Source organism: Diadema antillarum, unplaced genomic scaffold, assembly GCF_040938485.1.
Source record: "Diadema antillarum isolate AM-2024a unplaced genomic scaffold, OU_Dant_1.0 seq00001630_RagTag, whole genome shotgun sequence".
Lineage (NCBI taxonomy): Eukaryota > Metazoa > Echinodermata > Echinoidea > Diadematoida > Diadematidae > Diadema > Diadema antillarum.
Window position 1 is genome coordinate 385,115 of NW_027272339.1, and position 144,179 is coordinate 529,293.

General features: G+C 38.3%; 6 protein-coding genes across 6 annotated transcripts; 3 read left to right on the forward strand and 3 right to left on the reverse strand.

Moving 5' to 3' along the window:
- Positions 1-7,488: 7,488 nt before the first annotated feature.
- LOC139711260 (uncharacterized) lies at positions 7,489-29,165 on the reverse strand. Its single transcript, XM_071623171.1, has 10 exons — positions 29,018-29,165; positions 16,401-16,673; positions 14,256-14,318; positions 13,094-13,201; positions 12,465-12,590; positions 11,846-11,880; positions 10,938-11,013; positions 9,234-9,349; positions 8,547-8,647; positions 7,489-7,624 (listed from the first exon to the last, which is right to left on the reverse strand). Exons 1-10 carry the CDS (start codon positions 29,163-29,165, stop codon positions 7,489-7,491), a joined length of 1,182 nt encoding a protein of 393 aa, XP_071479272.1.
- Positions 29,166-37,409: 8,244 nt separating this feature from the next.
- LOC139711272 (sucrase-isomaltase, intestinal-like) lies at positions 37,410-62,795 on the reverse strand. Its single transcript, XM_071623183.1, has 22 exons — positions 62,083-62,795; positions 55,853-56,049; positions 55,082-55,250; positions 54,266-54,365; positions 53,378-53,490; positions 52,062-52,187; positions 51,166-51,297; positions 50,571-50,690; positions 49,301-49,414; positions 48,455-48,539; positions 47,478-47,595; positions 45,386-45,522; positions 44,930-44,964; positions 44,174-44,290; positions 43,512-43,660; positions 42,676-42,763; positions 41,898-41,954; positions 41,356-41,489; positions 40,906-41,000; positions 40,047-40,096; positions 39,079-39,273; positions 37,410-37,870 (listed from the first exon to the last, which is right to left on the reverse strand). Exons 1-22 carry the CDS (start codon positions 62,509-62,511, stop codon positions 37,769-37,771), a joined length of 2,862 nt encoding a protein of 953 aa, XP_071479284.1. The 5' UTR covers positions 62,512-62,795; the 3' UTR covers positions 37,410-37,768.
- Positions 62,796-71,504: 8,709 nt separating this feature from the next.
- LOC139711261 (uncharacterized) lies at positions 71,505-73,386 on the forward strand. Its single transcript, XM_071623172.1, has 2 exons — positions 71,505-71,773; positions 72,750-73,386. Exons 1-2 carry the CDS (start codon positions 71,505-71,507, stop codon positions 73,384-73,386), a joined length of 906 nt encoding a protein of 301 aa, XP_071479273.1.
- Positions 73,387-79,099: 5,713 nt separating this feature from the next.
- Positions 79,100-80,431, forward strand: LOC139711262 (uncharacterized protein F54H12.2-like). The gene has a single exon (XM_071623173.1). It carries the CDS (start codon positions 79,100-79,102, stop codon positions 80,429-80,431), a length of 1,332 nt encoding a protein of 443 aa, XP_071479274.1.
- An 8,360-nt stretch (positions 80,432-88,791) lies between these two features.
- LOC139711263 (uncharacterized) lies at positions 88,792-92,295 on the forward strand. Its single transcript, XM_071623174.1, has 2 exons — positions 88,792-89,060; positions 91,644-92,295. The coding sequence occupies exons 1-2, from the start codon at positions 88,792-88,794 to the stop codon at positions 92,293-92,295; spliced, it is 921 nt and encodes a 306-aa protein (XP_071479275.1).
- Positions 92,296-105,722: 13,427 nt separating this feature from the next.
- On the reverse strand, positions 105,723-110,901 carry LOC139711253 (uncharacterized). The gene is made up of 2 exons (XM_071623166.1): positions 110,872-110,901; positions 105,723-108,040 (listed from the first exon to the last, which is right to left on the reverse strand). Exon 2 carries the CDS (start codon positions 108,014-108,016, stop codon positions 106,220-106,222), a length of 1,797 nt encoding a protein of 598 aa, XP_071479267.1. The 5' UTR covers positions 108,017-108,040; positions 110,872-110,901; the 3' UTR covers positions 105,723-106,219.
- Positions 110,902-144,179: the final 33,278 nt, after the last annotated feature.

Consider the following 144,179-nt stretch of genomic DNA (forward strand, 5'->3'; position numbering starts at 1 on the left):
ACTAACACACACGCACACACAACATGCAAATCTAATCTGCAAGACTCTTCAGAATCTTCGGGATCGACATGCACTTTGTAGTAGAACATTGCCAAAAAGACTGGTTCCAACATAAAATTACATGCACGGGACTAATCTGACTTTCTTGAAAATTTGGAGCGATTTGACTGACCTCCCGATGACTTAAAGATTTGAAGAATCTCTATGTAAACTTATATCCAGTTGCAGCACATCCTTAACTTACCTTGCAATCATGCAGGTCACAATTTGAGCTTCATTTTGGGTTAGATACGGCCGACAAAGCAATTCTTGTCCTGTTATGCTTTGAGCTGCGTTTACCTTACGTAAACGCCGCGCCGACGCACACTATCAGCTGGATATGGACTGCAGTTTGACTTTCCCGCGCCGCCGCGCGAGTAAACACCGCGCAGTGTCGCTATGACCCAGCGCCGTGCTGGAGAGAGGCGCTACGCAGATGGCAACAAAAATAAGGTAAGCACTATCTGGGCACCCGTCCCGCTTCATCATGAATATTCATCATCTACATGTATCCGTAATACCGTGAAAATACATACTTTTTTCATTTCCCGGCAGCGTTTTTACATTTCTCAGCAAAACTGAACATTTTTTCATCTCCAGGCGAGACGTTTTAACATTCCCCGTTGATGCAATTTTTCGAGATTTTTACATTTCCCGGCCATATGTTTTGCACGTATCCAGCGTTCCGCCATTTACTAGTACAGTATCTTACTGCCTTATGAATATTAATGATGAAGCGGGACGGGTGCCCAAATAGTGCTTACCCAAAAATAACCAGACTGCACGTGAAAAATCACTCAGTTGGAGAACGATATCACAAGAAAGAAAAGAAAAGAAATAGGAAAGCTAAAAAGAAACAAATCAACAGCTAAAGAAACATTAAAAAAAAATACAATTCTGGAAACATTAGACATCAATGTTGAATAAACCTAAAGCTCGAAAGGCCAGTATGATAGATAGAATATTGATAGTATCACCAACGGTAATAATTAACAAACTGAGATGTATATGGAGGGAGGGGGAGGGAAGAGAAAAGAAACAGCAACAAAACTCACCGTATGTAATGCTTCAAATTTGGAGGAAAAAAAAGTCCCACGCAGACTTGTGAAACACATTCATGAATATTTTTCCTCATTTATATCATTTAATTACATAAAAGGTCCAATATAATGTGCAGCATGGCTGACATTCTTAAAAGTAAACAAGATTGTTCTTGATGATAACTAAGATAGTGATGGATAATTGGTGGTGATGATGATGATGATGATGTCGATGACAACAGCAACAATAGTCATGATGATGATAATGATAACGAAGACAATAAAAATGATGACAATATGATAATGAGAAATGATCAGGGCGAAGAAAAATAAATACTTCTGGGTAATTACCACGAAAATAATGAAAAAAAATAACAACGATATATGATCACAATAACTCTCAACTATCAACAAAACGGATTTCATACTCAGATCACTGTTTTGTCTTCATGACATGATGTGATACTTTTTATTAGAGGCGAATTGAAGCTTCTGTTTTCATCAGTTTGGCCATATGGGATGCTTTCTCTTGCAATTTTTCATATTCCTTTTCCACCGTAATTTTCCCTCCCTCTCTTCACCTCTATCTATCTATCTATCTATCTATCTATCTATCTGTCTATCTATGTATCTATCTATCTATGTATCTATCTATCTGTATGTATGTATGTATGTATGTATGTATATATCTATCTATCTATGTATGAATCTATCTATCTATGTATCTATCTATCTATGTATCCATGTATCTATCTATCTACATGTATATCTATATTTACATATTATAATTCTATAGCGTATATCTATCTTTATCTCTCCGTCCGATAATCATTTCCCTCTCCCTCTCTCTCTCTTTCTCTCTCTCTCTCTTGTTATCTATCTATCTATTATCTATCTGTCTATAATGTATGTATGTATGTATGTATCTATCTATCTATCTATTTATCTATGTATCTATGTATGTATGTATCTATCTACATGTATATCTATACATTTATATATCATAATTATATAGCTATATCTATCTATCTTTATCTCTCCATCCGATGATTATTTTCCCTCTCCCTCTCTCTTTCTCTCTCTCTCCTTTGTTATCTATCTATCTATCTATCTATCTATATTTATGTATTGTATAATTATACCTATATCTATCCATCTTTATCTCACTGTCCGACAATCATTCCCTCTCTCCCTCCCTATCTCTCTCTCTCTCTCTCTCTCTTGTTATCTATCTATCTATCTATCTATATTTATATATTATATAATCATACCTATATCTATCCATCTTTATCTCACTGTCCGATAATCATTCCCTCCCCTCTCTCTCTCCCTCTCTCCCCCCCTCTCTCTCTCTCTCAGTTTTTCCTCACTCTCCTATTATGTATATTTCTCGTGATCTCTCTATATCTCTTTTTCCTATCCACAAAACTTTGTGATTTGCATCACTTATTTCACAATACTGCTCTCCATACGCCGTAGCTTTTTGACCCACCAAAGTTTTTTTTCCGTTATCATCCAACATATACAGTGAAAAAAAACCTCACGCATACACACGATATACATCACAAATAAACCTGAGAAGCAATTTTTGAATCATAATGTATTATTTACAGTGTCTGGCCATCAATTTTAGTGTATGGACATTGATCGATGGATGGAACTCAAGTTATAAATGTCAATGTTAAACACAAGTATAAGCTTTATACAAGTCGTTAGTGTTATATGTACAAAAATAACTCGATGTATATACGACCCAGTGGACAGTATTACAACGGCATACGAGACAAAACCAACGATATCAAACATACGTGTTTTAAAGTGAAACAAGAACCAAAGTCAATTGCCAATATGTTTTTTTTTTCATCACCAGGATGTATGGCTTTTGTTGAAGATTCTCATCACATACAATTTTCTTTCATTTCGTTTGTTTGTTTGTTTTTGTCTTTCTGTCTTTGTTTTTCAGCTGACAAATAACGAATACAGTTTAGTGAAATTTCACATTGCCCATCACGAACACAATGCATAGAAGTGATGTTTGAATTTGCATTGCCTAAACCGATTGCTCCCAAAAGTTATTTCCCTTTGTTTGATTTGATGCGATTACTAGTAATGCAGCCACTGGTATCCCCATAACAGTCCCAAAGAGACAAATAATTTTGTCAAAATGTTTGTTGCGAAATGATTCATATCTTTATGATAAATTCTAGCAGTTTGTCGAAGAGTATATGGGACTAAGCATGCTACATAGGAACGACTGGAAAGAAAAGACTATGTGACACAGCAAAATGACCGTACACGTCAGAATACTGAATGGTGACGCAGGGTATGTCCTTTGCATCTTTGACTTGCAATGATAGCAACATACAATAATTCATATACAACAATGTACCGGACAATCAGATTTCGTTGTTTTCTAAGTGTTGTATATAGTGGTATGTATTTTGTTATCACTTCTTATTACAGTTAGTACATGCAATAGCAGTCTGTCCATGCGACAAGACGTTGTTGGTAAACGAGTAAAGTAGAGATGATAATAACAACTAATTATTTTACACTTGCGACCTTCTTTTTCAGGTTTTAAAGGTCATCTTCGAAGTCGAAATCAAAATGTGGAGATTGACTTTGTATGGCATAATTTACCAGATTAACGGTTACTTAGTGTGAATGAGTGCTGTAATCGACATCCTAAACGGATAAACATGCACGAAATGTCTTCATAATCAATGTACAATGCCACTTGGGATACAATAGCTGCAGTCCAAAACTTTACAAGGTCCTGAACTAAGAATTCAATAAAAAAAGAAATTGTCAAACAATCTATCAAATAAAGAATCTTGCAGGCACTGCTTGCCCGTATCACCCGCAGCGGTTTTGAAATGATATCATTATACACGTATAATAATATCTTATAATTTTCAGTAGGGGGGCAGCAGAACACAAATTTTTGCTCAATGATGGTGGGGTTGGGTTCCAGCCGCTGCGGTTTGTCTCATTTCTTCTGGTTGGGTCTAGGGGCAACGCCGGGAGCCATGGAGTCGCGTGTAATCGGGGCAAAACATGGGAAAAAGCTGAGTTTTGTATTGGGTAGGTAAACTGTTGTCATTCAAAACATTTTATTTAAAATGTTTGCTGTTCTTTGTTTTGCCAAGAAAGAGAGACGAAATGGATATAGCTCATCAGGTAAGTAGGGCCTATAGACAAACTATAGTCATTAGGCTAAGTGGCAAATGGACTATGCTGCCCTACTTTGGCAAAAGGAAGCAAGTGACATAAAGCAATCGATTACAAATGCTACAAATTAAGAAAATATGTTTTTGGGTAGGCCCTTCAACATGGAAATTTGTGATGAGAAATAATGTTGGTATTCGTGCAAGTCATATGGTGATGCATTTATGAAAATTCGAAGAATTTTGATATTCCCATATAGAAACTCATTATTATGTAACTTTCATTTCATTTCATTTATTTCCACATTAAAAACAACAATCATTACATTTCAAGTCATAGTATAAACATATTCATTGTGGGGGACCAATTAAAGCCTTTCAGGCTTGTTGGGAATAGGCCCCAAAGTAAATATAAGACTTTCTCAACTTACAATATATAGATACAAAATATATAGAACACAAATGGTGCACAATCAAAGCAGGATGAAGAAGGAAAAAGAAGAGAGTAAAATACTGGCAGAATATACAAAACCATGTTGCTATTACATACGGAACTTGCTTCCTTTTGCCAAAGTATTATAGATTTGTAGCAAACATGAAAAATCCGGCAAAAGGAAGCATGTGACAATCATATCATGAGTATGTTACTTGCTTCCTTTTGCCAAAGTATTATAGAATTGTAGCTAACTTAGAAAATTGGCAAAAAGAAGCAAGTGACAATCATATCATAAGGATGTCACTTGCTTCCTTTTGCCGAAGTATTTTAGATTGTGTGCAAATATAAATAATTTGGCAAAAGGAAGCAAGTGACAATCATGTCATGAGGTTGTAACTTGCTTCCTTTTGCCAAAGTATTTCAGATTTTTAGCAAACATGAAAAATCTGGCAAAGGGAAGCAAGTGACAATCATATCATGAGTATGTTACTTGCTCCCTTTTGCCAAAGTATTTTAGACTGTGCGTAAATATAAATTGGCAAAGGGAAGCAAGTGACAATCATATCATGGGGTTGTAACTTGCTTCCTTTTGCCAATTTTTTTCATGCAATTTTGTGCACTTGCTTCCTTTTGCCACTCGAATATCTCAGAAATGGGACAAAATTGTAACTTTTGGATTTTTCAGTTAAATAGAGCATGCCTCAAATATGCCAAATCAATAAAAAAAAGTCAATATCCATAAGAATGTCACTTCCTTCCTTTTGCCAAAGTAGGGCAGTATGGTTACTAAAGACGAACTGTTGTGAACGAAACAGGATTTAGATCATAATATACCAAAATGTAATATGATCCATATAATCAACTCATATTATGGGTTGACACTAAACGGGTATTAGACGAAATAGGAGTAGGCCAAGTTCACCTATGTGTGTGGGGGGGGGGGGAGGGGGAGGGGGGGGACAAACCATCCCTCCCCTCGACATCGCCGCTCGCTGCCCGCGGCCCATGGTTTCTTAACTTATTAGTACTATTAACCTTACCCTCTAATATATATTAACGGTTAGATTTCACAGAAGTACACGATTTCTTCGTCGGCAATATGTTGATATTATTCTGTATACATGATTCATGATTCTCTGCGAGAACTTAAAATGACGCAACAATTTTCATGTTCAAAACTTAAGACATCCATGCATTTACAAAGTAATACAAATAGTGCTCTTGATACTTGAACGTTAATTTTCACCGCATTCACCATCTTGTCTCGAGACGTTATAGAAGTATGAAATACGCACAATTAAGTTCATCATTCTATTTACAAAGAAAGTGGTGCATGATGAGCGCATGATGATGCAAAAATGTACAATGTGAAAGCGCATAATAACGGTTGTGATAACAGTAGCATTTTTCCAGCATTTTGTTACAGCACAGAATATATTGTATACCGTGACGTCCTTCAGTCGAGGCTTTAAAGAAATGTCGGAAAATACAGCGTCTAGTCGTTTTTGCATCGACCGTAACGAAAAATCAAGGATTATTGGCAAAAAAGACACTTCATTCGAATGATAAACATATCTCTCAATAACTATATAGAAATATCATGTATATCGTTCACAATATGAAAACAATCGATTCAAGAAACTGGGTCATATTTTGATTTTTTTTTCTCAGTAGGCCTACGTGTTCAAAAGTAAATGACAATGATCTGAGATAATCTTCAGATGTACCAAAATTCGTTGCTCTTTATAAAGAAAAAAGGTGTTTCCATCAATCCAATCACACAGAACAAAACCTGAATGCAACTGTAATTTACTGTGTGTATCAGCGTCATGTTAGGTCCATGGTTGGATCAACATCTTATAAGCAGTAACTTGGCCTCCACTCCCGACGTAGTATGATTGTAGTAAGTATTCAAATGCTTTAATAGTTTTGCGAGAGTGTTACATTCTTTCAATTAGGATCTAAACGTGTCTCGGGATGATTTAAGAGGTAGTGACAATAATATGTAAAGTGGAGCAGCTCCTCGCTATTTCGCTGCTCCCATCTGTAGACGATCCACACTCATGTTGGGTTGATGAAGGTATTCCAGTCTGCTCAGAAAATGCATAACGCTTGATTTGGTCTTCAGACATCGGCGAAAACCATTGTTTTGTATTTTCACAGCCTTGACCCGACTTGGAAATCAAACATATTGCAACCCATTGGTATCTCTAGATAGTGCAAAATAAAATATATGATTATTAATTCATTTTCAAGGTTTAGGACATTTCTACACTTTGGAATCGTATACACTGAACAAAATAAAGGAGTCAAGTGACTTACAATTATTCTAATCATTGATTTCGATTTCCTAATCACATAAATGTTTTATTTACTTTCTTTGGTCCTTCAGCCTGATTAATTATTTTCAATCCTACCCAGACTTAGTAATACCAGGTTTCTCTGTCTACATTGAAGACTCCATTGCTTCGTTCTTGTGCGTGCTCTAGGACAAAATTTAAGCTGTTCATAATTACAATGACGTCTATGATCAGTTTATGGTAATCAACACTCGGTTTTTTTTTCTGGGGGGGGGGTTACATTTAAAAAGTCATAATTATTATTTTTTTTATCTCTTTAATTTTAATTCGTACCTCCTACTGAACAAAAACTGATCTCAAGTTTGATTTGAATTGGAACAGTGAAATTTACAATTTTCCCCAATCTGCAAGCATGTATATAAATACGAAAAATGCACTATACTTCTACAAAAGTTTATGTATATTGGCCCCGAAGATGTAAAAATGTAGACAGTATAGAGTGGAACTTATGTGAGCTTGATCATTCCGAAATACGTGGAAGAAGGGCGCATGTCGACTGTTCGTGAGGGGTATGACGACACAATGCCAACGTAATCTCCGCCATCCAATTGAATCACGCCGCTGGACTGACAAGAGCCGAATCTAGTTCGTGAGAAGAGCGAGAAACTGTAGTGGAGCTACAAGGGCACGTGGTGTTTAATGATCTAGAGCGCAAACATTATATCTTTTCAAACAGCTAAAAATTGACGGTCGTTGATATTGTACTAGATTATACATAGTATATAAATATTTATGACCATTTTAAAGAGAGCTTACAAACATAAAGCATTTTTCGAAATCTAATTTGATATCAGTCACCTTTATACGGTAATTCATTTTCATTCATTTCATTCATTTTATTTTTGTCACAGTACCGGGCTCAGCCGGAGGCTGTTTTTCAGCCAGTCCGTGAATTAAAAATACACGATACACAATGAATTGTACAATACAAAAGTTACATAACTGAATATGAGTAAAAAACAAAAACAAAACAAAACAAAACAGCATAACAAAAGTACAAAACTTAAGACCTACAAATATGTACAGAATATAATTATCAGAAATTATACAAAATTTAAGATAATTGACATAGTAAGGTAATAGATATTACGTAGAATTAGATAAATTATGGGAAACTAACAGAATGAACAAACAGAAGAGAAAAGAAGTGAATAGAAGGAGAGAAAAAAAGAGATACTGTTTAGACAAGATGGATAAAGCAACAAAAAATCGAGAACAAACACTAACATAAGGAGAAAGGATAATGGAGAACGTAGACGAAAGGGTATACATACATGATAATCGTAGCTGAAAATCGTCCAACTGTTTTATACTATGGGATCAAAATATACGATCAAGTTTGCTTTCTATCAGTTCCTTCAAAGATGTAGTTTCCTCCTGGCGATATTACTACACGATTGATAAATTAGCGCTAAGATAGGCGATCTGATGCATGTTTCTGTACGAAAGATTCGTAGACGTATATCATTATTATACGGAAAGACTTCAACAGAAGCCCGCTTACCTTGCAAATGCCGATCCTCGCACCCCCAAGCACTTCAAAAAAGGTCTGCCATTAACCACAGTGGAAGCTCCGTAAAACGCGGATTTGTCGTAGAAAAGAACCTAGGGGCCAAACAGAACAATTGCAATTCAGTATACATGTATACCATATTCAAGTTGGCTTTGAAACATCAAAAGGAATTTGAGAAAAGTCAAATAGAGAGAATGGTAGCAGTTTTCTCAAAATTTGCGGAAATTTAAAGCTTCACGTGTTTTCGCAAAATTATGACATTGGTCGGAGCTAGTATTGTACTAATGCGATTTAGGAGAGACCATGACGAGACAACCTTGCAGCTCTTCTATTGGTTTGCACACAACAGTGTTATATACATTATATATTATATATATATATATATATATATATCTATATATATATATATATATATATAGATATATATATATAATTTTATATATATTATCTAGTAAATGATTGAGCAACTACAACCCCTTTTCCCCCTGAATGTCATCATTATTGGGTTATTACAAGACTATAATTTTGTGTTGATATGAGTGATACAAATAATTTGTTTTTCATTTCATCTCGAAAAGGATGTTATGAGATAGTTGAGGTTATCATATAACAGTATAATAAATGAAAATGTTATTCATGTATATAATATTTAACATGATATAATGACTGAAAACTCACGCTGCTGTAGATGTAGTAGTGGCCTCTCTGTAATACCGTCACGTTTCCATCACGACCAAGTGTGAAGCCTCCAGTGTTGGTACTAACGTGCCACGAGTTGAGATGTCCGTATTCATCTGGTATCAATAGGGAAATGAATGAATGAATGAATGAAAAATGAATGAATGAATGAATGAAATGAAATGAATGAATGAATGAATGAATGAATGAATGAAATGAAATGAAATGAAATGAAATGAAATGAAATGAAATGAAATGAAATGAAATGAAATGAAATGAAATGAAATGAAATGAAATGAAATGAATGAATGAATGAATGAATGAATGAATGAATGAATGAAATGAAATGAAATGAAATGAAATGAAATGAAATGAAATGAAATGAAATGAATGAATGAATGAATGAATGAATGAATGAATGAATGAATGAATGAATGAATGAATGAATGAATGAATGAATGAATAAAATGCAAAACAGGCCGGGGTAATGTTGAAACTATTATAGGAAATGTGATTGTACCGGATGAGTATTAAATTCTCTACGTACAAAACAGAATGTCACCGTAATCAATATGTTACGACTTATATCATTTACGATAATCATCATCCTTAATTATGATAGCTATGATATTATAATCACCATCACCTCCGGCACCATCCCTATGCCAGCACCATCACTACCATGGTTCTTTCTATAGTCCTTCTCCCTCTTCACTCCTCCACTCACAACCACTCCCCTCTTCATCGCAAAATATCACCCATCCCTCTTCTCATCACCATCCGTCTGCCCCTCCTCCTCCTAATAATTAGTTAAGCATCCTAATGTTTTCTTTGTACTCTCCATACTCTCATGTATACAGGGGCGGATCCAGGAATTCTGTAAAGGGAGGGGGCGCAACTAATATTTCTGGTGCCACTTCCGGGTTTAATTTCATTTTTTCTTTTTATTTCTTTGTTTTAACGAAAAATAAAGGGGGTGCGCCGGTTGCGCCCCCCTCTGGGTCCGCCACTGTGTATATACCTGCCATGCACATCTTTCTCCTTGTACGCTCCTCCTGCTCAAAATCCCCCCTACTCCTCCCCAACTTCCTCCTCCTCCTCCATAGCACCTTCTTCTCACTGGTGTCGTCGTCTCCTTCTCCTTCTCCTTCTCCTCAGTTTCCTCCATGTTATTTTTATTCCTTCTACCCATATTCTTTAACGTTACTGTTTAACTCCTTCTAATCTGTCCTGTCAGTTCTGATTCTCCTTTCCTTCAATTCCATCCCTTCCGTCCTCTTTCACTTTCTCTTCTTCTTCCTTTTCCCCTCTTCCATTCCTCTTCTGTATACCTTCTATCCTTCATCTTGCTTCCTTTCTTCTGCTTCCTTTTCTCTTCCTTTCATTGTCTCCCATTCTCCATCCTCTGCTACCAACATAATGCACAGATCGTATAAAATTTTCTTATTCTCATCTTCCACTGTCTCCTATTAACTTCTTCTTAGATTCGTCTTTTCCTCTACATCCTCCTCTCCCTCTCTCCACTCATTTTCCTTTCCTCCTTTCAACGCTCACAGTCTTCCTGCCATCATCCACAACAACTTCCTCCTCTACATCTTTTCTCCGCCATCTTCTTCCTCATCCTTCTCCATGGTAACATTCCCCCCCCCCCCCCCACCCTTCCTCCGCCTCCTCCTCCTCCTTATCTGCCAATTCTTTCCTCACCAAGTCTTGTGAGACCGGAGAAGACATTCTCTGGCATGGCCTGAAGATGGATGGCACTCAGAGGAGAGTTGGAAAGCTGTACGAAAAAACAAAAACAAAACAAATCAAAACATGGTAAGACCGACTGATTGCAAGGCTATTGTATGCTAAAAGAGAACGCAATATAAAACAGTTTCAACATAATCTTCTTGATGCATAGAGGCAAACAGGAGACCACCTTTCATATTCCTTCCCCACTGTTGTTGTTGTTGTTGTTGTTGTTGTTGTTGTTGTTTTCTTTGATGGATTTTTTTCTTCAGTTTTCTCATTGCTGGGGAAACAGTCTGCACTTTCTCTTTCACAGAAACGCAGGTCTCAATGTGTCGGTTATTTGCTTCCCCTAGTGCGTAATCATAAATCATAGCATATATATATACCTATGCACTCTAAGAAAAAAAAAAGTTTCAACTTTGCACCTTTACCAGTGTCGCACTGGAAGCACATTTTTTTTATGGGTACAACTTTGCACCTGTCAGACCAGAAAGGTGCAAAGTTGCACCCTTAAAGGTACTACCATTGCGACACTGGTCTTAAAGGTGCAAGTTGCACCGATTAAGGTGCTCGATCCCAGTTTGACACTGGTGAAGGCGCAAAGTTGAACCAGTTTTCTTGGAGTGTAGTGCATACAGGCATATACATTGTATCAAACAAGATATCTGGCACTATGAAATTACACAGTCATGGCACTGAGTGATTTGCTTATTAACCTCGTTTCAAACATTACAACTTTTTGCATATAGTATGCCATTTATTGATATCATTTTTTTTTTAACGCATAACAGTGACCGACCCCTGGGCTTTATTATTCACGGCGTTTGCACTGTCTGAAAAAGAAGTCAGCATTGTCGAAATAGCGCAAAGTGACGTACCTGAGAAGAGGAAAGACCTGCCGTCATTGTAGTGCCTGTCATGATGGGAAGTAACAATCAAATAAAATAATTTCAAAATCACTAGGCAGGTAAAAAAGGAATAATAATTTATGCCTATAGGGCTCACACACTTCGAATCGATTCTTTACCAAGATAAAAAAGAAACGCCTTTCCGGTTATGAGTTATATTTTGATTGTAAAACTTCCCAATATCCAGGTCAAGACAGACTTGCAGGAATCAATACTCGAGAATTAGTTGATCCTTAAGTTATTATCGTTGCTAAAGTTTGGTCAGAATTCTTTCAAATACTGTTTTCAGAAGCGCACTGAATATTCTCACCACGAATCAACTGACATTTTGTTTTCACCGGAGCAACAAGGAAGTAGAGCTCTTTGTATTATATATTTCACTTAGAGAGTGTGGAAAGGTTTTACATCAGTTTAAAAGACAGTATGATCATCATCACATCTAGATATCCCTAAAAATTCAGGGCGGGATTTTTTTTCATTATATTGCTAAACAGTTAAATTTGCTACAGTTTTGTTATAGCTGTAATTCACTTGTATAGTGTAGTGAAATAGCCGCAAGTATAACAGCCTTTATTATAGTCATATTTACCTGGTGGTCCCTGAGGGCCCGCAGGCCCGGGTGGGCCCTTCACACCCTGCGGGCCCCTGACACCCTGTGGCCCGGGCAAGCCTGGGGGTCCAGGAGTTCCATCAGAACCTCGTGGTCCTTTGGGCCCTGTGTTGTGTTAAATCAACGGAGAGAAAAAACACACCAAAACAACAGACATTTATATGCTTTGCAAATATCCATCCCAACAAATCTGTAAGTCATCTTTATATTTCGTAAAGTGAGCCTTAACAGCATCCATCAAATCTTTTCTGTTATTACATGGCAATCAATATGGGAATAGTTCAAAATAGATGCGAAATATGCAAACAGACCGCCGCTTGACTTTCGTCCTCTAAAATTCTTTAAATTCATACCAATGAAATCTTCCATTTTCGTTATCCGTGGCGAAAGTTATGAAGGCGTTAATCATCATAACACAATACTTTATCTGTTATCATATATGACACTTCGGCTTACTGTTATAATATGCCATTGATATAAACATAATTGATTCATACATATCTTAAAGTTAAGAATATGTAGTATATTGCAAAGAGAATACGATACATGGTGATCCCCAATTACTGGAGAGAACTTGTGAAGTATTTTACCAGTGAAAGCTACCTTACCTGGTAACCCTAGTGCCCCTCTGTCTCCCCTGTCGCCCTTCGGACCTCTGGACCCATCATTCCCGGCGGAACCGTCCTCGCCTGGAGACCCGGGGTCGCCCTTCTCTCCTGTGGGATTCCCAAATATACGTAGGATTAGAAATTCATGGCATTGTTTTAGCTCTTTGATTTTTGTAATTTTGTTGCGTTATCCACATACCTGTGCCCTATATCTCTATCTGTCTGTCTGTCTGTTTATCTCTCTATCTAGTTAAAGGACAAGTTCACCTTCATAGACATGTGGGTTGAGTGAATGCAGCAATATTAGTAGAACACATCAGTGAGAGTTTGAGCAAAATCGGACAATCCGTTAAAAAGTTATGAATTTTTTAAGTTTCTGCTCAGTCACGGCTGGATGAAAAGACTACTATAGCTTGTGATGTCACATGAGTACAACGATATAAAGAAAGAATAAAGAAAATTCAACATATTTCCATTTTTCTCGCATAACAAAAGAACACTCGACTTCTCTCTTTCAGAAGGCAGGGGGAATAATATTACCCATAACATACGTCAGTAGCAAGTCAAAGAAATGTGCACTTTATTAAAAAAGTAAAGTTTTGTGAAATTCTCTTTTTATTTTCCTTGTATAGTTGTACGCATGTGACATCATACACTGTAGTAGTCTTCTCTTCCAGCAGTGACTGCGCAGATACTTAAAATATTTGTAACTTTTGAACGGATTGTCCAATTTTCCTCAAACTTTCACTGATGTGTTCTACTAATATTGCTGCATTCTCTCAATCCTTATGTATATGAAGGTGGACTTGTCCTTTAAGCGCCCGGTTACATTGAAGTTCGATTACTGAAAAAAACAGCAAACAAACAAACACAAACAAAATGCAAGCAAACAAACAAAAACATACAGCAAGCAAACAAACAAACAAACAAACAAGACATAACCAGCAGGAAACCACATGCCCAAGTTTAATGGGTCAAAAGTTGCTTTTGCATTGTTTCTGTTGTCTTGCATGGTTACTTAGCGATCTATATCGCAAAATAATCATCTTTTCTTCACGATGGCCCCCATCTCATAATGGGTAGGAAACACACCGATGCGTTGCCATGGTGACCATCATCACGAGTCTCTCATCCAAGCAAGACGTCTCAACATAGTTCTCACCTCTTCTCCCACTGGATCCTTGACGTCCTCGTTCTCCTCGAGGCCCTTGCTCACCCTTTGGACCTGATCATGGAAAGACAAGTACAAAATATTGTGTTCAACATCATCTAAGCATTTCCCCTTTGGAGTTTATAATCTTTGAGTTCCTCTTTACCAGGAGGAAGCTAATGGTGTTAGATTTGTCTTGATTCGAGATTTCCATGTTTCTACATGCCATGCCTTGATTATCTGCACTGATATCAGTTCAGAAATGGGTGCAAAAGGAATGATGAATTATTTTGACACAGCGCCATCACCGGCAATTGCAAGGAAACAAAAACTTCAGAACCATCAACGTTGATCTCTATGATAGGAAACCCATAGAGATCAGTAGGCATCAAAGGTCCTATACACTATTATCACGCAGGATGGACCCCTTCCGAGAACGCCTCCTTTGCTCAGGAAAAGAAAAAAAAATGTTACTGCAATTATCTGGGAAAATTTCATAAAAGAAATAAATATGCCAGCTTGATGAGACTAACCAACTAGGCCTACATTTTGAAACTAATCGTGTTTTTCTATAAAAGCTTTAGAGGAACTACAATGCTTTCGGGTGAAATTGTACACACAATGAAAAACGGAACCTGTCTTTCTTTCATTAGGACCTCTAGGGCAAGTATCCAGTGAATTCCGTCTCAAAATCCCTCCAGGGCTGCTGAGGTGCTCCAATGAATTATTTCGCCTTTTTATCCTCCCCTTTTACGACATGTTAGTGTAATCGCTACATGCACATGATAATGTTAAGTGGCACCTCAAACCAACTCAACGAATGTTTATTCCCATTTTGTAACCAAACATGTTTCTTTGTTTGTTTGTTTCTTCTGTACCAGAGAAATCGTAGCGCAAAAAGGAAGAATAACGATATCAATTTAGGTTTAAATGAGTAGACGAAGCATGAAACTTCAAAGTACTGTTTTCTCAGTGTCCGGAGAATAATATTTATTTATACATTGCTAAACTGTATAATTAACGGAGAAAAAAATTGAATTGAAAGCTACAATTTAAAAATTTGCCATTCATATATATATATATATATAATTATACATATATATATATATATATATATATATATATATATATATAATGGTATTATTACCCGCGTGTTGGAATAAGAGCATGAAGACGATGAAGACGAACAAGTTGACATAATGCATTAGATTCCAACTTCATTTATTTGTAAACCAGATAAACATACATACAAGAATCAAATCCCACCAAACTAATTTCCATTATTGTGTATTTCGCTCTTGGCAGAACCACGCTGGTGTCAATATCATTATTATTGGGGAATGTAATATGATTCATCACGAAATAAGCAAACCCTCCTCGGTTTTTTTTTTTAAGTTATCTTTGTACGTGTCATGAATTTTGTTTTTAAGTGTTACTTATTTCATTCATGCTCGAAACCAACCTCAGTCATACTTCAGAAGATCACAGCTAGTCGGGTTTGGAGGTTTTTCTTAACTTCCATGATGACAATAACCTATGAAAGTAACACCTGATACCGGCAATTGAAATATCGATATGTTTATAAATGCAAAAAGATATACATACACTGCATGTTATATATCAGTTGTCACGTATCAACCCCCTTTCATTTTTTCCTTGTTTTATTGTTTGTTGTTGTTGTTGTTGTTTACTTTTGTGGTTCATTCTCTATGTTTCACAAGCCTTAACCAATAATGACACAAATTCAATTAATGAAATATTGAAAAACAACCAAAACTGCTCTGCGGTATACAAGCTTGGCGGTATATTGTAGTTCATAATAGACATGTACCTACAAATTCTCTGCAATGTGTTCCAATCACGATCTTGTCGGTGCAAGATGGCTACAACTGACAGATTATCATGTATTCGATGTCAGGAATTTGCATATATCTATATAATTACATATCATACGACACACACACACACATCATTATATACAAGTGTACTCGAATGTATATTATATCAAGCACTAAAGTACAGTTTGAAATATATTCTAAGCAATGTGGCATGCCTTTAGCAGGAAATCTCCATAACACCATTAATTACATGAATATGACATCCAGTTATAATTCCTCAGTTAATAATGTCTGTATTATACTCCCACACATCACTAACCTGACGGACAGTCGCATGTCGCCAGCATCTTCCGTCCAAGGTAGCCGACGTCGTCGAAGTCCTCTTCCATCATGACCAGTCTCTCGACCTCCGGCTCGGCAAGATCACGTGACTGCCGCGAGAGCCGCTGCTCCAGGTCGAGCACCTTGTGATAAAGCGTTACGGTAGGGATCAGCGAAACGGAGAGGACCAGACACACGAGGGCGGCACCGCGTAATGCAGGGCGGATCCGTTCCCATGGCGACGGCTGAAAAAGTCTTTGATATGCCGCATCTTGCGAAGAAAGGAAAAAAAATTACCTTGAGGGTTTCTCCGTTGCACACATTGAATGGAACGTTATGCATAAAATCTGATTGATGTTTCATTTGTAAATCGATTTGGCAGTTTCTGAGGTAGACTTTGGTGTTGCACTCTTGTGAGGAATAGTAAAATGGTTGTACCATGGAACACAAAATTTTACTTGCGTAGTTAAACGGCACACTCATTCCCTTTGTGACGTTTTTCTTCTAGATTTGGCAATATGAAATTAGGTTTGAATTTCGTATTCTTTTTACACCAGCTCAATTAAAACAAACAAACAAACAAACATGAAAATTTATAAAATTGATGCAAAGGTGTAAAACTTAAAGCAGCTGATAATTACATAAATCAATCATAGTTCATAAAAGACAAAGAAAGAAATGAACAAATTCGTCATCAATTAAATTAATACATGAATACATAGATTAATGAATAGTTGACTAAGAATCTAATAGATATATAGACGGACAGCTAGATAGATAATATCAGTTTTGAATTAGGTTGAGTAAATAAATGAGTAAATAAATGTGATGATAACTTAAATGCGCCTTTAAGATCGGTGGCATGATTGATGAAGGAAGTACAACGGAGAGATGGAATAAAATCATTTCTCATTCACCGTAACATAATACAGATTGAACCAGGCACAAAGTACGCCTCGAGAACTGTGTGTGTGTGTGTGTGTGTGTGTGTGTGTGTGTGTGTGTGTGTGTGTGTGTGTGTGTGTGTGGGTATGTGTGTGTGTGTGTGTGTGTGTGTGTGTGTGTGTGTGTGTGTGTGTGTGTGTGTGCGTGCGTGTGTGTACACATGTGAAGACAAAATTAGTCGCGCTTCAATGCGTTATCGACAAATTACATCAGACGTAGAATCCATTTCGGATGAATAGTTCCTGCGGGTATCTCTTACCTCTTTTTATTTTTTAGAATTCATGTTTGGAGGAAGACCAATGCTTACAACAAAGATTTCCACTTTCATCTGTGGTGATGTCCAAAAATCAAATTACGCTGAATCGCCTCAAACTTGATTTTTCTCCCGGCAAATTAAGAATTCTTAGTTGCTATCACTATAAACGCGGCGCAGACTACAACGCGGCTGTGGCAAATTTGAGATTAATTAGCGGAATGAAACCGTTCTCATGACACGAGGAAAGTGCATTTCATGAAGTTTCCGCCGTGTAATCTTGGAAATAGTGCAATCACTTTGTGTGCTATCTACTGCAAGTTTTGTATGGGGCTCACAGCAACAGCAAGTATTCTTATCGTGATTTCCTTCTTCTTGTTGCGTATTATTCTGAGTAACACTTTGATAATGACGATGATGATGATGATACTACTGTACAACTACTAATGATAATGGTAATGAAAATAATAGTAATAATAATAATAATATCATTATTGTTATATTTAATTATCATTATTATTACTATCATTATTGCTATCATCATCATCATCATTGGTAGCACCATCATTTTATTCTTATTCTTCTAATTATCTTTATCATGAATAACTTTAATGACAACAATGAAATAATTTGGACATTGACATCGTATAGACAGTTATTATTGATAGAAGTTATGCAATATGATGGTATACCAATATTTTGTAATTTAAGTGCAGGATTTGCTAAAAAAAACTGTGTCTATATTCATATGATACACTATGTATATATATATATATATATATATATATATATATATATATGTGTGTGTGTGTGTGTGTGTGTGTGTGTGTGTGTGTGTGTGTGTGTGTGTGTGTGTGTTCATATATAATTATGTATGTATTGGCCTACATGTACGTGTGTGCTTGCGTTTTAAATTATATTTGATTTGATTGTGACGAAGAGAGTGGTAGAAGTTTCATAAAAATCGAATATAAATATCACCATTTCGTCAAAACGCCCGACACCTTGATATTTAAAAAAACGGGTGATTCCCCCCCCCCCTTTTTTTTTTTAGTATAGCTCTGATCTTGATGAGACCTCAACCATTTTGTTTTGATTTCACTCATCTTCTCAAAAGCCAATTTGAACATGATGGGGAAATGCCCTTTAAGTCGCCATACATAATATCGGCAGCTGCGTGTGAAAAATGAGTGTGAACATGACACGCGTGTTTACACCTTCTCATCATCAGTACGAGTGCTGCGGGATACAGAATGAAGAAAGAGAAAAAGAAGAAGAAGAAAAAAGAAGGAAAAAGACAATAATACAAAGAGAGTGAAAGATCGCTGAACAAATTTGAGATCAGGGCTTTTGTTTACCGCGCTCAAATTTGTATTTGGAAAAGGAAGACGGGCGATTTCCACCGCATTTGGAGCGGCTAAAGCACCGGTACGGTGGCCTTGCTTTGCCTGACAGATGGGCGGATTCTGCCCCCTATGGTCTCACCTGGGTAGGTGAGAGGTACTTATCAATCAGAGATATTTCCCGATCCGTATCTTCGCTTGAGAAAAATGATCGCAAATGCGCGGATGGTGGCCGTTGTTATATCAAGGTGATTCATGAACTTATTTCAGTCCAGAATTAATAGTGAGCTCTATAGGTAATTAGGATAATGATAATCATAATCATAAAATTATGATAATAAAACAAATATGGTGTTCTGCAGCTGTTTCCATTGGCCAGCACGGGAGGTTGCGTTGTCTTAGCAGATCTAAAGCTCTCTATTTTCAAACGATCCCATGCAGTGTTTATCCTCTTTCCACTGCATTCCTTAATGATTTAAATAGGAAAAAGCGGTCATAGGTCCCTCTTCCTCCACCTATCTCCTGTCAACCCTGGTTCATCTGCTCCCGCATGCTGTGTGGCATAATTTCATAATCGTTGTCTCACTGAGGAGTCGTTGTGGTTCAGTGGATAAAGACCACGAACTCTGAATCATGAGGTCGCTGGTTCGAGACCACTGGCTGCAGTAGTTGTGCCTTTAGGGCAAGCAGGAAGGAGGAAAGAGACCGACTCACTGGGGCAAGGCACTCTATATACCTCATTATCTGTAACAGTCCTCAAGGGGAGACTCAAAGCCATTCATCTTTCACGTGGTAGCTTGCTCATTGGCATTTAAATGCTCTCCCAGGACATGGAGGAACCAGTACGTTATAGTGGTGGTCAAAGCACACACCAACACACACATCGTCTGGAGTTGGTCTGGCTCAGTGAATAAGACAACGGACTGCCAGTCCGAGGTCTGTGGTTCCAGTCCTCTCGCTGGGGCGGTTGTGCCCCTGGATGGGCGAGGCATTTTATCATTTCTGCTTATAGTCCTTTGGTTGCTTGCTTACAAGCATTTATTGCTTCCTTACCAGCCACATAAAACAAACTTTCACACACAAAAAAAAAACAAAAATATCTGAACTTGATTTCTCAGTGTTGCAGTAAGTTGGTCGACGACGGCTACAAAACTCAGAGATTAAAAGTGCTGAACTGAATGAAGATAATAACCACAGTAGTGAGGAGGAGGAGGAGGAGGAGGAGGAGGAAGAGGAGGAGGCCGAGGAGTAGGAGGAGGAGGAGGAGGTGAGGAGGATGATGATGATGATGATGATGAGGAGGAGGAGGAGGAGGAGGAGGAGGAGGAGGAGGATGTGGATGAGTAGGAGGAGGAGGAGGTGGAGACGGAGAAGGCCAAGGAGGAGGGCAGATGACCCTTTGCCGCAGTCATGGGAGTTAAAGGTGCTGGGTCTCACTGCAACATTGTAAACTCTATACGTGTACCAATAGACCATAACTTCTGTGCCAAACTATTACACTTTGTACAAGACCAGTATGATTGATGATGTTAAATTTGACCTCAAGCAACCACAACATCCTAAAAGAGTTCTAAAAAGAAAAGTATGGATTTTTCGTTTGCCAGTTTTAGTATTCTTTTTTATAAATGAAAATATACATTTTCGAGCGTGAATCGATTGATGCTGTGTCATGATCGTGGAAGTACAGTAGTTGTTACTTTTACCTATGATAGGAGTTGATTTACTATTTTTTTTAATCCTACTGTCAATGAAAGCTACTGTTATCATAAAATGGAACGTATTATCTTCATGATCATACCTTTAAAGCCGCCAGAAGCTGTGTCGACGTCCGTTCGAAACACCGAACATCGTCATAAAAGGGCCAAGCCGTTAACGCTTTATGATCAAAAACCTTACTGGCTCCTGTAAATTTTACACTTAGCTGCCTAAAGTTCCCACGGAGTCACTATTTTTATTTAATTTCTGAACGAGACGTGTCGTGCGTTTAAGAGAATGGTTCCGCTGAAATTATGGCGCCAGGCAATACCAGGCTTCACCAGGCTTCAACAGCGGGCCGTTGACATCAGGTCCGTTAACCCTATCATGGCCAAAGTCAAGACGATCATGCACGAAAGCAATGACATCGTTTCTGACAAAGTGAACGTGAGGGGGGCTGCCACCTTTGCTGGCGTATACGATCACAATATTCTCACGGCAACTGGAACGACCTTTGCCTCCATCTGCATTGCACTGTATCCAAGAATGACATAATGGTGGCATGTCTGTCAAAAAGGAAGCTTTTTTTACTCGTTAAATGAATATCGGGTGCGGGGTGTGCTATTTTTTTCTCCCCTTCTGAAGCTCTCAATGCAAGATCACAAGTGGAACCAGTGTGATATCGATTTACGGTATAGAATGGAAGAATCGAAGGAGACAAAATTATGTATCCAGCTAAAAATCGAAGCGACCTCTCTTGCCTCTCTCTCTCCCTCTCCTCCTCGTACATCCATTTCTTTCCTCTCCTGTCTCTTCTCCCTAACCCCCCCCCCCCTCCATCTACCTCCATGATGAGAGGAATTTCTTACGAGCGACAAACACGTGACACGGGGCATCATTAGTATCAGACTGAAAAATCAATATGACACGTGATGTTCATCGATTCTACAGGGCTGAGTACTACGCCAGATCCCGCTCTCCGCGCAATAATGTAGATCCAGTCCTCTGTGTCTACATAATCATATTAGCGCCACACATCCCCAGCAATATCTACTATACATGCCGGAGGGTAACGTGGTATGGTAGTTGACATCACCGTTAAAAAAAAAGTCCAAAGGCGAGAGAACTTACGCTTCCAAAAATACTACGTCTTGATCGGAGTGTATTGACACTGAGTATCTAATAATCCTTTTGCAGCATCCCGTGCAGCATTGGTTAACTGCTAATTGATATATCAATACACAGCACACATTTTGATCTGTCACGACAGGATTAAAATTGGTATATCATGATTCCTACAAACTGAACACGAAATGATTTAAGATTTATATAACGTGCAGTTAGTAGTTTACTCTGCGTCTGAAACATCACAAGCAACGAAAACGTTTCAATCACATACAAACAGAATATATTAGGCATAGTTTTAATTATATAAACATTATTATGGCGATAATCATTTTTACTACTATTCTTGATGGGATGGTACCGTTTTGATTGAGATGGGAATTCATCTTCTTCTTTTTTTGCGAGATAATTTGAAACCACTTATGAAATATTAAGGAGAATACAATCAGAGGAATTCAAAGTTTATTTGATTAAAATCTGCTTAGAAATGGCTGAAATATCTAAAAACAAAGCAAAAACAAAGTGATCCTAACAAAACCGGTTTTCATCAAATAAACTTTGAATTCCTTTTAGAATTGTATGGTCCTTAATACCAGTATTTCATGAGAGGTTTCTCATTGTCTCACAAGAAAGTTCGAAAGCTGAAACCCCATCTCAATTAAAACAATACCATCCTTTTAAAATATTCTGAGCTATGAGTCGAGAACATCGGCTCCGTTGTCTTTGAATAAAAAAAAGAATTGAACACACAAGACTCACGAGTTAAAGATGTTACGCTAGTTAGTTATGGTTTTGAAATCCCTACTGAAAACTTCAATGGCTTATAGAGACGAGAACTTTTTATGTGTGTTCTGTTACTCTCATCTTCTCACTGCTTTGTTGTTTTTCATTCCCCGCGTTCAATGAATTTAAATGTTGCGTATTTCATACACGCATATAATGCTTTAGAGGCAGTAACCACCTTTGATATAATTTTCATGATAATAATCATTATCTTTATAGCCATTGTAAACATTGTATTACATTGTTATCATGTTATTAAATAATGACATTATTTATTGTTATAATTTTTACATATATGCATTATAACGATTATTATATCACATTGTTATGTTACATTATATAATCTGTTGTTATTATTCTATTATCGTTCTCAGCATCAATATCATCATTGCTACCATCACCATCATCATAATCATCATCATCACTAATGTTAAAATCATCAGCATTATCATTAGGGTATACTGAATCTCTCGCGGGTCTCACTCAGAGCTTTGTTCAACCAGGGAGGTGGAAAGACCAGCTCAAGATCACAGCTCATATCCCACCGATATGGTCGTTAAACACGAGTTCATGGCGCCCATGTAACATTTAGTCGTGATAATAATAGTTTTATATATCCGGGGTAGGCTGTCCAGACAGTATAAACATGGGTCTTCCCAGAGGACCTGTCATTATCATTTTTGCGCCACCATTCGCAGACATTTTCGTCACCTAGCTTTATTAATAAGTGAGACAGCGTTAATGGTTACATGTCTTGTCCTATAGGTTGTATACTTGTCATGGTCGTTTTCGTGATAAGATCTCTTGAGGCGGAGATATTCTGTCACACTTCCATATTAAGGATGATTTTAGCTTTTCAAGAAGCAATGTTGTCATGGTAAATGCTATATGCTTTTCAAAATGTGATGTGACGCCTATATGACAGAATTCAAATATGATAAATTATATGATGCAGAAAGGATAATTTCGGAAAATTAAAAACTTGCAACAGTATTAGCGTTGAAATAGGAAAAAAGAATATCAGAATAAGATGAAACTGAAAGTGAATTTGGCACATAATAGTACAATAGACCTACTCCTCTTGAAATGTATTCATATTTATATACCGTCTATTTTTAAGAACTCAGGGAATAACCTATCCCCATCAGAATCTTGTACAGACTAGAATAATCACAAGCGATGTTGATACACGGGCATTGTTCACTGGAGTTCCATATTATTGCAGCATGCAGTGTTGTACGCCGGATGCCTCACACAGATAGTCCGTCACTCTCTCGGTTGAGTCACTTTTCGGAAAACATCCCTCATCATCTTCTGCCATCTCGTATACCTCTGTCATCGAGTGAGAATCAAAATAGGGCAAAAATAAAACGACAACACACACACACACACACACACACACACACACACACATGCGCCACAAAATATTCCCTGACTCCAGAGTGAGAGGTTAATTGATATTGCAGGGATTCAAGAATATGGACGATTAGATATCATGACTTGACGTGCACAAAGACAGTCTTCTCGCTTTCTCTTCTCTACTTTTTTTCTCCACCCTACTTGAGGGGAAGTTTGGGGGAACAGGAGGGATTTTGATGTGACAGAGGACATCCTTTATTCTTTGTCCGAATTTAGTCAAAGACCTAAATATCAAGCTTCACCGCTGTTCATCCGATACGTGAGAGAGGGAGAGAAAAAAAAAATGTGTCAACAACACTTAGGATGACGGCTGTAATCATGTTTCGGTACATTACTTATCTTTTTAACGCGTATAACATATACTTCTTAAGGGGCTTCGTCATGTTCTGGTAGTGGACATGGTTGAACTTGATTGCGGTATTTACATGATTATATTCTATAGAATGGTAGAGTTGATAGTTCAATCAAAAGGTCAAAATTGTGATAGCATAAAACGGAATAATTCTAAGTGCTGGTGGATGCAGCGATAATTTTGATTCTAGAAAATAATTCATGGTATGATTAAGATTATTTCATTTAATCAATTATTCTAGATTACTTGTAATTCTATATTACTCCATTTCCCCTTTGATTTCTCATTCAATTTGGAAGGTCATTGAGGAAAGATCAAAGAAAATCCTGGGGTTTGAACCCTATCTCTTGATTCGCAGAAAATGCAATACTCTACGGGATTCGAATCCTCACACGATTGTAAACTGATCTTACATGTCGCTCGAGGGTCTGTTTAAAAATGTAGGGAAATCTAAGAATGGAAAGAGAACGGTATAGTGTTCTGTATTCAGTGTCTCATTCATCTATATTTCAAGGACTTATCACATAACTTTAAAGCACATCTATACAAGACTGATGATATGCAGCTAATGCTGAATAGATAAGACGCCCCGTCGCCATGGAGACAGGTTATCTAATTTACTTATAAACTTATGTATTAATAGCTCCGTCGTAATTGCCTTTCCATAGAAAAAAAAAAGATAATGTGTGCACTATGTAACGTTGAGCTATCTTTGGTACTGTCATGATAATGTTATACATCGAACACTGTTGCCTATTCACCCTATTTCTGTTTTTGGTGTGTGTCATTTCTTTTTTAGGGGGGTGGGGGAGGGGTTGGGGAAGGTGTGTATTATTGTAAAATTACATTCATCTATACTCTTTTTTTTTCTCTCCGTCCACTATCTTATACCTCTCAATGTCTAAATGTGAGCGTGTGTGTGTGTGTGTGTGTGGATCGATGTACCGTATGTAGCATGCATGTGTGTATGTATGAATATACGTATGTATATATAATGCATGCATATCATGTTACTGCACCTGAGAACTCCTAACACGCTGATGATGTACTTTGCCCTTGCGCAATGAATCCCGATAAGCGCACGATGAGTTAATTATATAGACACAAAGGCTGTCTTCGCTGATGAAACTTAATCATGAGCATGCACAAAAAACCCCAATATCATACAAATTCATATATATATATATATATATATATATATGTGTGTGTGTGTGTGTGTGTGTGTGTGTTGTGTGTTCCAAGAAAATAAATGCAAGAAGAACTGAGGGCACCATATAAGCCTGCTTAAACAGTATGTAAGTAGTGCTTATATTTTTGTTATGAATGTACTATAATGTATGATACTGGTATATAATAACACAGACAATGTTTGTGTGTGTGAGTGTGTGTGTGTGTGTGAGTGTGTGTGTGTGTGTGTGTGTGTGTGTGTGTGTGTGTTATTTATAACATTCAAGCATGTATAGTAAATTTAAATCGATTATCTGTTGGAATGCTACTTTTCTGTTTATGTATTATCGAAATGTGTACGTACATGCTGTTATATACATGTATCTGTCTTGTCAAACCATGTGAAAACTGAATTCCCTTACTGGACAATAAATCAAATCAAATCAAAAGTCAAATCAAATCAATATCCCGCCATAATGTAGAGTACTTTGTATGAATTCTATACATATTTCAGACTGCACGACTTTTGTGGAATCCGGGTGGGATGACTTTATTATGACTTTTTCGTTCAAGAAAATATCACAGAAATTTTGCTAACTGTTAACAGACACGCTTCTAGAGTTACGTTCTCTCTCTATTTGTAATCCGCACTTGTCCGCTGGAGAAGTATCAAATGACGAGGAAAACAACAACAACAACAACAACTACAGAAAATTGCAGTTTGGAATTTAGTCTCATTGCGTGATTAGTTTTGGTTTCTTCCAAGATCACGACCTTTAGATATGCTTTATCAAATTCACAATAAATGCCAACTCTGATACTGATGAATGCGCGCAGGTCGAATCATTCAACGTGCCTTGCGTGGCGACCCCTGAAAAAGTTCTGTGTTGATCGTTCTTCGCCATAATGAGGAATTGATAGTTGCCTCCATAATGATAGTGATTATAACAAATGAACATTGTAATCATCACAAGGTTTGCCATAACCATACAGGATGGCTCCTGGATCTTTATTTAGTGTATAGGCCCTAGTCACTGCCATCATCACAACCAAGTCATTGCCAGGTGTTCCTGTATTAGCACCTACAGGTCAGAGAGGGGACAAAATGGCGCCAATGGCGTCCTGTTCGAGGTGCGGTTCGAACCCAAAGGATCTCATCGAATATACCACAGGGTTCGTATGTATAGTCGTCTGAGGAATCAAATGCATCTACATCTCTATTTATATGATTGTAAACGAAAGTTTACTTTTTGACATTCACCATATAGAGTCACTCATATACTTCACATCACATTGAAAACATTCATCTCAAATGAAAAACTTTGTGTGACAAAATACTTTTCCGTTTCTTCTTTTAAAGCGGATTCTACTCTGTGGGTATAAGAGTTCGAACCCATAATCTACTATTTTACGAATTCAGAGGCTTAACCACTTTCTCATGGCGCTGCTATTGACGACGGTTTCGAGTATAATGAACGTCGAGGTTTTGTTTGCGTGTCACACATCGGCCCTCAGTCCGTATTTCAAATGGAAATTGTATGGACAGATATCCTTGCTCCATTTCTCTGTCATTGTGGAAACGAGTGTTGATCAACATGACAGTGATGCCGGTATGGTAGTCTTCAATGCGCAAATAATCACGAACAGTCTGTCATGTCTGTCGTGAAGTTTTACTGCACAACCCGATTTCAATTATTTGTACAATTCTTTTTTGTGTGTTTGTTTATGCAACGCAAAAATTAGGTAATTTTTAGTGTTAGTTAATCAGCATATTTCTCAGCCATCGAAAGTGATACATAATACATAATAATAATATGGCATATGGAAAACCTTGATGGATAAGTCAGATTTCTGATGGGCTTTGACATTTTTTCTTCATATGTTAAGGCTTTGAGTCAGAAAGAGTTGCTCGCTGAATGTGACCCTGTTTAATACGTGGTTTACTGCTCCAGTCACTGCTAATACCAGTCCAACATCAATTCCAACGTCTCGTGATGTTGCTGGGCTACAGCTTCACGCAGCTGCCCTGCTGCCGACGGGCAATGTCGACAGAAGATGAGCACAGATAAGAGGGCTCGTATATTTTTAAAGGGAAAGTCCACCTTCAAAATCACTTTGTGTAAATAGAAGCAGAATAATTAGAGGAACAGAACAGTGATATAGTTTGAGCAAATTCTGATCAAAGCTAAGAACATCATGATTCCTTGGGATCGGTCGAATTCGTTAAATTGGCAATTCTGTGATGTCACTCGCGAGCTTAACCCCTATTTTGCTCTATGATATGAAATTAGGGGTTTTGATTTCCGATCGTATATGCACCATTATTTACAATCATTGTTAATGTTTTCTATACAACTCCTGCACAGAAAGACATATTCCGTCATTAATAATGAAAAAAAAGAAGATATTTTATGAAATCATATGCACAGGGCAAATGGAAGGTGAGCTCATGCTACATCACGGAGTGGTTAATATTTGTTAGATTGGTCACACCTTCAAAATTTCATAACTTTTTTAATCGTTAATCAGATTCGGTAAAAACCATCAATATGTTGTTCCTTTCATTATTTCTGGTTCTGTTAAAATAAACAATTTATTTTTAGGGCGGATTTTCCCCTTGAGACAAAATTGGCGGCAATGTCCTCGCTGTTCTCTTCGCGCGCGGGACTAAAGAACAAAACAAAATGAAATAAAATAAAGCCAGAAAAAAAATGGTGGCGACAGTCCCTCTTGGATGATATAATGACAAGTTGATAAGGTAGAGCAGTGCTTGTTAGCAGTGCCTGTACTGCTGAGGCAACCGTGGGAATATGAGGCCGTTGAGATCATTGATATGATTGTTGTTTTTGTTGATCATGATCATGATAAGGAGGAGGAGGAAGAAGAAGAAGATTACCATCATCATCACCGTCCTCATCATCATCGTCGTCATCATCATCATCGTCATCATCATCATCGTCATCATTATCGTCATATTTGTCATTATCATTACTGCCAGTGTTACCGTAATAACCACTATTACTTCTATATTTCATTGCCTTAATTATCCTTACAAGTAGTATAGTATAGTAGTAGTAGTCAGTAGTAGTAGCAACAGTAGCAGTACAATGTACTAGTAAGAGTAGTAGTAAAAGTAGTAGTTGTTATTGTTGTAGCTGTAGTAGCAGTAGTAGTAGAAGAAGTACGAGGCAGTGAACATAATATCTGCTCAGTGGAATAAATAATTCTGTTGTCATAATGTTAATGCTGTTTAAAAATCAAGACGAAATACCGAAAAGCACCTGCATCATCATAAGTTAATTATTTACCCTAAAAACCTGGTTTTTGTCTTGTTTGTTTGAAAAGGAGTCGCTACCTCTCCCACTGTCTCCAAAAAGTATTGATGGTAACCTTTTATGAACGCCCGATCATTACCATTTCAGACAGAAAAATGAATAAAGTTGGAATGTCATTTACACACAAACACACACTTACTCGAGACGAAATAAAACAGGAAAAAGAGAGCGAGAATCGATTTTTTTTCGTGACCTTACCTCCAGAGGTTTCTTGGTGGTGCTGAGAGTCGGATCGCAGATGTGTTGTTTCCCACTCATTTCTATGGTCTCCTACACTCGGCTCACAGCAGTCCGTCCTGTTTGGACTCATCTCTTCCTTTTTATCCTCCCCTAAAACTTCTATCATGATGACGCCACGGTTATCTCGATCAAATTTCGACTACATACATGAAAGTAATCCAAACCGATTAGATGATGATGATGAGAGAGATGAGATATGCTAACGAAGCAAGTCCTCGTTTTTCCCTCTCTCACTCTCACTCTCTGAAGCACTCTATCCGCGCTCTGATCGCGATTTTCGAGTTCTTTAATATCACAGAGCCAGCGTAAGTTATCCGGCCGTCGGAAGCATTCAACCAGCTCTCCTTCGCATAGCTGTGGAGTAGTCCTCTTTTTATGTGGGTGCACTTTCTTTCCCGCTGCGAGAGCTAAGCACAAGACACTTTTCACAATACTCGCTAACACAAATACACGCTCACAAAAAACAGGCGTCGTATTATCGCCGCTCTGAGAAGAATATGTACAAATATCCTTGAGGCTGAACTGGCTCTTTAATCCGATTTCAAACTCTCCTCATTTCTAAGTTTTCGTCTGGGCTAATCGCCTGGATCCCTTTTTCCCTTCTCGCTCTTGTTGATGTGATGCAATGCTGCCGACGACCGTTGAGTACCAAAGGGTACCCCGGTGCGATAATACTGGGGGTACAGTGCTCTAACCGATATCAGCTAGCGCTTGGCCGCTTTTTTCGTCTCTGGTCGCTTTGTACTCTCCGTGGTTTCGCCGATCTCCTGTTTCTACAAAGTTTTCCATCTCTGCTCGGCTCTGCTGGGGTGGTGTGAATGGACCCACCAGACGAAATGTCATGGCAACATTCCGCATCATATACGGCGAATCTGGAAATGTCATCGGAGCTTTTGCGTTCCAAATATTAAAAAACAAACAAACAAAACAATAACAACAAGAACACATAACCCATGGAATAGTAACTGGCCCAGATACAAGAATTTACTGCATGATTTGCATCTCTGCTGGTGATAAAGACTTCCTCACTTCTTATTTTTATTAATTCATTCATTTATGTATGTATATATGTATGTATGTTGTATAAATTTATCTATTTATTTTTTATCTATTTATTTATTTACATATTTATCTATTTATTTGTTTATTTATTTATTTACTAATCTTTAGACAGATAGCGGGTTTAAAACGAAAATGTTTAATTTTACGATGATCCATGCCCTCTAGTCACAGAATGTTAGATATGGATCTGATGCACAAACATTGCAGGTTTTCACCATCTTATCACGTGCGATAGTCCGAAGATGCGTTTACGACAGCCTGGTTGACGAGAATACGTGGGACCGTAGATGATATTCAAGTGACATATCAAATTAGGCAAGATGTACTGGACTGTGCTGAGTGTTAATTCATATCGTACTGATTGTACTTCGGAAATTTTAGATGCTTCGATAAGAAATTTTAGATGCCTCGACAAGATGATAAAAACATTCATCATCACTAATGAACAATGATAATGAACAATGATAATGACTGACATGTCAGGAACACACACACATACACACACACACTCACACACACACACACACACACACACACACACACACACACACACACACACACACACAAGATTATGATGATAACTGGAGACTTTACCTTAGATATGCAGAGAGGGATGTCAATTCCCATCTTGCAATGAATTGTGGGACGTGAACTTCCAAGCGGATAATATAGGTTCATCGCACTTCGACAAGAGAACGTATTGTTGAGGCATCAGGTGATCTATCTTCGCTACCATGACAACGGCACACAACAGCCATCCAGCGAACTCTTATAAACTCGAGGAAAACCAAAGCTAACTTAATGAATATCTTAGCTTTCCATTGCCTTGACGTGTGGGCGTAACGAGCACTCTCAGTTTGTTGTTATAGGACTTGAAGATTCATTGTCATTTGGAAATAATGAGATTTGATGAGATGATTATGTGTTGTCAAAGGGAGAATCCATAGATATAACTCGACATTTGTTGTTTCTTTTATTAAACATGCTCTTGCTTTTAGCATGTACGTTTTTAGTTGAAAAACAACAACAAACAAACATGCAGCTGGACTTCCTATTAAAATTTCCCGTGACGTCATCCTAGCAGCCCATTAATGTAAGATCCCCTAAATGATTAGACCTAGCTTAAAATAAAACCGTCCTTTGATGATTGATATCAGTTATTTACCATCTGCTTTGGGGGAGAATGTTTCAAGACTAATTAAGAGAAGCGTTTGCAAAGTGTACCAGTCGTTTAATGCCTAATCATCATTTTGGTGTGCTAGTTCCTCTCCCTCCCCTCTCTTTTCTTTATTTGTTCTGATTCCGACCATCTTGGGAAATCGTTGGAATTAAAATGTGTAATTCATGACCAATTTTCGTCAAACAAGTGTGGAGATACACCCTTGCAGACAGCAGCAAAACAAGATGGGTCGATATTTCACCCATGTTCTTGTCAGAGCAAACGATTGAGCTGGTTACAGTTCGTTATTTCGAAGATTCGTTAATCAAAAAAATGAAATAAAGTTCCTTAAAGGGGAAATCCAGTCCAAACATAAGTTAGTCTGATAATATATAGTAAAAATTTAATTTTGATCGAAATCGGATGAAAAATGAGGAAGTTATGACATTTTGAAGTTTCGCTATTTTTTCGGGAAACAGTTCTTGAACGGTCAATATGAATATGCAAAGTGGCAAAGTGAGCATGTCATTCCCTCACAACTTTTTCATTTAAACGAAATTATGCCCGAGGCTCAAATCCTCGTATATATAACTGATCACTATTCTGAAGTTATTCAACCAGGAATAACATCATGTTTCAGACTTCAATGACAGAAACATTGAATTTTCGTCATTTTTTTTTTGTACACGATCAATGGAAAATTGTGAGATTATGACATGGTTAGCTCACTCATTCACATATTCAAGTCCACTGCACAAAAAGTGTTTTGCAGAAATTAGCAAAACTTCAAATGTCATAACTTCCGTATTTTTCATCCGATTTCAGTCAAATTTTTACCGTTAAACTTATGAGGTTTTACTCTTTTTTATCAGACTAACTTATATTTGAACTGGATTTTTTCCTTTAAAGGGTACAGTACGCACATTCATTTCGTTTTCGGACCAACGAACCTTCGCAATAACGAACTTTATTTCATTTTTGGAACAACGAACCTTCGGAATTACAATAAGCCTTCGAACAACGAATATTGCCACAAATTTTTGAATTAGGGAACCCTTTTTCATTTTCGGATTAACGAGTAAACGAATATTGCCACATTTAATGTTCGTATTAACGAATCTATTTCATTTTCGGATTTACGAGTACTTAGGTATTATAGGATTTTGTGTGTTTTGGAATAACAAACCCTCGGAATAACGAATCTTATTTCATGTTCGGATTAACGAACTTTCTGAATGAGAACATCACCCAATTGATCATATATTTAGATGCCTATTTGCTGCTTGAATTTCATTTCCCCATCGAATCCTGGGAGAACTTTTTAACAAACATTTTCTTCTTGTCATCCTGAAATTGGTACCTCAGAATATCAGCTTATAAGCTTGGAGGATTATAGACTGAACTGGTTGAGTTTGTCATATCTTCACAATATCAGGAAAGAAATGCCGCGGCCTATACACATTAGCCAAACTGACTTTACAAAGAATCTTATTCTAAAACAGTGTTGACGAATTGAAGATCATTAACAACTCAGAAATTTAGAGGCTTTTGAAATTCTGCGACTGAAACAAAGAATCATATTCTTTGAACCACAAAGGGCTCAAAAGAGAGAGTTGTTATTGTTGTTGGTGGTGGTGTTGTTGTTGTTGTTTTGTGTACAATAATTATAAGACACTATGAGTATCAAAAATTATTATGCAAAGCAGAATGAGGCATCAAACCACAGGAATGTGGTCTCCGTGATGTAATGGGTCAATCCTTTGCATATGGACCTCAGCTATTACAAGTTCTGCTGCCTAGGGGACCACCAACCACTTAGTGTATGTACGTACGATATTGTGTTTGCATGTTTACAAGTAAGTTGGCTTTTACTGATCATCTGAAATAGATTTCCGTTCACACGAAATGCGAAGGGTATTAGGGATTCTACATACTGCATCTGAACGTGCGAGCGTGCATTCGGATGCGGCGGACGCACTTAGCGTTTGTGTCTGATGGGGCGTGGGAGGAAGATTAGGCGCTTTCAAATGAAGGATGAAGTGTTTACAATATGGCGGTCATTTGGTGATAGCATTATACCTCGATCGATATATTACTCATCAGTGGTATGTGGGTTCCGTCACACCCTGGTATTTAGGCCATCCAAACAGTAATCCCTTTTGTTTGTACGTCCGTCTGTATAATATGTCTATCTGACTCTCCTTTTCGACCTTACTATCTGTCGGAGTATTCGCTCCTTTTCCAATCTCAATATAGAGAAGTAGAGCTAGTATAGCATGCACGCTATCTTAGATTATTGTTTCTCTGCTACTTCATTGGATTCTTCATTCTTCAATGAAATCGCAGTGAAGGAACCTTGGTAAAAGTAAAACTACTTTCAAGAGAGAAATTCTGCAGGGTGAGGTGCGATAGTGGTAGTCAAATTTGTTGGGACAACCTCCCCTCCCCTCCCCTCCAGTATCAGAAAGTGAGAAGTTCGTTCCATTGTTATCTGAGGTATAGAGCCTGTGGATCATGCCTCTGTTGAACTTGCGAAAGATAGAGGGGGAAATGTAGGAAACGAGTATATTTAGGTTTCTTTTCAATGTTGGATCAGGTTTTGCACCTATAGGGCTAGCGAAAGCGGATTTCTACAGGCCTCTAAAAACTAAACTTTGGTATTAGTCCAGGCTGCATGGCGTGTTCTCTCTGGAAGCCAAGGCGAATCGGGTGGGAGGTTATGGTCAACTCCCCCCCCCCCCTCCCCCCGAAAAGACCAAAACTTCTTGGTCTAAGCTACACTTATCCCCCCCCCCCCCCACCACCACCAACCTTTTTCGGGGCGGGGAGTTCCGATGATGAGAAAAACGACGAGTTGTCTTAATCATACATCTTCTTGTATTTTATGCCTGAATGTAATATTATATTCCTTATTCATTGTTGTTACCTCGACAAGGCACTGTATCATATCGGGGAAACAAAGCACAGAAAATATTATACATTTTCTGTTTTCAGTTTTACCACTGGCTATTGTTCTATACTGCCCCCCCCCCTCCAAAAAACAAACAAACAAACAACAAACAACAAACAAACAAACAAAAAACAAACAAAAAACGAACAAAAACGAACAAACAAACAACAATAATAATACTAATAAACAAAACACGTTCCGCCGCCCTTGGTTACCACTTTGCAATTATAGATTGATGAAATGCATCCTTTCTATTAGGCTTTTCCCTTTCATTAGATGGAATTGAATTTGAATTAATTGAACAAGAACATTCACAATTCCATGCTCTGTTCATCCGCATCCCTTTATGTTAGCGAGCAAATCTATCCCATCAAACTGAACAATAATAGACTCCTGTTACATCGTAATAATCTCATGAACGTGCATGGGCGACATCTTTCGTAAGAAAAGGAAACAACAGTGGGTGTGCAGAGGCGTCCTGTCGACACTAACGATATCGGTATTTAGTTACCTTACGTTTAATTGCCTTACGTGGCCTTGACGCACGTTTTTGTCATAACGGAGAAGTAAATTTGGCGTGTCTAACACATTTCGGATACCAAATAGACGTCCGTAATTACTGCTAACCTCCCAGTGGATTTCGACGCCGAGGAGGCGTCTAGAAGCTGGAAGTCGAGGATGCGTTTCGCCGAGATGAGGAGTACGGCATGCCAGAAGGGAATAAAACATTTATGTCCAACGCCAAAATGATTTGGCAAAAAAAAAAAAATAATAGATAAATAAATGAAATAATTGTTTGACAAAAATCCTTCGACAAAATATTTGACAGATTACTTGGTAAACACATCATTTAAGATATTCATTAGAATAATTAGAAAAAACTATTTAACAAAATTTTTAAACAAACATATGACGATAATTTGGCAAACATGTTGTGTGGTACATTCATTGAATTAAGTCAACAAAAACTGTTTCATCATTCAATACATTAGATGGCAAAATTACATTTCTGGATGACGAAACCATATCGACTCAAACAGCACTTAAACAGGTTTTGTCAAATGACATGCTGTCGAATATAATTTTGTCGAATGCAATTCATGCGATTCATTCCTTCGAAAACGAAATAAGCTTCGTTATTCCGAAGGTGTGTTATTCCGAAGGTTCGTTATTCCGAAGGTTCGTTAAATCCGAAAATGAAATAAAGGGTTCGTTATTCTTAAAAAAAAATATAAAATCAACTGAATTAAAAAATCATCATTGCCAGCAGATGAAGGAATTTGATGGCGGGTTTTACAGAGGATCATAGGCGGTTGTACTCATAATGAGCGTTGTTTTGTGAAAGTATGTAAAACTTCCTTTTAATATCTTATGTCCGACTTTCATAAAACTTCTGCAATTCTCTTTGTCTATAGATATAAAGGCTAACTCGAATAATTCTACTCTAATGTCGATTCAAAAATGGGAGTGACACCGGTCTTTAAAGAACGAATTCACGTTGACACACAATAATTAGTATTATCATCCTCAACTTTATTGCATATCTTCATAAATCCGATTTATTTGTAAAAATCTTTCTTTGAATGTAATTTTTTTTTAGATATTATACATATCATAGCTCACACAAATCATGATATAAATCAAACTCTTAGCTCTACATGTACCAGTAATGAATACAAAAGATGATATTTACAAAGCTTAGAAAACTAAGTTATGTATGCAGTATTTCAATGAAAAGAGGCAGGTGAGTTTAAATTAAAAAGAATTCAATATGCATTAAACGGTCGGGTTTAAGAAACAATTACTGGGCTGATATATTAAGTGTGATATCAAAATCCATTGATATCCCCTTAAAAAAAGAAAAACAAACAACAGCAACAATACCCTTGTACCTCCACCAAAAGAGTGTAACAACTGAAATAGTTTACAAGAATACATTTGGATTGTGTGCAGGTGTGCATGGTGAATATGTACATGCACACGTACATACGTACATTGCATTTAGATCGAATGTTCACCGAAAATGGGGATTTCCACATAATTTCAACGAAATGTACAAACTACCAAAAAAAAGAAAAAAAGAAAGAAGATTACACACACAATAAGATCCGTTTACATATTGATATGCTTTCACACACTGCACTATACCATATCTACTAGTATTCATTTGTTCGCAACGGTCCGTCAGCTATGAAGTTTCTAGCAAAGAAAATATCAAAACAAACACCAAAGATCAAAGCCGTCGAAAGTACATTTCAAATAAAGCTTATACGAGCTGAATTCAGAGAATTCAGAAACTGTCAAAAACGAAATGGAGACCACCACTCTTGGCAAGAAATTAATGCCAAGGTGCACTTTCCATTTTTTCTTTCAGTTTCATTAAACTTCTAGGCCTGAACATGGACAGAAAACTAGGTGTTAAATCGGCAATATAACTGAAAAAGAAAAGAAATGTTTTTAGGTGGAAAGACAGACAACCTAAGCCTTCAGGCTTCTTTCTCTTCGTCTAGATCTTGCCGAGTATCCTTTTCCTTTTTTTACTCACGTTTATGTTTTTATCTACAGTCCAAATGACAAACCAGAGCAATGTAAATAAGCAAAGAAGCTAAAAACTACATACTATGAAAATGTCAATTCAAGGCATATATACACATAATAACGATGATGAAATCATTTGTATTGTCAAAATGCTCGATTGGCGTTTGGAACAATGCCATGAAGTGTGGTTTTGTGAAGCGATAAATCAACAACAAGAAGCAGAAAACGAAATTGTTTTTATGGCAAGACCATCCAAACAAAACTATGTTTTGATAGACGACATAATTATGATCATCACAGAGAACACAATCGTTTTGACTAAAAATATAATATTATCAAGTCCTATAATAACTCTCCCTATTTGTCTATTGTTTTTGCTTTACGTCTCAAATTCACTTTATATCAGTGTGACAAAATGTCCCTATGTTGCAAAACCAACCGCCTCAAAGAGAATAAAACGCATCTGAAGAATTTATCCTGCAATTCTATCGATTATGAACATTATACCTGAGATTCTAGTAAAGACATCATCATCTTCGAACCAACAGCTGCTTGCCCGTGTCATTTGCAAAATACAAACCAACCAAGAAAGAGGGCAGCAAACAAAATACGTTTTTGCTCTAAATTGAAGACGTGCTCTTGTATGAAAACACTACCTAGCTGATTTCACAACCGTAGAAACAAAATCAGAAATCACATTGAATTATTTGATACAGACACTGATACTTTTCCTTCAACTTAGAATAATTTGCATTTTATTCAAGCATTATTCAACAACTTCCATCCTAAATCAAATTCAATGTGCGCAAAAAAAGATTGGATATCACTAACAACAACAATATTTCATATGCTTTGATCGTCATTCCGTTTGTATGCTGATCTATGACGACAGTCTATTAATGCACACTAAACATGCTCCCTGCACGAGTTCGTGAACGACTAAATGATCTGTTGCAATAACGTTGATTTTAGAAAGAAACGAAACAGAAAGAAACTTCATCTACGATCCTCCACCTACGCCGCCGAATGGATTGGCCGTAGCTCCGAGCTCGATGACGTGGTCGGAGATGATGTCGAGGCTCAGATCCCATATTTCGAACACCTGTTACGCCAACGAAACGATTATAATAGAGATAACGAAAGAAATAGAAGGGAGGGGGGTGAGAGAAATCGTGAGCGACATGGGAGCTTAAGACTAACAAAATTTGAAAAGCTATAGTAAAAAGCTGCATTCTCATCAGCGTCACTCTTATGAATGCTGAGTATTGATTGTTTATCATATAAATCACTGGATATGCATGCACGTGTACGTGTATTTTTGTTTTTCTTTGCTGTAATTAAAGTCAATTTCTTTTCTTTGCTTCAATCAAAGTGTGATAGCTAGTGTGGATCATGAAGACACCTTTCTCGAAAACACAATCCAGCCATTGACTAATGTACGTCAGTGTTCGTAAAATTAATCAATAAATGAATTTCTTAGAATTTCTCGAAGGACAAGTTTATCCAGATATATGCATGAAATGAGTGAATGCAGCAACATCAGTGAAAGTATAAGGAAATAGTTTTGCAAAAAATGTGAAAAGCAAAACAGGAAGACCTGTTGAATTTTGTTTATATTTTCTTTATATTGTTGTTGATAAGACATCACAAACAGTTACTGTAGTAGTCTTCTCATCAAGCGATAGCTTTAAAAATCATAACTTTTGGAAGGATATTCCGATTTTCCTTATACTTTCACTGATGTGTTCTACTAATACTGCTGCATTCTCTCAATTTACACATGTATGTATGGGTCAACTTGTCTTAAACGGATGGTCTAGTTTTGGCTGAGATGAGAATTTAGGTTTAAGTTTTTGCGAGATAATTAGAAACCACGTATATGAACTAGATCAAAGAGCAAACAATCTAAGGGGAATTCAAAGTTCTTTTAATGAAAATCGGTTTGAAATGCTTGAGATATTCTAGTATACAAAGCAGAACAAAGTGGTTCTACTAAAAAGGTGGGTGCTATCTTTTATCAGAGCAGGACCACTTTGTTTTACTTTGTTTTTTAATATCTCAGCCATTTCATCAGACCAACAAAACTTTAGCGAAGGTGAAGGAATATCATTTTACTCAGATCGCTTTATAGAAACAGTCGTAAGTCAAAATACAGGAAGAATTTTCTCTGTTAGAGATGTAAGGTAAAATGTAATGTAATAAGGGACAACTGTTAACTCTTTTGTTACTACATGTATTTGCTACATGTTTGTATGCCTCGTCAAGGATGTATCGAACACTTATGGTCTCGAAAGCGTTAAGTATACTCACGTCTTGCTCTATCGTGTTCGATGACGTATATCTGAATTGACTCGTGGGTAACGCCACGTTGTTGACAGCTACCGTACTCCCGGGGTTATTGGTCAGGCCGTACATCGTGATTCGCTGGATGACCGGAAGGTCGGGGATCAGGTTGGGGTCGTCCTCGACCATGCCCACTCTCTGAGACAGGATGTCGATTCGGTTCTAGATGTCAAAGGTCAAATGTAAATGGTAATCAGTCATAGGGTAGGTGAGCATGTTGATCAAGTGATTGTGACGTTACGTGTGCAGACGAAACATCAACTTTATTTTTGTCACAATAAAAGAATGAGCGTATTAACAAATAAACACAATCAAGAACTTTGCAAAGTTTAAAGACGGATAAAGCCGAAAGGACGGCGGCTAAGACCCGAGTAAGTTCGGCTCAACTCGGAAGAGTTTAGCGCTACTCGCAATAGGATAAAACAGCTTGGCATTTCAAGAATTCAAATTTATAAACTACGCGGAATAGTAAAAAAGTAATAAACAAACAAACAAAACAAAAAGCAAAATTAAGCAGCACAGAGATTCCCATTTAAAAAAAAATGAAATAAAAAGCCCCAAAAGTAGATTGGTAATTGTAACGTAGAATCTCTCTTTGTTTTATGTCCCTCACTAGTATTTGAGAGCAGTTTAATTCATTTTCTTATCATTCTCCCGTCACATAGATGAGATTTAATTTTCTGAGATGGACCTCTCAGATTAAATTTCTCTCTTTTGTTATAAAATTTCGTTTATTAATGATATCCATGATAAAGTAATCTTAATAACGATTTTTTAAATGATTATAATCATCATCATTGAGAGAGAATATGTTTGACAAGTATCACACGGACACCAAAACAAACAAACATACAAACAAACAAACAAACAAACAAACAAACGGGGAAAGGGCTGCAAGTTGGTGATAGCCAACAATCATATTGTTAGCCCATTACCTGATCGGCGAAGAATTCCAAGTACAGATCCACCTGTCTTTCATAGGAGTCTGGAAGAGAAATGAGGAAGAAGAATTACGTCATGATCTTAACATGTCACCATCTTATGGACAAAACTAAAGTCACTCTCACCAGGCCTCGAATTAGACTTTGACACTGACCGTATCAGAGTGTTTCTACATGCCTATATTGTCGATTTTTTTCTTCTTTTCTTATCATGTTTTTAGCATAAATTGGTCTACATTTGCATTACTTTTTCTACTACTGTTACTATTTTTTTGTGTGATTTGACTCTCTCTTTCCCAACATTTTTTTCTCTCTCTTTTCTAGGCTCTGCTGGGTTGTTGTGATTGTTATTCGCGGAACCAAGTCATTAAGTGGATGTAGTAATTTGCATTCTAAAGTGCATCGGTGTCCATTCGCTTGTTTCTTCCATTTCCGAAGAATGGAAGAAGAGGACGAAAAGGAGACGGAAGAGAAGGAGGAACAGGAAGAAGAGAGTGAGAAGGAGGAAGAAGGAGGAAGAGGAGAAAGAGAAGGGGAGGGGGAGGAGGGGGAAGAATCAGAGGAGGAAGATGAGGAGGAGGAGGAGGAGTGGAGGAGGAGGAAGAGAAGGAGGAAGAGGAGGAGTGGAGGAGGAGGAGGGGAAATTGGAGGAGGAAGAGGAAATTGGAGGAGGAAGAGGAGGAACTGAGAGGAGGTGGGGGAGGAGGAAGGAGAGCAGGGGGCAGAGGAGGAGGAAGAGGAGGAGGAAGACGTATAGGGGTTGGAGGAGGAGGGGAGGAGGAAGAAGAGGAAGCTTGACGAAGAGGAGGAAGAGGTGGAGGAGGAGGGGGAGAAAGGAAAGTTAAATGCTTACTCCAGGCGCTTCCGTCGTCCCAGAAGAGATCCCCATACGCCTGCTCCTGAAGCTCCTCCGGGATGGCGATTCGAAGCTCCAGAGGGTTGAGACGACTACACACAAAAAACAACACCAATAACAGTAAAAAAAGTAGATTTCATTGGATACCAGTTACCATAGGAAAAAAAAGAAAATAATGAATATTACACTCTTATCTCATCACATCACGTCGCGTCACATCACATCACATCACATCAAATCATATTGTATCATAATTTATCATAGCCATGGCATATCCAGCTATTACATACCACACTCTGGTATCCCTATCATCATGTCATAAAACAAAATAAAATCTGGTACGACATCAAATCACATTACATTACATCACATCAACTCGAGTTATATCAAGTCAAATAAGCTATAAAATACGATATTGATAAAGATTTGTACGAATTCGTGATGTACCTGTACTGAGTGGAGTTAGCTGTGCCTAGCTGGAGGGGAACGATGTAACCACCCCGGATCAGCACGGGGATGGTATCAAGAGGCGCAGGGAGGGTGGTGTTACTGTCCTTTAGACTCGTTGCTATCTGCTCACCCTGTGACAGATCGTAATGATACATAAGATGAAATCATGATAGACAGTGCGACGTCATACAGTGACAAACTGATGAAAAAGTGATGCTGTATATTATGACTAATACCAATAATACTTATGACAATAAGGGTGTTGATAATTTAGCAACAGCAGTAAAAATAGCATTTATTTTCACAGTAGCAATTTGTGATCATGATGTAATATCAATAAACAATTTTGAATATTATCAATAATAACAATAATGATAATAATAATGATGATAATAACAATAGTAATGATAATCAAAATGATAATAACAATGATGATCAATAATAAGATAATGATAACAGCAATAATAATAATATGCCACTTCACTGTCTAAAACGCCAGTTTACAGCAGGCTTCAAGACAGTCGTAGCTCTGTACTTACGGTGTAGAAATTGTAGAATCTATCATGTGGAATGTAAATGTTGACAGATGTATCACCCTGCGTGGAGAGAAGAGAGGAGATAAAACGTGAAGGAGAAAAAAAAAAGTTAATCTACTGAACCACTGCTCGACTGATGCAAAGTGACTAGAAACGAAAACAAACAAATAAACAAACAAACAAACAAACAAACAAACAAACAACAAACAAGCAAGACAATTCAAGTGTAACAGGTGGTAGACGTTTCCACATCTCTAGATGTCGCTATTAAAATACTGCCGCATTCCAATAGCATGCCTCCGGAGACCATCCTGTCTTTGTCAGCACATTTAAAATCTAATTCATATTTCGTGTTTTTTTTTTTTTGTCTTTTAAATCATTGTCCCATTTGTCAAACATTATTGTTGTGCAGATGAAACGTATCGTTGGATCAAATGGACATTTCTATATTTATTAACTTTTGATGTTGACACATAAAGCCATAAATCAAATCACATCAAACTAAGTCATAACTTTGAGCATACGTTATAAAGGTTAACTTCTAAGTTTTCTGATTTTTGTTAACGTTTATCAGTGTACTTATTCTAGTTTTCAGTATATGTTAAACAAATTCTAGCTTGTCGCTATAGATGTTTTCATCGAAATTGGAATGTAAATTATCCTGACCTATAAACCTATAGTCGCTTGTCATAACACGCAAAGGTAAAGACATGTTCAATGGTCAGGGGAAAGGTCTGGGGTAATAGTCCAGGGGGTAATTGTCCTGGAACCGTTCAATTACCTCGTCGAGAACTGGTGCCACGAGTATGGATGGTCCCAGGAAGAACTCCCAGTCTACGTCCCACACGTTCTTCTCAAAGGACGGGAACCTGGTAAAAGAGACAGGAAATCATTTCAATATGTTTCATGTGATATGTATTGATCTTGACTTTATGTCCTCCATCAGAGTAAAAGACATATACTGAGTAGTAAGGGCACCTGGGGCCCGTTTCATGAAGGGTTACGATTGATCTTACTCTCGATTTATCCAGCATAACTCAGCATAACTCAGTGAATCTTATGATTATGCAAATCATGTTGTCCTCCTGAAACCAATGATATCTCGGTCACAGTAATAGTTCACATTTTAGGTTTTTTTTTCTTATTTGGCACCCTTACATCATCTGGTCTTATCTACTATCCGTTCTCCGTTTCTTTTTCACAAACACTTATTACTCGGGGCTTACAGCCAAACAAGCTTGCTTTCATGTAGGTCCCGCCATACTTTTCTTTGATCAACCCCATCTCGATTTCGAATTTGACCAGTTATTACATATAATTACTGTGTTATCACCATGTATATTGTTGTGTTTTGCACATTGTTTACAAGGTGAAAGAACTTGTTTGATTTCTGTTATAATGTCCACAAATGAGAAGTATGGAAATAAAATGAATTGAATTGAATTGAATTGAATCGAGCACACCATCAACATTGATCGTAAATCTGTTTCATAAAGATACTTATACGCTTGATTTAAAGCATAGGTTTAATAGGAAATCGAGAGTAACTTGCTATTTTTCTTTTAAATTACATCATCATGATGTCAGAATGGGATCATGACGTCACACTATACTCACTCGCTGACCACCGATCTGACGACGGTGAAGCCGTCCAGTCGAGCGTGGTAGAACTGGGTGTAGATGTACGGCAGCAGCTGGTAGCGGGTGTCGATGGCCGACCGGACGTTGTTGATGAAGTCCGCGCCAAGAGCGGCCGGGTCTGCATGCTGCAATGGGAAGGGGGGGGGGGGGGGGGGGTAGGAGAGAATTACTATCATTACTATAATTTTCTTCTACATTATTATTGCTATTGTTATTGTTGTTGTTGTCATTATTATTACTTCTTTATTTTAACTATCATTATCCAGTCTCATTTATACAGAATAGCCACTTCACTGATCTGAGTACTGTTCCCCCAGTGGACCTGTTCACATCTATTAGCGCCTAATATAAGCACATAAACATACAAATACATAATATTCTAAATCGCATCGTCAACTTAAACGTTAAAGATGACAAAAAACCGACTATAAACACTCTGTGTTACACAACAGACTGTGAAACTTCGTCTGTGGGGCGCCAAGTGTGTCGTGCTGTCGATTTTTGTTATGAAATTGCCATTTCGTAACGAAATCGACCGTGAGACACTTGGCGCCCCATAGCTTATCTTAGAAGTTCGCTTATCCTCGAAGTTAAGGATCACCGTATGAAGGTAGATTATGTCTTCTGTTTTCTCTTACCTCGGTTCCCCTAGCTTTGTAGAATCGGAAGATTGGGAAGAACGCCGACATCTGGGTCCACCTGATGCACAACTCATCATCCGCGTTGTCATAGTAACCACAAGTGTTGGGTCCAACCTGGCCGAGAGGATTCAACGAGACACGAGATTTTACTGAAGATGAGGTCTAGTTCTTAAGAGATTTTATGGCAAAATAAACTTCAATTAAGAACGATCTGTTACTATCCATGTCAATTCTCTTCTCAAAATTAACTGGGTGTCTCTGATGTAATAGCTGTAATGGGGGTCTCATACAACTACAAGATATATTTATTAAATGAAGTTGGTATGAAGTTTGGTCAAGCGAAGATGTAGACCTTTGCACAAGCAATTATCATGTCCATTGTGAATGATTTCGCAGACAATCTTTTGGGTTGTTTTTTTTATGAATCGAGAGTTGTTTTAAACCATTAAGAAAATACCCTGAGGGACAAAGGCACTGTAAATCCATCCACATTTTCTTGGGAATTTCGACAATTCAGTAGCTCAACAAAAATTTACATTTCCAGCTTCCTTCGCTCTAAAAACCAGCGGAAAGTATAGTATACCTTTTTTCCGACATTGTCATTAGACTAGTAGTAAACATGGTAAATAACGTATGCAAGGATCGGGATTGATGATGTTGGGAAATGAATGACCATATAGAGCATTGGACCTTAAAAACCATGATACAAATACAGCAGTATATGATAAGAAAGTCTATAATCGATTTACTCACATATGGGATTCCAAAGAGATTGAACTCCAGTGTGGCTGAAAAGACAAATGACAAGACATAACAACAATTTGATTAACAGTAAATAAACTTCTGCATTCAGAATTTCTCTCAAATTCCAAGGACAGGCACTGGCAGGGCAAACATTTGTAAGTACGAAACAATGTGATTGAACATGCAAAAAGTAATGAGCTCTTATTCCCGGTCGATCGGGAAAATAAACGTAGGTGACGTTGAATAATCGTCTTCCCGTAGACACACAGAGAAAATGCTGTACGTGAAATTACAAAAAAAAAAAAAAATGGTAGAACTTTTCATTTTATTTGCTTATTTAACTTATTCATGTTTGTTTGTTTGTTTTTTAAGGGGGAGATTTAAGACATTATATCGTGCAATGACTAAAAGCATTTAGAAGTTGGCAGATCAAACGTAAGTTTTAGCGCAATATCTAATTCTTACCGACAAGAGAATTGTACATAGCTCCCCATGTGGCCTTCTGGTTCCCGAGAGCGTGTCCCGCAAAGCGTCCCGTCCCCGAGAAGGTAGATCGGGACAGGACAACACTGCGCTGGTTAGGTTTGACTTGTTCCATTATACTAGGAAGGTTGAGGAGAGTTAGGAAGAAACAGTGCATTGATAACAAATCAATAAAAAAATACATTGCTGTTGTTCTTGTTTTATAAGGGGGACGGGTCAAAACCTTTTCCTAGCTGAAAAGTTAGTGAAGATAAGTGTGCTATGATAGTAAGGGGGATGGGAGAGGGGTGCTGACATCATAACATCATCCCGTCTGGTGGCGTCAGATGAAATCTTTAATAGTCTTATACGAACACAGTTATAACGAAATTCCGGTTACAACGAAGTAAAAATTAAAGCCGCAACATTATCCGCTCTATGTATTTCTATTGTTTATTTGTTCAATTATATAACGAAATTTCGATATAGGGAGAGAAAAATGGCGGTCCAGAGGACTTCGTTATAACGGGAGTCCACTGTAGTATTCCTGATTATAGTATACCATAACAGCGAAAGGCACGCACAAAACGAGTAGACGTAGGGGCAAGCATGGTGTCACCGGACACCATGGTATTACCGGACACGCACATTTTTGCGTACTAATGACATTCTGTACGCGCGAGACTTCGTAGATTAGCCTCACAGAACTTTGTGTGGACCGAAATCGCAAAAACGCCACATAAAAATGTAAAAACACGAAAAAATTCACATTTTACCTCAAATTTATAGTTGAGTGACCCGCACCTCGTTTATAGTTAATATTTATGCATGTTTGAATCACATTTCGCGACTGAAATTCTATGAAATCCCACTCACATACAGGAAAAATGCTGAAGATTCTTTTAGAACCAAAAGTTCACTGATCAATATCGGAAAAATTGTAGCTATCGTCCTCAAACGCGAACGATGCGGAATAGTTGTGCGCTAAGGGGCACGCAACTCATCACCCGCGCGTGCAGCTCCCATAGACAAAGCACGTATACTCTAACCAGTTGTCGATTTCTCACAAGGTTTTATTGCGTGAACTGTTCGAAATGGTCAAGACAGACATTTTACTGTAAAATACGAAATTTGAGCTTCATTTGCAGATTTTTTTTGTGTGTCATCCGCTCGGTGAGAATGTGTACGGTGATTTGTGGGATGAATTGTGATTCTGGTGCAAGGATTAGGTGCGAAAGACCTCGATTATTCGATTACGAAAATAGCGTCCGCTAATACAATGCGATTTTGCACGGCGCAAAAAACCACTATTTTTAGAGGGGTATGTTTGAAGCATATTTTCTAAAAACTGGAACGAAGAAATGACGTAAGTTGGCTGAATTCGTAATTTCCATGAGTCTGTGAATAAGTGGTGTTGTTTTTAGCCGAAATTTCATTCTATGAGTACGGAATTCAAAGCCACAAAGAAAAGCGTCCGGTAATAGGATGTTCCACCCTATATATGCATGCATGTGCGCGAACAGCAATCTTGCAGAACTCGATCGGTATGAAATAAGATGAGGGTGCTTTTGGAGCTATCCCTGTAAGAGTCTGCACACTTGCAGGTCTCGCAAAAAAAAAGAAAATAAAAAAAAAGGACAGACCCAAATAAGCCCCATTACTCATGAAAACTTAGCAATAACAGCTTGAAAAGTGTAATAAGCATGTGGTTGATTGGGGGGGGGGGGGGAGCTCTATCTACAAATTCATCCCAATATTGACCTATATTCAACACGATTGCCTTTTACTCAAGAGGAGTTATCTTAAATTGTTTCGATGTATTATAGATTCGCAAAAGAATATGAAAGGATAGCATAAATCTCAATCTTTCTCCTCTAATCAGGACCCTTTCGCGGAATTTGAGCAGATGTATCATCTTGCAAATTTTGGGACTGAAGGGATACAAGTCTGTTTACTTAGATGTGAAACACGAGATACACTAAATCTTTTTGTGTATATGGGCCCTATTTCACACTTTCTTCTCTAGATCTTATCTTTCAAACATAATCATGTTTCTCTTGAGTATGATATCTATTCATGAGAGACATAAACTTACTGTTGGCCGGCTTCTGCGGAGAAATGTCCATTGAGACTGTGGATATTGTAATGAAGACCCAGATGCTGTTCATAGTCCATGCAGATGGTCCGGTAATACAACATGCGACTGTGGAGTTCTGAGGGAGCGAGAAAATGGCCGAAAAGAATTCACACGTGATCAAGAAGAATTGAATAGAGGATGGGGATGTCGTTTGCAGTTGCGCATTGCAAGTGTAATTGGGTTGAGTTTAAAGTGAACACTACAACATGGGAGTCTTTTTTTTATATATTTCCATATTCAAATTGATGTCTACTGAAACTTTTGACGGAAAAAAAAATCTCTTGCGCTCAATTCCATTTGCATGATTGCTGCCGCGAAGACGATAAAGCCCAAAGTACATTACATTTTGCATGAAGAAAAATGTGTAATTACTAAACTGTACATTTATGAGTTGAAACATTTCAACTTCTCTTCGTTGATATAATTCTGTAATATTATAGTTTCTGTTTCTGCTTTGAAAAAATCCTGAGGATGCGGCACTTACCTGTAAGAGACGCCATTTTCTTTTTCTAAATTAAGTGCAAAGTTTTCAGCATGCTCACATATTTCTGAACTCTCTTCTTTTACCCTCTTCTCTTTAATACACACAAACACACAAACACATACTCACATATACACATTGTTTCCCCTCCCTCTCCCTCCTTCTTTTTTTCTACCAATCTATCTGTATATTGCTCTACATATCAACCAATCAATCTATTTATCTATCTATCTACATGTACTCAGTATCTATCTCTCTCGTGCTCTAAGCTTGGATTTGATCTATCTATTTATCCATCTATCTATCTATCTGTTTGTTTATTTATTGATCTATCTATCTACTCAGTTTCTCTCTCTCTTTTGTTTTAAGCTTGGCTTTGATCTATCTATCTCTCTATCTATCTACCCACTCAGTATCTATCCTTCTCTACTTCTAAACTTAATTTTTGACTTACCTGGAACCCAGGGAGGGAAATTCCACTTTCTGTTGCCACACCCTTTGTGAGACCCATTCACCATGTTACCAGGCTCGTTCATCGTCTGATAGGGGTAAAGAGAGAGAGACAGACAACGAAGGGGGAAGATTCAAATCATTAAATTCTTCCGTCGAGATGTCTTCACTGCAACAGGTTGACAAATTGCCCTACATCGACGTAAATAAGCACTGGATTGATCAGTGTTTTAGTAGTACCGGTAGCCATGATAAAAATCATGGGCTTGCATACTCGAATGGGCGTACATTCTCAAATCCAGCTCGAGTATGTACGCCCATGATAGTTATCATGGCTACTGCTAAAACACTGATCAATTCAGTGCTTATTTACGTCGATGTAAGGCAATTTGTCAATCAGTTGCGAAGGCGGAACATGCTATCAAATAAGGATTTGAGCATCACGTAAGATTTGAACTCGGGAACCCAAATTCAAGGGTTCAGAGTATAACCCACAGTACTGTAATGTACGTCACAGCGCCCTCGCAAACCATTTGTTGCGTATTAATCAATTCAAGACATGCTGACTTATTTTACACAGTTTAAGGAAATAATGATGATAATTCATGCACGGGCTGATCCAGGAATCCCGTAAAGAGGGGGTGCTTTTACAAAATTAAAGGGAGGGGAGGGGGCCACGCGTCCCCCTCCAATTTTTCTTTCTATTTCTTTTGTTTTAACAAAAAAATAATAATAAAGTTGGGGCGTACGCCATCTTCTGGATCCACCACAGCTAATATGGTTCGGTTTAGTGGTAGGTGTGCGGGAGAAGACGGGAGGGAGGGGGATACTTTCATCGGGGTTACATTACCATGACAACGCCATCAAAGGGGAGCTCCTTAGCGAACTCAGAGCCGAAGTAAGCCCACCAGTCCCGTGCCTGGGGGTTGGTGAAATCGGCGAAGGACACCTCGCCCGGCCATTGCTGTGTGAAGAACACATGAAAAACCATTTTTGAAACATCTATTCTCATTCTGCAAAGGAAAAAGAAAAGTTCGATGAGATTTGGAATAATCTGTGAAGATACGAATTCATGTTACGAATTCTTTAGTAGTTGTCGGAAAAATAGTATTACCGGTCAACCGGATGAAATCATAGATGATGAAATCATAGATGATGAAATCATCAGCAGAGATTCTGATGTCGCAAATCTAAATGTGGATCGATTAAATCTTAATTTGTGATATCAAGAAGTCCACCTTTAGAAAACAAGACAGAAAAATGTGATTAAAACAGCTTGCCATAAAATCGACATGGTCATATAGAGTTATAATATTGTCATCAAAATCTTCACCATTCATTTACTGACCACACATAAATGTATTCAATATTATACAGTCATAATACTTGACATTTTTATACTACTAATTGATTTACCAGTTCTTCCTATCATTGAAATGTACACATTATCATAATCGCTCAATCTTAATCAACCACTCAGTGGCCCGAATTCACGAAGGCGGTATAAATGAAACCATGCTAAACCATGGACATTATTTGTATTGAGCGCCAAGTGTCGCATGGCCTATTTTGTTACGAAATTAGTCATTTCGTCGACGAAATGACCATTTCGTTGACGAAAATGTTCATTTCGTTAACGAAAGGATCATTTCGTCGACGAAATGACTGATTTCGTAACGAAACAGGTCATGCGACACTTGGCGTTCCATACAAATTGTCCATGGTTTAAACCATTTTTTCAATAATATCGTACAAACTTCGTGAATTCGGGGCCAGTATGTCCATCGAATTTCAATAGTTATACAGTCCGTGGAATGGAACTGCACAGTATACCAGTATAAAATATATGTCAGTCTGGACTCTCACTGTGGTTTGGACAGATTCTTGTGGAAATATCTGGTGTCATTTCGTGCAAGGATACGTGATTCTTTTAGTTTTACATCGAGCATCTTGTTAAAGTCCAGCTAAGATGAGGTCGCTCTTTGTTACTCTACTTGAATGTGACTGTTGCTATTTTTTAACATGATATCACAATGTGCAAACGGTGGCTTACGTAGGTCTAGCTTATTATTAAGTGTACGAAAGTAAAATGACGTAAAAATGTCCATTTCTGTACTTACGAATCCAGATGCCGGAGTCTTCTTGTCAGTCTCGTTGATGAAGTAGCCATACTTTTGTCCGTAGTAGTAGAAATGGTAGTTGTTTATCGGTTCGGGTACTTGATTTGTGACGCCAGAGTTCTACCAAGTCAAGATAAGTATTAGATTATAATAAAACTGAAAATGATTTCGCGTGTGATGGTATGTGCGTGTGTGACATTGGCACACCATTCACAGTGTAGGCCTATATTTACATGAATTTTTTTTTGTCCTCAAACTGAAGGACTTTATTTAAAATCAATTATTCAGAATCATGCAAAAGTCAATACAAGCATAAAACAATTGCAATCATGGTTCAATTTACATCAAATTAAAATTCTAAATGTAACGCCTTTACATGAACATTTCATATCATTGCATCAACTTCGTTTACCTTTAAAGTTACAATGACGGAAAGGAGCGAAATTTATGAATACCTTTAAAAAAAATCAATTTCGTAGGTCAGATAATCAAAGCGTATCATTATGATGTAATTGAGTCTTTTCAAAACTATGGAATGCGCACTGTTGAAAACTTGAAATCTCGGGTTATTTTCTGTTCTACAGAGGGCGCTTACCAGTGAAATGATGTATTTCATGCCACCGGCGTTGAGTCTCCTAACAAAGTCTGGCAGTCCCTCAAAATTAACCGGATCGTAAGTGAACGTCTTGAAGTCTTTCATGTAGTTGACGTCACTGTAGATGGCATCCTGGAAAAAGCAAATGAGAGAAAGAGAAAAAGAGAGAAGGAAAGAGGATGAGAGAGGGAAAGGGACGAAGAGACAGAGAAGGAGACGAAAGTAATTAAATTGTATTATCGCACTCGCCTTCTAACTGTTTTGACAACCTTGTTTTGAATTTGATAAAAAATAAAACGCCAGAAGAGTAATGCACTTCATTGTGCATTCATGACAAAATGCTTTTCAGTGATATGAATTCTTGCATTTCACCGTGTAAATATCTATATACTTATTGAATCCAAACGTAAACATTTAAGAATATGTGCACTAACAAAAGGAATTTGTGTACTTACATGGGTCTATGACATTTGACAAACATTTATGACAATTATGACAGGAATTCCACTTTAAAATTTTTAGAAAATACTCCATGCCTATATGAAAGGCAGTCTTAATGTCTTTCACATTCTTTCTGCTGTGAGAACCAACAATAAACAATTCTTTTCATCGCAATGTACTATTCAACCTGTTGCAGAAAGAAAGTCTATTGTGATGAATGCATCACTTTATTTTAAACTATTTGGACATCCATTAATCTTTTCATCATGTTTGTTATAAATATTTTGCATTTCACTTAAATTTGTCATATTGACTTTGACCTTTTTGACATATTGCTATAGTTGCTGTCATTATTATTGTTAATTTTATGATCATTACTTATGCTACGCAAGTTGCGTGTAATAACAGACGAAAAAGAGAAAAACAGAATTAAGTGAGGCGGAGATCGTGCTTACAAGGGGAATTCCAGCGGCAACGTTCCGATCCACAACTTCCTGCATCTCGGCCACGCTCTGCCAGTCGGCCCGACCGATCTGCATCCCTAGCGCCCAGAATGGCGGGATGACTGGACGACCAACAATCTAACAAAGCATCACCATGGTAGACAAAGAAAAGAATAGAGAAAGACAAAATTCAATGATGAGTATGGTACTGACAATGGGTTCGTAATAGTAATGACGATGACAACAACAAAATATACTTATCACTCTTTATGTTGGAAAGAAAAAACACCGAGGAATTACAAACAAAACAAACTATAACATGTTACTTTTCCGGTATGTTCTTCCGGAAGAGAAAGTAGTCTTCAGAGATTTTTAAAAAAATATGTTTAGATTGTGATTTTAGTTGACACAATTGTTTTTTTTTTTAATGTGACACGTGTATTGGTGATAGCAGGTCCTAGATGCAGTGATAAAGGAAGCGGTAGAAGAGACACCAACGCTAACACGTGTGGTCATGCAGGTCGTTGGAGTGGTTATAAGATTATGAAGAAGTAAGAGGTAAATGTAGGGGGGTTACATTTGATATTCCGAGGGTTCGTTGATCCGAAAATGAAATAATACTGACACAAATATTCGGATTGACGAACATTTACGCATAGATTATATGGAATTTTTGTATTTCGGAATAACGACCCTTATTTCATTTTGAGCGGCCGAACCTTCGGAACAACGAGCATCACCAAAGTAGAAGGAGAAGCAGCAGTAGTAGACTTCGAGAATGGTAGAGGGAGTGAGGGGTGGGGGTGAGCGAAGGAGGCAGAGGAGGGAAGGGATGAAGAGGAGTAGAGGGAGGAGGAGGAGGAGGAGGTGAGGTTGCGGTGGAGATGGAGGGGGATGACAAATGGCGGAGGTAGAGTTGGGGGACATTCCGACAATTCAGTTCAATTCAATTCAGTTCATTTCAATTCAATTCAATTCAATTCAATTCAATTCAAATCAATACATTTCAGTTCAGTAGTTTGTTTATTTCCATCATCAAAAAAGAAAAAGAAAACATGATTCAAAGAGGTGGGCGGTCGGTCGAAATTATTGTGATCTTCAAGAATTTGTAAAGGAAAATCAATGTAGTCGGAAAACAATCCTTCAAACAGGCTGGAGGCCCCAGACGGAGGCTCTCGGATATTATTGCGATTTTAATGATGCATCGTTTCTTGATCGAGTTTTGGCATACAATGTAAATTGGCGTGCGTCTGAACAGGGGGTATATAAAGTAAGAATTTTGTGGTGTCTAGAACCGATGAAATGATGATGATGATGTTGGTACAAACCTCTGTGTATTGTTGGATGACCTCCTCCGGGGAAGGTCCGGTAAACACCCAGAAGTCCAGAATACCTCCGGTGGTTCTCCACGTGACAGCCGAGGCTGGGGTCAGCATCACATCTGTTGATAGAGTAGGGAAAAAAATGTAGTTATGATGACTGTGTGAAATGTCAGCCATTGTCAGGGTAAGCTTCTCGTCCACCTTCGTTTATTGATAATTATGTCAGCCCCTGCAACCTCAACGTAATTCCGATTACTCTTTGTTGTCGATTGTAAGTGATGGAGTACTAGTATGCTACCTGTGTGCTTAATTCAGTGTAACATTTTTTTTTCATGATTTTTTTTTTGTGAAGTCCAAAAGATTTTCTATGATCAAGGAAATACGAATTAGGTAAATAGTAACTAATTTTAATGTTTATCTATATTCATGTATGAACATTTACATTCATATTCATATACGTGTGTAAGTGTGTGTGTGTGTGTGTGTGTGTGTGTGTTTGTGTTCTTCTCGCCTTGCTATCAAAATCAAATATTGAAAAGAAAAATGTAGCACAGCATAGTTTTCCCTTTATGATTTTTGCACTGGTTTAAATGCTTTGATGTACTTATATATTGTCAGTTTTGTATAATGCATCGTAGCCATGTTCAGTAACTGAGGGGACTGCGTCACAGAAGTTCACGTTCTTGCAAACTCCTCAATTCCAGTCTTTCATGAAACAAGATGTGTTTTTATATGATATCGTGTTGCATGGAATACACTATTTTTTCTTCATTAATTTTTTCATATACGTGTAGGCCTACATAGTTTGGAAATGAAAATAAAAGTGAAAATAAGCATCAAATGAAATGAAAATGTAGATGGAAAACTGTTGACGAACAAATATAAAATGGATACCTTGTGCGTTGCTGTTGACGAGTAAGACACCGAAAGCTCTTCCGCCATCATCGACGCCCATGAAGAAAGGATGATGGCCGTACAGATTCTTGTAAGTTGCCTGCGTAAACAGGAGGAAAAAGAATTGAAGAAAATCCTCATTAGTAATACACGTAATTATTGTTAACAAATATTTGCCCATGCACTGGATTTACGTGCTTTTCAAATGTCACTTGTGTTTGTCGCCGAGAACTCCGCGCGTACGGTACGAGTAAACAATCTGAGCCCGGGATATGAATCTGCGGTATTTTCCGCCTCGAGTGGAATGAAATCAATGTGGAAATGGGGAATACAGTGTATTTTCTAAGATACAAGGTATTCATTCAAAAAGTGGTCGATGAGTAGTGGTCCAACTATACTTAATTTCAGCTTAATCTGATAATCCCTGCATCATTGTGGCTATGGTGTTTTATGGGACATCCAGTTTTTTGTCCCATTCATTGCACAGTTGGCATCAACTTTGTTTACAAATAGACACAGACATCAAAAAACTGAAACAAACGCCCCCCGCCCCCCCCCCCAAAAAAAAAAAACAACAACAACAAACAAACAAACACACAAAACAAAAACATAATACTATAATTCCTATACCTTTTGTGTATGCATGTATATATTTCGCCTTTGTGGTGGACCGGATCGATCCTGGGCATCTTAATGATCACCGACAAGCGAAAGGAGATGTGATTCTATTCCGAAACTCGGTCCCCGCTTCATTAGCTATCACTGTTCGTTTTGCCCGATATCATCAAAGACATTATGGTTTTGTACAATACTCACATCGGGGTCGTTGTCGGCGGCGAAAATGCCCCAGATATGCCAGTTGACCTCGTGCCTGAATCGCCAGTGCATGTGCTCGCCGAGTCCGTAGACGACGCTGTTCGGCAGACGGGCGGAGAGCTGAATGAACTGGTCCTCGTACACGAGTCCTCCGATGTTGGTGTCCAAACTACAAAACAAGACAGACTCTTGCGCGTTTAATTACCAGCAGTGGTCAGCTGGAACCCTACGTGCTTACTCCTTGTAAAAGTTTTCTTTGACATATTATATGGTATATGTATTAATGGAGAAAGAAATATAACATGAGTAAAGGTTCATAGGGCAATTACCTTCTGAACAATTACCAAAGACCCTTCCCATGACCCTAACCCTAATGCTTACCCTGAACCTAATTCTAACCCTAACTCTAACTCTAACTCTTAACCCTAAACCTAATCCTAACCCTGATCTTTATTCTAAAGATTAGTTAGTTTATCGATAATCGCCATTGCTGAAAATTTCATAGAAAGCAAGGCAAAGTTATCAGATCAAAATAAAGAGCTTGCTATCAATTTTCGTTGTAAATTATGCATCAATTTAGTGCCCAGGGTCTGTGAACTTCACGTTTAAAACACAATTTTTGCCACCACGGTGTGTCACTGATCGTCAAGTTCAAGCAGATTTCTGTGACTCCTCACAAAAATAAAAGATGTCTCCTTCAGATCGTCTTTCACGATAAGATATGAGGTGATGTGTGCTCATCACTACTGCACACTGCCTGGACCAACTTACATCGGCGAGTTCGTGCTCCTTCTCATGATCCTGAACGTGAAAGGATTCCGCTCGTACTCGATTTCGTACTCGGCGAAGGCGTTCTTCAGCAGGGTCTTCGGATACTCGATGGGGACTTCGTACCGTGGCTTCCACCGACGATCGATAGCCTCGAGGTACTTGACCTCCGTGCGGTGTACGTAGCGGTACTCGTACATCTGCAGAGACACGAGTGAAGTTGGTGAGTTGAGGGATTATTGTGAGAATTGAATTTGAATTGAAATTCAAGGATATCATGAAATAACTGCAAGATAACTGTGCCCATGTTTTGAAGAGTTTCTGGAACTCTATTCCAACTTAAACTTTACCAAATGGGCTATGAAAATACTTGCCCATATTGGCATGGCAACAACCACAAATTTTTCATTCTATTTCGAATGAAAGACTATTCTGTTCATATTGATAAATCAATCACAGATGAATTATTATTCTATCAATATATAAAGTTATAATAATTGAATATCGAAATGATTATATCATTATCATATCATTTATTATCTATCATAATAGATCATAATTTTATGATCACTGCAGTGATCATTGTCTATGACCATCGAAACAAAAGAAATATAAACTTTTTTATTGGAATTCAAGAACCATCTGCGCCATTATTATGAAAAGCAAGTTGCGTGCACAAGAATGGAGATAAATATTAAAACTCGTTTCCTTCTGCGCGCTTTGTATTCTATGAAAAATTGTATGATACATGAACTAACAAAAACGATGGAGAACAGAGGCAGTTATCATAGCGCACGCAAACTACATTTAAACTCCACTTCTATGCGCCACATTACACAGAGGTGCGGATCGAGGAATTCCGTTAAGGGGGGAGGGGGCGCACGCATCCCCTCCATTTTCCTCTATTTTTCTTATTTATTTTACTTTAAAAAAAAATAAGGGCGGGGGGGGGGGGTGCGCCCCGGCCTGGATCCGCCACTGCACGAAGAGGGAGACTGTTAGCTTTATTTGATGGAGCGAAGAACAAGTAAAGACCGATATGAACATGACTGTGGTGTATATCATCATTTCTTATCGCTTCATTAATGCCGTATCAGCATTTCATCTAAACATCGCAAATGTGATATGCATGTCTTTTCTTTAATAGCTCAGTTTCAACTGACTGAGTGCAGTTTCAACTGATGAGACTACGTTCAAGTTCAAATTCAAGTTATTTATTTCTTCTCTAATAAAGTATAATTTCAAAGAAACCTTTTAATAAATGACACGAAATCAGTACAACAATGTAATAAACAACAAAGTGTGAACAGAGACACAATAACACACACACACTCACTCTCTCTCTCTATTTCTCTCTCCCTTTCTGTCTTTGTTTCTCTCCTCTCTCTTCCGGCATGACAGCGACTTGGTGTAGGGATTTGTTCAGGGTTTTTCTTTCGGATAAGTTAGGTTACAGGTGTTTTTGTCTTAGTTTCTTTGTTTCATCCATTTTCAATGTATATCAGTCAATCGATCATATGATTTCTTGTATTACGTGTGGGGGGGGGGGGGATGCACCCTTCAAGCTCAGCTTTTTGCATTCCTCCCCATTTCCAACATTTTCCTATACCTACAAGTTTTCTGTAAATTTATCCTTTACTTTGTATAATGAAATTTATGTACTGTATTCAATTTTTGTAATATATTTATATGTTTTTGTTGGAAATGAAAAATAAAGAATGAATGAATGAATAAATAAATGTTGTAACTTTTACGATATGATATGTCTTTAAGCAAATGACTTTTGCTATCTTTAAATGTATACTTACTCCCGTACACGCACATGCACACATGCTTGTGATACATACCCACAAACTTTATACATAATTTTAGATTATATATACAGGCACACGAGATGCGTAGGAGTGTAACTATACACTATAAAGTAACCTCCCTGAAAGTAACCTATTGGGAGTGCGATATCATCTTATAATAAATTCAAAACGAAATTGGCTGGTCTTACACACACATATTTGCATGATAATTTGATGGGATGGTGATCAGAGTAGGACCAAAAACAAACAAAGGGTTTTTTTATTCGGTTGAGTCATCGTCTGTAAAAGAACGAGAACTACAGAGTAAACAAGTCAGGAGGCTTATCACACGCAAACCAATGTCGCTCTCACAATGGTATACCACGTACACCATGACAAGAGTTCTATCACTTCGTTCGCTATGTAACATCACACCACTGTCTTGTCGATGACTAGAAAACGATGTAATGTAATGCTGAATATTATTATGGGTAATAAACTAGACTGGTTATTCTTGAACTTTGCGTTGTGGGGGCTGTTATCTCGGATCCATTTCATAAACCGCGACCTCTAGAGGGCTATATCTTGAATTATAATGTTGCTGTTCTATCATATCAAAAGAAAAATAGACCCACCAAAGTATGCGTGTGAAGATTATAAGCTTTTGTGCCAACTGAACAATGGGTAAAGTTCATTGATATTAAATGTTCAGGGGGCAGGAAGTCTCAACAGAATGAAATCTTGGCTCCGTTTCCATCTTGTAATGTGCAACAATATTGTTTCTGGACTAACAAAAAAAAAAAAATTGTTCCCACACGTTCTATTGATTGAGCTTTGTTTCTCACCATGGGCTTTATGTGCAAATGAAAATGAAATGTATATTTCTATTTTTAATCTGTTCATTTTTTATTAATCTATTGTGTTTAGTTTTACGGTGTATATAGTGTAGCCATACCCGGATTTCTCTATATCATAACTTATGTTTGATGGAAAGAGCAATAATAATAATAATAATAAAGTACATCTATAATGCGCCGTATCTATCATTAATGATACTCTCGGCGCATGAAAGCCTGCATACTTCAACACATACTGTGTACAACCCTCCAAACTAAAAATATATCGAACTTTTAACACGAAAATTGATATGCACAAGTAAGAATTCATTAGCGTTGCAAAATGAATCCTCTATACAGCAGAATGTCGATCAACTAATATGAATATTAGTATATATGCGTATTGCTTATTTCTTAGTATTTTCTCCTTTTTACCTCTTCTTTATTCAGTGAATCTTTTATCTCATCACCCCAAAGAATACTAGGCATGTTTCATCACTCGTTTCAATAACTACAGTATAATAATTGTTTTCTTTTGAGCTTGTTTATATATATTGGGTGCATTTTTAGCACATGCTTGCACATGGTTGATCATGCCTGTTTGCTCTTTATGGAATTTTTCTATATGTAGGTTACCTACATGCTTTTACCTGACTGAAATATGAGAGTTAAGTATATTAAACAAACAAATAAATGAACAATAGTTTCAGTGACAATTATATACCTCATAGCGGTATACCCATAGAGTCAGTTCTGTATAACATGGGACTGGCTTTAAATTAAGAGCTGTCAAAAATATCTGACATAAAGTATATACATTGTACAAGGTTGCTTCTCCCCATCCCATTTTTAATGATAGGCTTTGAAAAAGGCATTGGTATTTATATCAGGTACTGTATTTTCTTCTCTCTCAAGGGAGAGATTTTTGAAGATCAGCGCGATTAATTATTGGCAGTACTCCCTTTATGTGATCTATCTGTAAGATCGCAATTGAAAGGTTTCAGATGATATTCATATTGGTCTGAAAGAAAGAGCGTCAGCCAACCTAAATCATATTTGCTTGAGTTGTACCTTACAAACATGACTCTCAATGCTAATGACAGTTGTCATCAGCAGAAACATGTATGCAACGGGCTTGAACCAATATCATTGAATGTCATGTGGATGTAAAATTCCATATCTGACTACTTTCTAGTTATTGTCCATTGCCAAAGATATAATTTTTCTAAGTACAAAACATATCATGCTACATATATTACATATATATATATATATATATATATTGCTAATATGCTGTTCAAACACTCTATATTCCAATATTTTTAGACATCTTTATCTGATAAACTATTTTCCATTGCCAAAGATACAATTTTTCACAAAAGAAAACATGATGATGCGTGGTCTATGTATATCATTATACATACTGTATATATTTTGTTGCTTAGGTCTTATATATGATGTGTTCAAACACAAACATTTTATCTCTATTAATATATCTTTATCTTATTAAGCACCTTCAGGAAACAAGAGCAGACAGACGATCACATCCCTGAGATATTTCAAAAATCCTCAGTGTGTTAAATATGTGTATTATATTATCGTGTTTGATGTCAAAGTGACGTGATCAAAATACAACATATTCTCTGATCTAGCCATTTAACTGTTAGTTATAAGAACTAACATTGTAGTCACGTCAACAGTGAAAATCGGTGTGTCCATGCCAGTCATTAGTTTATCTGCAGCAAGTAAAATCATGCAATTTACATGCCCATGTAATTTGTGATCACAATCCAAACGCAAAAGAGGGTAAAGATTCTTCAGTTGCATACAAGTTCGAAAATGGTATACAGTGAAAAATGCAAATAATCATGAAACAACCTGTTCCCCAAATAGCGTTACATTACGTGTTTGGACGTGGTTGGTAATCAATCTTTAAAAGAATGCTCGAGAAAGAGTATGTGGGTCGTATCTAATGTGACGATCAATCTACGAGATATCGCATTTTATTTAAGAATAATCTGACAATGTATCGAACTTTGACGAAATAAAACAAAACAGTATAGAGATGTGTGGTATACCCTACCGAAAATAACTGTTAACTTTTTAAACTTTTAAAAGTCCCAGGAGCCAATCAACGCAGAACTTATTCACTATTTGATCCAACATTCTACAGAAATGATGTGGTAGGCATAGTTGTGAGGGGCATGTAGGCGACAGGTTGACCAGTTTTAATGTATAGTCACAGAAATCCTGCTTTTCTACATTTGAAGGGAGAAGCATGAATTTTGAAGCGAGTAAAAAAAGACCCCAAATACTGGCAGTCTAAAATGCATTGTGTTCATCGTCTTGATTACTAATACAGGAAAACAATAATATGTATTTCGTCTTTGCACGTCCCTTATTCAGAAGGAAAATTACAGGTGCACGTGGTTAAGACATTTTATTGTCTTGAAAACTGATGACTTTTATACATTGATGGCCCTTTAAGTTTCTTTCGATGATGATATTTCGTGCTTGTAATACATAGAAATTCTTTTGGCTTGGCAAAAGGTAGAAATTCTTCTGGTTTGGCAAAAGGTTCACTTGCTGGTTTCCTTGTCATAGTATATTTTACATCAAATTGTCCAGCCTCAGGGCACAAATCATACACGTAGTTTTGTGCTTGGTTTGTTTGTTTGTTTGTTTGTTTGTTTGGTTTTATTTTTTGTTAAGAAGATCAAAGCATTCTGCCTTGCTTTGTCAAGAAGCACCATCTCCACCCCAGCGTTTGTTTGATACCGTATAGAAATGTTTTCCTCATTTTCTAAGTATTTAAGTTCATTTGCATGATCTTATTCGAGCCCTTTACAGAAGTGAATGAAATCTTTTAAAAGGAGATTTGCATTACCTGTATAATATGACGCCGAATATTTATTTATGTGGCTTGTTTAGAAGATCTATACTGTAACTCATGCTGTAACTTAAGGTTCTCCAGCAAAAAAAAAAATGTACTTTTAAATGCCGTCATAATTATCAGGATGCATCTGAAATACAGTCATGAGATTCTTCTCAATCCTTATGGGATTGACATGGAAGAGTGGAGGGTATATGTGCGATTTTACTATCAGCAAAGAATGATTCTTTTTCAATCAATCAATTCAATTTATTCATTTCATAAAATCACATATAAAATATTTACATAGATGTGTGAGTCAAAGGAGGAAATCACGCAAAAGCCTAGGGTTGGAAATGGAGATTTCCTTTACAATATAGCTTAAAATCACAGTTTTAAATGAAACATATAATCAAAACAGAACTTAGATTAGAAGCCGTTACAAAATCAACAATACATTATGATAGAAACAGGAAACAGGAAACAAAACAACGACTGAACTAATACAATGTAATACAATACTATACAATTTTGGACTACAGGATAATATTCTTATTTCACTGTTTTGTTTTGCTTTTTGGGTTATGTGCTTGTTTTTGTTTTTGCTTTACAATAAAATTTGAAGACAAATGGACACCCGACATAAACCAACGGGATATGTCCAGCGTTGATGATCTTCTTTGTTTAGAGTATTATTGTGTGAAAACGAGCGCCGATGCTCTTTGCACGTACCTTCATGTGGAGGATATTCTCCTTGTAATATTCCGCTCTGAACCGGAGATTATCAATCTGCTCGTAGAAAAATCTGGGCGTCTGTAACCGCATCAGGTCCAGCTGGAACCCTTCGGCCACTTCTTGCTCCCTGCCCAGGACCCGGTACCCTACCCCAAGCGGCAGGTAGCACTCGGGAATCCGGTTGAGACGGTCCCATGTTATGCGCTGGTAGCAGCAGCCGCGCAACATGCATTGTCTCCGCGTCGGGATCTCCACGTCGGGAAAGCAGTTGATGCGGTCATTTTCCGGGATGTCGCCACAAGTCACCGGGTTGAACCTCCAGTTCGAATACGGTTGCAACGTGACGACGATAGAGGGCACGAGGATGATGAGGCCGACGACCAGGAAGACGATTATGGCCAAGATGGCCTGCAGAACCCTACTCATGATCAACGATCACGGTGGACAGTTAGATAAGGGAAAACAACAGTTGCCGGGAAGATATCCAGCGATAAATTTGCTAACACCAACGAAACCGATGAATTCGCAAAATTAGGACATATTCACTCAGTTGAAGATAAATTTCACTGGTGTAGTAATCCGTTAGTCCGGAATGTGCAACGGTGTTACGTTCACTCCCAATAATATCATTGGGTGTGTTAACAGGAACTTTACGCGTACGTTCAACACAAGGCGAGCGTAGGAAGCATTCCCGCGCCCAATTGATGTCAGAAAAAAAGGAAAATGGCGACCAAGTGTTATGATAAGGAAATGCTCAGGCAAAGGTTGAAAAATTTCATTAATTATTGACACTGTCAGGTCAGATGTTTAGCCGTCAGTCAGACGTTATGAAACAACTTTGATCGTTCGGATCAATGAGAAGCATTTTCTACAAATCAACTGCCCGTCAAGTCAGATCTACATCCTAAATAACTGATATCTGAAGTCAGAAAGCGTTTGAAAAAAGTTTGCATAATTCACTATTCCAGCCCAACTCTGGCATTTAGTATGAAGTATAATCATCTATAAGCCTTGAACAAGACTACCACTTAGTTATGTTCTGGTTTAAACTGAAGAGCGGGTAAACAGAAGGGTTAATGTATAACCAGGCGCTGCGTCGCTCCTTGGTTAATGATTTACCCCGTTCGCCATATCACAGACATGATTCAACGCGGCGGCAGGTACCACTATTATGACGTCACTCTCACCGGCTGCATGCAATGGATGGTCTACTACGGGAATTCAAGGATATCAAAGTTCCACCACTAATGGTCTATGTTTTTCTAGTAATATTATTATAGTGATGAGACGAATGTGCCTGATATATTATTAAAGTTTAAGCCCTGTCCTGCTCCGTCAGAACTGCGTACTTTTGCGTGAAGTACTGTTGATGAGCCCCTGTGGATCCGGGCAGGTGACTTGTAAATTCACTTTTTGGAAAAGAAGAATGGAAATATGATAGTGTTGCAAAGGGTAACGACAATAATGATAACAACAGTGCTAACGATGAGAATGACAACAATGATAATTACTCATATCACTATCATCATTATTAGCATCGATGTAAGTATATTGGTGTCATCGTCAATATCATGATCACCACAACAACACCCATTTATTAAATTAATCCAGCACTAGATTAAACCGATCCTTCCACTAGCACTAAAATATTCACGCAAAGAAAAAGAAAAAGTGAGTTTTTCTTTTCAGAGCAACCATTATCCCGCCCAAGTAATGTATTAGCCAGTCAAGAGAGACACGTACAATGTGTAGCTCTAAAGTATTATAAAGAGAGCTCACTTTTCTTTTCTCAAGCATGATTGTAAATGACCTTTTCATGCCATGAATGCTTGATGAGATGAAAATAAATTCAGCACATAATATCATGACGAGGCGCAACGTGAGTAGTTATCGAACTTTGCTCTCGGCGAATAACAAGACTGGAATGTCTGAGCAAACAAACACGCAGTAATCCATTGCAAAACCGTTTCTTTTCGGATGCCAAGTTGGAGACGGATCTTTACACCATGGTCTTTACATAAGAAGAATCAAAGAATCATTGTAAAGGTCCTTGCTCTGAAACAGTAAAAAAAAATGTGAATAAGAATCAAGAAATATCTGTGCGGAATTGCAATGCCAAAGTCAAGAAAGATAGGTAACTCAAATGTAAATCTATATTGAGTGGGAGCAATTAAAAGAGATTCAACGAGAAAGAGGGGGAAAATGGGGAGATATCACCGTGACTTTGGTTGATTTTCATATTTTGTACATCTTAGATATATCGATGGTATCCTTGCAGTGGGTCAATGTACAATTTGTGGAAGCAGTGGCATGGAACTACAAAGAAAGGTCACAATTATGAATACACCAGAAAACAGATTAAAAGGGAGTCACAAAAAGCACCCGGTTTTCATGGTCTAACAATCTTCAACCATGTCACCTTGCGAACTGCTGATGGCTTTGTTGGTCACGTGACAAAGGTGTTGCTCGTCTGGCGCCCTCATTGCCACATCTATTTCTTTTGTCTTCTTTCTTTCTTCCATTCATTCATTTATTCATTCATTCATTAATCCTTTGTTGTTTTATTGAATTTCTTTACTCCTTTCATTCTTTCTTTGTTTCTTGCCAACGTTGGCTTGTTTGTCGGAATATCTGTAATTTTGTGCAAAGGGTAAGAAATTAATTACAAAGAAATTTTCAGGAAAGGTCAGCTATGGACGAATATGCAAATGTCTGATATTTCGGTGGTGATCCTGCTCATCGCCTAGATCGAGGATTGTTTGGTTAAAGGGATGGTGCAGTATTGGTGGAGATGAAAATTGGGCTGTTAGATTTTTGCGAGATACCAAGAAAACATTTATGATATAGTACAGAGCATACCATTCTAAGAGAAATTTAAAGTTTGTTTGATGAAAATCGGGTTTGGAATGACTGAAACATCCAAAAACAAAGTAAAACAAAGCAATCGTAATAAAGTGTGGGTCCCACACTTTATTAGAATTGCTCTTTTTTGGATATCTCAGCCGTTTCAAAACCAATTTTCATCAAATAAACGTTGAATTCCTCATAGAATTACATGCTCTTTCATATTTCATAAGAGGTTTCTCATTATCTCACCAAAAAATGTTAGAAACCTGAAAATAGGTCTCAGCCAAAACTATACGATCCCTTTAACCCTCTGTGTGACACAACAATTCAATGTTCATAGGTTTGTAAGCAAAATTGGTGCAAATTTGATTCACTGGCACAGAAGGGGTTAATATTTGTATATGATTCTTCATCGACTCTCTGTTAAGATAAGTAGGGCAACCTAACATCAAGTTACATTTACACCAACTAACTGGTGCCAAATAATTGCAATTTTTTTTTGTACATGGCAATGCAGAATGGTATCAAAATAATAGTATTAAATAACAATGACTAAATAAATCCAACTTCGTATTTATATATATATAAATTCGGATTTTTAATTAAAATCAAGATTGGCATTTAATGCATTCCTTTGTTGTGACATTTCATATATATATATATATATATATATATATATATATATAGAAATGGAAGGAATGAAGAAAGTGTGAAAATACATATTCCTTGGTGTTACTCCTGCACTGTATGAAATATGTTTCTTTGGCTACAGAAAGCAAGCTTGGAATAAGTGAGTAACGTTTTGAGGACAAAACAAGCAAGAAAGTGCACTGACTTCTTGCAAGCTCTCAGCCAGTAACATACAAAATGCATTTCTGTACGTCTTGAAAAAAAAATGTAATGACGAAGTTGGATTTATTTAGAATATGCTGTATTCTCGAAAATTTATGTGCAGAAATAAACTGTTGGTGAATACAGCATGAACTTTGTTCCAGTTTTGTTTTTTATCTTATTATCACGCCAACACGTGGACAACCTACTCAATATGTATGTATATATATATATATATATATATATATATATATTGTGACGAACTCGCCTTCTCGTCGTGAATTAAGAGAGTGTATTTGACTGTCTATACAAATGCCTCCGCGAGCCGTGTCAGGATGGCCGCGTAGGCGGGGTTCGTTTTGTTGCAGTTTACAACGATCCCTTTAAATTATTAAAACTACTAGTCTGTATGCTACCATGTATTATATTGTGTCAGAAGCAGCTCACCAACACAAGCGGCACACATACCAAGTTCAGCATCACTTATGATATGTCACTCCCAAGCGTCACTTGTAGAGAATGTTAAATTGGTACACTTATTTTGTAACCAACTTTTGCTACCAACTCTTGCTACCAAGTTCTGCTGACGTTGTCTTGCTACCAAGTTTTGTTACCAACTCATGCTACCAACTCAGTCACGCTAACGTGGAACACCTTTCACAACCATATGGTGGCACAGGTATCGTTGATGGCACGGGGTAAAAGTGCTGTATCGCACCGTTACCAACTTCCTCAGGCGACGACTGGAACTTGGATTGGGCACGGACTATGCGACAAGTCACATACCCGAAATCCAATGACGACGACTGGAACTTGGATTGGGCACGGACTATGCGACAAGTCACATTACCAATATACCCGAAATCCAACGGCTTGCTAGTTGGTCTTCTCAGGAACGGTGGTGCTCCAGCTCAAGACATGTACCACCACTCTGCACACCGCTGCTTGGTGATAGAACTCTCAAGAAGACACAATAGAGTCGTCAGTTCAGGAACACATGTACAGTTTATTACACATAGTAGTGAATATTAACAACACATTGGAAATGTATCATACACGGGCTACTTGTTGCGGACTATGTCACACAACGGCCAATTTATATACTTCCCCTCCTATCGCGGAGTGAAGAGGCAATCCCGCACGGCCGTAAGCGCCGCGGAAAATACCTGCAGTAGTCGTTCAAATTATTTGAAATGTTGGCGTGGTTACAAAATTCGTACAATGACTATACGTTTTAACAGTATCTCTTGTACATGGTTACTACAATTCGGCATGTATCATCGGTCTAAACCGGAGTTGGTATTAAATAACCCAAACTTGCCCATGACAAACAAGTAACCACATATTTAATAATAAATGTTAAAGTCATAATGATGCACTACCACCTTGAAACGTTTGTCCAACGTTTCGATATTGCGCCCCTTTCTATGTTATAGATACTATCGATCATAACAAATACTAATCGAACAGTTAAATCGAATCGGTTCCACCGAATTTCGTTACATGGCTTCCCTCCCCATGCAGGCTTCGTCCCTGGAGCCGAACACATGAAGAAAGAAAAAGTGACAAAAACAAAATTCACTTACTACTAAACGTATTGTGCACTTATTTTGTCACAAAACTCTTACAGTTCATAACAACGTTATGAGACAACTACAGTCTTTAGTTCACATCTGTCTAACTTTCATAGACTATTGTTCGTTGCAAACTCATCTTTCAAGAGTTCAACAGTCTCTTCGTTTGATTTCCTGACCTGGCTGCTCCCTTGCCGCAGACAGGTCGACACGAGGGATGTCACATTTCACCCTGGCATGGTTTGCCAGGATGAATCCAATGTACGACGAGAGGAACGGGCGTGCCTCAAAGAAGAGCGGCTCCTCGATCGGGGTAGATAATCAGGTGGTCTTCCCGGTGACCGAGAATAGCGTGCAGGGGAGGAAGAGTCGTCACACACTCGTACTGGTGCTGCTCTGCTGACGTTGACACGCTGGTGAAGTGTAGCCCTTCTTCCCAGCTCTGCTCGGCCTGTAGAGAATACCTCTGAGTCGTCTCTCAGAAGCTGGCATGCCGATGAATTACTTTCTGGGGGAGTCTCTGTCAAACTGCATTGACAGAAGTCATCCAGATGTGGCGGCACACAATTCTGAGATACGTCTTCGTCGTGAGGCGTGGTCTCCATGTCGTCCTCAGCAAGGCTGGTAAGGTTGGCTACCTCTGTTCCTTTTACCAACATCGGTGTTGTCGTTGCTGCACATTTCTGTCTCTCATTGTTTATACATGGGAGAGATACCCATGGAGTATGCAGCTGCATGTTCTCGAAATCTAGCGTGGTTTCCAGACCAATCAGGAGATCCAGACCAAGGATACCCTCAGCTCTTATGTCAGCTACTACCAAGTCAACATGGCACAAGCAGGAGCCAAGCTGAAGTTCCATGGTTGCATGTCCCTTTGTTTTCAGCCGAGATCCATCTGCTTGACGAACGATGCTTGTCACTGGTTCAAGTGGTGGCTTTCGCTCGGGTCTCATTCGCAGGTACATTCCTTCTGAGACGTATGACTGCGATGCACCATTGTCTACCAGAAACATCACCTCTTGCCCATTCACGTTCAAATTCACGTACAGTCCTTTCTGGAACGTGGATGACAGAAGTGAAGTTCCGGAACTAGGTAGTGGCGGTTCAGATGTATCTGGTTCAGATGCTTTTCTGGCTGGTGTGCACCCGTCGTCTGGAGGATTCATACCCTCCTTGGATGTGTCCTCCTTGTTATCAGAAGGCTGACTGTCCTCCTTCTGTTCGCTTTTAGGGAGTGTCTCAGTCTTTAATGCCAAGTCGTTTCTCGGCACTGGCGCTGGTTGCTCCTTCTCCCTCTTCTTTATTAGATCGCTGACTGCTTCGATCATGAGAGTGGTGTTATTTTCACACACCCTTATGGGTTTGTCAGCAGTGTCTTCATCCGTCACAGCCACTATGTTATCTTCCTTCTGTGACAGCAAGACTCCGTTATACTGCCGACGGTCGCTCTCCATCCGCAGGAAGGCTTCTGTGTTGAGAGCAGCTTGGATTGCCTCGTCGAGCGTACGAGGCTGAGCCCGGAAGAGGCCGATTCGAATATCCCGGTCAACTATAGCATCGAGAAAGTGACCTCGAGCCCATTTATCTTGGCCCGCTTCCTTGAATTCAGGATATGCCATGGATGTAAGCTCGCGAATGCTCTGTCCTAGCTCCTGCAAACTTTCCTTCGGTCTGCGTCGTCTGGTACGTAGTTCTGCCAGGAATACTTCTGAATGCGAAACAGGTCCAAAGCGGTGCTTCAGACGGTTCACGAGTTCTTGGTACGTCAACTGACGTCCCGTCTGCTGTGCTAGTACTTTGACAGCAGCTCCTTTCAAGCTGGCAGCCAAATATTGAAGAGCTTCCACTTCCGTCCAGCGGTTAACTCCAGCGCAAGCTTCGAAATGGCAAAGATAGTCCAGCACAGGTCCTTTGCCATCATATCTATCTGGTATGACAGCCGGTTTGCTGGTTCCGTTGCCCTGAACATCATAATGACGTATCTGGTCCCAGAGCTCTGTTCGACGTCGCTGGTTCGGGGCAAAATGGTGTGGCATTACATCTGGTTGTCCTCCAAATGTAACAGGCTGGTCACTTGTACGAGATGAATGCGACTGCTGCATTGGAGCTTGATGCTGCTGAGGTAGTAGCTTTGCCGATGGCGGAGCTGACAACTCCACCTCTCCATTTGCATCTCCAAACAGCTGAGGTGACACCACTGGTGGGGGTGGCAGTGACGACTGGTTAGGGCGCCCTCCAAGTGTCATCGGTGAGCAGCGTAAGTTAGAAACCGAAGTTGGTGCTACTCCAGTTTGTTCGCGCACCGACTCTGACACCTGAGCAATCAAGTCGTCGATTTCGCTAATCTTGCTCTCCAGCAAAAGTGACAACTCCAACAATGGCGTTTCGCGTGCCATAGTGAAAACACAGTTAACTACATTTATTCATACAAAAGTTACAAATAGGGATCCCACTCCTAACACCATGTGTGACGAACTCGCCTTCTCGTCGTGAATTAAGAGAGTGTATTTGACTGTCTATACAAATGCCTCCGCGAGCCGTGTCAGGATGGCCGCGTAGGCGGGGTTCGTTTTGTTGCAGTTTACAACGATCCCTTTAAATTATTAAAACTACTAGTCTGTATGCTACCATGTATTATATTGTGTCAGAAGCAGCTCACCAACACAAGCGGCACACATACCAAGTTCAGCATCACTTATGATATGTCACTCCCAAGCGTCACTTGTAGAGAATGTTAAATTGGTACACTTATTTTGTAACCAACTTTTGCTACCAACTCTTGCTACCAAGTTCTGCTGACGTTGTCTTGCTACCAAGTTTTGTTACCAACTCATGCTACCAACTCAGTCACGCTAACGTGGAACACCTTTCACAACCATATGGTGGCACAGGTATCGTTGATGGCACGGGGTAAAAGTGCTGTATCGCACCGTTACCAACTTCCTCAGGCGACGACTGGAACTTGGATTGGGCACGGACTATGCGACAAGTCACATTACCATTATACTCGAAATCCAATGACGACGACTGGAACTTGGATTGGGCACGGACTATGCGACAAGTCACATTACCAATATACCCGAAATCCAACGGCTTGCTAGTTGGTCTTCTCAGGATCGGTGGTGCTCCAGCTCAAGACATGTACCACCACTCTGCACACCGCTGCTTGGTGATAGAACTCTCAAGAAGACACAATAGAGTCGTCAGTTCAGGAACACATGTACAGTTTATTACACATAGTAGTGAACATTAACAATACATTGGAAATGTATCATACACGGGCTACTTGTTGCGGACTATGTCACACAACGGCCAATTTATATGCCTCCCCTCCTATCGCGGAGTGAAGAGGCAATCCCGCACGGCCGTAAGCGCCGCGGAAAATACCTGCAGTAGTCGTTCAAATTATTTGAAATGTTGACGTGGTTACAAAAGTCGTACAATGACTATACGTTTTAACAGTATCTCTTGTACATGGTTACTACAATTCGGCATGTATCATCGGTCTAAACCGGAGTTGGTATTAAATAACCCAAACTTGCCCATGACAAACAAGTAACCACATATTTAATAATAAATGTTAAAGTCATAATGATGCACTACCACCTTGAAACGTTTGTCCAACGTTTCGATATTGCGCCCCTTTCTATGTTATAGATACTATCGATCATAACAAATACTAATCGAACAGTTAAATCGAATCGGTTCCACCGAATTTCGTTACAATATATATATATATATATATATATATATATATATATTATACAAGTATATATATACATATATATTTGCAAATATGTATAATCATGTTTTACTCACTTATTTGATTGTCTATTTATTGATTGATTTTTCATTTGTGTACACACATTGTTTGAGTGTATAAATATAAAAATAAATAACATGTACATAGATGTTATGAAATTCTAACGCTTTAAATGGTAAGATATAGTCCTCTGTGTCTTAATTTTGCCCTTTATTCGACCCTTTTATAATTTCGAAACAGCCCTTTGTGGACCAAAGATAACCTCTTCTTTTTGAAAAGGGCAAAAGTACAGATACAACGTACTGCAACTTCGAGTATAGATAAAGTACTCTTGAAATGAGTGTAAGAAGTGATGTGCTGACATCGCAGGAGCTTATATTCTCTTGAAGGAAGAAGGTGTAAAGATGGCGTCTGACCCAACTCCCGTTCGTCTCATCGTCTGGTGTCTGCCGAGGACGATCTCCACGGCGATCGTCAAATGTCTTAGCGCCATCGAGGGACTCGAAGTGTGGTTCGAGCCGCTCTGTTACAGCGCATTGGCGGCACGCACGTATGAGTTCGCCTGCGGTCGGGAGGCGCCACTGGTCTACGAAGGTAACGAGGAAGCGATCGCTTCGGCTGCGGCGATTCTGTCCAGCATGATTGGCTCCAAGATCGACGCAGATCGTATTGCGTATGTCTATCGAAGTTTTGTTGTTTTTCTTCCCAAAAGCATACATTTATTACACTGTAGATATAAAGTTCGCATACATGTGATCTCATGAGTTGCCAAAAAATCATGCGATAGACATGATATGTTTCTTTTGGCCCTATAATAGACAGCGTATTTACTCGATTATTATTCTTTTATGACACTATGCTACCGTTTTTTTTTAACACTTGCATAATAGTATAGATTGACTATATTTTTTTTTATTGTTCAAGCACACAACACACACACACAAATAGAAATTATTTTATCTGATCACTATGATACAGAAATTTGTTTTTGTTAGGACAGTTACGTAATAGTACATTGAATGAGAAGTTTTGTAATCTTTTTGGAATAATCATATCTGCTCAGCAAAGTTAATGCACTTTAGCATGCGCGCACAAATACGTTGTTTTTTGTTTTTCCTACAAACATACACCGCATCATCCAGTCCAGTTTATAAAGCTGTCTTTTTTAGTACTCGAGAGCTAACTTCATGATAAAGTGTGCAAACAAGCCCCTTTTACTGCATGTTAAATTTTGTAGTTACCTCAGTAATAACTGAATGATTAATTGACGGCTGATTGGTTAGTCTATATAGCTAACAACATGCAAACTGCAATAATTACATACATGCGTTTGCGATTGGTCTACACAAATTTACACAATTGGACTCTGTAAAGCAGTATTCAGAATTTCTTCCTACTTTGATCCTACAATGATTGAACATTGTAGTGCGAAAGTAATTTCCATGTGAGTATGACTTTAATCGCTTTTCATAGCTATAGTCAAAGAGATGTACCGAAGTATTGTATATGAACCCGCAAGGGACGGGCGGGCGCAAAGCCGATATCAGCGAATGACTTCAATAATATGAATCTCTTACCTTCATTTGAATTAAAGAAGGCTCATTCTAATTGCATATGATTTTTTCTTCATGCTCTCTGTCCTTCTTCAGATATTCAACTGTAAAGAAAGATTTAGAATCGGCCGGTGGGAAGTATGTCTTGGTGAAAGATATGGCGTTTGCAGTGCGGGATGATTCAACTCGCGCCTTTATCCCAGCCGGCTTCAGGCACGTGTTTCTTGTCCGTCACCCGGTGAGGGCGTATTCGTCTTATCGCAAAGCTTATTTGAAGATAACCAATCTTCTCAGGGATGTAGGAGAAGAAACATCTTTCGACTTGGAGGTCGACGATGTAGCCCTCCCGTCGAAGACGTTTTACGAGGACTTATATTCTCTGTGGAAATACGTGCGCGAGTCCGGCCTCGATCCGGACCCGATTGTTCTCGACGCCGACGATCTGTTGGCGAAACCTTCCGAAGTGTTGTCGAAGTTTTGCCGACAGGTTGGGCTCCCCTACTCGGATTCCTTGCTTCAGTGGGATTCGTCAACAGCCGTAGCCGACTCATGGAAGGCACCCGGGGAGGCGGTGACGAAAGATTTGGTCACCATGTACGAAACTGCCATGAAGAGTAGCTGTTTCATGCCCCTCACAGAGCCCATCCCGCGAGGCCAGCTACCCAACGACGTGGCACGACTTTCTGACGCGTCGATGAAGTTCTACGAAAAGCTTCTGAAGAGTAAACTGTAACTTAACAACACAATCTGTAAAGATGGTGTTATCTTTCTTTCTGAGCTGTAATATTTGATGATAGAACGTCTACTAAAAACTGTTCACAAATTCGCGACTCCTGTTAGATATGATAGATTTGCATGAGGGGACTGCATTCTACAAGCTCTGCTTTTTAGAAGTCCCCTCAATTTCCAGCAATATTGTTTATGCATTTACCACAGTGACGTAACACTTATTTTTTTGTATCTCTGTTGGCAAGTTACCTGTATCTCTTTTACGATGTTATTCTATTCATCGCATTGTGGTACTGATTTCCTGACATCTGTGTACACGAGTGTTTCATTATATTTCTAATTATTTGTGTGTTGGAAATGAAATAAATCAACTTGAAACTTGAGATATGAGAATAATTAGACATGAAAGTTGTTTTGTTTACAACTTGAATTTGTGCTAATGCTGACAACAACACTGATGTCTAAAGGACAAGTTCACCTTAACAATCAGTGTGAATTGAGTGATTATAACAATATTTGTCAATCACATCAGTGAAAGTTTGTGTAAAATCGGACAATTTGTCCGGAAATTATGAATTGTGAAAGTTTCTGCCCAGTCACAGTTGGATTAGGAGAATACAGGTTAGAGGTTATGACAAACTCTAGTATAGTCTTCTCATCTATATGGTGGCCCTGAAACTTCCAAAAAAATCATACCTTTGATAGGATTGTTAGATTTTTCCTACAAACTCACACTGAAATGTTCTTCTATTGTAGTATTCTCTCAATTCTCATGTATATTAAGGTGAACTTGTCCTTTGAAGATACGGAGACATCTGCATAACTAACTGTAGGCCTATATCAACGTATTTATCCGAGCAAGGGTGGGGGGGGGGGGGGGGCGGGAGGGAGACAGAAGCGAAATATGAACTGTCAAAGTCGGCATATATATATATATATATATATATACATATATATATATAGAGAGAGAGAGGGAGAGAGAGAGGGAGGGAGAGAGAGAGAGAGAGAGACAGAAGTAGTATAGGTGTACGTATAGCGTCATAAAAATATGATTCATATTTCTATTGTTCTAGAACAAAAGAAATATGAAAAGACAAAAGAATTATGAATTATGAAATATGGATTATGATATGATTTATGATAAACAGATGGATTATGATATGAATTATGATAAAAATATGGATTATGATATGATTTATGATAAAAAGATGGATTATGATATGGATTATGATAAATCGATGAATTATGATAATAGATATGAATTATGGATATTTGCATAACAATAGAAATAGGAAAGAACAAAAGAATGTATGAAATATGAAAAATGAAAGATGAATATTCATGAGATATGAATTATAGATATTGACGATGGATGATGATTATGAAATATGAATATTTATGGATCGATATGAAATATGAAGAATGAATTATGAAAAATATGCTATTGTTTTAAGAATCCGCGTCATTGTTTCATCATATTCTTTTGTTCTCACATCGAGAGATATTTTCGAAGGCAATGGTCGAAATGGTCATAATGACGATTGCAATCGTATGCATGACATTTGTTTGATTTGATGACGTCACTCCGACAAGTTCGGACCTGTCCTCTGACCGACGCTCGCCCGATCGAAAACAAAAGAACTTTAAAAAACGAAGAAATACATAAAAATGGGGGCGTGTCCTCTGACCGACGCTTGCGCAATGCTTGCGCAATCGAAGACAAAAGTCAGGGCGTGTCCACTGACCAACGCTCGGGGACTTAAAGACAAAAGACTGGAAAAACAAAGAAATACATAAGACTGGACCTCAAGTTCACGATAAGTTCGGACTTGTCCTCAGACCGACGCTCGCACACTCAAAGACAAAAGACTAGAAAAACAAAGAAATACATAAGACTGGACCTCAAGTTCACGATAAGTTCGGACTTGTCCTCTGACCCACGCTTGTACGCGAGCGAAGACAAAAGAATTTTTAAATAAAGAAATACATAAACTGGACCTGGAGCCAGTGACGGGTTCGGACTCGTCCTGCATAAAACAATAAATGCCTCATACATATTCAAAGAGATGGTGGCGTCCTTTGGAAAGCAAAAGAATAAAAACTCGAAGAACATGCGAGAGGGACACATTTCAATTTGAAACCTTCCGAGAGCATCACATGTTACAGAATGTCTCAGCCGAACATCGCCAACACCTGGTGTCCCGAAATGCAGAGGACGGTGGAGAAGGTGGACTTGCTGATGTTGACGGAGTATCTAACTCTCATCGAAGTCTTGAAACGGGTGCAAAACGTGCCAGATTCTCCAATAGACGGTACTCCCGAAGATCCACAGCGCAAAGTGTTCCAGGCGGTTCATCATTTGGACCCAATGACTGTGGAGAGAGTGTACCCTTACGTTGGCAGGGTGCTCTGGATGAGACCAGATCTCGTCGAGTGCGGTTTTTTCCTGGAGTACATCAAATTTATTCTGAGGGGAGAGACTCAACAACAGCTGGAACAAAGAAGAGTCAACATAGGGAGACACGTGGAGGGGATAGAGGCCGCTGTGAGAGTGGTCTACAGGGCCTTGGGGCTCGAGACCGGCCTGCCCGACATCGTCTTGACGGACCCTCAGTGGAACGTGCTTTAGACGAACGACTGCTATTAACGGTGATAAAGGACACATTTCCTTCCGACTTTCACGCCGTAGACACCGAGACAATCTTACGCGCATGTCGGACAATTGCAAGCGAGGAACAATTTTCCCGTGTGCGACGAATCAAGCTTCGAGGCAATGAGAGGTTCGACGATTGTATAGAGGCCCTGCTCAAAAATTGTATAGAGAACCCCAATCATCCCAACAAGTACAAACGTTCGCTGATGGCTCTATGCTATTTTGTCAACATCTACCAATATGCCTGCATACCGGACGAGCGGAAAGAGGAATTTCGCGCGCAATTCGTGGAAGGACTCAAACGCTACAAAGTGCGCTGGTCGGAACACGCTCCGAAAATGACTGTTGGACTAATGTCGCGATACGTTTTACATTTTTGTCTGTATATGTTGTATAATGTATGGAATGTAGATGTTAATAGAATGTGAATTGATTCAAGCAACGAAATTCGCTGCACTGTGTGTATGCGTGTACAATAAATGATGCGTTTCATTTTCAAATGATTTTTTTTACTCGTTACCTTGTCTATCATTGATGCCTTTTATGTCATTGCAACGTGAAAGGAATGCCATTTCTGATGTTTGCTTCTGCAGTGTGTGGTTGCTGAGACGAATAATGTCTAATTCATTTGAGAGAGCGTTAGAGGAAATCTATTACGATCCTCAACATCCAGCTAGTTTCGGTGGTGTCAGTAAGTTGTGGAATGCGGTGAGAGAGGTGGAAACTGAAAAAGCGAGCTTGCAGGGTGTCAGAGACTGGTTAACGAAACAAGATGCGTATACAATGCACGCACCGGCGAGAAAGACATTTAAGAGAAATGTTGTGAAAGTGAGAGGAATCGACGAAATCTGGGAGGCTGATCTTGTAGATGTTCAAAATTTGAAAAGGTTTAATAATGGTTATCGCTACTTACTGACGTGTATAGATGTACTGTCGAAATATGCTTGGGTGGTTCCTTTAAAAAACAAAAAATCAAAAGACATTGTCGGGGCATTCGAAAGCATCTTGAAAGAGGGCCGAGTGCCTGTAATGCTACATACAGACAAAGGTTCGGAATTCACAAACAGACATTTTCAGAAATATCTCGAGAAAGAAGGCATTCACTTCTACACAACAGAAAATGAAACCAAAGCCAGCGTTGCTGAACGATTCAATAGAACGCTGCGAACAAAAATGTGGCGCTTCTTCACATTCAAAAACACTTACAGGTATCTCGGTGTAATAAAAGATTTGGTCAAAGGCTATAACAACACCATTCATTCTAGTATCGGCATGAAACCAAAAGACGTGAATATTGAGAATCAAAAGCGTGCCATAAAAAGTCTCTACGGTAGGGCAATGCGAGGGAAGAAGCGTACAGCTCCACGATTCAAGTATGAAATCGGAGATCAAGTTCGTATTAGTAAAAGCAAACTAAAGTTCGAAAAGGGTTACGAAGCAAATTTTTCGAGGGAGGTCTTTACAATCAGCTCCCGCGTCAATAGGAGGGTACCTGTCTACAGAATAAAGGATTACAACGGGGAACGAGTGAAGGGTACGTTCTATGAAAGGGAATTGATAAGAGTTTCGAAAGACAAGGAGACTACTTACAACGTGGACAAGGTTTTACGCACGCGCATGCGCAATGGGCAGAAAGAATACCTAGTTCGTTGGTCAGGGTATGGCAAAGAATTTGATAGTTGGGTTCGACACTTAACTCCGCGTTAAAAACACGATTCACGTTACTCTCGTTATCATTCTTCGCTTTGAACAAAGGAGAAGAGGCTGATCGAACATGGCTTCTCAATTTTACGTGACGCTGCCCAGTAATAGTTCCATGTCGTACTATCCAAATAACAAAACGTGTCAGTTTACAACGCGGCTTCACGCACCTCTCTCACTCAACGAAGATTACGAGGTGGGGTTGGCAGAAGTTCAATTTCAGTGCACGTGGTATAATGTACGACATGATAACAACACCCTCACTATTTACGATAATGAAGTAGAGGACGACGCTGTTCCATTGATGAAAAAAATTGAGATTCCTGCGGGATATTATAATTCTGGAGAGGAACTCATTGACTCGATCAACGAACAGTTCCGGAGAAAATTACGTAAAAGCATCACATTTTATTACAAGAGGACCCAACGAAAATGTTTCATCCGATTAGAAGGAAATACGGCGCTCCTCATTCCCTGTGGTTTGGCTATGATGCTCGGGTTTGAAGGGGAATGCCATCTCACGGAATCAACACTGAGTCCCATGCCAATGGATGTACACATGAAATTTCATACATTTTATGTCTATTCTGATATCGTTCAGTTTCAACACGTAGGTGACGCTGCTGTACCTTTACTGAGGACGATAGCAGTCATTCCGGACAAGGATCGCGATAATATCGTCAATACCTATATCACTCCGCATTACGTCCCTCTTAAGCTTTACAATTTTGAAACGATAGAGATTATATTAACAACCGAATCGGGTGAAGTGGTACCATTTGAACGCGGGAAAGTGATCGTGAAGTTACACTTTAGAGAGCGCTCTACGAACTAGCTGGACGCTAAATTTACACAGCGATACGTCTAACTATGGTGGTATTTCGCGCACCGGCAAGGATTTTTCACGACCAATATGGCTCGGGATTACCCGTCTTCCGCGGGGCATCCATGCAGAGAGGACACGGGCTGGGTAGTCTGGTGAAGGGGCTCTTCAAAGTCGCAACTCCTCTCTTAAAAAGAGGGGCTGTTGCTTTGGGAAAAGAAGCTATGCATACAGGCATGAACATTGTTCAGGACACCATCAACGGACAATCTTTTAAAAGCGCAACTAGAAAAAATGTGGCTCGGGCGGGAAAACACCTGGCCTCAAAGACTGTTCGAGCAGTAAAGAAAAAAATTGGGAATCAGACTGGAGGAGCGCGATTAGTAGTTGTAGGAAGAGTTAAAAGAAGGAGGCGAGGAAGGAAGCGTATCATTCGGTCTCGAAATTCTCCAGCGAAAAGAGCTCGCTTGCGCGACATCTTCGATTAATTCGGACTATTCGTTTACCAGTCTCATACACTCCTTGCTGTCTTTGCTGAACATGGCGCTTCTACACGACAAGAGCGATGTCTGCTGCAAGTCCGAATTGGATTTGTTCACGGTACCACACACTCAAATGAGCATCGTCAAAGGACCATGGGTAGAATATCACCCCGTTAGCAGCATCACCGATGAAGGGCCCATTGAATTCAACGTGTTCGGCACGTCGGAAGAATACTTGGACCTCTCTCAGACCATGCTTCAAGTGACAGTCAAAGTTACGAACAATGATAACACGGCTTTACCAGCTGATGCCCCAGTTGGTCCCGTAAACCTGTTTCTCCCATCTCTCTTTGCACAAGTTGATATCATGCTCAATGAAAAACTAGTGTCTCAGCCGTCGAATACATACCCTTACAGAGCGTACATCGAATCTCTGCTGCACTATGGAGGAGAGACCAAAGAGTCTCAACTCACTCAACAACTATATTACAAGGACAAAGCGGGGAAAATGGATGCCGTTAACCCGCTGGCAAGCTCTGCAGAAGCTAATCCCGGTCTGGCGAAAAGACATGGATTCATCGTCGAGAGTAAATTACTTTCTCTACTTGGTCCGATTTACGCCGACATTTTTTTTCAAGAAAGACTGTTACTCCCGGGGGTTGATTTGAAAATCAAGTTAAATCGTAGCAAAGACGCATTTTGCCTTCTGTCTTCGACGGAGAATGCCCGATATAAAATTAAAATAGAATCTGCTGCCCTCTACGTTCGCAGAGTAAAGACCAGTCCTACCATCATGTTAAACCACGCCAAGGCCTTGGAGAAGACAACCGCGAAATACCCCGTCAACAAAGTAGACGTGAAGTCCTTTTCCATTCCTGCAGGAAGCATGTCGATTAATAAAGACAATCTATTTCACGGACAGTTACCAAATCGGGTGGTCGTAGGATTCGTTGACACAGACGCCTTTAACGGTACTTTTGGCAAGAACCCCTTCAACTTTAAACATTTACGCCTCAACTTCATCTCCCTCACTATTGACGGAGAAACGGTGCCGATGAGACCATTACGTCCTAGCTTTGCAGCGGGAGCTGGACAAAGTTACATTCACGCTTACAATTCACTATTCATGGGAACCAACCGACTGTTTGTAGACAAGGGAATTAACATCAATCGAGAAGAATACTGCGAAGGTTATACCCTTTTTGCATTCGACCTTACGCCCGACCTATCTGACGGATGTCACTTGAATCTCATCAAGCAAGGAAATCTGCGCTTAGAGCTACAATTCGACGTGGCCATTCCAAACACCGTCAACTGTATCGTCTACTCGGAAGGACAAGGACTGATTCAGATTGATAAAAGCAGAAACATCATCTACGATTACCAATAAAACCTCTTCCGGACAACCGACTGCCGAAATATTCTAATCGACTATGGATACATCGCAGATTCAACGTTTCTTAGAGAACGATCCTATTGTCAAGCCCTATTTCAAAGGAGTATATGCGTCAAATTGTCTACCGCGATCAATTAGTGGGGCGAAGCAATGCTTCATCGCGAATACCGATCCTAGCGATAAACCAGGAACACACTGGGTGGCTTTCTACTTTTGCAACGGAAAAGGCGAATTCTTTGACTCTTACGGATATGAACCCTTAACTTACAGTCTTGACTTTGTAAAGTTTTTGGACAATAATGCCTCGGCATGGTCCTCTAATTCCAAACGGCTACAAGGAACTGTATCCACAGTTTGCGGACAATATTGTATCTATTACGTGACGAAACGAGTAGGGGGTCAAACAACTCGAAGTGTATTAAATGTGTTTGGCAAGGATTATACGAGAAATGATAAGAGAGTGAATGATTGGTTTAATCGACGTTCTGATGTTTCCCATCGTGTTCATGATACATCTTTTACTCTATTACAAATCGCACGTAGCTTCGATAGTTTGTAAGAAGATATTGTAATAGCGTGTATAACGTAGTGTAAACTTCTCTCTTGATGTGGATTGCTAGATATCTAACAGTATTTAACTTAGTAGTAATTTGTATATATCGTATGTACAAGCCTGTACTATTACCTTTTTTCTCTCACTCTCTCTCTCTCTCTCTCTCACTCCCTCACTCTCTCTCTCTTTTATTATATATATATATATATATATATATATATATATATATATCATATAACTCCAAATCATGAATATATGTTCTTTCATGTCTGGGAAAGCTAGTTTGAAAATAAGAGAATTAAGTTTGTACCTTTATGTCGAAACGTTGAGTGATTGTGACAGTTTGTTACCAATGGAATATATTATCATTTACAATTCATAGACCATATATTACTTAGGTTAGCGTACCTAGCGTAACAACCGCTTGAATACTTTGTAAAATTAGGTAACCTATATATATATATATATATATATATATATATATTAGATTAAACTTGGGCTGGGTTTCGTTCTTCATAGTAATACACACTTTGTTATTTTCGTTACGAGTATATGTCTCATTTTCTCTTTCGCTCTTCGTTTTCTTTCTCGCTTCTCTTTTCCTCAGTCACGCTGTATAACACATATCACACAGGACAAAACAAAAATAAGATGTAACGAGTGCGTTTTGTATCGTAAGAATATTGTACGTGGTACCCGTTTTATTTTCTCCAATAAAACAACAGACTATGAATATGTAAATAAATTACTCCTTGTTGTACTTGTTTTTCTTTGCTTCCTTCTACGTTTTGTGATTGTGAGAAAAAAATCATTACACCGTGCAACGAACAAACTATATACATTTCCACTGGATACGTAAAGAACTATTCCTCATATAAAAAATACAATACATTATTCAATTATGTTTCGATGTTCAAGCATGGCTTAAATTATATATATATATCATATAACTCCAAATCATGAATATATGTTCTTTCATGTCTGGGAAAGCTAGTTTGAAAATAAGAGAATTAAGTTTGTACCTTTATGTCGAAACGTTGAGTGATTGTGACAGTTTGTTACCAATGGAATATATTATCATTTACAATTCATAGACCATATATTACTTAGGTTAGCGTACCTAGCGTAACAACCGCTTGAATACTTTGTAAAATTAGGTAACCTATATATATATATATATATATATATATATATATATTAGATTAAACTTGGGCTGGGTTTCGTTCTTCATAGTAATACACACTTTGTTATTTTCGTTACGAGTATATGTCTCATTTTCTCTTTCGCTCTTCGTTTTCTTTCTCGCTTCTCTTTTCCTCAGTCACGCTGTATAACACATATCACACAGGACAAAACAAAAATAAGATGTAACGAGTGCGTTTTGTATCGTAAGAATATTGTACGTGGTACCCGTTTTATTTTCTCCAATAAAACAACAGACTATAAATATGTAAATAAATTACTCCTTTTTGTACTTGTTTTTCTTTGCTTCCTTCTACGTTTTGTGATTGTGAGAAAAAAATCATTACACCGTGCAACGAACAAACTATATACATTTCCACTGGATACGTAAAGAACTATTCCTCATATAAAAAATACAATACATTATTCAATTATGTTTCGATGTTCAAGCATGGCTTAAATCATACATGGTGATGAAAGAATAATTAACAACTTATAAACCATTGAGGTGATGTAGTCATCAATCTGCAGAATCTGCGTGAGACATTTTACAGTGTATTTCCGTTTCGTCAAAGTTATTAATTCTAGGTAAACAGACATTAAAAAAAAAGAAATTTGCATGCGTTACATGCACAGATTTAAAACAGCGAAATGACGAAATGACGAAATGACGAAATGACGAAATGACGAAATGACGAAATGACGAAATGACGAAATGACGAAATGACGAAATGACAAAATGACGAATCGACGAAACGTCGAAGTGGTGGATATATGTACAATATGACGGTCTTTATGGAATTAACTACGAATAATAATAAAAACAACTACTTTCACCACTGAATGTACTAATGCATAAACCAGGCAGGATTTGACTATTTACATCGTTTCATGAAGTAAGACATATTATGTACAACTACGCCAGGAGATAAAATGTATGACACATTCGGTAAACACCACAGATAAAATCAAACGTCACGCGAACTTATATTTACAATATTTACATAGCAACTAGTCGAAATGTTCAGACGATGAAATGTTGAAGTGGAGAAACGTTAAGATAGTATAGTCAATCGCTATATCATGCGGACAAATTCAAAAGAACAGCTAGCATCAAAATTTCAAATACATTCAAACAGAATATTATGTATGTATACACTCCTTCACATCTGAACATAGACCGTACAATCTTATATACACATTGCGGGTCACCTGATGAAATAATTGGTTGGGGATATGTAACGATGTTAACGTTAATACAATCAAAAAATCATCGTTCGTAAAATATAATGATACATATTAAGTATGTAAATGCTTGTGTACACACTTTCATATCACCCCATACGCAACATCGATGGCGTACTTCAACACCCACCTAGATCAACACGCAGATCATAATGGTAAGGGCTACTATTTAAAATTGTACATAACTGTTTGAAATAGAAGAGTAGTAAATTAACATACAATAAAATCATTACACGAATTAACGAGAACAGCTCGGGTTAACGAGGATTGTGGTCATACCGTTTAAGCCGTATTTTAAAAAGATTGCCACTTTGGGGTTTGAGAACCATTAGCATCACTAGCTCTTGTACGCCTTGTACGTGTATAACTTTTAGTTGTAGTAGGGGTTGTGTACATTTTGGGGTCTGGAGAATCTAAACGACGATGAATCGGGGTCTCCAAATCTTTCCCCCTCTTAACACGTTGAAGTTGGTCACGTCGGCTGAGATTGGTCAACGCAGTCTCTGGAATGTTCAAACGAGCCAGCGCACGAATAAAATGTTCACTACCAGTAGGAATATAACCACTTCGCTCTCTGAAAATGTCGTACATTAAGTCGCAAATGTTACTGCCAGGCACACTTTCCCCGCTCACAATCAGCTCCCCTTTGTCCGTCCATCCCACATCGTCGCACCTTTTCATCTTTTCCAGCAACTGCGAAGCTCTTTTCACAAAATTCTTAGGCACGTGCTGCAAGATGTCACGCTCCACTGCGTCCTCAGATTTTGGCGCGACCCTCTGTCCATGAGTTACTAGATGCGTGCTGTCATTGTCTCTTGAGCTGTCGCTAACGACTTCAATAGACAATGGCTTCTTAACGTTGTCCGTCGCTTTCAAAAACCGCTGTAAGTATTGCGAATACAACAACGCCTTGTCATACTCTGGTAGATCGGGCCTGTCCAACACCGAACGAATCTGATCGTCCAATTCGTTGATTCGCTGCTCTGTAGGTGATGAAGATTGACTTTTGAGAGAATGAAGCATAGTTTGTGGCACAAGCACCATCTTGCGCGCATTCTCCATTATCAACGCGGTACCTCTATACAGTGTCTACTTTGGCGATGCAAAGAGGTTAGAAGCGAGAGTTCCGAGTACAGGCGTGATCAACCTGGCAATGAGACCAATGAATCCTCCGCGTTGGTTTAAGATTCGTTTTCTCTCTGCCAGAGATGTACGACGATCCGCTAATTTACGGAGTTTTCGCTTGTGCTTAGTCAAAGTTTTCTTGTGGGATTGCGACAGCTTGACATTACCGCAGATCACGTTCAAAACACATTCACAGATGGCGTCAATGAAGTTCTTGTTAGCTGTCTTGATGAGAAGTTTCCGTTGATCAGGAGAGCAGTGTGCGAGGGTCTTGAGCAGGACTGCGTGGGTCTTCACTCGGCGCGACATTTTTAACTAATAAATGACTTAATACACGAACGCGACAATTTATATCTTAGGAACATATACATATTGAACTTCACCGGGAAATATTTTCGTTCTGAGACGAAATTCTTCCGGCGTGTCTGGTTTAAGGTCTACGAATAAATAACCCCATTTATCGGCTGTGGCGTCCATAAATGCCTCTTGAAAAAACTTTGTTTTCGAGGGATACATCTGTTTAGCTAAACAAGCAATTTGTTGTTTGTCTCTACAATTTTTGAATAAAGCGTAGTACTGCGTGTTTAATGAAATAGTCCTAGACTCCTTTCCACGATGAAAGAGATTTTGAGTGATATAAATAACGCTCGCGTTTCTATGATGACAACCTTTAGTAAACAAGGCGGCTACTCTCTTGTCATCACCAGCCACATCCATTAAATCATCGATGACAAATAACACTGGTCGGGAGGGGTCGGTCAAATCATTGAAATCTGCTGGTAAATTTTCATGAAATTCAATATTCGGAAAGGATCGTGTCATTGCCGCGTAACACGGTTGATACTCCCCGTAAAACCATATAATTTTGCGAGGAGGTTGATCGATCATTTCCGAGGCATTTTTCAGTAATCTTTTCACGAATTCGGTTTTCCCTGAAAAACTCGGTCCGACCACCATACATGAAAAACTATGTTTGAGTCGGGCATCCATTGTAATTAACGGCATCAAATAGTACAAATATAGCTATATGAATAACACAATAAGATATTAAGTTCTGTAAATGAAATTAGAGCAAATGTCAAACGAAGTAAGTGAACGGAATACTCTATCATACGTGAGATGTGGGTTCAGTTAAGTTTCTTAAAAGAATAAGACGACGATATGAAGCAAACTGTTAAAACTACGCGGTATATTCAAGAGCAACATAACGGTATAATGCGCTGCAATCAAGCGCCCGCGAAAGAACTGACATCGGGGATAACGTCAGTTTTATTTAAGGAAAAATCAAACCCATCCGTTCCATTTGACAAATGGGCATCTCTAGTGAGCAAAGACTCGAGATAAAACAATAGAAAGAAGAGAAATACAAAAAGCGCCAAACAAAATACATTTGTACCAGCATTGGTACTTTTCAGTACATTTCTGAGCACTGTGGACATATATGATGCGCGCGACTTATCCATGATTTCCTAGCAACGACAATGCCAGCGGTAGGTACAGAGCTGATGAGAAAGTACCACCTTCTGCGACAATGTATAAACAGCGAATGATTGGCAATTAGACACATTGAGGTCTTTATAAGCGAGGAATGTCCGCGTGTCCATAAGGCAGTGTCGTGCCACCTGGTAATCTAACTCGTTTCGTGAAGACTACCCTGTAGTCTTTTTTTCTCTCGGAAGTGTACACGGACTTGCTTTTTACGTCTCTGAGAATTCTATTTTCCACAATAGTCTTCAGACATCCCGGTTCACCTTGTATCAATTCGCGCATAGAGTCATGGTTTATAACGAGGGAGTTTGCCTCGTTCAAGGTAAATCCACGCACCTTACACACGGTGTTGCCTTTGTTGGTGCGATAACTATAGTTCTTAGGACCACCGCAAAGCCAGGTTTGAATGAACTCGCCTTCACCAAGTTCATCCGTCAAGTCACCAACGAAATCGCCGGTTTTGGGGTCGTGATGTTGTACTGTTGGGTCTGTTCTAAAGACTACACTATCAGTGTCGTAATACAAGACCCTATCGTTCAGCCTCTGCAAGACAGAATACAATTTCAGTCGCGCCAATGCCGTCGTGAAACTGGCTATTATGATATTTGTGTTGACGTTGTGGTCCACGAAGCCTTCGGCTTGATTGAAATGAATTTCTACCATGTCGTCGTTTAGAACGAGAATGTCTTGTAATTCGATAGTGCGATCCTTTAAGAAATCTAACAACTCAGCGCTGGTTTTGACAAAGCGCGTTTGTTTCAGATTTGGTCTCTCAGCAAATTTCCCCCACAGCACATTAACAATGCCCTTGGCAATGGCGCGTAAACCGGGGTTTTTCGCGATGTTTTTAGAGTCTAATTGAATTCCCTCATGGGCCAAATAATCTCGAATGTATTTTTCACGTTCTTCTTCAGTACTGGCATGGGCGGGGTAGTCTGAGGCTTCCTGCTTTATTTTCATAAAGCTGTCTATATACTGCGCAAACAGTCCTCCCGTTCTTGTTTTGGGATCGTACACTGTATACCTGTCAAAGTGCCATACTTCGATCATTCGGAGTTGTGTATACCCCATCTCTACAGCTTTTTTCAGTTCCTCCGATACCCACACGCCTTCTAACTCACGCTCCCTATCTGCGTGCTTGCAGGGCCCCTGATTCAAGGTGTCTGCACAGGTCCTGCATAGAGGGAAAGTAAGTTTACCCCCTGAGCGATGGGGGAGCACTGGATGAAACAGACGTCTAGGAGGTAATATTTTACATTTGACGAGTCCAAAAATTCGAGACAGTGAAGGGAAGTTAGAATAGATAATTCTGGGATGGCCGACAGGATATTTGCCGAACTTATTGATAAAGGGATAAAGACTGGTGAAATCATAGTAAAGGATTTTTTCTTCGGGCTTCGCCTCGTAGAAGAGCGAACACCCTCCAGTTCTCCCGCCATAGAACGAGTCACGTGGATTTAATTGTTGATTAAAAGCCATTTGAAGGTGTGCAATGTGTGGATGTACATATGTTCACCTCTGTTGGCTTCATTATCAATGTTTCGTGACATTCGTCGCAAACAAATTTGGAGCACAGGAACGCCGATGGATTGGCAACCACGTCGTAATGACGGTCTGACAGATAGAGATAAATGGTATCAGAAGCCTGAGGACCGCTGTAGATTAACGCTTCTTCATATCGTCCTCTATAAATGACCAGTTTGTACTTTGGAAGTAGCACTTTTTGAAAGGAGTCATACTGTGAATGATCTACTTTGTCTTCGATTGCGCAAGCATTGCGCAAGCGTCGGTCAGAGGACACGCCCCCATTTTTATGTATTTCTTTGTTTTTTAAAGTTCTTTTGTTTTCGATCGGGCGAGCGTCGGTCAGAGGACAGGTCCGAACTTGTCGGAGTGACGTCATCAAACAAACAAATGTCATGAATACGATTGCAATCGTCATTATGACCATTTCGACCATTGCCTTCGAAAATATCTCTCGATGTGAGAACAAAAGAATATGATGAAACAATGACGCGGATTCTTAAAACAATAGCATATTTTTCATAATTCATTCTTCATACTTCATATCGATCCATAAATATTCATATTTCATAATCATCATTCATCGTTCATATCTATAATTCATATCTCATGAATATTCATCTTTCATTTTTCATATTTCATACATTCTTTTGTTCTTTCCAATTTCTATTGTTATGCAAATATCCATAATTCATATCTATTATCATAATTCATCGATTTATCATAATTCATATCGTAATCCATCTTTTTATCATAAATCATATCATAATCCATATTTTTATCATAAATCATATCATAATCCATCTTTTTATCATAAATCATATCATAATCCATATTTCATAATTCATAATTCTTTTGTCTTTTCATATTTCTTTTGTTCTAGAACAATAGAAATATGAATCATATTTTTATGACGCTATACGTACACCTATACTACTGACAGAGAGAGTTATTATCATTATTCTTCTTCTTCTTATTCTTATTATTATTATTATCATCATCATCACTATTACTATTATTTATTCGTCATTTCAGACATATCATGTACATGGGTAGATACAACACATATGATAAGAATGCAAATAGCGTGACTCAATTTTGTTAACAAGGTCCCATGCACACCACGCGCTCTGTAAAGTCTCTTGTGATAGCCACGTAAAGAAAACTCAGCTGCCATTATTCCATCGGGTTCACTCTGCGACCACACACCTGCATGTTAACTCCAGCTCTCAGCACGATGGCATCTAACCCAGCTTCTGTACCCCTCATCGTCTGGTGTCTCCCGAGGACGATCTCAACGGCGCTCGCTAAATGTCTCAGCGCCATTGAGGAACTCGAAGTCTGGCTCGAGCCGTTCTGTTACAGCGAAACCGCCGCCAACGTGTACAAGCAGGCTGTCGGCGCGGACCTGCCCAAGGTGTACGACGGGAACGAGGAGGCGATAACTTCGGCTGCTGAAATTCTGTCCGACATCGTGGGCTCCAAGATCGAGGCAGACCGTATCGCGTAGGTGTACAGCCGGTTCATTCCTCGTGTATTATTTCATAGTAGTCAACTCGGGGGGGGGGGGGGGGATTTACCCCAAATGTACTTGTGGATCAATGCAGAAATAGTGCTATAGCACATACAAGGAGGTGAACACCCACCTCCTTGGTATACTTTGGTGTAAACCAGTGCAACTTGAGGAAAATCGGATAATCTGTTCAAAAGATATGAACTTTTAAGCCTAAATTTAAAGGATTTTTTTTTTAAAGATTTAAGGTTAAATCTTTCTTGTCTATGTATGACGTCATCTCTGAACAGGAAAATTCCTAGAAGAAAACTAAATAAATAGACAAATAAATAAATGTATAAATGTTATTTTGTGTTCACAAAATATGTATATATAATTATATATATATATATATATATATATATATATATATATATATATATATATATGATATTGAACAGGTGTACAGACACCCTGCAGTATATTTTGCAATGTTCAAACCATGCCAAATATCACGGGGGTTGCTATAATATAAGGAACGAAGATAAGTGTGGATGTTCACAGCAGCAGTTCTTCAAAGAACACTGGTATAGTTGCTGTATCACTCGCGTGGTCGTGTGCATGCTTTTGACTTTATACGGGAAATAATAAGATTTTCTTGCAGAAAATGTTTTAAAATGACTTTTGTTGATTCGTTTTGCTGTGCTCTACAAAGTATCTGTAATCTCTTGTTAATAGTTCTCAGTCATCAAAACGCCCAAAACGGAGAGATTAGGTAAAATTCCCAGGTACTCATCTGTCATGATAATATCCGTTAAAAGTGGAAATTTGGTGCATAGCTTTGTTCAGGTTAAAAGGAAACTCACGAGTCAACATGGTCAAAGGCATCATTGTTTTTCTGATTTGCCCTTTTGCAAAGAGGCCAGTTAGAGAGCCCTGTGTAGTTTGTGACTAATTGTCACCGTTGTCTTTGTAACATTTGTAACAAATGTGAAATTCTAAAATATGTATTATCATTATTATTATTATTATTATTATTATTATTATTATTATTATCATAATCATTATCATTATCATCATCATTGTCATTATTATTATCATTATTTATTTGTTCATTCATTCATTCATTTTCCATTGAAATGAAATGTCTACAATCTCGTTCACGCTATTTTCATATCAAACTTGAACATGGAAATCAACTTTAAAAGTATCTTTATTGCCTATTTTCAAGGTGTTCCCTTTGTAGATATTCCACTCTTTAGTAACCTGGTCAATAAAGTTGCACTCTCACTGTGATAAATTTTAATGCATATATATTCTTTTAACCTGGGTGCTAAAGCCTTGCCGACATTGCAAGATCACATAAAGAATGCATGCGAACTGGATTCCAAATAAGTCTTGAAATATATCGAGTATGCACAGGTTGATAGAATATCAATTGCTATATGTAGGCCTAAATGCCGATACTACGTCCAAAAAGGGGAGACAGTAGTAGGGCCATAAATTTGAATAGGCCTACATTAGTGAACGAGCCTGTCGTTATTACATTTATATGAACAAGGATAGGATGTCCAAAAATGGTATCTTATTTGCAGAGCTATTATCAAAAATGCGGAAGACTGTCTAAACGAGTGCTAAGTATCTCGGCGGCGATGGCGCCACGGTAGTTGTACTACGTATAATTATGTCATCAATGTGTAAAGTTTGTGTGTCCCTTTTACAAACCTGAATATTAGATTTCTTTCACCGGGTGGTATATTGTAATGGTCGGTTTAATATTCAGAATATTCCTCAGAATGTGGAAACTTCTTCGAGCGCGAAACGATGCCAGATTTTCAGTGGATATATTCAGACCACGAAAACAAAAATTCTGCTTGTTATTCTCTCTACAAAGCGGGAGCGTATTTTTGAATGGCATGTGGTTACTTGTTCATTTCTTCTTGTTGAAGAAATGATTTCAATTTTCTCGAAAGTTTTTCTTGAATGTTTTCAACTTTCTAGAAGGTGTCAATCATTAATCTCATTTGTATACAGTGCCTGATCGGATGTGTGTATATGGCTGACATTTTAACGCGTCAGGCTCCTGAAGTTCAAATTTTAGAATGAACAGGTGGACCTGCACTGCGAAATAAATAATCTTCATGACACACACACACATACACTGCCTCAAGCTAGCTAAATGTAAGGCTTCTTTTAAATTGAATGCACTTATTTGGAGCATGGTTGCCTTTTCACTAATTTGAATGACCGGCGAGGAAAAAATAAAAATGCCGTGATTGCAACATATATTTCAGAAACCATGAGATTAATTCCTGTAGTAATGAACCTGTAGTAATCACTGAGTGAATTCCTTTCTGTTGCATCATAACACTTCAAAATTTCAATCTTTTTTAAGCGAATTCAATGAAGGTGCATTTTTGTAAAATCATGATACACAATGCTGATCTACACGCAAGTCAGTTCGATCAATGTTCGACATGCGGTAGGCCTATATTTCCCCCTTTCAAACCTCGAAAATCAAGTGTTGAAATGACAGGAAGATTATTCCGCTCAAATTTCTAATGATCTCGTTTGTTGTATGGCCATCATGGTTGCAGGTTTTCAGCAGTCAAGAAAGCACTGGAATCGACAACTGCTAAGTGCGTGTTGGTCAAAGATATGGCGTTGGGTGTGCGAGACGAGGAGAGCCGCGCCTACATCCCAGCCGGGTACAGACACACGTTCCTCGTCCGTCACCCAGTGAGGGCATATTCGTCTTACAGAAAAGCAGCCTTCAAGCGGCTCACGTCCATGGGCAGGTTGAAGGGGAATACCCGGAACTTGGAAACGTTCGACTTAAGCGGGGTTGAAAATTGCATTCTTCCCTCGAAGACATTTTACCAAGATCTGCATTCTCTTTGGGTATACGTGCGCGAGTCCGGCCTCGACCCGGAACCGATTGTCCTCGACGCCGACGATCTGTTGGCGAGACCTTCCGAAGTGTTGTCGAAGTTTTGCCGACTGGTTGGGCTCCCCTATTCGGATTCCTTGCTCCAGTGGGATTCGTCAACAGCCGTAGCGGACTCGTGGAAGGCACCCGGGAACGCAGTGACGAAAGAAATGGTCACCATGTACGAAACGGCCACGAAGAGTAGCTGTTTTATGCCACTTTCCAAGCTCGCAGCACGCGACCAGCTACCCGCCGACGTCGTAGTACTTTCGGACGCGTCGATGAAATTCTACGAAGAACTTCAAAAATACAAATTGTAATTATTTTCATAACATTTCATTTATTTTCAACTCTTAGATGAAGATCAGCTAAATATAAAAACAGCAAATTGGATATCTTTGAATAAACTATACTGATTATCAATCAATGACAAGGTATACCGGTGAACCACATAAAAAAGACATGAAGGGGGCATTAAAAAAGGGGGGGGGGCAACCTTCTTCCGTCTGTTTTATAGATGCCGTCTGTCCATTCCGCATAGATAATAGATGTGGGAAATTTTATGGCTGACTTCCAAACCTAAAGCCAGCTATATATGTCACAATATTTTGGCTCCTAGTAGATCAATGGAATCATATCGTAGGCATACATTCAACTGTGTAAGGGATAAATGATTCTATTGATTCTACGTTGCACCCTGTGAATTAAACGTCTTTGACCCTTCTTGATGGAGTTAGTGACGAATCTTCTTTTCTTATGTCTAATTCCCCCAATCATCACCCGTTTTCTATGCACATCCAATATATACACCCATTTTTTTTTTTGCATCCCTGCCAATCTCCCCTAAATTGTATTGATGGTACAGTCCTCAATCTATACACACTATGCCATCTGTACCCTATACTGTGGAGTATAGTCCTGCGGCCCCAGATCAATGATAAGGCTTTGAAAAACATCGTCAAAACCAAACAAAAATGTCCCCTTTGGAACGAATTCCCCTTAAGATACCTCGTTTTCAGACGTATATTCCATCTATGGACGCTTTTATACTTGATTATATATATATATATATATACATACATATATAAGGAAACACACACACACACACACACACACACACACACACACACACACACACACACATGCTCAACCATTTGTTATTCTACTCACAAACATATCTTAACATATCTGACGTGTCATTTCCATTCGCCTGCTTTATGATAGACAAAAAAAAGAACTTCACTGAAACTAATCTAGTTTAATCTAGTTAAATCTATTCCATCTATATTATTGTTTATATAAGCAAGCTCTTGTTTCACGTACAGAGAAAGTATCATTAACAGTCGAAAACAGAGTGTTCAAATACGGCGGACATGTATTTTTCCATCTCCGGAACACCGTCGACGTTTCCAGTCTCATAGTCGTCAACCCCAATAGGTCAGGATGAATTATAAACAAATTCAAAAGATTTCCTAAGACGATTCCAAGGTAGTCCGTTGCAAAAAAAACCCCAAACAAACAAACAAAAACAAACAAAAACAAAAAAACGGGCGTGAGGCCGGTTATCACACTCCTCAAGAGCGCAAACTCCGTCCGTTTGGTTGCAAGTAAATTTCTCTCTTCGCTCGTTGACAATCTTATTGCAGCCTGCCGTACTATTCTCGCAGTCGTCGAAATTCGCATTCAAATTCCCACTCATAATTACAACAGGTATGAGCCGTCTGGCTAGGGTAGCCTTCGATGCTTCGATGTTTTAGTAGCTGAGATGTCCGTAATATTAAGAGTTTTTATCATGAGTTTTTGTCATTGTCTACAACCGGGAGCCCCGACAAAGAAAAACAGCTAGGGTTTCTGCGTGCAGTCGACGGAGCCACTGTCAAGCGTACATCCAACTTCTTAAGAGCGCCCCCTTTTGACATCGCTGTGTGCAGCCAACACCAGGATCCAACACCTTGCAAAGCCCTGTCGAGAGCAAGGAATGCTTTTTCTGTAATACCAGGGAGATTTCGTCTCACCTCTCTGATTATACTCTTTGGTGAAGAGCCTATTCCACATCCGTTTGATAATATAAACATTCATTATTTTTTTAGTGAGCACCCCCCTGGCTTGAAAATCACCTTCCAGCAACAGTAATCAATAGCCCATCTCCAGAAGTCTTCAGAAGTAAGATAGAAAAAAGCCACCTTCGCTACCACCGACTAATTAGTTTCGCGCCCTCTCTCCCCGCTGCACTATACACCACTATCCGGTCCGGCAGCGTACAGATCCACATTCAGATCCAGATCCACAGGACTGTCTCATCTGATGGTTATACAAACAGGGAGGTGGAAAGAAACATTCTATCTCCCTGGTAATAAAAGAGCATGCTTCAAAAGTTTATCGGCACGTTGGGAAGGTAGAGAACGCCACTTAGTGTGGCGTTCTTCCTGGTGGCTTCTTTCCAGGAGTAGGTATTGGTGGTAAAAGAGGGATGGCTCACTTCGGGTGAACGTCTTTTCTGCTGTTCTTTATTCTCACTGGGGTACACTCACTGATCTCTGTATATATAGTGGGTATACACTGTATTTGCAATAAGATAGCTTAAGATATCTCTGCTTGATTGCATTATGCATGCCAATGTAAATTACTTCGTATTCCGAAACATGATAATTTCCCTGTAATGAACATACATACAGTGCATGTGCGAAATACTTGATATGTGGTCAATCCTTTCTTTTTTTTCTCTCTCTCATTTGTCTCCCATCCTTCTCTCTTACCTTCTACCTCTTCTTTCTCCTTTTTCTACTTTTCATGTCCTCCGTTTCATCCTCCTCCTCCTCCCTTTTTTCTTCTCTTTCTTCTTCCTCCTCATCTCTTGCAATGGCGGGGACAAATTTATTATAGTATCAGAAATACGTGCAACGACCTCACGCAACTGAAGTCAACTGGTACAGTATAAATATTTTCTGCTGTGGTGGTTTAGTCTTTTTCGACTAGAGCCCTCTACGGTCAGTGCTGTCTTAGTTACTCTCACCAAACTTATCAAAATTAGTGTGAAAACTCTGATAGCGAAAACTGAGGTAATTATCAAGGTAATAATGATTGTAATGATGGCTAGCTTGATGATAACTTCATAATTCTATATTGGAATAATTATTTGGTGGATGAGAAGTGACAGAAAAGGCCGTGGAGGCATTGATTTCATTTTTTCCTGTATGATAGGTGAATAATGATTTTAAACAAAGCAAAACAAAACAAGAAATAAACAAGAAGCTTTACATTTTTTCATTCGTACCGTTGTTCAACGGCGTAGCCAGGATTTCATCTTAGGGGGGGGGGGGCGGTTAGTCTGCGAGGGAGCGAAGCGACCGAGCCCGAGCGAGCATAGCGAGCGAGGGGGGAGGATGTGGGAGGGGGGACGTGAGAACTTTTTGCATTTTGATGTTGTAAATGGTGCAATTTGATGCATGTTTTTGCGCGTTTCATCGACGTGAAACAGTCCCACTTGTTTAAGGTAGCAGTTTATTTTGATGTAGATTATTATTGAACAATTTGCCTATAAAATGGTATAATTCAAATACACTTCTTGTATTGATTCTTTTCACTGAATATCATGAACGCGACTGAACCCGAGCGAGCGGAGCGAGCGAAGGAGGGGAGGGTGTGGGAGGGGGTGTCCCCCCTCCCACGGTGAGAACTTTTTGCATTTTGATGTTGCAAATGGTGCAATTTGATACATGTTTTTGCGTGTTTTAACGAGTTGAAACAGTCCCACTTGCTTAAGGTAGCAGTTTATTTTGATGTAGATTATCACTGAACAATTTGCCTATATTCTGGTATGATTTAGATACACTTCTTGTATTAATTCTTTTCACTGAAGATCATGAACGCGACTGAACCCAAGCGAGCGGAGCGAGCGAGGGGGGAGGGGAGGGTGTGGGAGGGGGGTGTCCCCCCTCCCACGGTAAGAACTTTTTGCATTTTGATGTTGCAAATGGTGCAATTTGATGCATGTTTTTGCGCGTTTTATCGACGTGAAATAGTAACACTTGTTTAAGGTAGCAGTATATTTTGATGTAGATTATCATTGAACAATTTGCCTATAAAATGGTATCATTTAAATAATTTTCTTGTATTTATTCTTGCACTGAATATCATGAACGCTGTCTGTTCAGCAATCAAACAGAAAAAGCATGCACATGAGGGTTTAGATAGGGGCATATCCCCTCCCACACGAAGGTGATTTTGCGTTATCAGACCTGAAATTCAGCGATCTGGTGCAAATTTTTGGTGCAATAATTTTTCATCGAAGAGTGAAAATCACGGAATTTAGCTCTTATTCCGAATGTGCACCATCTATGTGTGTGTATAAAGTCTAGTGAGGTAGAGCTTAGGGGAAGGGGGATTCCCCCGTTTTTAGAATTGAAATAAAGCGATCTGGGTATAGCCACAGTCTACTTCTATGCATGGCGGAAGGGGTGGGGGTAGGGGTGGGCGAGCAGGGAGAAGGCGTGGGCGAGTGTTATCTCCACCCTTCCCTTCCGATGGAGCTTTTACCTTTTTAAGGTTGAAATTGAGATATCTCGTATACGCATATTTGATGGAATCAACATTTGGGAAATCACACACACACACACACAAAAAAAAAACTACTGATGGGGGGGGGGGTGGGAGTGAGGGAGGAAAGGGTCGATTAAAAGGGGAAATTCCCCTTATACATGAGGTAACCTTCAGTTTTCGGAATATAAGTAATAAGTCTTGTGCACTCAGAATTATTCATAATTTTTTTGTAAATCTAAAAAGTGTACTAAGCTAGGGAAAGAGGCACAATGGGGGAGGGTTTGGGAGGGGGATACCCCCTCCCAAGCACGAGAGATTTTGCATATTTTGAATTGAAATTCAACGATCTGGTGCACACTTTGAGTGAAATATTCACAAAAATATCTTATTTGATGAAAGGTTGCAAAGGAGACCCGCTTCATGTGCATGCATATAGTATACACGCATTTTTTTTTTCCGCCTCCCAAATCCCCGGTCCAAATCTTAGGGGGGGGGGGGGGGGGCGACCGCCCCCATCGCTCCCCCCCCCCCCCCTGGCTACGCCAGTGCCGTTGTTAACAACGATTTCTTGTGAAATACATTTCACTGATTACTCCCTGAATATCAAAAGCAAAAGAAAAACAATAACGATGCAGTGGAGATGAATATCGCACTCAAAGCATTTATACGGCTTTGTCGGCAGCCGTTTGAATGAGGATATATCCAAATCATAGATTCATTTTGATTATTTCTTGTTTTCATTAATTGGATGATTTGGTAATGAGATATTTAAATCTTATTGTCATTGCATTATAGTCGTTATAGATATAAGGAGGTAGAATCCATTAGTTACTGTCAAGTTCAGAAATTATTTGCTCCCATTTTAAATCGCAAAATGAGTTGACTTCATTCTTGTTGATTTTGGATGTTTGCGATTAAAGCTGCTTGAAAAAAAAGGGAAGGAAATACGGGATATTTTTAATCACAACTTCGCTAATACTCCATGTTGTGTTACAAATAACGCATTACTGGAAATAATTTATTTTGCTCTATCTAGCTGATGATGGACTTATACTTAAAAGTGCTACGAAATGGCGATTAGCCCATTTTGCAAGGAAATCTCAAAATATTTACCCGAATTTTGAGACATGTTTATAACAGGAATCATAAAGTACCAGTGCAAAGAGTTGACCTCGAAGTGTTAGAAATACGCAAGAGATCTACACGTTAAGTAGAGACTTCATTTCCTTTTTTTTTAATGAAAAGTACACATTCATCCGACTGAGTATTTATCATACTTACATCTGTTGAGTATAACTATTCCTATAGAAACTGCGCAATATAAATTTACAATTACAGCGTTTTCTGCACTTACTGAATTAACCTGCGCCCTACATAATCGTTTTGAGAGTAAAGTTAGGAATAGTCAATGCACGCAGAGTAAAACGTATAATTATAATGAACCTGGGAGTATAAAGGATAAGGTATAAAGAAATAAGGTATATATTTAAGCCTGTTTCGGAATGTGCATAATGAAAAAATAGCAAAATATTTGAAAATGAAATATCGTTTTGTTGACATTGATCTGAAACAATCTATATCCGGGCAGGAAAGGTGTCTTATTACGTGGAAAATGTGTGTAATAGAAAAAAAAAATGAGCCCGTCCTCAACAGGCCAAAGTTGATATGCCTTGGGCAAACTTCATGGAATTCTTGTAGGCCAGTAAATCTGATTCTACATTCTCATGATCCTTCTCGAAGACTGGATGTGGCAACATCCAGTCAGCCCACAGCTCAGAACGAAATCGGTGCACACCTTACGAAGAAAATCACAAGTATGCTATAATAATAATTCGTCTCGCTCATTTCCCCATTATTTCTATTCTTTCTGAATTTGTTGTTTTTCATTTTCCTCTTTTCCATATCCTCCGCTTCCTCCTCTTCCTCCTTCTTCTTTTGCTAATTCATTTCCTATTTGTATTCTTTCTGTATTTGTTGTCTGGACATTTTCTGAATGCAATACTGCAGTAAAGAAGCAAACTTGATATATCTTGATGAAAAAACAAAAACAAAAACTTTTGACGTGTCGAGCTACATATCAAGACCAATATCTAATCTTCCAAGATTTTATTTTGTTTTGTTTTTTTAACTATAAGACTGGAAAGACTTGCATTTAGACTACAGCTTATCTGTCTTCTACGCCCTTGTCTGCATCATTGGTTAATTCAAATCACGCCTGCATCTTCTGTAAATTGTGGGAAAATGTCACAATATACAGTGTATTTTGCTCTGCTGGGGAATAGGAACAAACAAAAATCGCTGTAAATGTCAAACTTACAAACCTACATATGCTTTGAACAAATGCTACAGCAGATTTCACACACACTATATTACAGACCAACCTGTACATAAATTCACACAAATTAAGCACTTCACACCTTCATAAGATACCAACTGCTACACCAAATCTCACACACACTACAGACCAACCTATACATAAAGTCGCCACACACACACACACACACGCACACACACACACACACACACACACACAAACACAAACAAACAAAAACAAAAACAAAACAAACAAACAAATGAACACTCCACACCTTTACTTAAGACTCCACACCAGGTACTACACCAAATCTTACAGACACTACATAATTGCATGAAGTCATGAATTAGACAAATACAGGAATCAAACCTCTAAAAAGATGGAAAAGAATAAATCTTATATAAATCAAATGCTTTCATCACACTGACCCTGAATATCTTACCAATGCAGTATGCATTCAAACCCCAGAGTATTCTCTTTGCCAAAAATATCTTTGCCAAAACAACACAAACTTTTTGGGGAAAATATATTTTTTATATTCTGGTAAAATATCATTAAACATAATTATACTAATACTATATGACATCTTTTGGTCTATTGAGAAAATCTGCTGTTTTAAACAGTGTTAGTAGATAGAATTTGTCATAGGTTGTGTTTTTGAAATACAATGCATCTTTTAGTCGTTATTACCCATTGAATAGCTATGACTGATTTTTCGTATACACCGACTTTTCATCGTAGGATCTTACAGGTTACTTTGGATGCTAATGCAGTCATCCTGCATAGTATTTTGAATTTTGTTTTGATATGTTGTTCACATTTGTATTACTATTTGTATTATTATTATTGTATTGTTGTAATTTGTATTTTGCTATTTCAGCTTGTACACCATTGTACTTTTTATGTGGACCCCTTTGAAAAGAAGACTTTAACAGAAAGGGCTATTCACCCTGTGAATTGAGATAGATGAACACAGAGTGAACTATACACACACACACACACACAAACACACACACACACACACACACACACACACACACAACTGCAAACTTACAAACACTCCACACCTTGTAATACACTTCAAACAAATCTACAAACACTTCAAAACTCACAAATACTACATAACCTACATACTTGCATAGTGATACATACAAACAATATCAACCCTACACAGACTAATTATCAGCAGCCCTCTTCCCGACAGAAAAAAAAAAAAATCCATGAAAACAAAACGAAACCCAAATGTTCAAATTACGACAAACAGACACAGAAATAACACAATTACACCACGTAAAGGTTCATTTCTTGAAAATAAAATATTTTGTTCTTCTTCCTTTTTTTTTCTCTCACAGACCACACAAGCTTTGCTTTTCCACTGAACAATATCCACTTGCTGTGTATAAAAATAAATTATCTGAAACATATAATTTACATACTTTAGCTGTCAAACAAGCAACACTGAATACAACTATTACATTCACAACATTTTTGTTGTTGTCATCTCTGCTTAAATTAAACATTTCTTTGGATCAACATACTTATCAAGACAAACTACCACACATCTGACAGCAGAATATTAAATTTCATGTTATCAAGTGATTTATATACTTTTTTTTTTCTACCTTATATGAGCTTATCACCTCTTTGCATTGTGGGCAGATCATCAGAAATATATGTTTATTTCTTTAAAAAAAAATACATATGTCTTTAAAAAAAAATACATATGTCTTTAAAAAAAAAAGAAGCTATTCTGGCACCTACACTTAGCATTCAGTTTTATTTTGCCAAGAAGGTTGTGGTATAAATATTCAATCAAGCCAAACAAAGGGGGCAATGAGTTGGGAATGAGACAGTGAAAATAATATACACGTTGTACTCCCAAACTGCAGTTTACTGCTTACACCAAAATAGAGAAATGTGTTGATGCTAGAAAGGTGCTATTACAGATCAAACTTTAACACATGCGGGGAAATATTTTTGAACCAAACCGCGATTATATACACAGTGTATATTTTTTACTGTCCGTGCTGTTTTAGTAATTGGCCATTGGCCGTGTACCGGTGGAAAAAACAAAAAACAAAAACAAATGGGCAATCGTATATGGCTGGTTGTTTTTTCTGACATTACCCTTTGCTGTTTTGTTTGCGTGCTATTACTTGATTAGACGCACTATAATTATCTACTACACTCACGGCACACACAGCTATGACCAAGCCAGCTTAGTCTTGGGTGCCAGACCCTAGGCCTTTTGACACTACCATTTATGAAACAGACAAAATTTGAGAAATGATAATTCTTCTCCTCACACAACACTATGTTTCTTAGCCTTGAAACAAATTGAACTTGAACTTGAACTTGAGCCTGCAACTAGACCTGCTTTTTGTCTCAAGGTTTCCCCACAACACATAAAAATGGGCTCACTACTATACTTCAACTAAATGGTTGCCTGTAGACCTATTAATTAACTACATTGAAGCACTGAAATCATGGTGATGATGATGCTAACACTTTCTTAACCCATTTCACACTGAATTCTGAAATGCCCATAGACTTAATACGCAGGCCACCAGGTTCCCGTATGGAACAGAACCTACAGGATTCTACAATCCCTGTAGATCTGTACAAGAGTCTCCAGATTCCCACACGCAATGGGTTGAAGAAGGCTGGTATAATTGATAAGAAAATCAATAAAAAAATTGCAATCACGATAATTATATCATATCCAACATAAACCCAGTACAAAGACATAATTATCATGCATTAGTGCAGTGAAAGTCTAGTGCTGCGCACATTAATCACTAAATGTTGGAATTGCAAGACGCATCAAATAGTCCCATCCATTACAAATCATGCTGTGAAATGTGATAAAGAATAATACATCCAGATACTTTGTAAAGCATCACTTGCAACATAACCATTGCATGATTAATGATACAGTCACTGGTGTCAAAGAAGAAAAAAATTCTTTCATTTGATCCCTTCCTTGCTCTTTATACTTATTTGCTTTGGTCGCAAAATTTCCCAAAGCTGTTTTATTGAAAATTTACAACTGATTTTGAGAACACCAAAACACTTTAGATGATTAAAGTTCTTTTTACATTCTTGAATGGGCAGTTTTTGCTGTTTAATTTCTTTCTTGAGTTTGTGCACATTTAATGAATAAAACCAGTTCCATCCCATTCCTATCCAACAAAAGGAAATGCAGTAAAATTCAGAGGCCTGGGTAGGGTTAAATCAAGTAGTCACAGTGTAGATGGGATGGACAAGAGAAAACATGGCCAGAGACAAACACACTTATACGTACTGCCTCAACCAGTCTCACAACAAACAGTTGTTCATCGAAGCTGGTACCATTCCTATTTTTAGTCTCAAGGCAAGTCCGACTTTGAACAACAAGCGTGGCCGAGAAGCGGACACAAACAGGATACACAGGTTTGACAGTGGGTTGCAGATGTGTTTTCTCTTTTTGTTTAGACGTCCAATCAAATGAAGGTATACGAGGTGAAAAATTCTTGCAAGCATCACAGATAACATAAGGCAAAAACACCTAACAACACTCATTGGTCTGTTCTACTTTTTGGCAGTAATTTGCAAAATTTTACTAAAGATTCTTCTCTCTTTTTTCTGCTCAAAGGCATTCTATGTTTGAGAGAACTCTGGATTACAATTGGCGTAGAGCTGCAAGTATTCCTCGTGTCTTTTTCATCAAAACAGCTGGCCTAGCTATTCGTTTGTTCGTTCGTTTCCTTCCCCGCTATGGTCATCTACTATTTCATCACAAATTTAAAGACTCAAAACGACAGATATCAGTCAAAAAGGCCTCAAACAATACAAGGCACTTCCTATGTTGATGTCATCATTAATCCCACCAAAATATCAGCATAAAACATCACACACAGCCTGTACAGAATGTGAGTTTTTCCCTCTACACACACAACTTCAGTTTGTGATTGGCATGCAGTGTTCATTCCCTACATCATTACAAGTATATGGGACTATGTACTGTGATTTTTTTTTTTCATTAACTGATATAAGAATATACTGATACAATCAACTTGTTTACAAAGACCATACATGCGAGAACAACAGAAAAAAATGGTCTTTACAGACAGTTCATCGCTACACAGTGACACCACAATTCAGCAGCATGTAAAGTGCCTTGAGAGTAGTTATATGCCTAGTGGTCTTTCATAAGGCCAGTGGTTGTAATACCAATGTATTTTTTCACACCTTACTCAATACAAACTTACACAGACGCAGCATCCGATGTTCCGACATTTATAAAAACAACTACCGGAACATCAGCCTTCCAGAAATTGCATTTATAAATGTCTTGTTCTGTGGTTTTAACACTCAATCTGAAAGTGATTTATACCATACAGTTTTTGCCCTCAGGGCAAGTTAAAACTAAACTAAATCTGACACAACTTTCTAGGAAAATAACACATCCGCTCCAGACTTAGTCATCAGGTCAAATTCCACTGGACTTTAACCTACTATTTCTTTCCACGTGAAATCAAATTGATTAGACTATCACACCTAGTACTATGTTAGATAATAAGTATCATATGTAACCAGTAAATATTCTAGGAAAGACACCTTTCTAAAGGACAATTATCATTTACCATTACATAGACGAAATCCATACCGAGGATAAAATTCAGGGCAGTGTTTGAAAATATCCAGTCTTAAAATACTCAACTTTTAATAATATAGTACTAGCTATAATAGACACAGTCAAACAGCATACAGGATGTCCGCTCGTTGCCGTGGTAACAGGAAGGATGTGTTGTGCAGCATTGAAATATTGGAAAAATGGTCCTTATCATCTCAGATTTTCTGCATGTAGCACATGGGGCAGGGCATAGTATCCAATCTCGTAAACAAGGGGTCCCATTAACGTGGCTACATACATAGGGCCTATACAGCTTACATATATTTGTATGTCATTATACTGCTAATCTTTGAAAGAAATACCAGTCGTTAACCATGAAGTCAAAGCCCCAATCTATTTTTGTACTTTGTGTGTGTGTTTTTATGAAACATCCCTAAAATAGTACAGAATGACTTGAGCTCCTACACAAGGCCACCTTGTTATGCCACGAAAACAAACACTATACGCCTCGCAAAGAAGATGCTCGATGTAAATCAATGGAGGATCCCTACATTCGCATATCGACCAGACGTCCATTCGCAAAAAACAAACAAGGATGTCCGATTATGATACGAGTGCTGGAATATCTCTCACGTGTATTCCCCCAATATTTGACGTACGCCGAGATTTCAACGAGGTCTATCGTCCTGATATTTGGGCAAAAAAGAACCTAATCTATCCTCTCTCACACACACACACACTCACGCACGCATAGAGAAAGTAAAAAAAGGAGCAATATAAAGGCAAAATGACTCGTTCTCATCTCTAGAACAGCCAGCTAAATTATTTCAGATTAGCTGTCACCAAGTGCAGAAAAAAAAAAGATTGCATTTCTTATCAGTTAGATCGCTGCTTCTGATTACCATTTCTACACACCTTCTGCAAATTGTGCACTTCCCTCGAGCAAATAACGGGTATGCTGACACCAAAATGATGTCTCACGTAATCGATCGGGCATGGAACTGTGGCATTTCTTGCATTTACAAGACAAGTGACTCCAGTGTAATTTGATAGCATATATCCACTGTAAGACTTTATAATATGCCCTGTATTTGCCTATCAAATTATATATCTTTAGATTAGGGGCAAAAGGGTGTATGGACTAATACACAGTCAACCTTTATGTATTATATCCGTACTCAAAAACAAGGAATTTTCATGGGGAAATTTTTATCTAAACTCTTCATAATATGTCATCATTCCATTTCTTGCTCACTCGTGGACATTGACAAATGAGGATGGTAAATCAAAAACTACACACTTTCCCCCCCCCTTTTTTTTTGATAACTGATTGCCCGCCCATTTTCTATAACCCCTACTGTACTTACTGCTTATCAATTGGCACAGATGTTAGGAAACTAATCCCAAATGAATAGAGATTACCTAATCCCTTCTCAATAATCTCTATCGTGTCACCATGGCCTTCCAGTTGGAATGAGGCACACTGCTACACCCAAGATGGTGTGTAAAGTTACAAATTAGGTCCAGTTTGGAGGAATCATCCAACTGCGGCCGAGAAAGCATGGCATGTCACAGCTAAGTGCCAGAGCAATGAAGGGTTACATTTGCCCAAAATCACAAATCATGGTGAATTTCACTTGAAAGCATGTAGTGAATTGGTATCATATTCTAAAAGGCACCAAGTAGCATATAATCTCTCCTGTCAGTTTCGTATAATTACTTTACATGATATACATAAAATATCATCGAAAGATGACCGAGACATACCTTCATTCTTTTGCGCTGTTGGAATGTGCTTCCCTTTGTCACCTTTCAATGACAAAGGCAAACACATACATTTTTTTTCTCATGACCTACTCTATCTGATAAATAACTAATTGTAAGAATAATATATGGCTACTTTGTAGCGACACCTTTGATAGACTTTCTTTAATCGAAATTTCTGATGATATACTTTCCAGGCATGGGCTGAAACCATGCTTATTGCACTTAATCTGTTGGCATGTCTGAAAGAACATAATAACCCACAATACATATCATTCAGGTTGCTTCACCATAACCAAAAACTCCTTAACTTTTTGGCCACCCTTTTGGGAGAGTTTGGAAATCTCCTGTACCCTTGCTGTCCCACCCCCCTCCCCTTCTGTAAGCAAAAGAGTATAATTTCTGTGACACAAATTTATAACTTTGGAAGTGTATCAGGGTTGTTATTCTTTACTTTACACCACCCCTTTCTGTGTATTTAAACACACACACAAAAAAAAAACTGTGTCCTTCCCAAAAGCTAGTGCCTCATTACTTCAAATACTTCACACATACCACAAAACGAATCATTCATAATCAATTACGACTGAGATTCACAATCCAGCCCTTTTCAAATGCAAACTGCCATATTAGTAACGGACAAAATTTTCAGAGTCATAAGATAACATGTACAATGACAGTTGCTGTGATAGAAGTTCAACTGTTTCAGCTTGTACTATCTCATCGATTCACACTACCATCTTCTGGCATAACAAGGTTATCACTATCTGAAGGCATAAGAGTCTGGAAAGAAGACAACCTTCCATATTAAATGACTACATTTAGTAACAGCAGCTGATCTTGGGCTCATACATCTTGAATAGAAGAGATGAATGGTCCACAATCCTCCATCGCAACCAAAATTCACCTCTAGAAATAAATAAGAAGCAAGTTTCTTATGTACAGACACTTTGAATAAATAAGGTGAGACATTATGATTTCCTCTAGCTTGAATTCTATCAGAGTTCATGGTTTATGTTTCTGTCGTTGAGCAGGATCTACTGGAAATACCCATAGCAAAGTCAGTACCTATATTGAAAACCTGAGATATAGCAGTGACATTAGTGATTGCTCCCTTTTGGGCATTGAGATCAATAACACCTGACTGGTTGTCTGGCATCTTGTGCAGGGAGAGGTCAATGGCGCCTCCATCCTCCCCAGGCGGCGGAAGGTGCCCCTGCATAAGGAAGTGCGTCTTCAGGTGCCGGTTGAGGTGGTGGGAGCGGGCAAAGGCTGTAGCACAGACGTTGCAGATGTACGGCTTCTCCCCGGTGTGCGTCCGCCGGTGGATCACGAGGTGGTGCTTGCGGCTGAATGCGTCGCCGCACTCGCCGCAGACGTACGGCTTCTCACCGGTGTGCGTGCGGATGTGGTTGGTCAGGATGCACTTGCGGGCAAACATGGCGCCGCACTCCTCGCACCGGAATGGCTTCTCACCGGTGTGCGCCCGCATGTGGCGCACCACGTGGTGTCGGTGCTTGAACGTCGCCCCGCACTGCTGGCAGGTGAACATTTTGGCAGCATTTGCACCCGTCACCGACGAGATGAGATCCGGTTTGCGGTAGAAAGGTGGCAGGCGACTGGCAGTGCTGGGAAGGGGCTGGAATGGCAACACACCATGGCATGGCGGCTCCTGCTTGATAGGAGGCAGAGGAACAAAGTTCATCCGCATCAAGTCCTCCAGCTGCATGCGGTGCAGGGCTTCCATAGGCGGTAGGCTGGCAGCTTTGCTCATGAGTTCCACCATCATACCGGCGTGACTTGATGACCTGGAGACGAACGTCTGACCAGCAAGGGGGCTGCTGCATTGCTGCATGCTGGTGCATGGCCCCACAACTCCCGGTTCTGTCTTCACCATAATGGGTAAACTCCTCACCATGGTGAATGGGTTGGGTGCATAGAGACTACTGCCGTGGAGACCACCAGCTACACTGCTCTCCCGAAAACGTTGGTTTTCGTGAGAATCTCTCCCAGCTTCCGTTTTGATCGTGCAATCATCAGCATCAAGTTGCTCCTCCTTGATGCGAGGTTTAACCTTTGTGAACTTGGTTGATTCGCCTGTGTCCATGTCAACGTCCGTGCTGGGCACAAAGGTGTGAGGAATGGAGGGCCTCCATTCCAATTTGGATGCAAGTGTCACAGGCAGCAAGGATGCACTACAACCGAGTCTCGGGACAGCGGGAGCATCTGGTGGTTCAGGATGGTGTGAAACCTCATGTGCGCCATTGGTATCAACCCGCCACAGCCCTTCGCTGGTCCTAGCCTTGGGCTTGAAACAAGCCATCATTGACCTGCTTCGAGTGTCCCTGGCGGGAGCTGCAGAAGATCTATCCTCAGATCTGCCAGCTGGATCCACATCCATGGACTCCGCATCGTCTGCCTTCTTATTACCCTTCTCCTTCTCCTTCTCCTCCTCCTCCTGGGGTAAAAGAACAGCGATGCCCTTGCTGCACCACTGCACTTCATCGTCAGTGTCGTCCTCTGTCTGTCTGCCACAATCCTCCGGGCGGTTCTTCCCGCTCCTGCTGGACTTGTACTTGAGTTTCGTTGCCCCCGATTCGAGGGACTGTTGGGCAAAGGTTTCGGGCAGGGTTGCCCGCGATGCTCCTGCTTCGACACGCTCCCTTGGCACGGTTGCCACGGTTGCAGCAGCTTCGTTGGGTTCTGATGCATCCTCTATAGTGCCGTCCACCGAGGAGGCGGCTTGCGTCGCAGCCACTTCGCACTCCATGGCTTCTGACCTCATGAATGCCTTCTGTTTAGGATGCATTGTGTCTCTGATGATGTCTTATACCTGCAGGTACAAAAAGCAAAAGATGAAAGGAATGATTCAAGAGTTTATTTCTTTAACCCCATTTGGGTAATACCATCTTTTAGTCATACTTCACTTTGGGGGTAAAACACTGTTTCTACACACAAGATATCATCTTCTTCAAGTGAGCAACACAGTAAGATGTCCACATACTACCGAACTGGGGGAAAAATCTGTTGTTTGGGGAAAGGAAAGACACCAATACAACATACTGTCTTATTGATGCTTCTTCTCGAAGCCAGTAAACATGTGTACCAAATGAAACAGACTACAATACAATAACACAATCAAACATATTTTTGCAAAAAGCTTCATCTATCTTATCTTTACCTGATGTTTAACCTATCATCAATTATCAATCCATTTTTGCTGGTGACATACTTGCACTGCCCTCTGTAGCCATGGATAAGACAAGGAAAACATATTCATAATACCTGTCTCACCATAAATAAATGTCAGGGTATATATGGCATGTACACAATGACCTGTTGTCCATTATCTTTCTGCATTATGGCAAAGCTCTCTTATATCATGTCGGGGAGAGATTTATATACTGCCATAAACGGTATCGCTGCGTCATACTACACATATTTATGGCAGTGAAGATTCTGAGAAATGCTTCCTCAAATCTTTCCCCTTTTTTTCAGGCCATATTCATGTGACAGGATATACTGGTGCTTCTCTATGGCAGCAAGAACAAACAAACAAACAAACAAACACACAAGCATCTAAAGTGGTAGTTTATACAGAATTGAAGTTTGTACTTCTACCATCATTCCACAGAAATATCTGATAGCCCTTTGAAATAACACATTCTGCTGATCTCTTAGGCATCATTTTTCGATTGAAATGCTCATTATTACAATGAAATCCTTCCTAGTCAGTCGTGCTGTTATATCACTTGCTTGGGCTTTTTGATTCCCCATTTTATTTTTATTTATTTATTTAGTTAGTTAGTTAGTTAGTTAGTAAGTTAGTTAGTAAGTAAGTTAGTTAGTTAGTTAGTTAGTTAGTTAGTTAGTTAGTTAGTTATTACAAGAGTGTTGTCACTATGCATCACTGCCAGATGGGAGTAAGTCACTCATCACATTTATGATAAGTGTCCACTCTTCTTATAAAAGTGGGAAAGCAGTCGCAATCTCTATGTTGGATTCTTTTTTCTTTTCTTTCTTTCTTCTTTTTTTTTCCCAACTGGACCTTGGGAATTTCTGAAAAGAAGTAAAAAGAATTTCTCAAAATGCCTGGCAGCTAGTTTGTCCTGAAAGAAAAGAAAAGAAAAGAAAAGAAAAGAAGAAGAAGAAGAAGAAGAAGAAGAAGAAGAAGAAGAAGAAGAAGAAGAAAGCAAAAGTATTTTCATTCTCGGACAACAGTTGCTGCCTTTTGCCAGAAAGATTGCAAGACCATGAACATGTCTGGTGAGGCAGAGAGATGTGGGAAGACAGCAAGCCATTTCAAGGGATCTCAAGTAGCTGTACGATCTTCATCAACAGCGGCGTCGCAATCAATCGGTAGTAAATGCCGCTACAGAACTGACATGCATGTACTTTCTGGCTTGTGCCTGTGCATTTTTATCTGTTTTTGTTCATACTACTGTGTGCACAATTCGAAATTCTATGGAAAAGTGGCACAATTTCACCATACAGTAGAAAAGAATCTGGCAAAAGTCATGGCTTTATTACGCCACATGGTTCTGTTGTGTAGCAACGATTGCGCTATTCTCATTACAAAAAAAACACCCCAAAAACCAAACAAAAACAAATCGCAACAGAAAATCTCACAAAGTTTCACAATGTGTGTCACCATTACTTTGAAAACTTGCAAAGTTAGCAGGGACAAAAAAATTGCCAAGTTTCTGGAAGAACTGAACAAGCCCAATTTAATCATTCAAGACAGGATAAAGGAAGATTGTCAGAGTGGATACAGATATCACATTTAAGTAACTTTGCAATTTTTTCTGCTGTGAGCATTCTCATTACAACACAAATTGTGAAGTTGCACACGATATTACAAACTCTGCACTCTGAACTGTGAGTTGTTTGTTTTTTGTGCGAAGTGTCCTGCTGAAATTGGTAAAGTTACTAGGCAACCTTCACCCTAACTTTGCACGTTTCTTACTTTGTGGGTTTTTCAGCCCAGTGAGAATGGCCTTCTGCGGTGTTGGTCAGAGAAAATCAAACAGGAAAAAAGTCTCACCAAATACCTGTGGATGAGATATGTCAAATGGGCAAAGTATACAGTGCAAAATGCCACCAAAGAAACAGGATAGAAGAGACTATATTGCCTTGCAAAGATGTAAACTCACAAAATGTTCCACACTTTGTTTGAGACATCTTGCCCGTGAGCACACCGACTTCCACAGTCATCCTGTCACTACTTTTCCGCAGTTTTGCTTGCAGAACAATTTTAGGATATGTCACAGAGGAGAACATGCTTCTGTCATAGAAAAGACAAATGCCACCAAGATTTCTTCAAAATCGACGATTATGCAGGAAAGTCGTATGCTCACTACCGAGCAAAAGTAGTATGATACCAGAAGTGGGCATCACAACCAGTCACGTGATCCAAATATGAACCACGCTACCCTGCGATGCATCAGCAGAATGAAAAAGAAAAACAAGCATTTAATCGATATCCGAGGACACTCTATAGTGGCTGAATAATTTCCATCACTGTCGATCCCTCCAATTCCATACCGATGAAGAAAAACAAAACATATAACCTATCATCTATGCACAGGCATAACATACAAACCAAGCCGAGCAAAGAAGAGGCACGCTTGTGCACACAAATCAAATAAATGAATCTCAACGTACCGTAAGGAGGTTGCCGTATGTAACAACGTCATTGATAAATTCCAAATCAGGGGGGGGGGGGGCGCTATTCCAATCACCCTACGTATCAGAGCAGCGGTTCAGCGAGGGCTTTTGTAGTGAAAGATAACCGACTTCACTCTGTCAAATGATGCAGTTTGTCGCCGTCTTTTATACCGCCCTCACACAAAGAGAGTTTCCTTCCTCTGATTACACAATCGGGTAAAGTCCCCTCCACGTTCTCTTCCTCCTCCTCCATCATAACAAAACAAACTGTAGAGAAGTATATAAACCTGGTGTACCAATATATCCATGTATGTTGGTATTTTGTGTTTGTTTGTTTTTGTGGTTTTTTTTAGGGGAGGGGAGGGGCACACTCACTCTCTTTAGCCAGTCATTGTGGTGGCTGACCCACTCCCAAACTCAAGTTCAACATTTCAGTGCAGGTCACTAGGGAATTGAAACTAAAATTGAGCGAGCAATACGAACTGTCGCCTCCATTTCTCTGTAACTGGGAAAAGGGATATTTTCGCAATTCATAGTCAGGTATGTACAGATCTATTATGGTTTGTCTGCTTGCTGCTTCTTTTTTTAAACTGGGCATGAAAAAAATAAGAAATTCAAGTGTCACAATATAACACAAGCTACTGGTTTGCAAAGACTACTTTATTTGCCATACATAGCGAGTCTAATTCTTTGTGAATAGGGACTTCCTGACAATTTCGCAAGTGATTAAATTCACAATTGTAGAGTGCATTAATGAATGGAGAAATGCACATGTATGTGCATGTCGCATTAATGTCAAGATCAATGTTAATAATTTCATGCGTTATCTCCATGAAAAGCATCTGCTTTGTGAATTTTGCAAAAATAAAAACCTCACAAAATGTATGGCTTATACAGTATCATATAAATATGTTCTACCTTCTCTCATATCTATCCAGTGTCGATTGCATTAAAAGACAAAAAAGCAAAATAATGCTCTTTATCATCATTTATTTATTTTTTTTGGCAAATGTACATATTGTCTTGTCTTGTGATATTGAGATGTGAATTTATTCATATACAATTTTGATTTCTTCAATTTAACATATGAGGGGATTTTGTCCCCTTAAATACATATTTTCCATGTTCATTAGGTATGGTGCGCGAGCAAATAACCAACTGATGATAAAAAAACCCAACTCAAACTAAATGCAGATATTGTAACTAAAACTGTAACGCGATAGCACAATGTAGTATACAAAGTGTATTGTACACATCCACTTCACAAAAGTGATATCCAAACACCGTAAAATCAGAAATGTTCATGTGCACTTTAATTTTGCAAATTTTGTGAGAGCCAAAATTCACAAAGTTAAAATGCGAGCAAAAGTTCTTGTCTACACTATAATGCATCTATAGGATGCCAGTGGCAATTCGCGAAAATTTCATGCTGCGAAAAAGGTCGTTGGCTGTAATTCATGAAAATTTCATGCTGTGAATATTTCTTACTTTTTAGTAGCTTAGACACCTCTAGTATCACTGTTCAATGGTCAGCATTATTAAAGAGACAAATATCAACCAAAAGTCAGATAAATTTTCCTAGTTTATGGTGACACAGCACGACAAAGTTTCGACCGCTTCCTCCCATTTTTGCGTAAAAAAGAAGATCTAATTTCATAGTACTCACGTCTCCAAAGGAACATGACCTATCCCCACAAAAGCTTCCATAAAAATATCAAATATCGAGTTTCTGCCGAGTCTACAGAATTGTTAGCCCTCATGATGAATATATGTGTTTTCTCCTACTCTGTTTCCAACAAAAACCCACAATAAGAAAACAAAATTCACAAATCACAAATCTTCCACAGAACTGATATGAAAGCTGATAAGCAATGAACTGCGCTGTGAGGATTTCCCCTGCGACCAAATACCGGCCCCACATGACCAGAGCGCTTCTCAGTGAACATGCAGAACAGAATTTTCCATCATGTAGCTTCTAGAATCATTCTCAAGAAAAGATATTAAAGGATCCTCTGCCACAGCTTTTTTTTTTTCTCAGCTTCAGAGCTTAGCTCAGTTTTGCCATCTCCATGGCAACTGACCACAGTCAGGCAATGGCCAGTGAGCATGAGAAATGAAAGAGAGAAAGAGAAAAAAACCCCAAGAAAGATGGTGACACAAATCTATACCTTGTCTCACTAAATAGGGCCTACCAATGAGCCCCAGAAACTGACTGTGTGGTAACAGAATGACATCATAATCATCAATACTCCCATCCTCATGATATCCCCTTTCTACTCCCCTCCCCCTCTTCTACAATCTCCTTTAATATCCACCTCCACCCATACCTTGGGGAGTAATGGCAAACTGAGCCTGTCTATGTCAGTTTGTAGGTCTATGGACAAATGATGGTGGCCAAAATTTACCTGTAGAAGATTGCGAACACTGCTGCAAGAATGCAATGCAGGTTTCTATCAATGATACTTGGGGCTCAAAAGACTTTTAGCTGGTGGTGACAGCAGGATGACCACTACAGTCAGGTGGCCTCTCGGACAGGGTCAGACTGTCCCTTGGTGAGAGATTAATCAGTCAGCTCTGCCCACCTCTCGGTAGGAGCACACTTCTATGATTGGACTTTCCAATGCACCACTACTGACTGCACTGGGTAGAAACTAACAAGACTTTAAATTGTGTGGAAATGTACAAATAATTTCTGCACAATCTGTAGTGGAAACTCAATAACAAAATACCTGATATAACAAACTAATTTCTCCGGTCCCAATGAATTTATTTCCTCTGTTTTGTATTGTTTATTGACCACTGATATAAAAAAAATATATATATATATCTAATAAAAGAACATATTGTCTCAGTCCAAATTATCCTGTTATACTGAGTCTCCACTGTACCGATGGTGTTCACACACTGGTAAACTGTCACTGATGCAGAAAAAAAGTTTTGAGAGATTGATGAAAAGTTTTTTTTTTTTTTTTTTTTTTTTTTTTTTTTTTTTTTTTTTTTTTTTTTTTTTTTTTTTTTTAATCTGGGTAGTTGATTAAATATCTATAAAATATGCCCATCATTCATGACCATGCTTCACATACACAACATTGCCAAAAACTACCTCTGTGTTCTGGGTTTATGTGGCAAGCAATAATTGTTCAATTCCTTCACGCAGTACAAAAACTCTGACAGCAGAGCGCGATCAAAATAGAACACGGTGTTGGAGCATTTTTTCCTTTGTCTTGTCTAAAGCCTCGCTTGTACTCACACCATTTCGGGCAAGTAATCATTCATGATACTGTGGAGTGCAGCATACCTCTTCTGCATTTGGAAGTTTGCAAATTAGTACAATTTCAAAGCACCACAGTGACATAAATATTTTTTCCCCCCAGACAGTCACATGTTCTGAGAACAATGGAATGCACATGAGGCGTCAGGGTTCATGCATGAATTTGCTGTATTAATATAGACACTTTGAATCAAACTTTTTTTTTCAATATATGTGTGTGTGTGGGTGTAGGTGAGCACCGTGTATACATGCTAGATTTCTGTACAGAATTCTCTTCTATGTATAATGCTAACTTGCTTACATATGTACAAAGTATAACATACAGGTCCCCCAAAATCAAATGCATCTTGACTTGTACTGATGTGAATAGGTCTATAAATCACACAATTTAGATTTTAAAAATCAAAATGTGTATCACATATTTGAATCATTTTTTACATATTATTTTTTTCTGCACTCACTATTTGAGCTCATTTTTGTGAAGTTATCAACAGTACAGTCAGGTGAAATAAGCATTACAATGTCTGCTGTTTTGCACCTTACCTTGACTAATACGTAAAATCACAATTTGTTACATTCAGACAGTTGTCCTTAACTTAAAGGATAAGCTCTATGGGGCACCAAGTGTCGCACAGTCAATTTTGTTCCAAAACATTTCGCTGTCAAAATAGCCATTGTGTCACAAAAGCGACCTTGCGACACTTGGCGCCCCATAGAGCTTGTCCTCAAGATTTTAGCAAGACAGGTCTCAGAATATAATCTCCATAGAATAAAACCTTTGAATCTTTCAATATGAATGGTCATTGCAATGTGGAAAGTGTGCAGGGATTGAGATTAAAGTAAAAAAACAGAAAGCTGTCCAACAGTATTGCATGAAACCTGTCTTGCTAGTGAGAGAGCTAATAGTACAATTTTGTATCTTGTTATGGCAAGGTGCATACTCATTATAGGCATTGTTATACAACCAACTGTACTGTTGATGACCTTAAAAAGCGCAAGAAGGATTTTTTGATAGGTGGAGTTATGTGGGAGCAGAAAAATGAAAATTATATGATTACAAACATATGGTGCATATCCTAATTAAACAAATCTCAAATTTATGATGTGAAGACCTATTCATATCACTCAGCTGAAATCATGAACACGTACAGGACCAGAACTGAATGTCAGGGTACCTTTTCAAAGGTTAACGGTATAAAAATCCAGCATTAACACAACAGGAACAAAACAGAAAATCAGGTTATGGTGTGCCCTGGATTCAAGTATAAAGTAGAAAACGGGAAATCATAATGCTTTTTTTTTCCACAAAATAATTCTTGGAAAACGCTATTGTTTGTTCGCTTGTTCTTCCTGATGTGGATTATGGTAAAAAAAAAAACCAAGGATCCTTGCAGTGTAGCTGTTCGGAAATGAGCATGGCAGGTGGAATGGAAGAGGGAAAAAAAAATACACACCTACTGACAACGTATAATTCAGATGGGTAAGACTTTAACCCTGGAATTTGGCCCAGAGTCAGAAAGGAAAAGGGAGAGAGAGAGGGAGAGAAGAGAGAGTGGGAGAGAGAAAGAAAAGGAGAAACTGCAAGAGAGGGTCTCTGCAAAGGGGCGTGAACTTTGTGCTGATAATCATATCAAAACTCGATGTCATTTCATTCAGTTCTAGGGCAATTACCCCCTGGACAATTTAATAACCTAGACCCTTCCCCTTCCCCTAACCCTAATCCTAATCTTTACTCTAACCTTATCAATAACAAGTATTTGGGGGGGGGGGTGGTAATTGCCTTGGTACGTTTCATTAATGAATTTATGTACTTGTCTAATTTTAATGGTATTGTTTACCATTGGGAGCAGTGATTCAAAAAATGTTCAAGTATCAAATTTGATGCATATAAGTCAGTTGTATCACAAAACATCCTACCATATAAACAATTTTGCAATAAAGCCTAAAACATAAGGAGATATATCACTACTTTTCCTACTAAACCATAACTATACATGATTAAGTCTAGAAACAATTTTATCATAACTATTGTGCACATTTTGCATATTCAAAAATACTTAACACTGATTATAATGATTACAATTGTTACATTGGTTGTTTCTATCCTAACTCACATTCTAGAACTATTTTGAAGCACTAAAGCTGGGTTTTTGTTTCATCTGCAAATGGTAAATAATGCCTTTAAGTGTCACTTTGATGAAGAAATATGAATCTTTTATGTGAGCTCCAGCTACAGGCATCTACAGGTTGGAATCTTGTCCTCTTTCTTTTCCTCTTGATGGCAAACGTACGCACACACTAAAACAAAAGGTATATTATGGGGGAACCCATCGTCTCCTCTAATAGACAAATACTCCCACAATGTCATTTTTACCCCCACAGTGCCTGACTAAATAAAGCAAAACATAAGAGGAATACCCCCACATGTACACCTTGCTCATCTCTGTGTATGTGTGTGTGTGTGTGTGTGTGTGTGCGCGTGCATGGAAATTCATGTTTGTTTATTTGCATTCATACGTTTAATAAATCTACTGAACTATTTGTTAATATCCACAGAGAATATGTTCACACAACCCTGAAATCACTTTCCCCCATTGTGATTGTGCAACCGAAATTTGAAACATCAAGGTAAGGAGGTTGCCAGCCTTCCTTTTTTTCTTGTTTAAAATTAGGATTGCCCACATTCACATACATTTTTTTTTTCTATCATGATGCAATAATTGGTTTTATTTGCTACCATTCACACACGTAAAAAAAAAAAAAAAATGAATCCGGCTGCAATAACATTTTGAATCTCCAGATTGCATTATCTGCCTAAACAATGACAAAAGCATAACCAGAGGTACCCCAGTACCCATTAGGCCCGTTCACACACAACGGAAATCAAAATTACAATCGCGATCCAAATTTCGATTTTTTTTTTTGACCGTTCATACACAGGAAAAAATCGCACTTCGCAGCAAGGAAAGAACGATCAGTGGCCAAATTGCGCAAGCGCGAAACTTGCATGACCGAAGACTGACCCCGCAGTCCCAATAGAGTTTCGCGCGCACGCGATTCAAAGAGACTCGATTTTGTAAACAAGCAAAATAATCGTGATTATTCTGAAAAATCGCACTAATAGTGCGAGTTGGATCGCGATAAGGATCGCAGTAATTAGTGAGATTTTTCTGTCCACACACGAAAAAATGTCGAAATTTTGATCACGATAAGAAAATCGATTTTTAAATCGCACTTTTTCCCTTTTGTGTGAACGGGCCTAATGTGTGGACCGAGTGTGGAGGGTTGCATTATGTGATTTTTTTTTTTTTTTTAAATATATGGTTTCTTTGTGTGCCGTTCACACAAGGCAAATTAACGAGAATTAAAAAAAAAAATCAAACAGGACCATTTCTTACATCGTAACAGTGCGTCAATGCACAAGAATTAATTTTTCGCATCGCAATGAACAAATAGATCAAAATCATTAATGTCGGGTATGTGTGAACAGGCCTATACAATGTAGTTGACAAGAATGGGATTTTTCTTTCTCCTTCTCTCATGAACCTTAGACTATACGTACACATTGTCATTACTGCCACTCAAGATGGCTCCTTCAATGGGGAAACACCAGCCTGCTCAGACGTGAATGACATGAAATTATCTTTTCACAGAAATGATGCTATGTAATTGGCAATTTAGCATCGTTTGAGGGGTGGAAGGGCACAAAAGCCATGGATACTGCGTGCTAATCCAACAGCCTTCTACCGCTAAACTGACCACAAGAGGATGGAAGAACGAGTCCAGACACGATTGGGGTCACGGGAGGTGATTGGGTAAACCATCGGTGGTTAGTGATGATGATTCATGCCGGCTGATTGTTGGTAACAATGTGGAAGCTATTACTTCCCCAAAACAAACAAAAACTCCATTCACGTGAGGGATGATGCAAGGAATAATACCACTGAAAATATTTTCCCCCCAGTATCTTACATGGAAAGATTTTGCATGATGTGATGTCACTGTTTGGTTTGTGGGGAGAGGGGGGGGGGGGGGGGGAGAGGGTGGGCCTTTGCCCTTTTTCACATTTGATTACTTTGACAATATCCTATTTCAGAAGCAACAGTTTAATCCCATTCTGACAAACAATGAACATACTTTATTTACAGCAGTAATATGAAGAAAATTGATTCTTGCATATCATTATGCAATTACATTCTGTAATAAACCTAAATCAAAAAAGAAAAGAAAAGAAACAGAAAACAATGCCTCAAGACATTTAGCCTATAGTCAACTATGTAAACAAAGATCATCGGCAAAAACAGACATCGAATTTGGCCATATGTACAGCTCCAACAACATTGAACCGCATGGAAGACTGTCAAATTTAGAGTCCTTCAAAATATACTGCATTTATAAGCTGTTATTTTCGCGAGGGTTTAATTTTCGCTAATTTCACGAATCACTGTTGAACTGCGAATTTAACAACACGCAAAAATCTTGCATGTGCTAGGGTAATATGGCACTTTCAATAAGCCCTAGCGTTATTTCACGAAAATGTTCAAGACCTCATTTGCGAAAATATCTGTGACGGGGAAAAAACAGCTTATACAGTAAGTGGTCTTTATAATCAAGTGTGTACATGAATGTTGGGTTTCACTGTGTATTATGACATCACGTAATGCCAGCCCATCACATGTCCAATCATATGCTTACAGTACAATGACAGAATTCCTCAAACAGTGCCTTTATCAAGTCCAAAGTTTGAGTAAGAGTTCAAAGAAGTTGTATCGTGGGTAAAGAAAGGAAAAAATAGTGGGTATTGGCCTGTCACTGGTAACTGTTGTAAAGTCTGGTAACTGTTTGGTAGGCAATTGCATAAAGAAAATCTACACAGCATAGCAAGATATACAGTGTACATATAGCAAACAGTGTCTAGACATTATAAATTACTGCATTAATGCTATTAAGTAGAGTAATTGACAGCGGCAGAGCTGTATCAACTAGCAAATATCCAGTGGTCACTCATTGCTTAAAAAAATAAAATGCTGATTTATATGGAGTTCCAGTGGCATAGCCTCAACAAGCCACAATATCCAACAGTACAAAATACACAGCATATGATACACCAGAACACGTACAAATACATACTTTATACCAGTACCAAAGCAAGTTCACACTGAGTACGTACCACCATACTTGTGTTCACACTATGAAATGAGCACACACATTACACACATGTGCACAAACGTCTAAAAGACTGCTAAGAGTCGCCATGCATTTGACCGGGGACTTACATTAAAAAAAAAAAAAAAATTGTGATCCCTTTCAAACATATTTCCTCACACTTTTGATAGATTTTTCAACGAAATATTGTACACAAAGCAAACGACTTACAAAGGGAATTCCAACTCACTCCAGAGTGTGTTTCCTTGACTTCGACAGACACAATATCTTGACGCACACACTCAAAGAGAGAAAAAGAGGCAAAAAAAGAAATCAGAAAAAGGGACAGAAAAAATCTGTGTCTGACATAATTGACTCCCTCGTTTCCTCTTGGCATCGAAGGACGATTTTCAGCACACCAAGATCAAACACTCCACTTCCTTAGCAACAGCAACCTACCCATATTTATCTTTTGACCGCAGTAAACAATCCCATGTTTTTGTTTTTTTTCTTGGACCATTTTAAAAATGAGATATCAGGACTCGAGGAGGGGGAGGGGGATGGGAAGGGAGGGGAGAGATGATATAGAGAGAGAGAGGGAGAGAGAATGAGAGAAAATCTTTTTTGAAGAAATACATGTGAAAACAACGGAGAGATTGAGCATATGATGAGTGCGCCGGTAGAAACAGCTGAATGTCAGGGATACGCCGCGCGTCACTCCAGCCCGTCCCATCACGCTCATGTGACCCAAGTCCTCACGATCGACGCCCCGAGACTCACGCCGACTCGTCTGAGACATCTGCGGGGTGATCTTTTTCCCCCGATTTTTTTTTCTCCTTGCCCCGTGATCAAAACTAAGTGACCTCAACACACCGCAGGACAAGAAATCCTATAGATGTGCCCATCGATGACATAATTGCCTTTCTTTCTTTTCTTTTTTTCCTGGCACAGAAACCCAAATTGAATACTGATTGATTGCTGTATAATTGCCTTCGACTCCTTTCCCCCTAACAAAAAAACCTGGTCCACCCACAACCCTCCTCCCCGCAAGATTTGTTGCCATGATCAACTTTTGTGAGACCCCTACAAAACCTTTCTACCAATAGTCCAACATCTTTAGCAACCTCTAGTGGCAGCTATCAAGCAGGTACTGTGGTTAGCGAAGGGCACGTTCAGTGATCGTGTCATTCAGTGATTGTGTCTAAGTGTGACTAAAAAATTTTGAGAGAGTTATGACTTTGTTGCCTGCTTGCTAGAAGAGCCAGAAGGCCTGCGTGCTTGAAAAACCACAAATCAACAATGTTACATCATATGAGAGAGCTTTCAAAACTCTGTTGAATTATGTCACAAACCAAAAATTGATTTGGGGTTCAAATTTCACGCTGGGGCCTTTCTGCCATGTAAAAGACGACCTATGCATAATATTATGCAAAATTTTGAGCTACATATTGGAGACAATGGTATAGTCAAACTTTGTGTAAGTAAGAGTTGTAAAAGTCAAACTTTTGTGAAGTACACAGTAAATTTGGGGGCCAAAATATGGAAAGTGTACACGTATCAGTCACATCATTTATTAAATCAACTCAAATACTGGATCTCATCAAAGCTGGTTCTCCAGTAAGATTTGATTCGTGCGGAGCTGGCTGTAGCTGACACGTTGAATTTCAAACCGTTATATAATACTTTTAATGCTCATCTGAGTCTGCTTACATGTTTACTGAGCTATTGCCGGTGTTTCACTGTTTTTATTAAAAACAACTTGATGCTTTGTGAAGCTGTAACTCTCATTCTATATATACATGTCACTCGAATTACACAAAACAAAGCTTTTCAATGAGTGTCTATTTGTAGAATTACTGCCATTGTCATTATTATTACTATCTTATTCATCACCCTATAAAGAAACATTTGTCATAACAAGAGTAAGGTTTTCATCGCCATGACAACAAAGTGAAACAAAGGAAACTACACACACAGTCAGATGAAAATTAAAGTGGACCACTGGGCGAGGGAAATCTTTTTCCTTATATCAATTTTGTTTTGGAAACACTTGCAAATGAAGTATGTATAACATCGCAATAACTTCTGTGAAGGGAAAACAAAGAAATGATTGAAGGCATTTACGGAACTAATTGGGTATCCAGATTCTGTGCACAACTTTCTTCAGTGTGTGCATTTTAATGAGTCCATGTACGTTCAATGCCTTTTGCTTCAAAATCATTGGGTCCACTACATCGATAATAGTAAAGTATCAGCTGCACATCAGTTGTGACTGGGCGTACAATCCACTGATTGCATGGAGTGATGTGTCATCACAGAGCATCAATTCAACAAAAGACTGCAAAACAAATCATCATATTATGCAGTTGGCAGGATATTTTGAGATGAAAATAGTTATAAATTATATTATAATATATGTTTGTGAGTGGTGTATCTGTCATATATAGCAAAAAAAAAAAAAAAAAAAGCTCTGGCCTCGTGATACCATTTAATAACTTTAAGATAGTTTGAATGTAAGTCACCTTGGGGCTAATATTTGACTTACATGAGGCAATTTGAACACATATTTCTTATATTTCTCTCTCTCTCTCTTTTTGGTAACAATTTATTCATAGAAACTTGACTTTTGCGAATATGGCACAATCATTTATTTTTGTTTCTGAAAAAAAAAATCACATAAAAGATAAAAAACACCCCCCCCCCAAAAAAAAGAGAAGAAGGTAAACTCCCTTTGTTAGAAAAAACAAAACAAAACATTTGAATAAATAACTGAGACTACATTGTACCTCCAGTCTCTTAAATCTGCATCTTACCAGCAATGTTGCCAAACAAAGTCAAGAATGGGTCCACAATGGATATTATTCCAAAAGTTACATTCCATGCAAGCTTCTCTTGTAAGTAGCTTGGCATGAGACAATATGAAGTTCACTGAGGTTGAATGATGAACTAGATACTGGACTGCATCAGCATCGAATGATAACCCCATGTAGGCATCCATTCCTACCACACCCATGGCTATCAAAAAAAATACACTCACACACACACACACACACAAATTGGTGTGACATTTGTAATTCATTTATTTGTCATCACGATAGCTATTCATATTGACATCCTCCCACCCCTCATGAAAATAACAACTAGTGACTTCGCAAATATGACTGTTGGAATCTGACTCTAGACGTAGCAACACCCAAACGTGTGACTCATATTTTTTTCCCATCCACTCCCAAAGTATTTTTTTCCTATTCCGTCTTCCTCATCTTAGTCCTACTGGTGGTCTGTGCGCTCATCCATGCACATGACCTAGTCTAGTATTCAGACCTCAAGTTCTTGGTTGCCTTTTCTTTCAAAATTTTATTCAAAATAATCATTTTGGGGCTAAACTGTGGTGCAGACTAGCATTAAAGCAAAATCTGACGAAAAGCATGCTTCTTTCCCTTTAGGTTTAGCAGAATATGGAACGTATATCACAAAAATAGCACACATTTTTATGTCATGTACATAGAGGGGTATAAATAGACGAACTTTGTACTTATGACTCAGCAGAGTAGAAATCTAAATCCTTATCTTGAATGCAGACCTGACTGGTACCAAATACAGAAAGTTAACAAACATTAGAAGGTGTGCAGTATTGCTACATTTGGTGCATAATTAGTCACTAAATTTATCCATCATTTATTCCTATTTACTTTATGATTTCCACTTCTATTGTCATCAGTTTAAATATTTTAGAACCTCTGGGCACTGGTGATATTTGAGAGTACACACCTGTATGACACATTTCACTCTCGAGACAGAAATCGTCCAATGTCAGCAAGCCCAGGAATAACAGCTTTTCTTATGTTTTTTTTCCATGTTGAATAGGGGAATTTTGATATTTGTCATGCTAAGGTTTAAGTCTTAAACTTTAAATAGTAAGATAAATAGTAAGTTTATGACTGGGACGTAATCATTGCTCCCAAAGGTAAGCAAGACCTTTAAACTTGTAAATAAATTATACTTGATACTTTACATAAAATGAAAGGAGAGATTATAATTTTAATGCCTAATGCATATGCTGGGTATTTTTAAGAGGGACAATCCAAATTTGGGAAGGGGAAAGTTCTTATACCATATTTGGTCATGAGATTCATGAATGAACTCTCTACTCTGCTGTGGTGGTTGTCAACACAATGGAATGTGCTGGTCAAGTGTTTAGCCAGTAGCCTAAAACAAAGGGTCATGTAGAGGTGGGTGGAATGGGTCAGTGGGGACTGACCATTTTCCAAATAAACCAGTGTGTCATAAGGCACTGCAAGGACATTTAATTAAGGAGGGAAGTGAGGAGTGGGGAGAAATACACAATTTTGGGTCTTACTGAAATATGTCCAAATTTTGAACACATAAAACAAAACTAAGTATTTTACAGCATATACACCAAACCTCTTATCTAGAAATCCAATGTCCACAAAAAATCATTGTGCAAGGCTACCAGTCCCATCACACGCCCCTCCAGACATACACACTCATCCGCCCACACACACACACACATAAACACACAAATATTTGGATAGAAGGGGGTGGCCCGATACATGGAGACAGGATAGTTTTATCAACAGATTGCTAAAAAAAAAAATGTAAATAGAAATTAAAGAAGCTTCTATGTAAGTAAAATGGTACTGATTTTTGCCCTATGTTTTCTACATGCTTTTCATTAATTGCTTCTGTGAAGAAAAACAATTTGTGCAGTAATTCAATTTCAATCTTTAAAGAAATTTTAGCTAGCTAATTACAAAATTTAAAGTAATGTCTTTATTGACTGTTTAGTTGTTACTTTGTTTATTGTCATTTTTTTTTCAATTTGAGCCCTGGTAAAATGAGCAAATAAAGTGTGTGTGTGTGTTTTTTTTTTAATATCTAATATCCTACACACAGAAAATAACACAGAAAACTCATACCTTGAACATAAGCACATTAGAACTAAAAGTTAAAGGACAAGTTCACCTTCATATACATGTGGATTGAGTGAATGCAACAATATTAGTAGAACACATCAGAGAAAGTTTGGGGAAAATCCGACAATCTGTTCAAAAGTTATGAATTGTTAAAGTATCTGCACATCAGTCACTGCTGGATGAGAAGACTACTACAGTGTATGATGTCATATGCGTACAACGATATAAAGAAAATAAAAAGAAAATTTCACAAAACTTCACTTTTTGAATAAAGTGCACATTTCTTCGACTTGTTACTGACATATGTTAAGGGTAATATTATTCCGCCTGCCTTCTGAAAGAGAGAAGTCAAGTGTTCTTTTGTTATGCGAGAAAAGTGAAAATATGTTGAATTTTCTTTATTCTTTCTTATATCGTTGTACTCATGTGACATCACAAGCTATAGTAGTCTTATCATCCAGCCTTGAGTGAAAAGAAACTTCGAAAATTCATAACTTTTGAACGGGTTAGTCCAATTCTCCTCAAACTCTCACTGATGTGTTCTACTAATATTGCTCCATGCACTCAACCCACATGTCTATGAAGGTGAACTTGTCCCTTAAAGGATGCTGCCAGTTTGAATAAAGGGAATAAAAATATGGTATTAAATGTTTTTGCCCAGTTTATCATCATCAAAACAATGAAATCCCTTTGGGACACACTTTTATTTATTTTTTCTCTTCAAAATCTTTCCATAATAGTCATTGATGCATTGCAATGTTTCAGCAAATGTCAGGCATAGCCCTGTACTTTTCCTCAACCTTGCAGATTCTCTGAATCATGAATTATGCATCACAAAAAAGTCAACAGAAAAAAAAAAATCTGAAAACGTTTCAGGGTGAAATTTTTTTTCTTCTCAAAATAATTTCTATGCACACCTTTCCAGATCCCAGTTACACTAAGCACCAAATCTTTGTGTTCTGTGCACAGATACAAAAAGATCTCCAATGAGATTTCCAGCAGCTATACCCAAAATCAGGGAAGCCAGCCTTGTAAAATGGCATTAAGGTATTTCTAAAAAGGTATATTTTAGGTGAAAAAAAAACACACACACAGTATTTTAACCTTTCCTGAAAAAAAAAGTGTGTAATACATGTAGCATTTTGAAAAAACAAAACAAAACAAGTAATTTCCACGCAACCTGCCATATTTGGGGTAAAAAAAGTAAATAGTGCAAAAAAAAAGGCAACAGTTGGCATCTCTGCAAAGTGGAATCAATAGGGTACAACATTGAAGGAAGGTTTTGGGAGAAATCTTTGAGAGCTCTGCAAACATCACTAGTATTCCACTAGCAAGAATCTGAGAAGATATGTATTTTCAAATTGCAGGAATAAAGTCTCTCTGTCAAGACTAGGTTTCTAATGCTAACATTGCACAACTGGTATACTTCACAGGTCATGGCATTGAGGTGCTCCAGGAGTTACATCTTGCTTGTTTAATGTATTTCTCTGACTAATGATCTATCTCTTTCTAAACATCTGGGTTTTTTTTTTGTAATTACACAATGAACTCCTCCCTCCTACATATGTATAGACTGCAATATTCATCAACAAAATATGCATTCATATTACATTTTCCATCATTTGACAACTCCTAAGCAATATCTAAACTATACACTACATTTTGCAAGAACAAAGTACATGATCATATGATATTTTCCATCATTTAATAACTAATCGTTGCTGAAAGATGCATAATCTAGCTCTGTTGGAGTGGAAAATAAAGAGAATACATGTGTGACAAGCATGAACAGATACATTGCGGTATGCATGTCCTACAGAGTCAACTTCTTATCAATTTCATTTTGAAAGCACTTCATCAGAACTGAAGGTCATAGCGTTGGTTAGGAAATGGACAAAAACAATGAAATTAAAGGACAAGTCCACCTTCATATACATGTGGATTGAGTGAATGCAGCGATATTAGTAGAACACATCAGTGAAAGTTTGGAGAAAATCAGACAATCCATTCAAAAGTTATGAATTTTTAAAGTATCTGCGTAGTCACTGCTGGATGAGAAGACTACTACAGTGTATGATGTCATATGCGTACAACCATATATATAAAGAAAATAAAAAGAAAATTTCACAAAACTTTACTTTTTGAATAAAGTGCACATTTCTTCAACTTGTTACTGACATATGTTAAGGGTAATATTATTCCCCCTGCCTTCTGAAAGAGAGAAGTCAAGTGTTCTTTTGTTATGCGAGAAAAGTGGAAATTATATTGAATTTTCTTTATTCTTTCTCTATATCGTTGTACTCATGTGACATCACAAGCTATAGTAGTCTTCTCATCCAGCCTTGGTGAGCAGAAACTTCAAAAATTCATAACTTTTGAACAGATTGTCTGATTTTCCTCAAACTCTCACTGATGTGTTCTACTAATATTGCTGCATTCACTCAACCCACATGTCTATGAAGGTGAACTTATCCTTTAAGATGCTTTAGCAGGATTCTTCATTCAGCACAAGAGGTGCACCCACAATCGCATTGATCACTGAACTGCTGAATTTATTTTCTGTCAAATGCAACGTGACAATACCTATACAATGCACACTGAAATGAAATTGTTACCTCATGCAGCCAAGACTGGTAAGGAATTCTCGTCCACCCAGAAACACATGCTGCTTCCTGACATAAAACATCACTTTAAAGGTAGGAGACATCAGAAACTTATACACGAGGCATATCTGTCCTGTCCTCCTCTTTTCCCCTTCTCCTTCCTTCCCACCCCACCCAAATAAAAAGCAAAAACAAACAAAAATCATAAAAATAACCACACAGAAAAATGACTAGGCAGAACCTGGCTTTTGTGAATAGATTTCCAACACTCAGATTTCTCTGACACTCAGAAGTGACACACAACTCTCTAGTAAAGCTGGCCACGGAACACGTGAGCTCAACGAACCGATGCGGGTGGTGGCGGCAGTGGCAGGCATGTGTCATCGCCGAGTGCTACCCCACGGCTGGTACGGCCGGTAAAGACGCCACTATTGTGCTCCACTGACCCATATCATATCCCGCCGAGTCATTTTTCCCCTCTTTTCACAATCCTTTCCTGCCACAAGTATACCATGAATGATGAAATGCATGTCCATTGCATATATCATTCGGGAGTATTTATATCTCTTCTAATATCTAAACTCTCTTTTTCCCCCTTTTTTGTTCACTTCTGGGATTAAAACAAGATAAATAGGAGAGGGGAATATCAAGATTTGTTTCCACCGCTGTATCAATGGGTGTATCTGATTGATAGATGTTGTCATCGGTATAAATATAATTCTATGGCTTCGCTGGGGTTAATTGTGGACTACTTGTACCACCACGTGCACTGGCACAATGGCCAATTGTATTTGGCTAGTTCCTGGACTGCACAACAAGAAGAACTCTGGCCAAAGCAGTAATCTATATGCACGTTTTTCATCCTTCATCACTGATTTCTTTCTTCCTCAACTTTTGGATGCATGTGGGAAAAGAAAACGAGAAAAAAAGAAGACAACCATAACTCTGCTAAAAATCAAGAGCTGCAACAAACTAGCATTTTAAAAATACAGCAACATCATCCCCCTTTAAAAGGTGATTTTATATTTATCCCATTACATCATCTACCTTTTGTTATTTTTTCAACTGTAAAAATTGCACGAGGAAGAGACACTCCTAACTCTTTCATGATGTATTTTTTTCACAGGCTTCTTACGCCGCTCATTACAGGACATAATTGCCAGATGACGTCAAAAGGAGACAGAAGCGTTTTTGGTCTAAGAAGCAAAGCTACCTTCCCTCACCCTACTCCTTCTGTCACCCTATGAAAAAAAAAAGGAAAAGAATCTATAATATTCACTGCTCCATTTCAGTCACAGCAAGTCCTCCACATCCTGAATGTTTAAAGGGGATCTCTGGGCCAGCTGAAAATTTGGTCTGGTCCGAAATAGTAAAATTTTTGATGCGCAAACAGTGTAAATTTGATTGAAATTGAATAAAAATTGTGAAAGTTATGACAATGTGAAGTTTCGCTAATTTCTTGAACAGATGATATGAATGTGCAATTGAGTGAGCTGACCAAGGTCATCACCCCACAAGTTTCCATTGGCTGTTTGCTAAAAACTGGCAAAATTTCAATTTTTCCGGGTATACTTATAAAAGTGTAAAATATAATGTTATTCCTGGCTGAATGACTTTAAAATAATGATCAGTCTGTTGACTTGATAGGATGTCAGACTTGGGAATAATTGCATTTGACGTAAAAAGCTGGAAATTTAATTTAATTTAATTTTTTTTTTTTTTTTTTAGCGGACTAGATTGCAGATTGTGAGGCAATGACATTGCCCACTCACTCATTTGCATATTCATACTGATTGTTCAAGGAGTGTTTGTGAACATTAGCGAAACTTAAAATGTTATAACTTCCTTAATCTTTATCCAATTGTTATCAAATTTTCACCATTGTGCTCGAAAAATTGTACTCTTTTCTTTTCAGACTAACTTTTAACTGATCTGGGATTCCCCTTTCAGGGTATTAGGCATCTGGTTCCATCACTTGATTTTCCACTTCAAATTTGACCACACCCACTTCCAGTTTCCGGAAGGGGGAAAAAAAAAGAATTGGCACCAGTAGTAAGAACAAAACTAGTTCACGTTATGAGGAAATGAGTGACTCTGGCATCTTTCTGTCTGCCAGTTTCAGTGAAGAGAGACGTTTGCCGAGTCATTTACTGCATCAGATCTCGAAGACTCTGCTAAGAATTACTGAATTATGTGCATAAATCTCAAAACATAAGATTAAAGAAGGATTGACACAAATCCAACAAATAAAGCAACTGACATCTGAAATGATCCTCAACCTGAAATGCTGTTCTGATAATGTCACTGCAAAAATGCCTGAGGTACTTAATATCTATATTGCTAAATACATTCAGAAGGAGAAGTGATTTCAGATGATACTACAGTTTTGTTTCACACCATCAGAACAGCATTAATAAAACTGTATTACGGTGCATTGTAATTGAGGATCTTTAGAAATATGAGGAGATACAGCTAATATAGGACATATTCCTTTATACAGGAGATAATGATTAAGAAAAGAAAGAAAAACCAAATGAACTACCATGATATTGAGCAAACACTTGAAGGATTCTATGGTCAATGGATATGATGGAAGGTTTCATGCTGAATCCTAATAACCTTTTCACTGAGTAGAATCAAAATTGAAGTCACTGCTGGTATTGCATATATAGTATACTGTACTTTAGATTGAGATATCACCAAAAAATAACTATTAATGCCCCCCCCCCCAAAAAAAAAAAAAAAAAAATCAAACTACTACTTCAGTTGCATAATATGAATGTCATTGCCATCATATCTGTCATTATTCTCATCAATAGCAACAGCAATGTGATTCCCCCCCCCCCATCATTCTTGATAGTTTATTTGTAATTGTTTATATAAAATATATAAAAAATTCACTTTAAATACCTCACTCATCCTTTCTTTCCTTTTAATTCTAACAAGTTTGAATCCCAGTACAGTATACTTCGCAATGAATTGAAACATTATTACTAGTACACAATGCTTTTTTCCATGGAAGAGAGTTTTTGAGTTTTTACTACTGGTATTATAATAACATTGCCCATTACAAAATATCTTAATGCCATACAGACACTAAATATACACTGTCATACAGAGCAAAAAGACCTATTCTGCTACCACCTGTAGCTTTGAAGAACAAACAATGATAGAAAAATAGACTCTTTAATACCTCAGATCAAATTATTAAATCTCACTGGGAAAAAAAGAGAATATAATGAATATGACTGCAATACATGATACATGGAATGTGTAAGAAAAATACATATCCATGATAGATGGATGAAGATTTTTTTTTTTTTTATCATGCAAAAAGATGCACTGTGCATATCATGTTCACAGAATTTTCGGTTAATAAAAGTGATTTTTAAAAATCACATTTCAAATCAATCAATCACAGCCAGTAAAAGAAGCTGGCATAAGAACAAAAATCTGATACACAAGCTGTATCAACAGGAAAAAAAGAAGAAGAAAAATGAAGTAATCAGAAAAAAAAAAATGCATGTAATACAAATTGTATTCTACATCCCGTTCAAATCACTGTAAGAAAGCAGGTGATGTTTGGGGATGCTACAAGTGTTATAAACAAATTAATTGCTGTTCATGATTTAACCACAATAGCAAGTTTGCCCCACAGACTGAAAAAGAAAGATGTTTATAAAAGAAGTGAGTCAGAGAACATATGAAGCCACTGAATATCCATAGCCATGGTACAAACTATTTTTCTTTCAAGAAGTCAAAGAAAAAATAACAAAAAAAACTTCAATAAAAAAAAATTCATTTGAAGCACTATGGTCATTGATACCATGCATCCATCCATCTCGAGGCAACACACAAATTGACTCACTCACTTACTCACTCAGTCGCTAACGCAATAACCACACCAAACGCAGGCAATTTGTGGAGCACTTACCCTCCGCCGACATCTCTCCATTCCTACTGCCTCCTTCTCAATTCCGCCATGTGCCTTAAATACTCCGCTATATAAAGCCCCTCTTGAAAGCGGCCCGACCTCTGCTGAGCGAATCATGTCTCGCTTTCTTGACGACGTCTTTGCCTCTTTGTCTCCCCATCTCTCCCTCCCGCTCTTGCGCTCGCTCGCTCTCTCCCTCTCTCTCTCTATCACCGACTGACGATGTCATCTCCTAGAGATGGACGACACACACACGTCCGTACCAAGTGCATCACGTAATCACACATTGTATGTATCGCTACCGTGTACACACACGAAAACACAAACGCACACGAGCACACGCAAGAAATCACCAACACTTGTTACTAGACAACCCGCTACACAAAACACAAAGACGAACTGGAGGGGGAGAAAAAAAATATTAATTTCTCAGCTTAATTTGCAAACATATGACTTTCTCCTCTTTTTTTTTTCCTGCTCGACTTCAGCTCACTTCCCTCCTTCTCCATTCCGCCCATCTGAGCGACGGAGTGCCGAGGAATCGTGGCCAGCCGGCGCGGGCGCGGGCTGCTCCCCAATCAGCCGGTTGGGTGGTTTTTCGGCTCAAGATCGGAGGGAGTGTAGGAAGTTGCTAAGTATGGAAACTCCACCCAGAATGTGGGTGGGACATGAATTACACATCAGAAGGCCACTACGTTCTGCATCTGTGTTTGCTGTTTCCTTGAGGGGCTTCCATTACATTTTGATTCCCAATTATTGCTTATCATGGGCTAAAATGTCAAGATAAATGTCTCTCATCCAAAATAAAAACCTGAATGTGTTCTCCACCATTTGATAATATGACCCCCAGCAGACATTACATTGCTAGAAAGTTTGGCTTACAGAAATTTGACAATTCTTTAAAAGTATTTCCTTTAAACTTGTTGAACTTTGATCATACAAAAACTGCATAATGTCAAATTTCACAGAAAAAAAAAATTAATGAGGTTTCAAGTTACTGCTGTAACTTCTCCTTCGTTCGAATTAAATGAGGAACATAAGACTACATGATTGTTGGGTGTTTTTGGTGTAAACTAGACATGGTGTGAATTTTTATGAAATTACAACTATGAGTCAACATTTTGGGGACAAAGATGAACCATGATTAGTTCCCATGAAAGGTTGATTCTGTATGAGATATCTCAAGATATATCTCAAAATATCGCCAAAAAAAAAAAATTGAATCCTGTGTTTACAAAAAGAAAGAAAAAAGATTCCAAAAAAATTGGTTCGTTCGTGTGAATTTTATGAAAATGATGAGTGCTATGCCAGTGACAGGACAGCTAAGATATTACACCTTGATGCCATGTTGTGTAGAATGCCATCATTAAATCAGTCAAAACAATCTTAAATATATATTATAGAGATATGTATGAAGGAGCGATAGGAGTTGCTAGATTTCAACAGGTACATGTGTTTCATTGGCTGAGCTTTCAATTATTTACATTGTAGTGGACCTTCATGAGTGCTGCATTACTGTAAAAGTGGATTTTCGCACTCTGAGTAATTTTTTTTTTTTGCACTCTGCTGAGTAAGATGAATATTGGGTGTTTTTAATTCTGCAGAATCAGAACATTAGATATTGGTACACATAACACGCAGAAACATTTGCATGCTTTTATTTTCATGCTCGTTTCTGGTCACGTGAAATGAGCAAAAATTTCATTATTGCAAGAATTTCCACTTTTACAGTGACATGCAAAAAGAAAAAGAATTACTCCTTACAGCATAACTCTGCTTTAAGCAATATTTACAGGTATTAAAGAGAGTTTATAATAATTTGTGTGTGGTACATTTAAATCTTTGTTGCTTGCATTAACCGTAGAGAGAAACACAATATTTTGGTATCGTACAATTACTGATTTATTATCGCATGATGTACACAACCTATGGGGCATATCTACACAAAAGAAAAAAATAATTACAGACATATTTAGCAGAAACTGACAGCCTGTGCAATAGTATTGATGGGTGAGTGTCAGTTTCAGCAAAGACACATGCGAGAACATTCCTTTCTCACTATACATACATACATGCAATCGTAGAGAAGAACAGATAGGGGAATAATCAAATCAAAGATAATCTATATGCATAAGCTACAATACTTTCAATCAGTTTTTTTTCAAATATCACGTACATGAACATGCAGAGTAGAAATAATACTTCTGATGACCTCTAGCTTTGATGCTCGGGTGCTGATAATCAGATATTGGGTGACAGCAAACTGAACTTAGCATTGCTGCGGCCAACCAGAGCGGACCAAGCCCGGCTATCTGCGATCCGCACCACAGGAGACTCGGCCACTCTGCCTACACACTCACACACGCATACACACATACACACACACATAACACCACTGTTTTACGTCAAAATCAGAATCAGATGGCAGCGTAATAGCCCTTGCAGTGGTATCGCCCAGTTGTGTGATGTCATTGTTTTTTGAGTTTTTTTGTGTGTGTGATTGGATTACAGTTGCACGCGCACAGCAGAGGTTGCGCTCTGTGCAAATGGAATGCGAGAAGACTTTAGCACTGGAGGGTAACAACACAATGAGAAGGCCGCACCTTGCTGAAAGCAAATGATGCTCGAAGTGAGTGAGTCATGGAAGAGCACACCTGGTAAAACTTTCCACCAATCAGATTGTCGCTCACCGTTTTTTGTTGTATTGTTTAATTTGTTTCAGTGGTGTCTTTTTTTTTTTGGGGGGGGGGGGGGAAGGGGCAGGGAATCACAATGTACCAGCAAAGGTGTTTTTAGAAGTCTTTTTAGAAGTCAAAGCATGTACATTGGAAAGAGATGAGAGAAAAACTTGCACAGTTTGTTCGTGGTTTTCATGAAGTGGAAAAAACTATTACCATAATCATGCTCCATTGTGTGAGTGTTGGTGAGGTGAGGTTTCACCTAAACGTAGCTCCAGCCTACACTACGTATGAACTGGCACTTCTTCTTGGGTTAAGCATAGAATCTTCCATTTCTAGTACATTGAAGTACCATCCCGACCAAAACTTTCTTCTTCTTTTTTTTTTAACAGCCTCATAATGAATGGTCTTTTGTATCTGTACCCATGTTACTTTTTTGTTGTTGAATAAATGGCTATAAACTAGAGCAATAATTATGCGATAATAAACAATAAGATTTCTATAGTGATGCTCATTTCCAATTCTGGTTTTAATGTAATGCGCTCTACAGAAAATACTCAATAACATGAGTCATGACAAAACATTACTTCCAAACACTGAATCTAAATTTAGGTACATGTAGCTCATTTCTTCCGCTGGTTTAAACACTACTGTGGAAATATCTTTTTATAGGCAATGGTTTTGGAAGAGATTGACACAGTTTGATCACAAAAAAAAAGAAAAAAGAATCTCCTGGGGAGTTTGAATCAGTCTGCAATCAAGCATACTCAGAAATCGTGCACACGAACACGTAAGCGTCGACGCAGAGCAATCACGCTGCTATCAATGCGGCAGGCGCCATGGCAACAAAATTCCTGAGCGTTTGTGTCGGAAAATATTCCCCGTGTGATTCATAATTAGACAGAAAACGAATTTGTCATTACGTCGACCCGTGCCAGTCTACTGGGGTCTCCAGTGGACGTAGGTCATGTCACACATTTGCAGGAAGGATATGCGCGAGGTCGAAAAGATTCCTTACCTTGATTCTTGCATGTTTTTTGTTTCTCTTTTAAATCCTTGATCAGTGCCTCGAAGTTTCCACGTCGAGAGAAGAAAAAAATAATCAAGGACTATGGACCCATGAGCACATACATTCTGGATTTCCTGTCCTACAAACTGTATCCCATCATATTTTTGTTTTTATTTTACATATTGTGAAGTATTGGGTACATGAGATTCCTGGATAACACACTTTTGTCCACACAAGATACACTCACACACATACTCGTGTATAAAATGTCCTTCATTTTAAGACATTAATTATCATGATGCTGCTAGTCTCTGTTTACGGACCTGCAAAATGATATTCTTAGATATTTCACCAAGCAGTAAGCAAAATAAATAAGGGTAAGTATATCCACTGTTTACATGACTGAGACAAACACTAAATTACCCTCCTTGTCTGACCAAAGCCTCAATTTCAAAGTCACCCAATGAAATTTGAGAGTTAAAGAATTAGAGTTAGGGATGCATACCAAAGTAGGCAAAATCTCAGTCCATTTGCTTTAATTCAGCTCAAGTTTTCAAGCTTCTAAACTGTTTATCATCTGAAAAGCAAAATCATTTAGCCCCTGAAATGACAAAAGATCAGTTGTTTGCTCATAAAATGAGATCGCTGTTCACAATGAATTAATGTAAATGTGGGAAAAACCTATATTTTTCTGACTAGCAATGTGTCATGACAAAAATTTCCTTATAATGAAAAATGTGATCTGTTTTCTCTTCTTGTTTTTTTTTTAACCACACACATACACAAATGCAATCTTCTTACCTGTTAATCTATCCATTACTGGGTAACCACATTTTTTAGTCTGATTGGAGTAGTAATGAGAAAACAAAACATTGAAAAAACAAGTCCTTTTAAACTATATCTCAAGCTATTGGTCATAGACAGAAAAGACACACACAAAAATGACACAAAGAAAGTCTTTAAAACATACATGTAGCTTACCGACCAACGGTATTGTATTGAATTGAATTGAATTGAATTATATAAAAAAGTGCATAATCTTACTACTATTTCAAGAACTTCCATTTGAATACCAATTTGCCACAAGTTGCAGCACTGCATTAACCCTGCTCCAAATTGCCCTTTTAAACGCCACTGACCAGGCATACAGACAGGTTGCAAAAGGTACATGTATTAACAGAGTTAAACAAGAAGAGGCAATGATTCTGGATAATGGCTCCGTCGGCTTGGGTGGCTCTCTATCTCTCCCCATGCGCCCATTGTCACGTTTACATATGAACTAATTTGATGGATCTGTGCTAACTGCCCACGATCATTAACGTGCCACTGGATAATTGCTGACGGAATTCTACGGCTTCCTCTGGATGAACACAACCTCGCCAGTGCTTCTAGCGCTCAAACTTCATATCCAATCAATGCAAAAAAAACCTTGAGATGGCAGAAGAAATGGATAGGAAAGAAAAGAGGTGGGGGAGGGGGGGGGGAGACTTTTACTCCCAACCAACTCAAGAAATTAGGGTGGAGACCCTCTCTCCTCCTTCCTGCTCAAAATCCATTGCAGTAAGGAGCAAAAGAAAGTCGGTTAAACAAGATTACCCTCCAATTACATCCACACCCCTCTGTGACTTCTTTCAACGCTGTGTATGATGAAGGTTTTCATTGCACAAATGAGGGCGAGTTCTCCAAAACCAAGTTTGCTTTTATTTAGGGAGCTTGGTACAAAACTAGAATTTTAAATCACAGAGCTGTGAAGAAAGGTATCATTTCAAAGGTTATAGATCACAATCCTCTCGGTTCATATGTATGCACATTTTTATTTCCATTTTTGGATTGATGAAACCTAAATTCATTTTCGGATTAATGACCCTTTGAAATAACAAAACTTATTTCATTGTTGGATTAACCGACCTTCCTAGTAATGAACCTTATTCCATTTTCAGATGGTAACAAACCTTCAGAAACCTTATTTCCTTTCTCGATTAACCATCCTTCAGATTTACAAACCTTTTGAATAATGTCACAAATGTTTGAGGTTAACATCTAGGTATATGGATTTTGTGTGTTTCAGAATAACAAACCTTATTTCATTTTGGATTGACATACTTTTTGAATAACATACATCACTCCATTTCACATTGTCTTTGCTGTGATTTTATTTGATACTAAAGGAGACTGTAGTCTAGTGGTTAATGTCTTGTGGATCTTGTACAAGAGGTCCTTGGTTCAATTCTAGCCTATTGAACACATACATGTACATTTGTACACAAGGAACATTTGCTCATGAATTAATGTCTAGGTCCTGGGATATTAATGAATATTTGTACCCGACGATGCTGTGGGAAATGATGAAGGAAATTGGGTCTTCAAGAGGAACTAAGCTAATACCGGTGACCCAACCTTCCGTACATATTTTAATCGACTATATTTTTAAATGAGAGGTAAATGCAGCATATTCAAGAGACCAAAGGCTGGAAAATTGTCAATGTACACAAATTCTGAATCGTTGGGTCTCTTCAAGCCTTGTATGCAAAGTAAACAGCCTGAAAAGACAGTTGAAGAAATTGACCTCGAGATCTTCAACCCCTGTACTAGTTTTCTTTGTCACGATGGAATGATAATCTGAGCAATCCATGTTGACTATTGTGGAAGTTCAAGTGACACGATATCACAAACTTTCATGAGTAAAACTTATTAAACTACGTATGCACAAAATCGATCAGAAAAAAAAAAAAATCTGCCTCAGACAAATTCTCTGGAAAAAAAGAAGACCCATTAAAAGAAATAGATGTAGATGCAGAATAATAAAGTAAAGTTGTTCTGATCTGAAAATATCAAATAATTTGAAACTGAAGGGGTATCAAAGATGTCTGAAAGTAGGACTTAAAAAAAAAATCTCCAGCACAAAAATAAAAGATAACTGTGAGAACTGCTTGAATGGATCACTGAGAAAGCTGCCCACGCAAACGCAGGTAAAATAAGTAGGCGGTTGCCTCCAAAATAGCACGATGATTTACGTGTTATGCTAATCGTGCTCTTTGGATGTGCCATATACTGTCTGGTATCTCAGAGAGGGTTTCTGCCCACAATCTTAATTGACTTAGCTTTTACAGGCTCTATTTTTGTCGGGACTCCTTGGTCAAATTCCTTTGATTTTGTTTTGTATTTTTGTATTTACGGATATATTTTCATTCCCCCCCCCCCCCCCCCCCCCCCGGAAGTTCCTGTTGGCCGTCATTCAGAAAATATGACAACAGAACTACCGAAGCTGTCAAAATTCATTCATTTATTCCATAGAGCAGAAAAAGATGACTGTTCATTTTGAAGGTATCACGATTACAATATACATTATATATTCTCTCTTTTTATTTCACGGGTCAGTTGAAAGCATCTTGCATCTAATAGGCAAATGTGTATTTATCATGCACTGATTTTTTTTCTCTTTATGACCTTTAATATAATAACTTTTCTGCTTTTATCCCTTTCAAAATACATTACAATACTTGAACCAGATTTGGAAGCCATGGGGGCAAGCTTTCTGTTTTTATATTTTTGTGTTGTTGTTGTTGTTGCTGTTTTTTTTTTTTTTTTTTGGGGGGGACTTTTCCATGAACATGCAGATAAGGAATTATGTGCAGAAAAACTGAAAAAAAAAATCCAATTTTATTTTTATGATGACGAATATGTGGATTCCCTTGACTTCAATAAATTTTGCCTGTTCAAGCCAAAACATTAGGAGGTTTGATCAGCACAAAGTGTATTCACAATGAAAACTTTTCGATTAATCACATATACGGAGAAATTTGGTCTGACACACTCGACAAATGGCATGGTAAGGACTAAACTTGTGGCACTTCCAGTGTTGAGGCATGAAAACATGATATATTTTGGGCAAATTTGCTGGAAGGGGCAATGAAAAGAAAGTGTTTTTATTTTTTAGATATCTGTCTAGTTTTGTTTTTGCCCAGGATGTCTTTTTTTTTTTTGTAATGCTGTTGTGCAAAACACAACCAAGGTGAAAGATTTCTAAATTTAGAAGACGGTCCAAGAGCATAAACAATATTAAAGTGAACTCTATACGTACATATTTGTTACTACTGAACCAAAGATATGCTTGTGTTATTCGTAAGAACTTGGCCATTAACCCTGTACTGCAAACAACACACACATTAAAGACTTGCTTTGTGCAAGGAGCGCAACATACGAATGTAGTCTATCACATAAACTTTGTTGTGCAAACACTTGAAACACTCAACAGATGAATAATCTGTCACCCAAAAAGTTAACTAAAAGAAGTGTATTTCCAATGAGAAACTAGTCAGTTATACAATACAAATAACAGTATACCACAGAGAAATAACTTAATTTGACAATGACTCCATCAAAATAATTTCATATAATGGAAGAGCAACCTGATTTTAATAGTTTGCTTCTTTCTGACCGCGTTACTACTCCAATAAGCTAATGAAATCAGCATATATCCCGATTGGAACATTTTGTACCTCTAAATGCAAAACAAACCAGAGGTCTCAAGCTGAAAGGAGCATACATAATATCTGCATTTACATCTGCACTGCCTAGAAAAGAAGGTTGATAGTTTGTCATATACAATGTGTATATATAGTCCAAAGATATGAACTCTACTTTTAAAGTTTGCTGAAAGTTATTCAGCAAAAAGGGTGTATTTTACCCCCCTAAAACCTTCTGGATCATGAAGGAGGATGTTATTATCACACCCCTGTAGGCTGACCTACTTTCGAAAGCTGTCCCACCCACTGTAGCATGGGGGGAAAAAATGGTCTGAAAGCTCGAGAATTTGTGACATGGGGTGCGTTTACATCTAAATTTTGCCAGCAACCTCAACGAAAGACGAGTCTTCACGAGAGGTTATTAGTGCGTCTAAAGACTTTTCTGTTTGTATTGTCTATTTTTCATGAACGTTCACAGGTATACTAGTCCATACACTGCATCAAGGATGGATGGAGTATACATGCATACAGTATGTGTGTGTGTGTGTGTGTGTGTGTGTGTGTGTGTGTGTCTGTGTGTGTGTGTGTGAGTGTGTGTGTGTGTTTATCGATCTTAACCTAATTTGTCTATTTCTAGATCTGACAAACACGTTCTACGAGCACTGCAGGAGGATCACGGTCTTGGAGAGCATCCTGTGACCATAACAGTTCTAGTACACTCGCACGGAAACACAAAAGACAACAACAGGAATTCCGAAGCATAGCCTTCACATCCTACTAAGCAGGAAACAACATGAAAATACGAAACAAATACTGCCGAAGAAAACAGGATGGCATAGAATGGAGTAGCACGTACCAGTCACTCTTAAACAGCAGTCGAAAATTCCTGCAAGCTGAGACAAGTGAGCCGTCTGAGCACATAATATGTGCATACAAAATGTGAAGATCATCACACATCTTCAATCATTTATATTTCTTTGTCATTCCAATGCATGTGGTTTGAACATGACTGGAGTTATTTTCCTCAATTTCATTTCTTCTCTCCACTAATTCGCATCTCACCTCGCAAATCTCATTTCTGATGCCAACATAGTTTTTAAAAAATCCAATTAAAGATAAGAAGTTGTACCACTCTGTAAGAGATCTCTTGCCATCATTCATATGAAATGCTCATTCCATTGCAATAAGGCTCCACACTAATTTTTTTTCTGATGGCCCATTTGGGCCACTAAAATCTTTGAATTTGAAATTTTGGTGGCCAAAAAAAAAAAAAAAAAAAAAAATTTAGTGATCAGAAACAAAAGAAAATTTAAAAATCATCTTGAATTTTAGCTGCCTGATCGAGCCACAAAAAGATAGCATTTTGGGAAATTTGGTGACCCAACATCAATTCTTAGTGGCCCTGGGCCACCGGGCCACTGGACCACCAGACCACTGCTAATGTCAAGGGCAGCAAAATCAGACCATATCAGAGTTTAATAGATGATAATGATGATGACCTCTCTAGTCTTGTTGTTCAGTTCATTGCCGTAGGCCCCACCAACCTATCTATACACCTCGTGCAGAATCGACTCAGTATTCCAACGATATAAAGAAGAATTTATTAAGTTCCATTCCATATATTCTAAATGAAACTTCCCACTAACTCATTAAATTATTCTGCCAGCTTCCCCTCTACCATTGTTAAACCCCAAACATGTTTTCCCCTGTGCAGTCTGCAGTTAACAGACACGCCTTGCAGCTTCACTCGGAGGAAATCAATGCATGCCTTGAACTCCTCGGCCAAACGCGATGTTTGCCAATGATGTGAACGCAGTCGGGGGCAAAAAGCGATGAAATTGCGTGATTTGGACAGCATTTTGGGTGGGTACCCTTCCCAGGGATCGCAATGATTTATTTGTGGGGGATATGGGTGATTGATGATACAGGAAACTGGCTGATTGACGAACAATTTGATTAAGATAATTCAAGAGTAGAGTGAGAGCGATTAGAAGTGACAGTGATTGCGGGCATGGATTATAATTGAAAACACGTTTTCTCCAATCCTTTCTTCTCTCTATCTCACATAAATCCGCACTGAAAGTCGGAACAAACAAAGAAGTGTGACTTGCGAGTTGCGACAGTTGTCGGCGCATTGTATGCCACTTCTTGTTATTGACGGCACAAGAAACAATATGCCTAGGATTGATGGAGAAATGCAAACGCCATATTAGTGTCATACGACAACAATCAAAGTCAATGTTTCCATGGCAATGACAAGTCATGCACTCTTAGCAAAATGATGTATGAACAAACAAATGAAAAGAAAATAACATGTGTATGCACACATATGTACCTATAGTGATTATAGAATATACATACATAAACATGTATGTACACTGTATACAGACAATGTTGTTCTAAAAGAGGACAATTATAAATAATAATTGCTTGAATAATCTACAAATCACAATCATTGAAAAGATATGTTTTAAGCTGTTCCGTGAAGAGTGCAGAGTTATTCTGAGAATGAAGATCACAGGGTACAGAGTTCCACAGGGATGGGTGGCTGTCAGCAAAAACAAACAAACAAACAAACAAAAACAAAAACAAAACAAAAACAAGAACTCTCACAATATCTCTTTATTCTCTGCTATGGTAGCAGTAGAAGCTGTTGGGTGGAGGACTCGAGTGATTTTCAAAGGATTGCATGAGGATATCAGTTCAGAAATGTAGTGGGGAGAGAGACTGTGGACAGCATTAAAGGCGAGAAGTCGGACTTTAAAGAGGACTTGGGCTTTAAAGGGATAGTACAGTATTGGTGGAGATGAGAATTGGGCTTATAACTTTTTGCGAGATACCAAGAAAACACTTATGATATAGTACAGAGCATACCATTTTAAGAGGAATTCAAAGTTTATTTGATGAAAATCGGGTTTGGAATGACTGAAACATCCAAAAACAAAGTAAAACAAAGCGATCGTAATAAAGTATGGGTCCCACACTTTATTAGAATCGCTCTTTTTGGGATATCTCAGCCATTTCAAAACCAATTTTCATCAAATAAACGTTGAATTCCTCGTAGAATTACATGCTCTTTCATATTTCATAGGAGGTTTCTCATTATCTCATCAAAAAATGTTCGAAACCTGAAATTAGGTCTCAACCAAAACTATACGATCCCTTTTAATGGGCAGCCAGTGAAGTTCTTTAGGGATGGGCACGATGCGGTTGCGCTTCTTGGATCTGGAAGCAAGTCGTGCTGCTGAATTTGGAATTCTTTGGTGTTTTGTCATATATCCTTAAATATAAATCTGCGACTACCATACAATAGACTACAAATACATTGATTGATGTGGACATACCTTTCCAAGTGCAGCAGTATTGTGTCACTTCACTGTTTCTTGGTAATTGATGGACCTGCCGATTCAATCAGGAAGAGGAGCATTATAAATGACTTGCAAATTCTTTGAAAAAGAAAAATCCCCCAACCATCTACTGTACGTAGTGGAGTCAAACAAGTTTCCTGGTCTAACTACCAGACTCTACTTGATAGATGTACTCATAGATACAGTATTCCCTCAACAAGGATAACTGAGGTATTAAATCAAATAATAGTATTAATCGTGTCACCAATGAAATACAGATGTTGTCTGAACCCCCAAGAATATAGATAATGGAAAAAGTTACCTTGAAATGCAAAGTTACAGTATAATGCTATGATTACTCAAATGATTCGAATGACTCAAATGACTCAGTATTTCTTGTTCCCAGTTTACTTCAGCCCTGAAATTTGCTATTTTTGTTCTCAAACTCTGCACAGAGATTTGTGAAGTAAGACTAAGGTTTCACCATTCCAACAGTGCATGATGTATACTTTGCCTCTCTGAGTCTATATGTTGGAAACAAATCTTTACAGGAAAAGCGAGTGTCTAGCCTCCAAATGGAGAGTATTGTGAAGAGGAATTCACTGGCATCAACCAGCAAGTACCAAGTCCTTATAATGATTTAAAATTGAAGTCCTCATTTTTATTTGTTATAATTTATCTTATTTATGTTATGCTGAATCAAATGTGTTTTGTGTTAACCCATATGTACATGTGCATATGTCTGAAATGCCGAATAAAATAATAATAATAATAATAATAATAATAATAATAATAATAATAATAATGATAATAATAATAACAACAATAATAATAATGATAATAATATCGATGATGATAATAATAATAATAATAATAATAATAATAATAATAACAATAATAATGATAATAATAATAATAATGATAATAACAATAATATATTTGGTATGACAGAGTGTTGAGGATGAGGTTATCCATTCCACTAACAGGTTTGAAACCTTTCATTTTAAAAAAAAAAAGTTGGTCTGTGAGATGAATGCATTTCCTCTGGCTGTTAAACATTCATAAGAAAACTAGTTAAAGAGCATCATTATCATGTTTCATTGCTTTCATTTCTCCAAGGGTTAATTCACATGTCACTGACACACTACTCATGCCTGCTAAGTTGGGCAAATCTTGAGCAGGCTTTGGACTACCATACTTACTTTTGGGCATTTCTATGGTAAAAGGGTATATTCCAGGGATGTCAGGTTATTTTCTGTTTCCAATGTGCACTACCCCCAATAAATTTATGATCTTTGAGAACACTTACTGATGAGATAACTTTATTTATTTATTCATTTCAATATTCTTTTAGCAGGGTAGCCCTTTCAGTTGGTTAACTGTTCTACCAAGGGGCCCTGCTCACATTATGGACAGATAAAAATGTCATGAACATCAAAGCAAAGTACAAACAATGAAATAACTTATACTACAAATCAATCACTACACCAAAACAAGTATACAAACAAACTCAAACATTAATAAAATTACAGCGCATATGAGCCATTGTTAGAATTTCCCTCCATTTCTCCCGATTGGTTTCCCCTTTAATGAATATTTATTTGTGCAGCCATCCTTGTTTAGGAATCTATATATATGAGTCATGAATAGTAATTCACCCTCTCTAGAGATCCTTTGTTGAGCCTCTTGAATATTAAGATCCTTTGTTGATTTGTTTGCAAATATGATGAATATTTATTGAATGTCAAGTGCTTGGACAAGAACCATACAATAAAATTGCTGGGAAAAACAGTTCGCCAGCAGATCTCATCAAAGTAAGACCTCTGTGTCAGCTGTATCCTAGCTACTAACAAGTTGTACTGCCTTTAGCAATATGTTCGAGCGAACCCGAAGCCCTACAATTGAAAAAAAAAAA

Coding starts and splice junctions, on each gene's coding strand:
- LOC139711260 (XM_071623171.1), bottom strand. CDS start 29,165: ATGATAGAAGTTTTAGGGGAGGATAAAAAGGAAGAGATGAGTCCAAAC. Junction 11,881..12,464: donor GGGCCCTCAGGGACCACCAG/GTAAATATGACT, acceptor CCATCATGACAG/GCACTACAATGACGGCAGGT. Junction 8,648..9,233: donor ACTACTACATCTACAGCAGC/GTGAGTTTTCAG, acceptor TTTGGCCCCTAG/GTTCTTTTCTACGACAAATC.
- LOC139711261 (XM_071623172.1), top strand. CDS start 71,505: ATGGCGTCTGACCCAACTCCCGTTCGTCTCATCGTCTGGTGTCTGCCG. Junction 71,774..72,749: donor ATCGACGCAGATCGTATTGC/GTATGTCTATCG, acceptor GTCCTTCTTCAG/ATATTCAACTGTAAAGAAAG.
- LOC139711253 (XM_071623166.1), bottom strand. CDS start 108,016: ATGCATCCTAAACAGAAGGCATTCATGAGGTCAGAAGCCATGGAGTGC.
- LOC139711272 (XM_071623183.1), bottom strand. CDS start 62,511: ATGAGTAGGGTTCTGCAGGCCATCTTGGCCATAATCGTCTTCCTGGTC. Junction 53,491..54,265: donor CGTCAACAGCAACGCACAAG/GTATCCATTTTA, acceptor CTCTATCAACAG/ATGTGATGCTGACCCCAGCC. Junction 41,001..41,355: donor GCTAACTCCACTCAGTACAG/GTACATCACGAA, acceptor TTTTGTGTGTAG/TCGTCTCAACCCTCTGGAGC.
- LOC139711263 (XM_071623174.1), top strand. CDS start 88,792: ATGGCATCTAACCCAGCTTCTGTACCCCTCATCGTCTGGTGTCTCCCG. Junction 89,061..91,643: donor ATCGAGGCAGACCGTATCGC/GTAGGTGTACAG, acceptor TCATGGTTGCAG/GTTTTCAGCAGTCAAGAAAG.
- LOC139711262 (XM_071623173.1), top strand. CDS start 79,100: ATGGCGCTTCTACACGACAAGAGCGATGTCTGCTGCAAGTCCGAATTG.